The following is a 121,896-nucleotide window of genomic DNA, read 5'->3' as shown; positions in this document are numbered from 1 at the left end:
TATCGACGAAACTGTGCAAGCAAGGGAAGCAGACGACCCGGACGCTGTTCGCTAGAGCTTCCAAAGAACGTCACTTCCGGCAACTAATAATGTGGCCTATATTCTTTTTTTTTCGTTTCGATACATAAAAAGAAGATTTTTGCAAGCGTATGGTGAAACGCCCACTCGTATTTCAAGCGTAAAATTTCCACACTGGCTACTGTAGGTCTAAATAATGATAAATTGAGCTTTTTATGCGGTCCATAATTTCGTTGCAATTGGCCTTTAAGTTCCGGTTCAATACCCTGACTAGAGTTATACCGAAAAGCAAATATGTTAACAGAGAAGACCAGCACGAAGCGTAATGCTACAGTCAAATGTTTACCAAATGTTTAACAAAATGTTTGCCAAGTTTTATGTAAATGTTGCAGCAACCGATGCTAGAGGACGCTCGCGACTACTCTGCTGCGGAGCCGGCGCCACGATGCCATCATCATTACAAAGCAAGCGAAAATGTGCTTTGCTTTCATTTGTCCACGCCTGGAAAGTGAGTTACGTTGATGGCGTCGGATATGCGTGGTTAGTTCACTGGTGTATATTGCGTTCTACTTGACACTTTAAAGCCATCATCATGGGGAAAGGGTACAACAATTACATGTGCAAAAAACCGTTTCACCCTGCGTCACGGGACAACATCAAAAGGGTGAGAACGCTGCTGTTTGCTGTGATGGCGCAGTGGTGCAGATAGCTGTTGTGCAGCCTTGGTGCCTTACGCCGCTTCTGTTCACTGCTTAGTTACGCGAGTTTTTTGGTGAAATCCGCCGGAAGATTCCCATTTCTTTCGTTTTGCTTCTCGTCATCATTTTTCTGTGTTCTGTTTACCGTCGGCTGGCCTATTTGCCCATCTTAGCAACGGCAGAGCGAGCCCTCTACGGCGGAGAGGGATTATTCTGTGTTTTATGTGACAAGATCTTGTCGTGCGGAGTGGCTTTCTCATTACCTTCGTTGCTTAACCACGTAAACAAATTGCCTGATTTCGAGTTCAGTGCGTGCGCGGTGATCGGCGAAATTTTAATCTACTCAATGGTATGTCTCGGCCATTAGCGCTTTACGTTTTGAGTGCTTGTAATTTGTGCGCCTGAGCCATTTATTGTGTGTCATTGTTGTCTAATGATGCATATCAAGCAAAGGGGAGCAACAATGGGTTTTCGGGGCTAGTTTTTCATAAATGTTGCGTGGCTGTTCTTATGGGCAAAGCTCAGACTGGTGTTGCAGAAGCCGTGGGGCGCGGTAGTGCTGAACTTAGCTTCACAAGTTGGCGGCTGGACGTAATTATATATATTCAGTCGTGTTGTTTGCTAGTTGTAACAATGTTTCATTATTTCGCATTATTGGCGGCGCCTCCAGGACACCAAAGCGGCAACGGGGACATCAAAGCTAGAACCCGGACTGGTCCGTGGGTTGGGGCCGCAGAGGCTGAAGCGTGCCAGGGTGTATTCGCATCGGGCAGCCGATCTTATACTCCCCTGGCACGCGATCTTATACACCCCGCCCGGCTTCCACCTTTGATCCCCCCGCTACCACTTGGGTGCCCTGGAGATCGTGCGCCGCCTCCTTTATTATAATCTCAGGTGCTCTCCTGAGGCCTCCGTTTGCCGGTTACATGTGCCCTCTTGGAGTAGTACCTGTAAAAAATCTATAGTCGCAACGAGAAAAGCGGCCCGCGACTTGTACAACACAAGCCAGAACCTTACCGTTCTTATGTGCAGTCGTTCTATCTGCGAGTGTCTGTCGGCAACCTGTTAATCTTGCGATGCGTGCTTGGTTTTTGCATCGTTGTAGGCATGGATGGCAGAGCAGAGGACTGAGAACGAAAAAAGAAAGCAGGAAGAGCTGAAATTGCAGTATGAAAAAGAGCAGGACCTTTATAACAACAGGTAACATTGTTAAGATTTGCTGAGATTGTGTGAAATAGTAGGTTGCTGCTTCTATTTTGCACGACTTTAGAGCTTCCAGACCTCGAGTCGCCATACACTTGATACCACACTATTCCTTTAAAAGAGAAACTTGATAGTTTTACTCGATTACTGCACTTTGGCAGATAACAATGTTAACACTTAATGTGTATTACATCTCCCAACCACATATGCTATTAGAAACATTATGTGGCTCCAAATCTTAGTCAGCCAGGGTAAGTTCTGAAACATACCCATAAAGCTCAGTACACAACCGTTTAGCATTTAGTCTTCAATGCGACACCACCGTGGCCAGGAATTAAACTGTAACCTCATGTACAGCAGCAGAATAGCTACTTGGCGTAGTCACTGAACCTGAAGGAAGTGTTCTGCGTTGTGTGAATACAATCCACAAACTGCTAATTTCAGGCTGCAAAGACATGTAAAAATTTTGCATGTCTTCAGAGCAACGAATTGAGGGATGAAGTATGGTTATCATGGACTTAGTAAAATTTGCAACTCTTGGGTTTAAGCTGGAAGCATTGGCTGTGAGGACATTTCATATTGTGATCATGCATTGCACAGATTGCGTGTAAAGTCTAAAAGTATGTTTCACCCTCTCAGTGTATTTCACATTTTGTTGATGAAATTTCTTGTGCGTCTTTTCAGGTCTCTGGTCAGTAAGGAAAGCAAGGAAAAGCTGTCGCTGAATTTTATGTATGAAGCCCCACCAGGTGTCAAAAGAGGTAGGCCTTACATTTGTAGTGGCTTTACATTTGTCATCACTGGCCAGCAAGGATAGCTTCATAATCTAACAGACCTTGCAGTGGTGCATTTCCTTACTGTTTTTTTTTTTTTAACACTTGGTTGAGTTTCTGCAGGTCCGAATTAGTATCGATGTAGTGAAGTAAACAACGCGGTTACAGAAAGCAGTGTCATTCTAGTAAAACCAACTTTTATCTAAACGGCGAAAAGGGCAGGATGATGTAACAATTATATTCCAATGCTATTCTTTTTCGCACTTTGTCAGCGGTCTGTGTGGCGGCCCACCCATGTTATCATGGAGTTCAGACAGCTGTGAATGTGGGATTATAGGAAATAAATAGGATTGAGTAAATAGAAGCGCTTCATTAGTGCCCGATGGTTGCTTTTTTTTTTATTGCACAAGTTGGCAATTTGAGGATGAGTACAAGGTAAAACCTTGTTATAACGAAGTTGAAGGGGGAGCCAGAATTACTGCATCATACCCATTACTTAGTCGTATCCATTATTGCATGTACTGCAGTATGAACCCGTTGAAGATTTCAAGAGGAATTTCACTTGCTTGATTATATCCGGTTTTGTTATTATAAAGAGATTTAACTGTGTTCTCTTAAGCCTTAGCATACATACGAGCTCTTCAACTTGGCGAAATTGAACAGTGCAACTTCGATATCTGGAGCTCCTCCTTCCGTATTACACCTATTGCGATAATTATGAAAACACACTTTAGTTTGCAGCTCGAATCCTTTGCATTATTCTAGTTTGTTTTCCAGAAATAATACCGGATTCAGCATCCATTGCTTCAAGAAACAGCACCAGTTATTCATTAATTGATGTTTATTTCCTTACAATTGTTTGTTTTGAGCACTATTTTTATGCGGACAGCTTTGAGAATGAATAATTATGGCATGTCAAAAGCACACTTCAATATCTATTGCACATATTGACAAAATGTGTGTGTCATTAATTTGTCACTGTTGCAGCTATAGGCAGAATAGAGACACTGTATGGTATGCCATCAACCTTTAGCCAACACTTCTGAGAACATGCCCATTTTTCATTGCAATAGCGAATATATCGATACTCAACGCATGTTTACGCTGTAGATGCCACATGATGTCTCAGTATTAGCGACACTTGTGCAGCCCACATGTGGAATGTTAAGAGGACCCTTGGCACACGAGTGACACAAAGTGCATTTGGCTGAAAAAATTATAAGGCCAAGTAAACACACTCAATCAGTGGTGAAGCCAGGGCGACATTCTGCCTTCCACTGCTGGCATTAGCGTCGTGCATGCTGACAGTAGCATTCCTGCTGTTAGAATCTGGGTCGCAAGCCCCAAGGGTAGCGTTGGCCTGGCGGCCTGGGGCACTGGAAGCATCCGAAGGTCCCGGCAAAGCATGAGTCGACTGGTAACAGAACAACTTGTTTATTCTAACATCGCAAAAGAGCGGCCGGTCAGGTCGACCGAAGTGGAGAGACGGGAGTGCACGTTACTCAACAGAAGAAATCGGAGCCTCTCTCTTGGCGTCCGGGGGCAGCTGCTCTTATACTTTCGCAGTTGAGGGCAAGAAGGAAGGCCTCGTGACGAGACCACGTGACGGCGGGTACGGACAGACTGAGAGACACGTTGAGACGAGTGTAGTGACGCATCGCCAAGCTGGCGCCTGTCAGACCTCCTCGCTTCACACTTGGGGAGCTCCTCTCCCCGGCTGCCGCGCTTTGACAAGCGTGGGCACACACACACACACGCACACACGAAGACACGTGGCACTGAAACACGCCTGGACGCGCTTGGCGGGGAGACTGCGGGAGCTCCGAACGGGCCAAAATGTCCGCCGCTTTGAACGAAGCTCCGGCGTCCGTTGCATCCGCGCCGGCTATACCGCGCGTTGTAGGCGAAACGTAACACTGCCCAGCGGATGTCTGCACACACTGGTCCGAGTAGAACGGACAGGAAACTTTAAACCAAAGCTACCTAATAATTTCATTCGGCATCGACAAACCCTGATAGGTTTCTGCCAGTCTCATCTCATGCACCATAACAGTGGTGCATGAGACGCCTGCAATGCTGCTGGCAGCGCTCCTTATCATGCCAGCGTTTTGACATGGCTGGTAGATGCCAGGGCATCGTTTCTGCCGCACAGCAGCCATTACCTTGCATGCTGCATCACGCGAACATGTCACCCTTGTATATTGCTAGAACACCATCCAAGGAGCTCAAGCATAGTGTAATAATTGTTATTGGTGTCAGTGATTCGCCCTTTGGGTGAAATAAAAAATTTTTTTCAACCTGCTGCTATTTTGTCTTTCAGAGCACCAGAAGGAAGATGATGAACCTGAATTCAAGTTCGAGTGGCAGCGCAAGTACAATGCACCACGAGAAGAGTAAGCCCACTTTTTTATCTCATTACTGTAGTCGTTATCACCGTCCATGATCATCGCGCTTCATAATCACAGCTGCAAATCTTTGTCGATAAGTTCGCGAGCTGCGGGTAAGCGGTACTTGCTCTTGGCAAGGCTGGATACCACAGCGGCTGCTCTGCTCACCCTTCAGTCTTCCCCAACAGAAGTAAGGACAAGGCAAACAACATTGGCCACCGCCATGCCGTTCTGTTATGATGACCCAGGAATTGCACCTTCAGTCAAGTGACACGCTGTCATGGCTAACTGGCCGGAGCCCAAATTCAGCTCGCTGCTACTGCCATTGCGATACCAGTGCTCCAGCAGATGGTCTGCACAGAGCGACATGGCACTTGAGCTGAACTTTATTTACTTCCATGCATTAAAGCGCAGCCTGCTTCTTTGCATTCTGCCCTTTGATGTCCTACATAACCTCGGTCTCTCACTGCCATGCCCGTGGGCCTGTGACAAGCTGTGAGTTATGTTGAACATCTACAGCATTACGTACCATACGTGACGTAGCTCTGCCTACCAAAGTCGATCCTGGATATATCTAACTCAAAGGGAATTGCAAAATAGTTTGACATATTGCCAATTCAATGGATAGAATATGCCTATCTGAAGCTTATTCGAGATCTCTGCAAGTCTTGGACAGTTTCCTGAGATCGTGAAAAGCGGAAACTTACCAGTTTGCTTCCCCACGCCCATGTCGAAAGCACAAAAGTTGACTTTTGTGCTTTTTGTGCACAAAAAGCCTTTTGTGTTGTTGAGGAAGGGCGGCGATCTGCTCTTGCCAATAATGAACGGCTGCAATTTGTACTAGCCAGTTACATGTATAGTGAGCTAAACTGAAACTAACTACCTTGCCAATTTTTTTCTTCATGGCATGTTCCCATTCTGAAAGGGCCCAGGTAAAAGGAAATACTTCGAAATTTATGACATCATACCGATGTACCAGTGCTGAGGTGTTGCTAAAGCAAGCTTTCATATTTGATTGGGAAATTTCACTATTTGAACACCCTTCCACTTGTCACTGAAAGATAAACATGAAGTAGTGTTAATATAACTGAAGCGCTCTTCTTAAAGGTTCACGTTTCACAAAATTGTGCAGATATACATAGTGGTAGAATGATATGCAATAAAGGAACAGTCTTGTCTGTTTTTTGCCTGATGCTCATTTATGTCTTTTGCTGTTGAGACTTCTTTTGTGACCGGCCATAGCCTTACTTACTGGCATTATTTGTGACATGCCCTCATATGACATTCTGACATGCATTCAAACAGCCTTAAAGGACCCCTTACCAGGTTTGGGCATCGTAAACAGACAAGCACAGTGCGTAGATCATGCCAGGATTCGTACACCTGCTTGAAAACTCTTGAATGCCTTGAAAACTGGGGTTTGGTTGTGACTATTTGAACATTCAAAGTAAGAAACTCTACATCAGGGCTATGCCATGGACACTGTCTATTGGAGACCAATCCTAGGTACCGTATTTACTTGCATAATGATCGCACTCGCATAATGATCACACCCTGTACTTGCCGCAGCGATATGCTGTGTGCCAAGTCTAGCTAATGATGATTGCGCTTACCATCCGTAGAATGCTGTCGAATGCTACGCGAACGACTCTTCAAGACATACCAAGCGGTCTACACGCACCAAACGTTCTTAAACAGATGCCCCATTTTATTCCTTTCATCACTTTCCACACTTCCATGGAAAAAAAAGAAAAAAAAAGCTACAACCAAATTTGCCTTGGCTTTATTATTTGTAGGCTTTATAATGGTTGTGGTCAACAACAACAAAAAAGGCACCTTTCAATTCTTCTCGTCTGCACCCGTGGGCACACAACAAATCGCGAGCGGCAACGATAGTAGCCACGTTTACACTGATACGTTAGAAGTGTACCGAATAAAGAGAGAATCAGACATCCACCCGTTCGTAGCAGTTGCTACAAAGGAAACCCATACGGGTTCCTCGAAGCAGCTGCTCCGGAAAGTGGTGGTCCCGGGTTCGAGTCCCGGACCAGGACGAATTTTCCTTCAACTATCAGGCTTTTCTTTCGAGGAACCTGTATGGGTTTCCTTTGTAGCAATTGCTACGAATGGGTGGATGTCTGGTTTTCTCTTTATTCATTACTTCTCTCCACCTTGCGGGTTTCTGCAGAACTACTACGTCAAACACTTGCCTTTGCTTCGTGTTGTCGACAAATTCTACTCCACCCTGCCATCTGCTAGCCGCCTGGTTAGCTCAGATGGTAGAGCGGCTGCCCCGGAAAGGCGGTGGTCCCGGGTTCGAGCCCCGGACCAGGACGAATTTTTCTTCAACTATGAGGCTTTACTTTCGAGGAACCCGTATGGGTTTCCTTTGTAGCAATTGCTACGAACGGGTGGTTGTCCGATTTTCTCTTTATTCATTACTTCTCCCCACCTTGCGGGTTTCCTCAGAACTACTACGTTAGAAGTGTACCCTATTCATACATCGATGCTTGTAACACAGCTAAAATATTCGCCCACCCTTGGCGGAAACATGCCGTATTAGGACAGTAGTGAAGACAAATGCCGCAATTTCCGCAGCATACCCGCCATTTGTTTCTATGTCACTGGCAGCTAAGCACGCCTATCTCTGTTGCTGTCCTCTCAAAGTGGACATGGCAATGTTATTGCCACAGACTTGCCGATATTAACAATATTATTCATTACTGATATGGAAGAAACTGTTTCAATGCGCATAATGTACTCGCGAAAAAAAAAAAAAAATCTCGCTAGGCGCGTTCGGCATGCTCCGCCAGTCGCCATTTTTGTTTTGGTGTCCCGCACTGTTACAACGGGAGCTGCCTGCTTGTCAACCTATTGTCATCCCGCAGCAAATGCAGGATGAAAAAAAAAATTTCTTTTCGTAGGAAATTTAACCCGCGTAATGATTGCACCCCTGAATTTGCGGCAATTTTTTTGACAAAAAGTGTGATTATGGGAGTAGATAACTTCATAAGGTATTTTCTTTTGAAAGTGTTAGTAAACAACTGTAGTGGGGCTTGACCACAGCCAACAGTGGCAGGCTTATTTAAATCGACATTGCCATCATGGAGCTAGACAAAGCTGGGCCAAGTAACCAAGCCATGGCATCAGTTCGTTCATTTGTTACAAAAAAAAATAGTTTGTTCACCCTGCGTGCGTTATGGCTCCATTTTCAAGCCCTAGGCTCTAGAAATGCCTGTCAGAAAGTAAGTTTTGGTCATTTGGCTTTAACACGTTGTGTATTTTTGGATGAAGTCTGACTCTACAAACCATCTTGCCAGAATGCGTTGGCATCATTACAACTGGAAACTCAAGTTAGAATGTGAATAAGGTTTGCTTCTCTCTCCTTGAATTTTGAGCGAAATATTCGGTACGAACCTTGAAGTGCACTTATGAATGTGTCTGCAAGATAGCAAACCGCTGCATTGCCCGAAAACAGTTGAAATTTGAACCAAAAGCTTGTGCGTACTTCCTCTCAAAGGAGCCTCGCTTGCTGCCACAGAATCATAATTTCAGGTGCACAGGCACCTGTTCATAAGATCTGCTGCCTACAGTTTCAGCGATTCTTGCATGTGACTTGAGTAAATCATCCAGTGCAGAATGAGCAAGATCACCACAGCAAAAAGTGGAGACAATAGAAAACGGTGGCATGGCTCGTGACGTAAACTTGATGTGCTCCCTCGGCTCCTGTATGGGAGATGTCTGGGGAGGAATGTTGCTTGCAGATGCTAGTCAAGGCAAAGGAAGAGACTGGGCAGCGAAGCTCACCTCGTTCCAGCATAGCACTGCAATGTTTCAATTTCTTCTCCTGTTTCCTCTAATAATGAACCAGGTGAAAATATTTTGCGGTAGGACACTGGTGAGACTGCACCTAACAACTTCCAGTGTATAACTAAAATTTCCAAAGGGCCTGATAAGTGTGGATCATAGAAAATAAGGTTCTCTTTTATGGTGTAAGACAATAGGAAAGGTAGGCAGGAAAAGAAGTGTGTTTCACAATTTGCCTTGGTGCTCCATAAACCTAAAAGGGATCGGTTGCCATTGCAGCTTTGCCAAGGACAACAAGGAGATTCGGGATCAACCGTTTGGTATCCCTGTGCGCAATGTTCGTTGCATTAAATGCCACAACTGGGGCCACATCAACACCGACCGAGAGTGCCCTATGTTCAACCAGGCTTCTACTTCTTCAGGTGAGCCTTTCAATAAAAACTGTCCTATGTTCTGCTCAGTATTCAAAGGTTGTTTTCTTGAATATTCGTATATCTGTTTTTCGTATTTCCGTGAATATTCATATTTGTGATGAGTAAATTTCACTATTTTAACCCTCCTAGTAGTTACCTTTGTATACCTACCTAATGAGAAATGGTGGTCCTCGCTTCATGTTGAGGAGGGAGCCATTTCCCTCCACGGGCACCACAAGGTGTCTTTATAAGGATACTAAAGGGAAATGCTAAATGAGTTTAGATGGGCAAAATATTATTTAAAAGCTATTTTTGTTCATTTTGCACTAATAGGTTGATTATAGAGCATTTGGGCCTTTGGACCTCTGTAAAGGTTCTTGAATCTTGCTATGTTCAGTCTTTGGCTGGCCTGTTAAGGTACAGCATAGCCCATCTTTTCCACAAAACGTTAACTAGGCAGACAGTGTCAAGGTACTACAGTTGCCAACCGATAATTCGGACTCAGCGGGGAGTGCCACAACATCTGAATCATAGAGTGTGCTAAATATCGGATTTGCCTAAAAATACGTGACTTTATTCCATAAGTGGCCAAAAAAATGTGTGCCCTATTCTCAGATCATCACTTTTTGCGGTACCTTCAATTTCGCATGACTAGCGCAATATGCATCGGCGTCTAGGAGTGACAGCATTCTTGGCATAGTGCCAAATGCACTACTGTCGAACCCACTCATAACAATATTCAAGTGCCAAGAAAATTCCATTGTCATAACCGATAATTGTTATAATCGGGTTGCACGAAAAAAAAAAAAATTTAATGGTGTATGGCTTGGCTGCTCCAAGAAAAATATGATGGCAGGGAGGCCAGTTCTCCTCCCCACCACCTTCCTCCATCCGACTTTTGATTGTGTTGACTCGTTTAACTCTGCTTCCCATGTGCTTCGATCGCATGTTGTTAACAAGGCATGGCTGTCAGTGTTCAAGAATGACACTTCTATAACAAGTGTAAAGAGAGGTCACGGGCGGCAAGTGACATATGAGCTCTGTCAAGGCATTGCTTTGGTGGCCCCAAAAGGCCCCTTTTAAACAATGCGGCAAGGTTGCTACGGCAGCATCTCAGCTTGAGAAATCCTAAAGAAATGCCGGGACATGATCACCGCAAGCATCTCGCCACGTGCTTCCCACTGGGTTGCATGAGAAAACCGCATGTCCGTCAGCCTTGCTTGCTTTACACGAAGCTTGCCAACACCCTTCTCCAAGGCATCCAGGTGCTCCACGTAGTGAAGCGGAAAGTCCCTCGCAAAAACAAGCCCATGAAGGACTGAATCATGTACAGGATCTTCCGCGGGGACAATGTTGAGGCAGCCTACCCTACCGCATCAGCGCTACCGTCGTGGCCGTCAATGTCGCTATCCGATGCAAGCACGTTCGCGACGATTGCCTCATCGGTTAGAAGCACTTCATTTCCAAATGGAGAGCAGTGCGCTTTCTTTTCACTGGCAACGTCGTGCATTGCTGATGATCATAAGGCGGATCAGCCATCTTCCGTTTCATCGACGAGTCCCAGTGAACAAAGACAAGCATGAGCGACTTAGTCCGTTAGCATAATTGTGCAGAATGAAGGCCATAGAATAAAGAACCAACTGTGAGGGCCTGACCCAGCGAGCAATCTGGTTAGGGTGCCCTAATCTGGGCAGTGGTGTTCTGTACCTTGCAGCAGAATTTCCATTTCTATGCACGAAGATTCCCTATTTGTGACAATTTTCCCTGCTTTACTAAAAAAAAAATCCCCGCATTTCTGCTTGCACATATATATACTTAGGAATGCACTGAAATGTTATTTCAGTGCATAACCTTCACATAGGCTGGTCCACCAGCTGAAACCTCAGCAATATACTTTCAATAACAACATATGTCGTACTATTTTCTCTATTGGAGTTATTCCTACAGGGCCAGCGTGATTGCTTGGCATCTGTGGTGTTGCGCTGCTAAACACGACATCATGGTATCGAATCCCGGCCGTGGCAGCCGGATTTCGGTGGGGTAAAATTCAATAGCGCTCGTGTCCCGTGCATTGGGGGCATCTTTAAAGATCCCCTGGTGGTCACAATTAATCCGGAGTCCCCCCACTACGGCGTGCCTCATAACCAAATCGTGGTTTCGGCAGGTAAAACCCCAGAATTAATTCATTCTTATGCGTGTGTGCGTCTTCTAAAAAAAAAAAAAAGCATTACAGTTTATTCAATATCTTGGCCGAACAGCAATACGAGAACTTAATGTATAATTTCAGTTCCTGATATACCTTCCGAATAGACAGAGTTGTATAGCATGAATTGACACTGGTGGCTAGCCGCTTTTTAGCAATTCTGAGTAGGTTACCTGATCGAATATTGATGTAACAAACTGCAATTTGCGTTTTGTACCGAAACAGCACACCAGCTTTTCAGCAACAGTGGCGACAGTGAAACCTCGTTAAACTGTAGTTGTCCAGAGCTTAGAAAAAGTATCGTGAAAACCCGCGTATAATATGAACCCGTATATAGTACGAGGCAAAATTTTTGGGACGCGAAATGGGAAAAAAAAAAATTTTATCCGTGTATAATACTAGTTAGAAAAACTCTAGGAAAACTTTTTTAAATTGCACTCCGCACTTGAATTGCTGTCTTCCTTAGCTGCGCTCTCTTCAGGTAGTTTCTTGCTGGCTATCTTCCCAGAAGTACTCATCCTCCGTGCCATCGAGCGCGTTGGAGATGCCACACTTCTTGAATGCGTGACGCATGAGGTCCTCTGGCATGCTGGCCCATGCGTCCACAATCCACTTGCTTAGCTTGACTGGCGAAGCTCGCTTCAGCCACCCGGTCAGCATCACTGCAGGCTCACCTGAGCGCATCCAATCTGCATAACACCGCTTGACCGCTTCCTTGAACGGCTTGTTCGCACAAAGATCTATAGGCTGCAGCTGAGACGTCATCCCACCTGGGATAACGACGAGTTCAGTGCCGGATTCGCGCAACAGCCTCTTCACTGAGTCGGCCAAATGGCAACGAAATGCGTCCAGCACGAGGATGGACAGGAACGACAACAGTGCGCCGGGCCGCCTACACCAGATGGACTTTATCCAGTCAAGCACAAGATTCTCGTTCATCCAACCTTTCTCATGGCATCTCATGACCACATTTTTGGCAGCACCTCACCTTTAGGCACTGTCTTACGCTTGAAGACGACATAGGGCGGGAGCTTGCGTCCGTCTGCCGTGCACGACAGCATGACGGTAACTCGTGTTTTCTCATTGCCATTGGACCAGACATAAACTCGGTTAGAGCCCTTTTCGTGCACGGTGAGGGGCGATGGCAGGTCCAGATAAACTGACGTTTGGTCAGCATTGCCGATTTGCCCTAGCTGGAAGTTCTTGGACTTGCGCAGCGAAATAACATGGTGCTGGAAAGCCACAAGCAGCTCTCCAAACGATTCTGGCAGCTTTTGCGAAATCGAAGTTCGGCGGCGTAAGGAAAATCCAGCACGGCACATGTAGCGATAAATCCAGTGCTTGCTCGCTTTGAAAGCGGAGCTCGGTAGCCCTTTTTCTCTTGCAAGCTGCTTAGCTTTTGCCTGCATAATCTCCACGCTCATAGCTAGATGCGTGGCTCACTGTTGGCGTACGAACTCCGTCAGGGCGAGTTTGATTTCCAGAAATGTCCCACTCTTCGGGCCGTGAAAGCTTCTGCGTGTTCCGCTGCACGTGAAAAGGGCTTCCTTCTATCGACACCATCTGTGAATGCTTTCCTCGTTGACGCCAAACTGCCTCCCAGCCGCATTGTTGCCGATGTCCTGTGCGGCTACAATAACCTTTCTCTTGAAAGTAGCCAAGTACTGTTTTCGTGGTCCGGACATCTTCGTACTTCAATGCGGAATAAAAAAGATGCACTTCGCGAAGCGTGGTTTGCACGTGTGCTACAAGGGTACGCACTCAACAATAAAGAAACAATCCTTTAGTCGGGCAGCAATAACCAAACCAAGCTGTAGCCATGCAGCAATAAGGAAGCCAAGCTGTAGCCACGCAACAATAACGAAGTCAAGCCATAGCCACGCAGCAGTAACTAAACCAAAACTTCTAGCCCAAATTTCTGACTGAAATTTTTGTTCAGATCCGCATATAGTATGAGGCGAAAATTTGTGATGCTAATAATAGGAAAAAAATGTCGTATTATACATGGGTTTTTATGGTATGTACTAAACAGCAGCACTTCTTAACCGAAATAGCATGAGATCGCCCACTTACCTGTCAAAAACGAAATGAGGGAGTGCAATGAAAGGGCAGAAGACATGCAGTATTTATTCACTTTGCTTGACAAAAGTATGTTATTGTCGTTTGATGCCATGGTGGGTGGGCTAGCAGTCACGGCGGCGGCCTCAAACTTACTCAAGCTAGAAGCCAGCTTTTCCGCCAGCCCCCTTTTCTCTGCAGACTGTTACGTCAGCCTGAGGCTGACGTAACACGCAGCATCTGCCACTGTCAGGCCTGAATTGCCCGTGCTATCGCTTTCCGTGTCATCCTAATCACTGTCATTAGGCGATGGTTTGGCAATAACAGAGGCAACAATGGCAAAAAGTCAAACCTCATTGCCAACATAGTTTCGTGGTCACAGCAGCATTACCGACCAACTTCTCCTTCGCGTTCCAAATGCCACGCACCGACTTCTTTGTGCCACGTACAACAGCACGAGCGATGTCCAATTTTTCTTCTATGCTGAGCACCCGGTTTTTATCCTAGCTTGCACAACACCACAACACGGGCCACAACGCTCAGACTCTGGCACGGCGCTGAAATGATGTTGATGCTGATGTGGCTTCACCCTTCCAAGTGCCCTCTGCGTTTGTGTTTGGAGGCCATTCTGATCTCTGAGGCTCGTTGTTCTGTCGAGCCGACGTACCGCCGTGATTACGCGACAAAAAGTAGAAACACCACATGTTTACTGATACACACGCAATAAGCTGGTATGGTTTATGCGGATGCAAAATCGCACCATGTTTAATGGCCGCTGAGTTGGGGATTTGACTTTACTACTTTTGAAACGAAACTACTGTTTAAGCAGGTACAACTTAATGAGGTTTTACTGTACTAGAACTTGAAGCTGACCGGCTCCAAGTTTGGCCTGTGCACTGAAAAGGGTGAGTTGTGGTTTGTTAAAGTGATTGCTCACTCAAAGGCATCATTCTAACATTTACTTCATCAATCTTAAAATTCCCTGCAATATCACAAAGACTCCCTCCTTCCCTTTCGTCCAAATTTGTGGCCGAAAATTCCCCGAAAAAGGGAAAATTCTCTGCAAGGAACATCACTGTATCTGAAAGCAGCACTGGCAGCATTGTCAGCGCAGTTAGCACAGTCCATTCCTGTTTCAGAGGGTGGCGCGGCACAGAGCTACGGGCGCAGCCCATTCGTGTTCGGAGTGGTGAAGGGCGACGGGAGAGATGCGCGCAAGGCTGGTGTGCATTTCTCATGGAGAGAAGCATGCAGCGGCTCACATTTCATTTTTTCTTTTTTCTTTTCAAGAATTTTGCATTCCATTACCTTTTGACACGGATGCCCAGCAGCCAGACTTTGTCGTCATAACTGATAATGCGGCATGGGGACATCGTAGTAAGTGCATAATCACATTGCGAAAACGCTGTTGCCCGTCGATGCGTCCTGTGCTAGTAATGTGAAATATCTTGAAAATGAAACTATCTTTCGATAGCTATCTCTGGAAACTATCTTTCTTTGCGCACATATGCTACTAGACCGACTAGTGCATCGCTAGTTTCAGTTTTGCAGAGTGCTGGCGACATAGCCGATGGCCATGCCGGCGACGTCTAAGGAACGAAAGTATATCTATTTCTGCTAGTCTTGGTGGCGAAATTTGCGCATAGTCATGTTGTGGGAGTCCGAATTATCGCACGATATGCAGTAAGGTGTCCAAAATTTTGTTCGTCATTACAGATGAAGTCTGCTGGCTAGTTGCAGTGCCACCAAGCTGTCTGAACTATCGTGCATATCTGAATTATCAGTATCCAAATAATCGGTCATTGACTGTGCATGGCGTCATGGCTAGGCTCATGCGAGAACTTCAAGCAGTGTGTCGCAGAGCCCGTCTTTTTGTTCTTGCATTTATTTTTTTCACTTACCGAGCCTCCTTCCTCTCATGATACAAGAGGTCCCTTTTTTTTTGTAGTGTAAAGGGATAATCTGCACATACTACAGCCCATCTCTTATTAATCAATTTCACACCTGGAATGGAGGCCTCAGTACTTGACACTCCCAGGTGATCCCTATCCTGATGACTGACCAAGTGAGGCCCATGAATAGGGCCCTTTGTTAATGTTTCAGTCATTGGGAATGTTTCCTCTTGAAATATTTTGCCCATAGCATCGAACTAAGTGGTGTCCTGCTTGTAGAGCACTGGACATTTTACATCAAAGTAAGGGATCAAAGACCGCATATTACCAACATTGGAGTGCTGACATTTATGCAGCACATAGTTATTTAATTGTGGAAAGCTTTCCCTGAAGCCATTGCATACTTAATAAGATTTGTGCATCATGAAGGGAAAAAAATGGGTCAGTTGCTGTATCTTTTGTAAACCATGAGCAGGTGCTGGTAACAGCCACCTGTGTTAATTTTATGATTGCACAGTATCTGCCACCATTCTCATCAACTTGCATGTTGCACTGCTGTGCCGTGCAGTTGCAGAAATGCAAAAGTCGACAAACATTTTTGAGTGGCACTATTTTGCGCACATCTCCTTCTCTTCTCCCTAGCGCTGGCGTGTGATTCATCCTCCGGGGAAGACTCATGGGGCATTAGCGAAACTATATCAAGAATACCTTGCAGACCAAGCATTTCTCATTCGGATAAACGTGTGCCATCGTCCCCGCCACAGCAGTCGGTTTCCACGGTTTTTGAACAGACCGCCCCTCCACTCCCAGTGGCAGGAAACAACTTGCCAAAGCAGATGGTTGTAGTACATCCCAGGCCAAGCTTGCCGTTGAAGCAGCCAGCTCATCCTGTTTCATGTTGTTGCAAGATTTTGCAGTTGGCTGCCTCTCTTGTGCCTGCATGCACAAAATTTTCTTCGGCCTCATCCACAGCTCCAACCCAGGAAAAGTTTTCATGCCATTGCTTCGCTTCTACCAAGGGGCGTTCATCACCAGCAAGTTTCCGTACTATGTTAAAAGGTTGCTAAAGGTACACACTCACCATATTTCCGTGCACATAGCCTGCACAAGCAGTTCAGGAAATTTGTCTACAAAGAGGTTCTGATGCGTCTTCATGAAGATAACTATGAACCTGCTGTGCTGCCATGCAGCACCCCCATAGAGCAGGACAGCAGAAGCATCGTTAACCAAACGGGGCAAAGCAAAGTTGCTTCTGGAGCTTCGCCTTGAGTTGATCATTCTGGCAGGGATGCTTTAACCAAGGTTTAAAGATTGTCTTATGCAGTTATTTGTGCAGGTTATATGCACGAAAATCTGGCATTCAGGCCAAACTTGTGCAGTCTCTTATGAACAAATGCAATAGCTTGGGCACTTTTATCACTTGGTTGGGACAGTGTGAGGTGCATGTGTGTCAGGAGCTAATGAAAAATGTGCAAGGTATCAACTAGGCTGCACTCCCCTTGTTGTGTTCTAGCCACAAGTGGAGAGGTGCCCTCTACATCAACATACACTCAAACCTCGTTATAACAAAACGGGATTAATGAAATTTGTAGCGAAAATGAAGTACTAAATGCAATTTCCCTTGAAGTCCCCATAGAGATCCATGTGTTTAAAATCTCGCTTTAACAAACTAAAATTGTCCTCCCATTAAATGCAACAAAATAGATTCGTCTCCCAAAGCAACAAATACCGGACCGTCATGCGCGGAGTACTACGTCATGGTGATTGACACTAGTTCGGCGCTGCAGTTCAGTAACTCCTGCATCAAACATGCCATCAAGCAACACTGGTCTTTCTTACTGTCACACTCAAGCAGCTCACTATCATGTGGCTTCTCCCTCCCACCGCAACTATATAGTGCACTGTATGGCAGGGCACCATGCAGCCTGGTACAGCTAGGCATAGCAGGCCAAGCTAAGCCGGCATGGCTTGGGGGCAGCGAATCAGCTGCTGTTTAGTCGTCACGCAGTATGTTGTGTGTCCCGAGCTTCTTGACTATGACAGACTTGTTTTGCCGTGCAGCTTGACGTCTCTTCTACCACATTGCCGTTTCACCAATTTCATGACAATATGAACAAGCCGAATGAAAAACAAGCGAAAGACCATCACATTGGAACAGAAGGTGGCTATCATAAAGGCTGCTGCATCAGGTGTTGCGAAGTCATGTGTTGCACTTGCCAAACTTTTTTTGCTGTTGTATTACAACAACTTAATCACAAATGTGGCCTTGTAGTGGTCCAGCGGGCCACTTTGTGGCCCGCTGCATTTGCATTTGCATATTCTAAGTTGTGCACCCCGTTCGGTGTATAGCTCAGTAAAGCGCTGTAATGGATGTAACAACATTTGCTCCCCTTACAACTTCATTTAGGTTCAAGTGCTCAGAGTACCAAATACTACCGCCTGTTCATGCTATTGCATTTCATTAATTGAGCACTGTACAGTGGAACCTCGTTCACACGTTCTGGGGTAAAATGCAACAAAGTAACGTACTAAATGGGAAAACATACAATCCAATGTTGCTGATTCAACAGACTCAAATGTAGTGGACATCTGCGAAGTTTTGCAGCATGAGACGCTGACGCACATCGATCTGCTGGGACCCGAGTGGGCCAAAATGCATGTTGTCGTTTTGCGGCTTCAGCAAGCTTTGGTTTGTGCTCCTCGAATTCAGCCCGAGTCAGCAGCTTCTTTGGGCATACATTTTGGTGGGAAGTTTTCATATGCCCACTTGGCAAGAACGTTGCGGCACCATAAGCCGACACACGTCAAGCTCGAGGGGCCCTGAGCGATCCGAGACACATTATTTTAGGACAGGGATGGAGAAAACAAAAAAAAAAGTCGAGCTGGCCGACAATGCTGGAATACAATGCCACCAGAGTGAACCATGACTCTCACTTCCTGCCACCTACTCAAGGCAGCAGTGGCATCTTTGGCTTGTCACCCACTAGAGGCATGCAGTACGCCTCTTATGCCACACACGCTGTGGAACAAATAGGGGAAGATGCTTATCGCAGTGGGTTGAGCAATAGTTGTGAATGGCAACGTGCAACAACCTGTGATTAAACGTGCTGCTACTGGAGTAGGAAACCAAGTGCCTGGTGGCACTTTCAGGTGACACAGGCAGGGGAGTACTGCGGGGAAGCTACCATTGCAGGCACCTAATGCTCTCGATCTTGCATGCCTCGTACCTTTTTTTTTTAATGTGGGATCTAGTGGCTGGAAGATGTATCTTACGATCGCAGTTTGGTGATACTATACCGGACGTTGGTGACTAAAGATCAGGTTTTCTGGAAACTTGTTAACCAGTAAAAAAGAAGCATATGGTATTGGGTCATTTTTTATTCTCTTGATCATGAACTTTGGCGTCAGGAAATTGTACAAAATGGGATCATATCAATGAGGTTCTACTGTATATGTTGTTTGAGTGTTTGCTAGGTAGAAAAAGTTTACTGGTTAACTCATGATTGGTGAAAAGGCAAGCAGCAGCCATGCAGGCAGGCAAATGTGCATCTCCATGTCTCTGCCTTTGGCACCACCGTGGCTTGGCATGGCTATGCTTGCGGCTGAGTGCATATGCAGCCCACACACCATTTCTCAAAGGCTAATCAAAGGCTGGGTGAGCTAAGATGGGTGGTTGCTTCATGTGTGCTGTCTTCCCCCATGCCTATGTTAGAGGTGGCACAATCTCAAGGTTGGGTGAAGTTTTCGCTCTCCTCTGTTTGCACACATCACGTCATTTTGCCACATCATGCTAGTGGTGTGCCAGTGACTGTTTGCAGTCATTGAGGGAGACCTGTTCGTGTATGCCAATTTGCATGTGGCACCATGGTAGTAAATTTGATTAGTAAGTGAATATCTGTGTACTGCAATTTATAAGGCCGATGAAACTACCAACATTACTTTGTGTACTTCTTTAATACTTCGCTATCACACTATCAGTGCTTTGCCTTTCAGGTGAAATTACGACCTTTCTCTTATTCCTATGCCAAATTTTTTTAAAGTACCAACATTTCTCTATTGAAACTGAATCTTTGAAAATAAACTGGCATGTTTTTCTGCTATTATTAAGTTCTAACCAAAATTGCTTAGCTGTGCTTATGGTTAATTGCTTGATCTTCAGCTCATTGAAGGACAGTCAGTCTGTAAAGCGTATCCTTTTTAATTCTTCAGCAGTACTGCAATCAAGTCCATTTTAATTTTTCAATGAATCCCAGATTGCATAACATTTTTTTCCTAATATCTAGTATTTTTATGTTTTCAAGCCTTTGTATAATGTCTTTGTACATCACTTGTTTACTTGCTGTAAGGGGTTTGTCGTTTAATGATGGCAAGAGAAAAGTGACCATAAACCACTGAAAACAAGCAGCAGATTTCTTGAATCCGAACAATTATCATTTAAAGTAAGTCTGATTACATTCTTGCTCATTTTACATTTTTTCTCATTTTACATTACATTTTCATTCTCATGTTTTACTTTATTTCAGCCATAAGTGATTTTAAAGGTGCAAAAGTGTCCTACTCGCGTGAGTGTCTCGCGTCCTCTTATTTCTCCCACGAAACTGGCCAAGCAGAGATATTTAAAGAGGCACTAAAGTAAAACAATAAATTAATTTAGACTGCTAAAGTATTGTTTGAAAACTGTTATCGTTAATTACACGATAATAAATCAATTAATAAAAGAGAAAAATTGACTTCAAAGTTTCATTTGTTAAATTTCGCGTCGGAAACCTCGGTGCCGGGACGTCACAAATTTCGAAGTAGTTTTTGTACTTGGGCTGTGTTGACTCGGTAAAAGTTTGCGAAACATGCCATATTCAATCCATGGCTCCTTTAGAACCCTATTTGGTCAATTTTTACTGCTAAGTCATGAACTGGGCCCTAGCAGGCGGCATCAAAATCAATTGTCACGTAAGCTGGTGCGGGAGTTTCAAGGCGGCAGTGCCACCCATCTTTTGTGTTTTTTTTTTTTCTTTTTTCTGGCTTGCCAAGCATCATCTTGTGGCAGGACTGGTGTTTTCGGTATTGTGGAAGAGTAATTTACTGACACAGAAGAAATCATTTTTCTCTAGTGTCTCTTTAAAAGGCCCCTCACCAAGCCCTATTGCAAATTTTGGCTATATGCTGGAAGTTGTTACGTGTCCTCTAAGGAGCGTTCTGCCGCAAACAATTTTTTAATTGCCTCATTAACAGCCGAGATAGCAATATTTCATTGCCGCGAAGCCATGATGTCAGGAGGCAAGCTCCACTGCCAAGCTATACACTCTCTCCACTTGCCCCATCAAACCTCTGCAAGTGAAATTCCTTCCCTGTGTTCTCCCATACTGGACCTCGAGAATTGTATGACGCTTACATCATGGGCCCCGCCTTCGCTTTTTTCTCCACGCTTTTATGTGGCGCGGTGCACTTCCGCTGACGGTGTCGCGCTGCGCACAAGGACACCTGACTAGCTGTATAAGTCAGTGGTACATGAATACTGACGCAGACATAAGCGAATCACAGAGCATGATCCCTCTTTGGAACACGGTAGAACAAGACATAGTTTTGTTGTCTGTGTGCACGACTGCACAACATGGGAACAAGCAGATGAAACGGAAGTACCATATTGATCGATAGATTTTTTTTTTTTTTCAAATAACCATATGCCAAACTCCAGGGCCGGCTTAGATTCGAGGATTTTAAAAAACATGCTGCGTTGTAATTTAAAATGATAAATATGGTGCATAGCTAGTATCGTGAACTAGAATATTTCTAGTTCATTCTAATAGCTAACGTCATCTAGAAAAGTCAGTATCATGGCCTTTATTTAGCCCAGTGTCATATCGATGTGTGGCATGGCCCATAGCGGGGGGTTATTGTGATGGCACCAAACAGGCAATGCTACTATAGTTTTGCTTTCAAACTAAAAGTTGTGCTAGACACAAGAGGCATCGTCAAACGTTGAAGCCGGGCCAGACTTCAGCATCGATGAGAAAAATGTCCATCGTCGGAGGGGGGCAATGTGAGACACTTCTTGCGTGTGCCACATTGAGGAGGTGACAGCGATAAGGAAAATAAGCGCATGATAACAGGGAGGAGCTGTTCACCGAGATCGTACCACGTTTCAATGCGTGCGAGCTGTGCCGGACTGCCTGCGCATGCATGGGCGCGCGGGCGCAAGCTTGCGCATGTCCGCAAGCATGCGTGTGGTCTGAGCTATAGCAACGAGGCTAGCAGCGATGATAATATAGAGTAAGCTTGGCACGTTCATGTTAAATAAATGCTGTTTTCATTTTGTGAACGCTTCCCTCACTTTTTGGTTCGGCCTACATTCGAGGTAAGCTTTTTAATTTTTTCTGGCTTCGGACATCCGGCAGTCAGCTTATAATCGGGGCCAGCCTAGATTCGAGCAAAATACAGTATATCTCTCTTGCTGCGGTGCGAAGCAAAACAAAAACATGCAGACATTTGGTTTGTGCGTTTTATTGTTTCTCTAAACTTTAATTCGTCTATTCAAGCAACAGATTACAGAAATAAGAGATGTTGCCTTGAATAATTCTCGAGGTCATGTGTCACTAGCATGTGTACGTTGTCGCTCATGACCGCAGTCCAAGCCAGAGGATAACGTACACATGCTAGTGTGCCTAGGTACACGTGTTTGCGCTGTGACGTCGCTCATGACCGCAGTCCAAGCCAGAGGATGTCACAGCGCAAACACGTGTACCTAGGCACACTAGCATGTGTACGTTATCCTCTGGCATGGACTGCGGCGGTCGTGAGGGGAGGGGAAAAAGGCGTTCAGTTTGAAATTTCAGATCTTTCCGCAGCGCGTAGGTCATTAATACTTTGCAGACACTATTGTTATCGCGCCTTGTATGCTCTGTGCTTGTCAACTCAATATGGCGAGACCTGGTGAGGGGCCCTTTAAAGAGTGCACATTGTTAGCATAGTTTCTGCTGCAGTTTATGGAACATAATGCACAGAGAAAACATTTTCCAGCAGGTAGAACATGCAACAACAGTGTCTTTAATGTTGTGTTTGGCAGGGGTACCATCATGCGCCACAAAATGCCCCACAAGTATTCCAAACAGTTTGAGTTGTTCAATCACACCTTGTCATATGCCACATGCAGTGCTTGAAGTCGCAGGGATCATCTAGCTGTGATGCAAAAGAAAGGTGTACCTTCAACAAAGTTCTCACTGTGTGCCTTTGAAGACAGAAAGGCATGTTCTTGCCTGGCCTCATTTTAGCCACAGTATAGTCGGTGACGAGTCAAGAATGCAGAAAGGCTCGCCCCCCAGGAAAAGAAAATTTGTTGCACCTTCCATTTATATGTATTTTTTCGTCTGTAACCCATCACCATGAATAAACAGCACCCCCAGTTACAGCAGCCTGGAATGAAAAAGAAATCCACACGTATAACACCTGGAAATAGCTGCATACAACAGCGCTCAGATCTTCTTGAAAACTATTTTCATTCACGTAAGCATGAAGTGTGGCTTCATGGCAGTGCATGCCCTGCAGCCGTGAAGCCACACCTTAAGGCGAAATATTTAGTGTGGGTTGGTTATACATGCAAAATTATGGTACCCCTATACTTCAAGGAATAGTTTCTTTAGAAGTGTAACCGCCATGATAAGGAGGAGCTTCAGCGGTTCAAAAACAAAGAGCTTTCTGTGGTCACAAACTGCATGCACAAACAGCCTGAGTGTGGAACAAAGAAGACGGGTCATTTGAAAAAAAATCGCCACCGCTTCCAATCCATGAAGATGGTTGAACAGCGAAGCTGTGTTAGTTACACCGAGTGTTACACCAGGCAAGTCAAACTTCACAAGCAGTCTATCTGTCGGGTTCTTCATTTCGACGCCACCGGTGTGTTTCCGCGTCTCGGGCGCGCAGCTCAGGGTCGGCCTGTTGGTGTTGCCATTGAGCTTCGGCTTCTCGGGTGCGCAGCTCGGGGTCAGCCTCCTAGCGCTGCCGATGGGTTTCCGCGTCTTGGGCGTGCCCTTCGGGATTGGTCTCCCGGCGCTGCCGTTTATAAACTCGGCATCTCTGGCATGCAGCTCAGGGTCAGCACTACGACGAGCCCGTTCATGAGCCAACTTTCACTGATGCTCACAGTAGGCAGCTTCTTCCTCAGAAGTATCCACTACTCGTGGTCTTCCCATAGTTGTAGGTGAGATGGATTATGTGGAACCACTAAGCCAAAGCTCGTTATATTAGGTGCAAGGCCCACCACTGGAGATGCAGGCGCTTCAATCATTTTAACAGTTGGTTGGAATGGTTTGACGATTGACATGGCTGCCAGAACTCCTAGTATCATGTTTCAATCACTGGGCACTGTTCGTTGGCCGCAGACCGTCAGCATAACATTTGTTTCTTCCGCGGCAGGGTGGGATCAATCATCGATAAAGTCGATGCCGATCAGGCTCGATTACCGAAAATGCACCGTGGGACAACCATATAAGATGCGCGAATCAAGTACAGGGGGTCTATCAACCAGGAAAACCGGGAATTCTCAAGTATATAGAATACTCTGGAAATACTCAGGAAAAACTCAGGAAATTTGTGCTTCTATCAAGGAAAATTAGCTGCCATTTTATTGAAAGGGGACGAAAGTCACCCTAAGGCTGGCTCGAGTAAAAGAGGAACGAAATCGTAACAAATTGTCTTTGACCCTGTTTCGTCGGCTGGAGGAGTTGCCAGTGTACAGTCAACGACCGATTTTCTGGATGCCAGATTTTTGGGACATGCCCAATAATGCGGACGGCTTCGCGGCACCACCACCATAGAGTCACTGTAGACTCTATAATAGAGTCAATAGACACCGCAGAGTCAATGTATAAGAACACCTGAAATTTCGGACATAAGAATGCTTCGCTGTCCAGTTTTCCAGACATCTTGTTGCGACCGCAGGTCCGAAACGGCATTTATCAAAGCCAACACCGCCGTTTTGATTATCTCGCCGCCTCGAACCGGTGCTGTCGCACGCAGATACGCAGGCAGCCGTAGCCACCACTGCGGCAGCGCGAGGCCTAGTTGCTTTGGCGTTCGCTATTAAAGGGACACTAAAGGCAAATACTAAGTCAACGTAGACTGCTTAAATACCATTCCAGAAACTTCGCAACGCTTGTTTCGTGCCAAGAAATAAATTATTTTAAGAGAAAATTTCATCTGAAAGGTCCGAATAGCTTTTTTGAAATTCAAATCTCCCGCCATCAACCGGAGGAGTGGTGACATTGCAGACGCCATCACCACCCTTTACTGCCATCAGTGAGTAAAATGGTGCTCAACAGACTACAGCCTCCTAGTACTACAGTGTACTAGACGGCTTTGTAGTGGGCTCAGGGAAGGGCGTGGCCTGATGTGTTGCATGTTGCCGCTGAGAGGGGGCGCGGCAGGAAGTTCCTCCTGAAGCTTAGCTCCGGTAGCTCCGTGACATGACGGCTGCCTAGCAGACGGCGTTATTTCATTTTGAAGTAGACTGCCGGTTTCTGCGCTGCCGACTGGGCAGTTATTTGTAGGGTACCCCGACACTTTGTCAGGAATAAAGAAGTGCAATTCTCCGGACCACTGCAGACGGCTCGGGGAAGATAGCACGTTGTTCCCGCCATGATGTTGAATGTCTGCCCAGTTTGTTCTCACAATCATTACACTTCCACGGGAAGTTTAAATTGCCTAGGTCACTGCCACAGCCTAATCATACGCAAAGGGTTGACCTGTCACCTTTGTCATGCCGTTTGCTCTAACCGCATCTAGTTTGATTGTTAAACTGCCGTAGCACATTGCGTAGCTGCATGAAAGTAAACTTGCCATGCGCTCGTATAGGCTCGGAGACCAATTTGTTCAGTAATTATGGATATGCAATCTCAAACGGTTTGTCTATGGCACTCGTGCATGTTCGCCTTTACAAGACTATTTCCTTACAATACAAAGCATGAGTAAATTCGCCGAAACAAAGAAGCATTTTTCAGAGCATGTATAAACACTTTATTTACAGCAATAAATACAACACATTGGTCAGGCACATCTTGCAAAAACATAGCAGAACATCCTGCAGAAGCCAAGCAGGCTGTCCCAAACGACCATTCCCAAACGACCATTTCCTCCGCCGCCTCCCCCCCCCCCATGTTGCATGTTTAGCTTAGGCGCACCTACTCATGTTTTGGCGTTTCATTGTCTCCTTGTTGCCTCGCTTCTCTGCATTCTCCTTTCACGAAGAAGTGCAGCCGAGTAGTCGGAAACTGACCACCTTCGTTGAAGTTGGTTCAGCCGCGTGTTCCCTGCAACCAATCATGTTAATGCACTTGGCCTTTGCCAAACTCTGTACAACCAGGATGCTTTCAGAGTGCAGCTTGTTTTTGTTAAAGCATTCCAGGAACAAGTTCTTAAGTGTTTCAACAAAGCAAAACAGTGCCCCACGTGGATACAATAGCCCTCCCTTATCCCTGGGCCGTGTGAAGTCTGCGACTTCTGAGCACTCCTCGTTGGCTGGCATAGTCAAAGTTTGCTTGCAAACTTCACACTTAGTCTTTAACACACATTTTCGTGTGGCATAACCAGCGACATAACCAGTGGCATAATATGTTAACTGCGAGTTGCTCTTCTCTATGTGCTGGTTGTGGTCATGGGAAGACGTCAAGCAGGTTCGGGAAATTTGTGGGAACGGTGTCTTCCAATAGCAGGGGCCTTCCGCGAGGAATTCATGTTTCCTTGCCATCAATTACATGCACATAGTGTTTTATTATGTACATGTTTTTGGCTCGAAATGTAGCTCGCAGACCGCACATGTCTCATCCAATACTTTATCTGCACAGTGCAAATTCCGTTCCCACTGCTTTCTTCATTCTTCATCTCGCAGAACATTGAACCGTTCAGAGCATGAGCGTTCAGTTCCTCCTGAACTCTCCGACTGGCGAGTTCAGGAGGAAGCTCCTGCAGCGCCTCTAGCGTGCACACTGGCAAGGACAGCTTCGGTGCGCCTTTCACACGGCTGTACCCCGTATGGCACCCTGATGCGAAACAATAGTTGCGGCGATGGTTAGGCATTTTCGCCCTACCTGGGACACGCGTCTGTAACGTGGGTTACATGCAGAGACACACACTACATGGAAAAGAAGCCGGCAGCAAGCAACGAAGTCGCAGACATCCGACTGCCACTGCAGTATAGCACAAAGAATTCCACGCACACGAGTCAGAAACTGGTGGGCAGACTGGCGAGTTCAAGAGGAAGCTCTTGCAGCGCCTCTAGCGTGCGTACTGGCAGGTGACAGTGGCTGTGGCAGTGGAGAGAATTGGAAGGATAAGCCAGTGAGCCCACTTCAACGCCTTCTAGTACACTGTAGCAGTACCGAGTCACTGTAACGGAGCCAAGACAGGGCGGCGAAATTGCCGCTGCAGCTGCTTTTTGGTCAAGTGGCGTAGACCGTTCCGGTATCCCGCAACATCACGTGGAAGTTGATTTTCGCTGATACTTGCGGTTTGTGCGAGTTTTGTGAGCTAGCAAGGCCAGCGCAGCACTACGCGATAACAAAACTACTGAAACGCGAAAGCATGGGCGCCACGGAGCCGAGCGAAAATGAAACCTTACGACCGCCTGCGCCATTGTCATGGTAATTTCAATGAGTTCTTTTTTCATAAAATAATATAGAATGGGTCAGGTAGCATTTTATTTTGTCTTTTAATTATGTTTTTTGCAATGAGGGGTTCTCTACTATTCGCAGAATTTAACTGAGGCGTGCTTTCATCATCGGGCAAGTACTTGAATGTGCCGGGGCGAGTCTCTAATCATGTCCTGCATTTACCTCAATTTCTCGACTATTAAGGCTCTGTTCGCGATAATATTGACGCCTTAGAGATTCTAGAGCACTCCTCTATCATATTAGCTTCACTTAATATTTGACTTTAGTGTCCTTTTAAGGTTTTTGCTGTTCGATGCCATGTATTTCATTGAAAGAATTCGCCGCTGTCAGCAATGGCACCGACTCCTTCTCTGTAATCCTCGCGATTGGCTTGGAAGCTTAGGAAGCACAATGCGTTTCAGAATTCCAGTTCCTGAAAGGCAGCTCTGCCTCAGCACAGCAATGTTACGCGATGAAGCATACATATTGCAGTGAAGCTTAACAAGCGTGGGAAAGGTCAATTGTCACGGGACACTGTACGTATTCCCTGATTATACACGCACGCACCCGCCGTCTCCTGTCACAGTATGAGGAGCGATAGGCCTAATAAGTGTACTGGCAGGCCTTAGAGCTTTTTTAGACATGCCTGGTGGCGATTTGAGCCCATAAGGGCAGTAAAAGACATGCATTCATTTTTTCGGACTTCCCTATTTTTCGGATGTTTTTGTGGCCCCTAGGGGGACCGAAAAATCGGACGTTGACTGCACAACTGACCAAGAGGATGCTTCAAATGGTCTGTGGGGCGAACGCACTGCGAAATGAGGACGAGAACAGAAAGGACTGCCGCATTGGGGAATGGTCAAGAAAGGAACTGTGCCGGCTCTTTTTTGAAGGAGCTTGATCTCAAAAAGCAGTGTTGGCTGACACCGAGATGCAGGCAACCCTCATCCAAACCAAAATAAACTCTTTAAAGCAGTGAAACACAACACTGATGCATTGTGCGTGAGCTGAGAGTATGTCAGGACAGTTGAGGTTGACTTTCCAGCTACTGAGAGAGAGTCACGTGTGACAGAGTTCGGGTCTAATACCAATGAGCTTGCTATCAGTTGATAGAAATAGCTCATTTTTGACAATATTTGCTTCTGTGTGCATCTTTTTCTATTGATATTTGAAAATGTTCCACTTGATTTTCATCGGGCGTTATAAATTTTATTTCGAACATATTTTATTTGCTGTGCATTTTACTAATCCCTCCCTTGAGTTTTCTATTTTGAATAAAATAAACACTACTTTTTACTATTCAAACTGGATTATGTCGCCCATTTTATTTTTTTAGATGCTTACTGGAGAGAGACAGCATTGGTCCACATGGTGTTAGCCTGCCTTAACATAAAACAAAGTTCTGTGTCACTCGGAAAATTTTGCAAAGGCACTCGGGGAAAACCTGGAAAACTCTGGGAAATTAAAAATGTCAAACTTGGTAGACACCCTGAAGGTAGTATTCTCACAGGGGGAAAGGAGTCGTACCAACTTTTTTACCTCTGTTGAGCTCTTCTTTTCCTCTCCCGGTAGGCCATGTGGCCCCTTTTAGTGAAGACCTATGCCAACGATGACGGCACAGGGTCCACATAAACAGCTTCGCTGTAAAAGGGGATTAAAGAATGATTTCACTGACCTTACGCACACAGTACCTTCTTGCAAACGCTCTCCTCCTCTGTTCTTTACTTTAGTGCATGCCACTTTAGAAGTTTACCTGGAAAGATTGAAGAGCCGATTCATTCTCAGACCTATAATTCACATTTGATTTGGTATTCAAAGAGCTCACCTAGCAGGGCGAGCCGCAAGGGGCTGTGTGGTATTTGGGGAAGGGTAAATTGGGGACATGGATGAATACACAGGGTGAGCAAAAGGAGGGGGTCTACTTATTTACGCAAGCTGATTCTCTCGTATGTATACATGCTCCCTTTGATCGACATTTGCCCCTGCATTCTTGGCCTGCTGCTGACTATACAGTCAAACCCACTAATAATGATACCGGTTTTAACAATGTGTCGGATTTAACAATATTAAGACAAACCGCTTCTACAATGCTCCATGCTGAGTTATTAGTTATAACAATTAAATATGGCTATGGGGTGTGTGCTCCAAAAGGAAAAGGGTGCAAAATTCTTGGAGAAGAAACAAATGCGAGCCCCTTTGTCACATCCGCCTTTGTGCCGCGCAAACTGCATGGTGCAGTGTGCGCTGCCTGCCGTGCCGTCATTGCATTGCCTTGAATTAAAAAAAAATGTAAAAAAATAAGGAGCCACTTTGTCACATTCTCCTTCGTGCCGCACACCCCCACACGGCACATGTCTTTCTCATGCCCTTCTCCCATCTCTCTTCCACCCTCTCGCCGATGTTGCGATGAGCGAAAGGGAGATCGGAGAAGGGTGACTAAGGCGTACCACAGGGCACAAAGGTGGGGTGAGCAATGCGACTCGCACATTCTTTTTTTTTTTTAATTTCCTAGATTTCGCCTACTTTTTCTTTTGGCCAAAGACACAAAGTATCATATTTAATTGTTATAGCTTATAATGCACCAGGGGAACATTGTAGTAAGCATTTTATTCACGACAGTTCAGGAAAGTTCAGGACAGCATGGGTGCTCATTGTTACATTGGAGTATTGTTAAAGCTGGTAATGCTATAAGTGGGCTCCACTGTGCTTCTTTCTATCTGAATAAAATGTTTTCTTGTTGTTTTTTTTTTTTTTTTTTGCAACCCACTTATAACAATGGGATATTTCTGGCACTTCATTAGTTATAAGTGGGTTAGACTGTAGTCTCATCTACCTGTGGTAACACTGGAAGTGTTTGTAAGCATGCAGGTTAGTGATTATATGCACTGAAAACTTGCACAATCTTTAAGTGAGATTTATGTGTACTTTGTTATAATTTTGTTTGCATTTTTATCTCCTGTATTCTAGTTTTCTCTGACATATTGAAAAAAAGATCATTTTTGAAAGCGCTGTGAATACCAATATGCACATATCTATCTCATCTAATTATCAGCACCAGAATATCAGAAGGGCGGATGCTCATACTTCATGCTACCTTTTGGAGGTCTCGCGTGAATATTTGCTTTCTGCTAATTGAAAAGCCACCATTATCGTGCATGCATGCATGCTTCAGGATAAGCGATCTGCAGGACGTTGTCTGCTCATGTTACTCACGGCATTGCATTGTTTTCTCTGAAATATTTAATGACCAGAAACTGCGCGGCTGGAATAAGAGATGCTATAGTGGAGTGCGGCAGATTAGTTTTCACCATGCAAGTTCCATCTATACGCATGTAAGCATTGTGCCTCATGATCAGATTGTAATTTTGGCACCTCAAACCCCACAATTTAATATTAATTTTAAAGTAATAATTTGCTACTTTTGATATAAGTACCGAGAGTAAAAACCTGAAATATACAAAATATCTACCTGGCTCTTGGTTCCCAACTTTTGTTAGTCAGACCGCGCAGAAAAATAATTATGCAGATTTATTGGCGTCAATGATAGCCATAGGGATGCCCATGCTATGCAGGCTAGCAGTAGGTTCGCAAATCTGAAAACGGGCAAGTTTCTATGGTGCACAAAGCATTTGTGTTTATTTATTGCAGCAGGCACTTGGTTTGTCTTTTTACTGCATTCTTTAGGCTTGCAAAGCAATAGTTTTCATGTCAGGGAGCATGCAGAAGCCGTCTCATAATTGATTATTGCATTCGATCAGCTTTTCTGTGCAAGCAGGCTGGTCTAGTGCGCGTTCAACTGGCGCTGGAGCTTCCACATGCTTTGTTCAGTTCCTCTACAGTACTGTACAATAATATGGAGTGTTGCAAAATATTTTACATTAATGAATAAGGGTGCTTGCACAGGCGGTGTTCAAGACGTAAGCAATTAGGCTTCTAGTCAAGCTTCAGTGTAAGGTTGGTCTGAAATCAACTGCGTGTGAGTGAAAACCTCGCACAATGGGAAGGATTGCTGTTAATAAGCCTTAACACTGGCGGATAAAAATAACCCATTGTGAGAAAATAATATTGCACTTGATATTAGTTGTATACAATTATCAAAATAACATGCACTCATGAGCATCTACTGTTGTTTGAGACACCATGGATGAGAAAATTAGACAACCCGACAAAAACTTCTGTGGGTTCACTGCTGCTGCCATTTAAAAATAATATTGCCAAGTTGCCTAACACGCAAATTTCACATTTGTTTTATTGAGGAAGTACTGGAGCACTGGAGGCTAGTTTTGACGATACCTTTAATCGAAGTTTTAGTATTCCTGACTCCCAAGCTATCGAAAATTGTGAAATCTGCGCAATAGTTCACTTGTCATTTCAGATGCTGCATGGCATTGCTAGAAAAAGTATTCCAAAGGAAATGTTTAACGTGTTTAAAAACTATCAAATTGATTTGTTTATAGAAGCCTGTCAGGAGGGGAGGAGTTAAATGTCCCTATAGATTAAATAAAAAAGAAGGATGCACCAAGAAACTTGCAGAGAACAGAACCACAGTCTGGTCTTAATATAAGGACTTCTCTTCTGGTTGATGTGGCCAATGAAACTAAATTATATTCATGATTTCAAACAAAATAAAGTTCATGCCATACTTGCTTGGGAAAATGCAATTCTTTGGTGAGATTTATGGTCGTCTGAGTCACACTTATCACTTTTCCTCCTAGGGTTCAAGCTGGTAGGTAGATAGTACACTAACACCCGACTTCTTTTTTTTTGTTCATTTAGTTCCATTTCGTGATGCTGTGTTTTTCAAACAAGCTTTGAATGTAAAAAGGGGGCTGCTATGTGAAGATCGTAGGTCTGCTCAGAAATAAGATTCTTACAAACAGGTGCCAGTGCAGTTTACGTAAATTCATTTATTGTAACCAGCTACTTCTATGTTTAGCATCCTCAGATGTGAAGTATTTTATAAGGCCATATAACACAAATAACAGAATGCAACCTTTTTACTTTGCAGAGCACTAATTCTTTAAAAACCTTCGTTTTCTTTAATATCCTATTAAAAGGGCTGCCTGTGCGTCGCACAATAGCTTCTTTGTGCATACAGAATGGTGCCTTGGTCTACTGCTGCAAAAAAAAAAAAAAAAAAAGTAGAAAGAAAATGCGTACATATACTCAGAAATGAGGTATAAGTCTGCTGCATGGAAGTTGTGTTTTTGTTTTGTTTAAAATTTCGTGCACTAACAGGCTTCTGGTGATTTGCCGTAATATTCATCAAAATGGGCTGGTAAGCTGGCACAGCACTCCTGCCTTCTCTCTCTAAAACTCTTTTTGGGCCGAGGCAGCCTGCATGGGCTCTAGGAAACTGTGTTAAGATGTGGTGCCTGATAGTTAAATGGTCAGGTTGTCTTGTTTGGATATGGCAGTCTAACTTTCTGAATGTCTCATTACCACTTTCAAGGCAACTTTCATATTTTTTTCTATTTCCCAACTGTTTTGGTCAACAGTGATTGTTGGGAAGCAGTTGTGTTGGTGGAAGGTGTGGTCTGGTGAAATTTTCCTTTTTGTCACCGCATGTGTATATTAAGTCACCTTATAAGATGGATATAACTGAATGCATAACTAGGCCAGAACATGAACAAAGAACCTCCATTTTAGTGCATGCACTCGTACTCTTACTTTATACATTATTGTTGGCTAAAATTTGCAGTGCACTCACTATTTTATAGATGTCTTTGTAATATTTTGTGGCATTGTGCACAGCAGTTCTCGCATAGATGGACCGGCTGCAGGAGCGCCTGCATCAAAAGGATAGGCAGTTTTTTATCGGGCATACTGTAACAGCTTGGGGGCTATTCCATTCTTATGATGAGTACTAGGTTGTAAGTTCAATTCCCTAGAACAGTAGCCACATTTCTGCGGGACTTGAATGCAAGTACACTCACGTACCCTTCTCTGGGTTCACAACAAAGAGCTCCAAGTGGTTCAAAATTAATCTGGACCCTTCCACTATCGCATCTCTCATAGCCCCCTGTGTTGCCCTGGGGTGTCGTACCAGATCCATCCATTAGCATGTCTGTCATTGTAAATAATGCTAACATCATCTGACAAACTTTGAGTGCACACTTGACTCTTGTCACACTCAAAGCTGCCATGGAGCTTGTGGATGTTTACTGGGAAATCTCAAATGTGAGGGATAGAAAATATTCTTGCATTCATTTCATCAAGGGCGAGTTTACTCAATAAAAAATTATATAGCATGAGAAGGACCATCAGCTTTCATGTAACATATTGTTGCTGAAAAGTGTTTGATAAATGCTGATGTGATTACTACAGACTTGCACGCATTACAGAAAAAAGTAACTGATTACAATTACTTCATTCAAACATGTAATTGATTACTGTTACCAATTATTGCCCCACAAAAGTATTTGAGGAATTACTCAAAAGTAATCTACTACTTATTTGTTACTTTATTCCAAACCTTTTTAACATTCCACAAATACAGTGAACAGAACAAGCTGGCCTGGTACTTTCACTGCATTCTCTGCATCCCTTCACACATTGCTTATGTTCACTAACAATTGCTTTTCAAAAATTTTGTTGGTCTTCTTCCCTCGTTTTTGTGAAGACGTCAGCAGCGACACCGAAAACTCGCTTGATATGCACGCTGGGTGGCAGGGTGGTGTTGTACGGATATCTTGCGCACAAGATCGTCATTACTCAGCATCTCGGTACTCGGTGAAGTGCAGCACTTGATTGTTGCGGGGACTTGGAGAAGATGCTCCCAGTTGGGCCAGTCAAAAGCTGGGGGAAAAAACTGTTTTTATGCGATTTCCTGGCTTAACCTCCTAAGTGGCCATCGCTATCGAGACGTATCAGCACCAGTCACATATGTACAAGACAGACATACCAACATGTGTACGAGACAGACATACCAGCACTGGCTAACATATGGTGGAGCTTTAAAATGAGGTAACAAATACTGAGCTCCCGAGTTTGCCAGTCTAAGCATGCTCATCTGCGAGGCTGCTGTGTGGCACAATCTCAGGCATTCTACTGTAGTTCCCGCCAAATTCAGATTATCAAAGCTGCGTCGCCTATTACAGCTTGTTTCATCAATAAGGTAACTAGTTGCATGTGATTGGTTACTGAAAAAGTAGTTAAATTACAGTGTTACCAAGTAAACAAATTAATCAATAAATTATCACACTACCAAAAATGTAATTGATTACAAGTAATTAACTATGTGCAATTCGTTATACACAAGTCTGGATGACTGTGACAATAGTCGGCATTTCTGAAAGATGAATTAATCATTGTCCCATCCCCACTTCTGCTGGGTTTATTGTTACTTTGTGGTGTAAAATCACAGAATGGCTGTCCTTGTCTCTGTTCAGGTGGAGTAAGCATGGACCCTTTGGAATTGATGAAACAAATGAGGGATGATGGGCTCCAACTGAAGGCCAATGCTTTGGGACACCGCTTCAATGCGAACCAGGCAAATCAGGTGAGTGAGAGCTGGTTAAACTGTCATCCTTTTTTAAAAACCTTATGAGTGTTTGTTTTGTCGTAAGAGGTGACTCATCAAAGAAGACAAAGCTGCCGTTGAAGACGAATGTTATTTTCGTCAACATACGAAGCCGCGCCGCACGCCACGTGTAAGGGTGTCATACGTCAAATTGATGTGTCGGAGAGCCAGGCCGACCTGGACAGAAGCATTCTCAGCGAGAGAAATCCGTTAGCCCTGGGAGCCAAGCGAATCAAGAATACCGAAACGGTAGTCATCGTTTTCGACGGCTACAAGGTCCCCAACTTCGTATTCTACGGCTCGGCGCTAGTCAAGTGCTCCCTGTACCTCAGGCAGCACGACTGCTGCTATGCCTGTGGTAGACTAGGCCACAGAGCCGACGTCTGCCCAACGCCGGAGGACAAGCTATGCAGGCAATGTGGGGCCAACAACCCCGACGACAACCACACCTGCTCGCCTACTTGCAGCCTCTGCGGGGGCCCGCACGCTACAGCGGACAAGATTTGCAAGCAAAGATTCCAACTCCCGTACATCGTTCGGCGGAGGAGAAGGGAAAGAAATGCGGAATCCAGGAAGCGAGACCCGCCACCAGCGCAGACAAGCGCCGACAGCGAACCGGCTAGACCTTCGAGCAGGCGCTCCCCCTCGAGAAGCCGCTCGAGGTCCAGGAGCTGTTCCCGGTCCAGGCCCAGGAGCTGTTCCCGGTCCAGGTCCAGGAGCCGTTCAAGGTCCAGGTCCCGGGGCCGCTCCAGATCGGGAAGCCACTCCCGGGGCCCACAGAACAGGGTCCGATTCGAGGAGCCAGCCGGTGCTGGGAAACAAGGTGCCACTTGGGCAGACAGAGTGCGCAGTGGAGGGAGAACTGCCGTAAAGGTAACTGGGGGTGCGGCGCCAGAGCATGGTTCGTCTGAAATAGCTCAGCTTAGGAAAGAAAATGCCGAGATGCGCAGCATAATCGAGTTAATGCGAGCCGAAATAGCAGAGCTCAGAAAGGCTAATCAACCTCACCACGTCCCAGTCCCTAGTTCAACCCCCTCAGGAATCCCTTCGGCGACCCCCTCTCCCCAAACCCCTCGGGGACCTCACGCCGTTCCAGTCGCTAGTTCATCCCCCTCGGGGACCCCCTCTCCCCAAACTGCAGATGTTCCCATGGTCGTGGATGCGAGCCACTCAGGCAACCCAGCCAAAAGAAAGGCCGTTCCCAGCATGCCCGAAAATGTACCGGCTAAAGCCAAGTCCGAAGTCAGAGAAATGTTGAATTCAATCTGCTACGAGATCAAGAAGATTACCGAACGACTATCTGCAGTGGATCAGCGACTCTTGGTCGTGGATCAGAAGTTAGACGCGCAAAATGTCAAAATTCAATGCTTAGAAAACAGAATGCCAGAGATAGAGTCCAAGGTGCAGGAAATGGACATCAGGACGTCAACCCACGTACGTCCCGTTTACTTCACGGATGGCGCGTTGGTACCTACGCCGCCACCACTGCACATTCCCGGACCGATTAATAGAACCACCTCCCTCGAGACCCTAGTAGCAACGCCGGAAGGCGCTCTATACAGCAAGGATGGCGCTACACACCCAATTTAGGATTTGGCAGTGGAACTGCAGGGGACTCCGCCATAAAAAATGCACCCTGCAGCAGTTTGTTCGCACTCACAAAGAAAAGCCACATGTTATATTATTGCAAGAAACGATGACTGATCAGGTTTCACTCCCGGGATACAAAGCTCTTGCTCTCCGTGGGGATGGCAGAGGAATCTGCACATTAGTCAGCAGCAAGTTCACTTTTGTCGCACACGATCTAGGGGTCCGGCCTAGCAAGACGGAGACCTCCCTAGTAGAAGTCATCCCAAGCCAATCCAATATCTCTAGCATTTTTATACTTAACGTATATAGCAGCCCGAGCGATCACACACAACGTTTCAAAACCATCATCACTAGGGCAACGAAACTCGCCGGAAACTCTCCCCTGGTTGTGGCCGGCGATTTCAACGCCCCCTTTCACGCGTGGAACTACACGCACGACACGGTCAAGGGTAGAAGTTTGTGGCAGGAGGCGGGAGATGCGGGACTCTCTCTATTGACGGACCCAGCCTTTCCCACCAGACGGGGCACCTCCTCGACCAGGGACTCTGTCCCGGATCTCGCCTTTGTTAAAAACGCTGTCTCAGCCATGTGGTCGAATCTGCTCATAGACCTCGGTAGTGATCACTACATCACGGTCACCAGCTTACAAGTGGAGCAGAAAAGAAAGAAGGCATTCTCGGTGCCTGACTGGGACAAATTCCGTGAGGTTCGCAAGGCCCGCGCCGCCCGTGGAGAAAAGCCGGAGAGTCTCGTCCAGTGGTGCGCACTAATTCGGCAAGATGTCTGCTCCACCACCAAAACCATAGAGACGGATCTACAGACAGACAAAATGGATAGTAGGCTAGCACACCTTCTCGAGGCTAAGCAATCACTTCTCGAGAGGTGGAAAAGCCAACGCTTGAATCGCAAGCTCAGAAAAAAGATAGCCGAGATCAACAAGCAGATCGACGAGCACTGCCAAGCCCTGTCTAGGCAGCAATGGGACGAAATTTGCAATTCAATCGACGGGCAGATGCGCACGGGAGGGAAGTGGAATCTTCTCAAACACTTGCTCGACGACTCCGGCACCAAGTCAAACCAGAGAACTGTCCTGGCTAAAGCACTCCACGAAGCTAAGAAGTCGTCTTCGGAAAAGGACATGCTGGAGATCTTGGCTAAGAAGTACCTGCCGCTCAAAACTGTGGCCGATGAGGCGGCATACCCAGTATACAAAGGGAAGCCGAACTCCGCGCTGGACGAGCCTTTCAAGATCAGTGAAATCCGCCGCGCCCTACACGACCTCAATGGTAGGTCAGCACCCGGCCCGGATAACATTAACAACAAGGCTCTCAGAAACCTAGAGGACGCATCGATCGAGTTTCTTACAGATGAGATAAATCAGATTTGGGAGCAGGGAATTGTACCTGAAGAATGGAAGTTGGCGAAGGTCATACTAATCCCAAAGCCCGGTAAACCGCCGAGCCTGGACAACCTCCGCCCAATCTCGCTAACGTCATGTGTAGGAAAGGTGGCCGAGCACGCCATCCATAACAGAATTGCCGAGTATATCGAGTCCAACGACCTTTTCCCTCACAACATGATAGGCTTCAGGCCAGGCCTCTCCACCCAGGACGCCATGAAGCTTATCAAGATCCAAATCCTGGAACGCTGCACTCGGGACACGAGAGCCATCCTTGGTTTGGACCTGGAGAAGGCCTTTGATAACATCCGTCACGAGTTCGTCCTCGACGCCATCTCCAAGCTCGACCTGGGCTCGTCCTTCCATGCCTTCGTCAGATCTTTCTTGAGCGACCGATGCGCCATCCTCAAGGCTGGAGATTTGGAATCGGAGAAAATGGAGCTGAGCAGAAGAGGCACCCCCCAGGGGTCAGTCATCTCACCACTCCTCTTCAACATCGCAATGGTCGACCTCTCAAGGTATCTAGGCCAGGTCCAGGGCATCGGTCACACGATCTACGCGGACGACATCACTGTCTGGTGCGCGGGTGGCAGTGACGGACAAGTCGAAGCCGCTCTCCAGGAAGCTGTCGACACTACAGAGCGCTTTCTAACCGGCACGGGACTCCGGTGCTCCCCAAAGAAATCGGAGCTCCTTCTCTACAGCCCAAGTAGAAAGGGCCGCAAGCCACAGAACTGGAAACCCCCCACTGAAATTGACATTAATCTCTACACCAATTGCGGAGATCCCATTCCCAAAGTCGCGTCCATTCGAATCTTGGGAATGACACTCGAAGGGGCGGGCACGAATAGCATCACCATTCACAAACTAGCTAAAAAGACGGATAGCGTCATCGGTCTAATCAGGCGGGTAGCTAGCAGAAGAAGAGGCCTGAGCGAAGAGAATCTGTTAAGGCTAGTACACGCTTTCTTGCTGTGCCATTTTACGTACGTAGCGGCCATGCACGTCTGGAAGAGGGCCGAGCGAGACAAGCTAAATGCCATGATAAGGAGGGGGATCAAGAGCGCGCTCGGGCTACCAAACTACACACGCACCGACCGACTCCTGGAGTTGGGTATTCATAATACCCTGGAAGAGATTGCAGAAGCACAAGAAAGGGCACAGATTCTCAGGCTCTCCGGCACCAGGGCGGGCAGACGACTCCTAACTGAGATGGGCGTCCCCCCGGCCACTGTCGAAAACGCCTACCAGGGCCTTCCAAAAGAGCAGAAAGATAACATCATCATATCGCCCGCCCCGCGCAATATGCATCCCCAGCGCAACGTACAAAGAAGGAAGGCCAGAGCGGTGGCGCTCCTACGCCGCGCAACAGAACTCCCTGGCGGCTGCTGCTTCGTTGACGCGGCCCAGTATGGCAACAGCAACAATTTCGCGGTAGTGTCAATCAACCACAGGGGTTCGACCGTTAACGCCGCTTCGGTACGAAGCACGTCGTCGCATGCGGCCGAGCAAGTGGCCATTGCCTTGGCCCTCCTGGACGACGGACATGCCAATATCTTTAGCGACTCCAGGGCAGCCATCCGCGCCTTCAGCGTTGGCGCCGTGTGTAAGGAAGCCTTTCGCATCCTCGACGGCAAAAGCATCGCCACCCACACTCTCACGTGGTTCCCCGCTCACATGGGATCCATCATGGGAGGCCCCACAAACCTCAACGAGCTGGCCCACTCCAAGGCGCGAGGTCTCGCTTTCCGCGACCATGGAGAACTCCAACGCCGGCCCGCAGTGGTGGAGAACAGAGATCAACCGACCACATACAACGAAATTGCGCAGCACTTTTATCTCGGCAGGAGAGACTTTCCCCTTCCACACAAGAAGTTAAACAGAGCGCAGGCATTGACCCTCAGGTTATTGCAAACAGGCTCATATCCCAACCCGGCTTTATTTCACAAAATTTATCCCGACACCTATGCCACTAGTTCTTGCAGGCGCTGCAATGACATCGCTAGCCTAGACCATATGCTCTGGCGTTGCCCCTCGTTACGAGGCACAGAACGAATCAATGAAGACAAGTGGCTCTCCGCTATCAAGAGCCCCGATGCCGGGGCGCAACTATGGGCTGTCCAGAGGGCCCACGATGCGGCGGTCGGGCAAGGCCTGACTGTCCCAACGTGGGAGCGGCCCGCAGCGCGCTGAGTCGCGTACTTCAGGACCTTATTAAAGTTCTGCATCCATCCATCCAACATAACTATGTTAGTTATGTTACAGTTAAAGTTAGTTGCTGCTACAGCCTGGGGCTGTAGCAGCAATTTTTGCTTTGGCTGATGTTTCAGGTTTTTGCAAGACTTGGGCTGTTTTTCTGTACAGGTGTGTCAGTTTTTTGTTATATTTACAAAGGTAGGGAAAACCTTTGCAACAATTAACTATGATTGAACCTTATTATAGCAAAGTCCCATCCCACACGAGAATACCTTCATTATAGTAACCGATATACACTATAAGCACACATTCATTACACGCAGATATCAGCGACCTTTTAGATTTACTTGGTTTTACCAAATAATTCTATATCTGTGTTCATTATAGAGTAGAATCCTATTGATATGTTTTCCAAGGTGCTGCAAAAAAAAAAAAAAAGACATAATAGCTGGGAAAATGTAACAGTGAGAAAGGATGAAAATCACCACAGCAACTTCAGAAACAGCTCTGAATGGCTGCCAGCACAGTTATTACATGTCTCGGCAGCTCATGCTCAGACCGGGGATGGCATGCACATGTGTGTATAATTAAGAGACGTATGATATTCTGTGGCAGTGGCCTCTTGCCACTCTTGATATGCTTCACCGCATAACACAGCTTCATTGTGGCAAAGCTGATTGAAGAGACTGCAATTATGCCACTCAATGTCCTTGCAGGCCCCGTAGTGAATGTAACCCTGCACTTTGTGGATTAGGCCCAGTAAGTGTGGTTCCTGGTAGGTTTTAAGTGGTGTAAACATTTCAGGTGCTTTTCCAACTGCTCTGTGCTTTTTTTTTTTTTTCCCCAGAGCAAGTTATAGCTCAGGCCAACCTCTCTGCCTTTCTGTAAATAAATTATTCTCTCTCTCTTTCTCTCTGTGCTCATTTTCTCCCTATGCTTATGCAGTGCCTGTCTTGTTTAGCTTAGGTCGCTTATTGCAAACTTCGCTAGCTTGTTGTAACGTACCACACGCTTGTTGTACCACAGGCTTGCTGCAAAGTACCGGTTGCTTGTTGCATCACGTGAGAGCAAGTTTCCTTCTACACCGCTAAATTTATGTGAATTCTGTGTTCAAACACAACATAAGATGCAGAAGCATTACAAAATGATGACATATCAAATGACACCATAACACAAAAGGAGTCGTGGGTTTTTTTAGGTCAGGACCTTGGAGAAGCCATGTAGCAACCAGGAAAATGCAACAGCAGGGAGAAATGTATCAACAGGGTTTCACTGTGTTGAGGTTCAGCTATGCTTTAATATCCCAAGCTATCGCCTACCCCATTTTGTTGCAAAAAAAAAAAAAAGAAATAGCAGTTTTGCCCAAGAAGCAAAGCATTGATTACGACAGCAAATTATTGGGCAGCTATACGAAGTAAGGATAGTAGTTTTATCAGCTGTATAAACTTGTAAACATTCTTCTACTAACTAAATTAACGAGCGTGATGACATGCGCACACAGGCAAACATAAATATGTCGCAGTCAATGACTGCAGACACTCGCTGCCAAAATGCTGGCGTGAGGAACAGCGGCAGCAATAGCGGGTGGTGTGACCTTCGTGCTGCCTCTCGCTTCAACGTGAACTAAGCGGCGAGAACACAGCACACACGAAGCTATCAGCGCTTGGCACACCTCGTCTGTGCACCCATTGCAGGTCGCTTTCAAGATAGGGCCCGCACAGCCGTGCTCAGCTGCACCATATAATTGCTGTTGCAATAACAATATAAATTTCTCTGCCCACATTGAGATATCACCTACCTTTACAAAAGCACAGCCGACCACAGACTCCTGCAGCTTATCCATGCACATCAGAGATAGCTTGCAGCTGCTGGTTTGTTGGTTGGTTTGCTGTTGGTTTTCATGAAGTGCAGGTTTCCTGGCAACATTTCCTGAGCATTTCTTGTCAATACACATGGTACAGTTTTCAAGCTTTTGCACCAAAACACTGACTGCCCTTTTATACACCTGCTAGAGAGAAGGGTGCATACAGCATACTGGTCTAGTGACTAGACACTTGCCATTTTAATATATGACAGTGCAGGGAGCTCGTTCAGGAAGTTGAAAGCTGGGCTACTGCTCCACTTGTCTTTTAACTTTTGTCTTATTTTCCATTGTTTTAAATATTTACTTTCGGTAAACATTACCTTGCAATTTCAAGCATGTAAACACACAGCACAGCTCAATATTTAGGTTCCATTACAAATTGAAGCCTATGTGAATGCTTGAATGCACTGAGCTGTTCCCATTAAGAGGGGACGAGCCGTTACATCGAAATAAGCTACAGAAACTACAAGGTTGTAGGCTTTTGAAACTTTAGCAAGACGAGCTGACCAGTGGATATGACATTAGGATATTTGAGTGGTTTTCTATTGAATGATCTTGTGGTATACATTGAAAAAGTGAGAATGATGGCGACACTAATACAGTAAAACCTCATTATAGCGAAGTTGAAAGGGAAGCCATAATTAATCTGTTATATCCATTACTTCGTTATATCCATTATTTCTTTATATCCTGTTTTATTATAACAAGGTTTGACTGTACTACTACTACTACTACTACTACTACTACTACTACTACTACTACTACTACTACTACTACTACTACTACAAGAAGGCTACTACTTTGTTAGCCTTGTTACAAAAACACTTTTGTGTAGTAATCAGAAGGCTAAGAATTGTAGTGAGTCTGATAGAGAGAGAGACAAGAGCATTTGTATTAAATAACAATAAAAGCCAACCCTTAGAAGACTGCCAGTATGGTACTTAGATTAGCTACATTGTTTTGCTCCTCGGCCAGTAATAGATTAAGTGCTTTCTATATGCTATTTGCTAAGTAGCAACAAGCCTTAATTTGCCTGTGTGTCTGTTTATATGCATGAGCTTTTCTCTGCTGCATATTATTAAGTTGCCATATTCTGTTGTTTTTTTTCCCCCATTTCTTATGGCAGCTGCTTGTCCCAAGTGATGACGAAGATGCCGATGACCTGGAGGTGGCATTTTTGAAGTCTCTGAGCACCAAGCAAAAGAAAAAACTCCTGCTGTAAGGCACTTTGTGATTCATACTTTGTGATATACCATTCTGGATTTTATTGCAGTTTCTCTTAGTCAATATTCAAGTGTTTGAACAAAACTCGTGTGACACTTGGATATCATGGCACCATAGAAACCTTCCTACACTCCCCAGTTTATGTTCAAAAACTGTATTCCGTGTAAACCAGAATATATGCCTAGATTATTCCCTGAAAGAAAACCAGCTGAAGTCGCACGTCATTTCATATAGTGGCCTTAAGGGGGGACACAAGTTGTTGAGATAACTTTCTTATTTCTTGATCAAATCTGCTAAAACTGCATATGCTCATTCAGTGTTTTGTGTTTATTTTAAATATCTAATTATATTTCGCATATACATAGTAGTTGCTGAGATCATTAATAATTACCTTCTGTTGTTTGCTCAAACAATTTAAATTTACCTGCTAAAGGGAAAGTTGCACACAACATATGGTTGGACACTAGGGTGCATAAGGATAGGAACGCTGGAAACAGATTCTAAATTGAACAATTATTTGTAATTTTACAGCCCACTGAAGTTCTGTGGTCACAGTATCAATAATTAGAGCAAATGTAAACGTAAATAAAAAAATTTTGAAGCTGATAATTTTTAAAATCTGCTCTCAGCATTGGATTCTCAATACATTCAGCTTTGTGCTGCAAAAGAAATAATAGTTCTAGCTGTCCTAGATCCAAAGATATTGATACAGCAAACAAGCAAAGTGACAAAAAACCATGTTTTAAGAAAAATGAGAAAGAAGAAAAACTTTGCTCAGTGCAATGCCAAGCCATTGCTCAGTGCTATACCGGAAAAGCTATTTGCATATTTGCATTCAGAATTGATTAGTAAGCCCCATAGTAATCTGCCTCCAGCACTTCAAGCTTAATGCATTTAGCTTCATATATATAAAAAAAAAAGATACAGCTATATTAATGTTGCCACAAACAGGCAGGCTGAGCGAAAAGATTATGTTAAGAAAAACAGACAGCTTGATTTATTCAGGAATATTATGAAGTATTTACATGTTACCAGTTGTAACAGGCTAGTATGCCCCTAGCACGTGCCCCAGCACGCGTGCCCTAGTGTGAAATGTTTGTTATCGAAAAAACAAAAAAAAAGTGTCGTCTGCCGATTACTGGTCCTCTGGATATTGCGCGCAGCGAGATTGTTCATGAGGAATGGGTTGCATGTTTGGTCGACGCGGCACCACCGCAGATTGCACACGAGATGAATATATATAATTGGCAAAAAAAGAATTCATATAATGCCGTTTGCGAATTAATGGCGCTCCACATTTCGTGCAAGCGAGAGAGTTCACGAAGAACGGGGTGCACGTTTGGCCGCCGCTCATGCGCGGCGAACTCCGCGCCGACGCGGCATCGCCGCAGATTGCACACGAGATGACTATCTCTATGGGGAGACCACAGTCACGTTCACTTCACCTTTGCCCGCTGCCACACCGCAACTTGCATTTTACACGGGACGGCAGAGCATTTATAGAATTGCAGCTTACGATTACGATATGAGCCAGCCGCGGCTGCATCAGTGTGAGCAAGAAAATCCGATTTTTGCGTGGTAGCTGGCGTTGAAACAAAGTCTTGCCATTTTTCTTGTGCCTTCTTCACCTTCCCCAAATCATCTGGCTGCATTAGTAGTGCTGGAAGGCCACATGAGCACTGGCCGCTGCCAAAAGCACTTTCATCTGCTAAGCCTATTCCGCAGTCACGGGGGGAGACTCCGGCGGTGCTCGGCACGGGTAGCGAACCATTGCCGGCATCGTCCAAAGCTACTGCGCACTTTCAAAGAGGAGTTTAAAACTCCTCTTTTCTTTTTCTGTTCACCGAACTTATAGCTTTAGAAAACTTAATTCAACATTGTTTCATGCCGAGTTTCGCACGCCCGAGCAGACGACGGCGAAAATCCGCCAATGGCATGGCGTTATTACTGTCACATGCCTCAGTCGACGAATGGAATTGTGCATTGGAACTACTTTCTCGCAGGCTTTTTCTTCATAGCCATTCAGCGCACAGAGTAGCGGTGGCGCGAAAACTAAACGAGAAGAGTTGCTCTTTCCAACAAGACCAAGATGGCTGCACTCAGGAACTTAGAACGGCAACTGCGCGTCACGGAAAAAGATCATTTTTTTTTCGCATTCGCCAATAAAAATACAGCTCACCGACGCAATATAAAACGCCATTATGTTCAAAATATTGGTCCAAGATGCGTGAAAACTTCTGAGATAATGCACCAGACACTGTAGAATCCAAAAATAATGTTTTCAAAAAGTTCTTTTTCCTTGATTTTTTGGTCTGATTTGTGTCCCCCCTGAAGCACATTGTAAGTCTTCATCTGGCAACTAGTGGTGTGCACATTCGTGGACGCTGGAAACTTCTGCATCAGAACTCCGGCAATGGAGCCAGCAGTCGAAGAAGTGGAGGAAAAAGTGACTCGTGAGCGAGAGCGGTGGTTCGAGGTATGGCTGAGTGTTCTTGGGCGCAGCCGGCCAGGACCGGGGCCTGCTGACGTGGACTGAGGGACCGCGCCATTCCCACAACGTATAGCCACAGCCATATCCACATCCGATCGCGTTGTAACCACCGTTTGTCGCAGTGTCGTGTTCTGTTGCCATTTCTGTGTTGTTATATGGCCAGTGTGGACTTTGTATTTCGAGGTGTTTCATTCAAGAGGAGTAGCTGAATACATTAACAATTTTCAGCGGCCTTCAGAGTGAAAGTTCTGGAGTTACCTGAAGCCCACGGCAACATGAATCCTCAGTGCTAATTTGGCATTTTGGAAAAGTGCTAGATCATCAATGCCCTTGACAGAACTGATGATGTTGTTCTGTGGGAAGCAGAGAGCAAGAAGCAGCCATCATCCAATGAAAGAAAATAGTTCCGATGAATGAGACTTGTGCTGTTTATATGTAAATAAAAATAAATATTTTGGTACTTTTCATTTAAGAATTTTTTCCCTTATTTTCCCCTTCATGGTCAAAAGGCTGGCCTGTATTTCAGGCCGATCTATATTCCAATTTATATGGTACATTTGAGTCTGAATGCATATTTAAACGAACATTAGAGTTAGACATTGAATCAATCTGTGCAGTCCGTAAGGGAACTGGTTTTCAATGGCATAGAGGGACTTTGAACAGGTGCAGCAAACATTTGTTGAAGGAGCCCTTCCTGTGACTTTTGACTGCCTATAGGTTAACACATGCAGCTGGCCAAAATATAAAAAAAAATAAAGAAATTCAAACGGGCCTCCCCACGTCAACATAATTGCCCTCTTCTCCGAACCGACGCCACCTCGTTCTCCACTAGTTGACAGAAAAGGATATAAGTAGAAACCAAACGTCAAAACAATGTCTCGCTTTTACCCAAGCTGACACAAAAGGATAGAAGCAGAAACCAAACTTCAAGACGGTGCCCCGCTTTTAACCGAGCTGACAAAAAAAGGATAGAAGCAGAAGCCAAAGGTCAAGCCGACGTCGCCCCTTTTACTGGAGCTGACAACAAGGATGGGCAAAAGGGAAAGACGGGCTCCGGAGGCAGACGGCGACGACGACAGGACCGCCTGTGGTTACTTAAGGCCATGCTGGCCCACATGTTAATAAGACCGCTCGAGACTCTGATGACATCCATGTACCAATGAAGTGAATACAATCTTTTCTACTCTTTTTCATCCTCACTATGCCCGCCTTCGTCGTCGTTTCCTTATTCCTGCGGTGAAAGCCCAGCTCACCCTGTCGAGATTATATCAACTGGTAGGTACCAATGGGATACCAATGGGATACCTATGGGATGCTCCACCCTTCGTCCTGGCTTCAGCAGAATGGTGAGCGCTTCACTTTCTTTGAGAATTTGCCAAGTTTTAGCTTGTGTGCTTTCTAAAACTGCAAATTAGTTTCTGTGCATGCAGGATCCTATTGAAAGCTTCCACACGTCACAGCAGAGTAAGAAAGTCCTCGTTCAAGATTGACCATGGATTTAAGCAAATAGAGAAAGCCAGAGTTGTTATTAATTTGTGAAGAGCTGGGAATTGAGGTTGGAAAAAGTCGGAGAAAGCCACAGCTTATTGAGGCAATTGAGAAATGTGGGGTTCTTGAGGACCAAATTTCAGAAGCATGGGAAGAGATAGACAAGCTGAGAAAGCTGAACAAAAAGCTGCAGAAGAAACGCAAAGAGCTGGGAAAGCTGAACAGAGCTGCAGAGGAAAGGCAGAAAGCTGAACAAAACGCTGCAGAGGAAAAGCAAAGAGCTGAGAAAAAGGAAGCTGCAGAAATAAAGGAATGAGAAGGAGAGAGCTCGTGAACTAAAGCTAAGAAAACGAATTACAGCGGGATCTGGCCATGCAATCGGCAAATAACATCTCAATAAATGAAAGACGTTCAGGTGAAGCAGGAGTAAAAATAAGGGATCTCATGCCATCGTACAAGGTAAACGATGACATGGGATTGTTTCTCGTTACTTTTGAACGAACCTGCAAGAAAAACGGATTGGCGCTAGAGAGTTGGTCACGACAGATTCTGACCATTCTTCTTGGCGAAGCAACCGAAATAATTGCAAGGATAACGAGAGACGACGCAGATGAGTATCAGGAAGTCAAAGCTGCGTTGCTAAGGAAGTATCAGCTCTCAGCGGAGGCTGCTAGAACACGGGGCGAATCTTTTCAAGATTTCACTTGCAAGCTGAAAGCCAATTTAATTGAGTGGTTAAAAGGGGAAGACACGTTCAGTTGTCACGATAAGGTCGTTTAGTTAATCTGCTTAGAGCATTTCTATGGGTCCTTGAGCGAAGAGATCCACCTCTGGATTCAAGATAGGTCGGGCAAAAAGGGCTGGGAACGTGCTGCAGTGCTAGCAGATGACTTCGCAGCACGTTGCGAATGCGAGAAAACGCGTATCAAGCCATTCACTAAATTCAGTAAAGAGGAAAACAGGCACCCCATTCACCACGAAAAGACTGGAGGAGGGACAAAAGACATGCAGCTCTATAATTATAATAGTAAAAGACCAAATAAAAACATAAAAAGCGTTTGAGGCTAGAAAACCGATAGTCTTTTTCTGTTGCCAGGAGCCTGGACACCTTGTGATTGGCTGTAGGAAGCCTAGAACTGCTTTTTCTTTCGTGAAAGATGACGATGACAACTTGGGGCTCTTGGAACCCTACCTTCGCGACCTAGTAGTGAATGGAATGCCGTGTAAAGTACTGAGGGACTCAGCTGCAACGAATAGACATTGTCCACCCGGTGTTTGTGAAACCTAAGGATTTCACCGGGGAATATGAATGGATCCAGCAGCTAGTTGTGAAGAATAGTGTTTGCCTGCCCATAGCCAGCGTAAAGATAAAAAGGGACTATTGCTGACTGAAGCAGCAGTATCGCCAAATCTGTTGAAGCACTATCCCTACTTATTTTCAGATCACTCAGAAATGATGTTGAAGAAATAGGGGCTGAGTTTCGGCAACCCTATGGTCCAAGCTCTCATGCATTCCAATGCTTGAGAGATCGCGGCAGAAATAACTGCAACAAAGCCAAAAATATTCCTCATGACATAGATGCTCAAGAAGCACAGTCCAAAGCTAGTGAAATCAGTGAAAAAGGCACTAGCGAGGAGGCATCCGGGTCAGTAAGAATACTGCAGCAAGGGCTAGCAGAGGAATTAGAGACTAATTTGGCACTCACACATTCAGGAAGCTCTTCAGACTTACTGAAGGTGGTTGAAGGAATCATGACAGAAGAAGAGAGCAATTATGTCGCGAAAGTAGAAACGGGGACTATCCCGGAGGACGTTCCTTGGGGAGACGAGACCAGTTTAAACTGTCCCAAAAGTTTCAAGGGTGCGCTGAAAAACTGTCTCATACCTCCGCACTTGGGCAACATTCCAGAATTGTCAGAAGGAGAGCAGAATGCCAGGGCGGTCCAGCAGAGCAGGAACCCAATGCTCAGGAACCCCAGAGGTGCATTAGGCGATCGCCTGGCATGGCAAAAATTGGTTAAACAGCGCAAGAGCAAGCAAACCGAGTAGTCGGCTCAGCAAAGAATAGAGAAAGTCGCCACACCCGAGCCTGTAAGACAAGCGAACAGGCTATCACACAGAACTTCAAAAGGCTCGTTGTGGCGAGTGAGAATACGAAGGTGTCATGTAACAACAAATCGGAACACATCTCTGCGAGTAGGGGTGCGGCTGAAAGGTTCAACCGGGTGGAGGTATATGTGTGCAAACAGGACCAGTCAGACTGTCACAGCAGTAGAATGCACCTCAAGAGTGAGGGAAAAAGGAGGTTGGCAATTCCTCCTGCGTTTACGGCTTCATTTTCGGGGACGTAAAAGCAAGCCACAGGCACACAGAGTGGCAGACGACGACAGAGGGTGGCATATGCCTGGCACCCTTCCATGCCTTCGGCGAGGCCCGAAATCTTTCAGAGAACGATCCAATCGAGTGCGCATTAAGCGTTGATAATTGTCAAATAAGGCGCATCCGTGCGTTGCTTGTTTGTTGTAAAGGTCCCCTTTTGTTCTTTGCTTTTCTTCGAGGACATTTTGTTTGTCCATTTTAAATTGATGATTAACACTGTTGCTGGGTTTCAATGCATTCTCAATCTCTCAACAAACGTGGCTTTCTTGGAAAAAGTAAATACAAAAACGTTAGGCATTAGGCTGGTTGAAGTGCGCACTGAGATCTGGTTTTCTCCTTTGTTAGTTTTCAGGAATCTCAAACGAGGGCTGTAGGTACGATTCTGATAGGGTTATGTGAAGAATGTGTGAACTTGGCAGTTCTCATAGTTGGGTGCTCGCTATTTGTTGTGCCTTGGGCTGGTCGTGGTTTATTTCCAGACGGTTTCATCAGGCGGGCCTTGTAACGATCAGCGGAACGAAGCAAGAAGCACGGGGTCTACTCGTCTCTTCGAGGTGCTCAGATACTGCAGCCCCTTCGAGACCCCCTGTGGCGGCGGACGGACTGCTATGATTGACCTGTCAAGTGTGAGAAGCATTCAAACGAGCCTCCCTACGTCAACATAATTGCCGTCTTCTCCAAATCGATGCCACCTCGTTCTCCACGAGCTCACAAAAAAGGATAGAAGCAGAAAGCAAACGTCAAGACGACGTCTTGCTTTTGCCCAAGCTGACACAGAAGGATAGAAGCGGAAACCAAACGTCAAGACGTCTCGCTTTTACCCAAGCTGATCAAAGGATAGAAGCAGAAACCAAATGTTTTTACCCGAGCTGACACCAAGGATGGGCAAAAGGGAAAGACAGGCTCTGGAGGAAGACGGCAATGATGACAGGACCGCCGGTGGTTATTTAAGGCTGTGCTGGCCCATTTGTTAATAAGGCTGCTCGAAACTCAGATGAGTCACATCCATGCACCAGTAAAGTGAATACAACCTTTCTACTCTTCATCGTGACTATGCCCAGCTTCATCGTCATTTCCTGATTCCTGCAGTGAAGGCCCACCTCACCCGGTCGAGATTATATCAATACCAACTGGGCTTTGGCATCAGTAATTGCCACTGAAGAGTGTCTACGGGCATGTCAGCTGACTTCCTTCACATGTAGTCGGCAAGAAGATCAATTGGACCTGAGGCAATGTACCTGACATCTGCATATGCCTACAGCACCATTTTCATATGTGTAAGCTGCCACCATTAGTTTTCATCAACGTGCCAAACGTGGAACCCACGTGGACCACCCAAGTGTCAACATATGTTTTTTTTTTTTTTTTTGCAAGGGCCTGTTTTATTTCTTCTTGCCTCATGGGATGTAACGAAACACTCGACTGTTCACATCTTAAACAACACATCCTTTTTCTTTTTACTGGCCTTGTCTGAGCAGCAATCTCATTTATCAAACAGGAAACTAAACAAGATGGCCAAGAAACAGGACCCGAGGGCTGAGAAGAAGAAACGGAGCAAGGACAAGAAGAAGTCCAAGAAGAGGAAGCACAAGCACAGTGGAAAAAAGGGAAGTTCCAGTAGTGAGAGCTCCGACTCTGGTGAGTAGATTGTGTTTTTTTCTTTCTCTTCCTTTAGAAGAGCAGAGGCAACAACACACTGAAATCTATGCCATAAGCATGAGAGGAGGACTTTAGCTGAGGTGGATGTGCGATACTGCCAATCAGCAGTCCATTCTTTTAAACAATTGGTACCTCGAAACTGTGCACACCACCCAAAAATATGTTTGGCATGTCAAGGCCTTCCTGGAAATTTTGTGGAAGTGTTCTGGCTGTCAAACATTGTGGATCTTGTCCCTCGTACAAGGTAACCCCAGCTTTGATTTTCACAGTTGTTTTGACATCGCTTTGTATGTGTGCATTTGCATCAATATTTGAGAGCAAATTTCGGGACCCATCTGGGTTGCTGTTGTATTGTGCTGCTAGGCACGAGGTCAGTTATTATTGCTAGATTGCTTGATCAGTTCTCAATCTCCTCCTTGGAGCATTGCCGGACCAATTCCACTTTGCATACTGCCACATGGCAGGCAACAAACTAAGGTCATGTGAGGCATGGCTTTTAATGTCCACACTGACTGGCAGGTAAAACACCACCGTGCTAACCACCACATGGCTGGCAATGTAGAGTGGTTGCATGCATTGGTCACAGCCAAGTGCTGAAATTTTGGTGTACAATAAGCAATCTTGTGGCTTCAAATCCAAAATCCTGTTATAGTAACCATCACAAAGGAAGTTGCAGCTGGGGCTGTAAGGGACGTCAAACGCCAGCATTTGAGTTTGAGCTTGTGGGGGTATTTCCCATGTCATGTAAGCTTGTGTGTTCTTCTTTTTCCTCCCTACTTGTAATTGGCCATGCTATATTTAGTACTAACACTTAGTTTTACAGGCACACAAGGCAGTGTGCTAGGTCTGTATGTACAACAGCATGCATGAAGTCTTATGTATATGAAAGCCATTGCGGTCAAGCTACTGTTACCAAGGAAACTAGGTGCAAAGAATGAGTTATTAGGCCTGGGTCATGATGCTTAGAATAGGTACCAAGTCAGTTCATCCGGCGCCTACATTAAAATTTTTTTATATATGTGAAACCTGTACCACAGTTTTAATTGTACAATTAGTTGATGCCTTCAAGCTATGTTAAGTCATTTATCCTCAGGATACCAAGATTTTGCGTATCTGGTTGATGATTTTTTTTGCCTGGCATAGTGTGGCACTTGTGCTTTCACGATGTCAACTGCTTCGTGCCCTCTTTATGACCAGATCTACTGCTGTCTCCTAATGAGTTTCAAGTTTTCCTCAAGTGAAGATGTACAGACAACCACGCTTGTGATGGCCACTGTGACCTTTCGAACTGCAGGAGTTCGGCGCTATTGGGATATTTCTGTATTTCACATAGCTACAAGGTGCCTCATGACAGAGGTGGACATCTGAAACTCCGGAGTTTAACCTAACCATCAATGAATTTTTTCCTGGCTTTGCCTTGTGCTATGGTTAAGCAAAACGGTCATGTTGCACTAACAGCACACTGATGTGTGTTCATCATGGGTTGCAGAATATTGAGCCATATTTAGTGCCCATGTTTTAAAACTAACAAAGGAATGGTCACACACATCGAAAAGCCTACATGCTTTCAGTGTCATTTTAAGCGGCAGTAGCCATTGAGAACTGGACTGGCTCTTCAGTGGAATATTGCAGTGAAGGGGGCGGGGGGCAATCCTAGTAGTATGCTGTGCTTGTGCTAAAGCTACTCTCAGAGTGGAATATAAAAGGTTTCATTTTGTGCGAAATTGACCCATGTTATATATAATGTTTTGTGAAGGTTAGTTAAGTCAATTTTGGTTAGTGCTTTTGGTAACGAATAAAGGCCATGCAGCATGGTCAGTGCAGTCATGATTCCCACTTACGCTGGCCTCCAATCGTGTACCATGTTCTTGTAATATAATTTCTTATCATTCAGCTTTTGGATACACTTTGTTGCGGTAGCAGCTGCTAAAACTTTTTTTCAAGCTTTGCAGGCAGCAGTATATAACCCTATATAAAAACAGACAGACTTCTGAGCAGGCTTTGGGATACAGAGTGTCTTGAGATTTTCACTGCCCCGCTGACTGTCTCTCTCAAGCACTGTAACCACATTGGGCTTGCTGCATTGGTCACATCACTTTTTCTTGGAGATAGGCTGCATAAACACTACATCATTAGTTGTAAGAAACTCCATGGGAGTTGGCAAGTGAGACCATTGGGATCAGTCATGCTGACTTTGCGGATCAAAAACAAAAGTAGAGAGTGCCATCTTAATGTAGGTTTTCGACACCCTTCCACACCTCCACATGGACTTGCATGCAAGGGCTGTATATGCTGTAGCAGTTTGTCGACTTGAATTTCACAGGTTTGGAAGAAAAGGACAGTAGCTAGAAGAGGAATGAGGGTATTGAAGAGAGACGTATTTCATCACTCCATTTTGGTTAGGTGCCAGCACCACTCCGGCCACTCATTCACTATCATGTTTGAGTTGCTTTGCACTCCATGTGCTCCGCTACTTCTCCTATTTAGAATGGCACATGAATAAGTACATGCAAATGAATCATTTCTGTAGTCACTTGCATAGATCTCGCCCAAGAATATCATTTACATATAATATGCACCACGTAACTACAAACATAGCATGCACACAATCCACCAGTAAAAGCTGTGGCATGTCTAGCCCATGGCACTCAATCCTAAGTGTTTTTGCATCTACACGTAGTGGTGTGGTGGCAAGAACTGCCAGTGTCGTGGGACAGGTGACAGTGTGCTCACACACCATGAGTATGCTGAAATTGGTAGCTTGGATGTGAAAAAATCTTGAACAGTGTGAGAGCACCAAGGCATGATCAGAGTAATTGAGAACAGCACATTATAGAATGTAGATACTGCATTTTAACATCATGGAAGTGTTAACCACCCTGAAGCTTGGCTGTTGTTGCAAGGAGGGCACAAAGTGTTTTTTTTTTGCATATTGTAGAACATAGCCCGTCAGGAACAGATGATGTCAAAATGCAGGTTAGCACAAACTGAATCATGCAACATTTCAAATATAATGAGAGCAGAGATCGGTAGTTGAGCTACTGCAGTAGTATTGATCCTTTAGCATTTCAATAATTCTCGCTGCTGTTCCCTTGCAACGCAGTTCACTTGATATTGTCCTGTTGTAAATTGAAGCAAAATGTTAAGGTATGGCTGCATTTGTCAACAGGCAATGCACATTCTCAAGGGGCAAAAACAATTCCCTTATGCGCTGCTGATATCATTGTATAGCAAAGTTCTGAAGAACTTTATGATTTGCGCTGTTTAAGACTGCAAAATCAGTTGTAATTCTGTGCATTTGTTGTGCTTTTACATTCAATATCAGCATTAGCTTGACATTACGTGTGATTTACAGTTGTGCACATTTCAAAGCGCTCATTCCTAGGAGTTAACTTATCAGAGAAGGGCAGTTTTGGGTATCTTTCTTGGTTGCATGTTTTTCGTACAGTTCACTGTCTGTGCCATTTGTGTGATAGATATGCTGTACCATGTAAATGTTTGGTTCACTTGAAGTTTTCATTGTGCATGCCTTTATCCTTATTGTTTTCTCTATATGTGATTTTTTTCTGCGTTGTGGCATATGCCTTACTTTTCATAGCGTACACTTTTTGTTCTTTTCAAAAAGAAAGAATAACTAAGCTGAAAGAGCAAAATTACATTGGTTTCATCCATCAGATGTGGCTAAGCGAAGAAAAGATCGCAAACGGAAGAAGCATGGTGGAAGCAGCAAGAAAAAGACATCCAAAAAGGGCTCCAGCCATGAGAGCAGTGGATCGAGCAGCAGCTCCGATGAGTCAAGCACTTCAAGTGACTCCAGCAGTCACTCATCCTCTTCGGACGGCAGCGACGACCAGCGCTCACGCAAACGCCGGGCTTCCGAGGAACCCAGCACAGCCACAACCGACATCTCATCCTCCAAAAAGGCCAAGCACAGCCGCAAGAAGAAGGAGTCCAAGCGACACCGACATGGCAAGAAAGCCTCTGGGTCGAGCGACAGCGAGGACAGTTCCACGGGGGACAAGCACCACAAGAAGAGGAAGAAGCACAAGTCCAAGGACAAGAAGCAGCACAAGGGAAAGGCTCCAAGCAAAGAGAAGATAACTAAGAGTGCCACCAGCAGCCTTGTGGAGGAGCTGAAGGAATTGCTCCCCAAGACTGGTGGCCCAGGATCACTGTTTGATGAAGGCAAAGGACAGAAGCCTGCAGGGCTGCTTTTCAGTGACCCCATGAAAGACCTGCTGCCGAAGCCGGCTTCATCTTTCTTGAATGATGCCTTGGAGGAAGCCATTTCCAAGAAAGACCGGTCTTCCTCACACCACTTAGCTGACTCATTTGGGGACATGTCATCAAAGAATGGCCCATCACTGTTTAGTGAATCACTGAGCGACTTTTCAAAGTCAAGAGACACCTCTGCACTGTTTGAGGAGTCTTTGAATGACCTACCAAGGCTTGTGGCTGAGCCTCCAAAGGACGTGCCTATGTCCAAGCCAATGTTCAAGGACACTTTCAAAGAGCTCGTCCCTAAGCCCAGTGGTGGAGCCACCTCCGGCGTCTCAATATTTAGCGGAGACCTCGAAGAGCTGCTGCCCAAAGTGCATGACTCCTCTGACGAAGAGTTGCGAAAGCCATCATCACCTTCCAGGGCAGTCATCAAAAAGGAACTAGGCAAGCCACAGAAGGTGATTGATTTTGATTTCAACTTGGAGGGACTCGACGAAGAGCACGGCTTTGGTGGCAGCACCAAGAGCGGCCCCAAAGCGACTTCTGGAAGTAGTAGTCAGCTGATCCACTTTGACATTGACTTCGAGAACCTTGATGCAAGCAGTAGTGGACCCAGCGCTGCCAAGGAGAAGTACTCACCATCATCTCCAACCTCAGCTGTGAAGAAGGATGTCGGCTCAGACCCTGAGCCCGACAAGCTGGGCTCCCTGCTGAGGAATCCATCTCCACCGCCACCTCGCAGGAACAGCAGCTCCAAGTCAAGCCCGGACCAGTAGATGTGCATGTGTTTCTTTTTATGAAAAGGGAAACCAGTGCTGTACAGACACATAAGTTTTTTATTGCAGTGCAGCCTGGAGATTACTGTCGTCTTATTTTACCATCCTCTCCCGTGCCCTGGTAATTGCATTGTTGCATACGTAATGTATTGCATGCCAGCACTTTATGCATCTGTGTACGTTTAAGGATGAGATACAGGGGTGAGGTGATGCAGTCTGTTCATTTTTATTGTATCACACGAAGCACTTTGTGAACAGGTGGAACCAAAGGTAAATGGAACATGCTTCTGAGTTCCAAGTGCGCAAGTTTGCACCATTGCAGAGTTACAATGCTTAGCAGTGCCGAAGCATGAGCATTTTATGCCTGTTAATGTTTGGTAGGCAAGCATTAGTGCAGTTATCACGGTGCCTTGTTCCATTTAATTGGGGTTCCACTTTTACATGCCATCTTCACGGCAGTGTGCAGCCTGTAGTACAATGCTTGTCATCAAATAAGCACGCGTCAATACTGTGTAGGCAAGCATCAGATGTTTCCCGACACTTTCCGCTTGTCTACATTAGCGAGTGCAGACATGCATTTGTGTAGTGGAACGTAGGTGTGCGAGGCTTGTATTGTTGGGTAAAGTTAAGAATGACTGCAGCGCTGTGAAGATTTTCACAATATTTGCTCATCACAAGTACTTAGCAGGAACATTTTCTTTGTCTTGAGGTAATCACTCTTCAAGTTCAAGCTATTGTTAAAGCATTCAAAACATAATGTAAAAAGCAGTGGTACAGAATTTGTGTGAACATCTTCACTGTAGCTATTCCCACCACACTACGAAACCAAAAGTTTCAATTTTAACTTGTATAGTGCAAGTCCCTGCACCTTAATTTAGTTAGCACATTGCCTTTCAGTTTGAAAATGTGCATGCATTTTGTACAGTGAACCCAACATAAACATTGCTTCTGCACCCTGTTCTGTCGTCTTTATATAATGCAGTAGTGCATTTGATTATTTTAAATCCTGAAATGTATTTCAGCCTTCAGACGCTGCATGTTGCCTAAAACATAACTGAAGCTTACCTCTGATAAGTACATGTTGCCTTAATTTCCCTCTTATTGCACACAGCCAGCGTGTGTGTACACTGGCCATTTTCTTTCCTCCTCTCATTGTCTCGATAAATATTCGTCTTTGCTTGCTTTTTCTCATCTACTTTACATGAAATTGATATGTCTTGCCAGATCTCGTGTATGTAGTGACAGCTTATGCTAATGCCCAATCGAAATAGGACAATGTCCCTCTGTGTCTGGTACTCTTTAGAGGAAGCATGTGAAAAAACAACTTTTTGCTGTTGTCTTAAAGAAGTAATAAAGACAGTGGGTGTTCCCCGAAAATACATTAACAGTGTTGTCATCACTCCAGTGTTCTGAAAGAAGTTGCTTACAATTGGCAGCTGTTGATTCACTTGTGTGTAACGTGGTGAGCAAGTGGTAGCAGAAAGCCTTTCGCACCGAAGTTAAACCACTGTTTCATATTTTGTGGTACATGCAGCATTGGCTGCACATGCTTCTTTTGCAATACTGTATATGTTACAGTTTACTAATTGAGCTTCACCGGTACATCTACAAGCCACAAATGATACAGCAGGGTGCCTGTTGGCATCTTCTTTTGGTCACAATTGGTACATGTTCTCTTTTATTGCATGATTATCTGCTCTGTGTTCTGTGCAGTTGCCACCTCTTGATTTTCTTTGACTGGTTCATGATTGGCAGTGCACAGAACAGAGCAGGACAGCACAGTGTTCAGCTGATGAGCAGTGCGTTCAGAGTCAATCTGTTGAAAAACTAGGCACACAATATTCTTCTACTGCTGTAAGCTGCATCAACTGGTGGTGTTGCATCGTTTTTCTACTTCATAATAACTACAATGATGAGGAGACGGGCAAGTGCATGTTTTCAACATGTGATCCAGGTCACAATACAATAGCTTCTTCCATTTTGTGCCAGGATGCACAAGCCAGTATACAAACTGAGGATGATCATAATCCAGAAGAAATATTCCAGCAGGTTCTTTCAGCATGTAGCACCATCTATGCCATCGACGACCTAGATGTTGTGTCACGTTCGCGTTTTGTATCACCCTCACGCTCTCTTTGCGGAAGGCGCACAGGAGCACTTTCGAACGGCATTGAATTTCTCGGTCGCGACTGGTTCGATCACTTCCACAGCTTGCTTTGAGGAGCTTATAACCACAGAGAAAATTTGGATCGGGCTCGATCGCTATCGCAAGTGCTCCGTGTGACACGGCTTCACAGGCGCACTTTCGATCGTGATCGAGCCCGATCCGGAATTGCGAATGGAATTACTGGACTTCGATTGGCTGCCTTTTGCAGCTTATGCAGATCGAAGGCGCACCGTGTGACACCCGTGTGAGGAAGGGCAAATGAAGTGCCGAGTAAATTAGCAACTCTGCGTGAAGCGGAGCGACGTGCGTCGATGCTCTTGCCTAAAGTTGCGCATCTTCGTGGACTTCCAGCTGACCGTCTGGCATCGTATGCGGATCACTCATACAGGTGCCCGGGATCAGATGAAAGAGAGATGGCTTTCTAGCGCCCGCTTAGTCGTTCAGTGCCGCGTCCGTTTCAGCCATCCACCCAAGTCAAACGCCGTTCAAGTTTCACTTTTATTCTTCTTATTATTTTCTGCCATGAACCGCGCCCCGATTCGGGAGCGGACGCGTCGCCAAGCCGTACCAGCTGGTGCGCGATCTCGCTCGCGCATGGCAGCGCTCATCATCCTGATTTCCACTCGAATCGACATCGAAATGGGCCATCGCGCTCGAGCGTGCGTTGCGGAGAAGCGAGCCGCGACGAGCGCCCGCGGCAGTTGCTTCCGCGCGCTTGAGTCCGTCGGCTAGTGCGCTGTTGCTGCGCGCGCGCGCGCCCATCGATCGATGTGACGTCCTTCTCATCGAGTCGATCGACACTCCCTCCGCCGCCGCGATGGCGACGACTTGTGCCGCGCACTCGTACGACCGCACGAATGACGACGACATGGAGGCAGCCTCCTTCTAGGGGCCCGCCACTACTCGGGACGTCGGCGGCAAGAGAGGGCGACGCCATGCCGTAGCCTCCCAGCTGCTGGACTCCCCGGTGAGTCTCTTGCCGCACGGCGCAATGCCCCGTTGCCGTCGCTTTGGCCGCAGCCCGCGCTCCAGCATCAGGTGGCCGCAGCCGCCGTCGCCGAATGGTCTGTCGCGACCGCGGGCGTGTTGAGAGAACGGCAGCGCGCCCGACGTTCGAACGGCAGTGACAATATGTGCGTGAGTCGACGTGCTGCGGCCAAGCTGAGTTCTGCGGCCCGGGTGCGATAAGAGCGTGGGCCGGGGCCAGGGAGGCTCGAATGGGTTCACTCCCATTGAAACTAGCATACGTAGCATATTGAAGCTCTCTGGCTAGTTACAAAATTCGGTGCTTTTAATTGTTATTATTGCGCTGAAGTGAAATGTTCTCACAGGGGAATTGTTGGGTCTGATGTGTCCATAGGACTCCATAAAGTGCCGTCAGAACATGCCTAGTTGTATGTACCTGGTGCAGGCTTGGACAGCTGTGTTAATGTAAGGGCTTGTTCGTTCAGTAACTATCCATAAACCCGGAACATTTTTCTTTGTTATCCTACCATATTTATATCAAAGTTTCAGATACTGTGAAACAATCATGATGTTTGCGTACCCAAATCAGTTCCTGTGTGGTGAGTGTTGAGCGATATTATTTGTACTTAGTCTCATCTTTGTGCATTAGGTCACCTCCTTAGGGAAAAAAATGCACCGAAATGTTCTGTGTGTCCATGCTTTTACGTATATTTCCAATTGTGCATTCGTGTGCTTACATGAGCTCCGTTTTTCTTTCTTTTCAGAGCACCTTCTGTACCCTAGTAGAATTACCTTAGTCAAAAACCCTCTCCTACCTTTAGTAAAGTGGCAAGGAAGAAAGGATATCAAGGAAGATCTTAAAGGCAGACAGAAGGGATTGGCTCTTAACGTGCTTGCTAGCATGAGTGGAATGGCAGAAGACCTTGCGGCTTCCGAAGAAGAGCCCGACTACTCGGTCTTTGAAAACAAAACCGGGCTGGCTGAAGACATGAAGTTTCTGGCAAGCATGCCTGAACTTTGCGATGTAACTTTTCTCGTGGGAGACACGAGAGAGCCCGTCTGTGCCGTCAAGGCCGTGCTGGCCGCACGGAGCAGGTAACCACGCAACACTCTTCGACAAAAGCTGCAGTGGTTGAAGGCTTGCGTGACAAGCATTCTTGCTACTGTGGCTTTCCTTGACTGCTGTTTTTGTTTTTCTTTTTTTTTTGTCTCAGGCTTTGTTTCTTTTCTTCTTTCTTTTTTTTTTCATTCTCTTGTGCCATGCGTTGCGCATTGCCCCAGGCCTTGACAATCATTGGTCTGGGAACAACCAAAAACAAACCATTATTCACCCTCCCTTGCCGTCTAGTTTACAGACCTAGGGGGCACTGGTCGGCATTTTCTGTTCATTGAAAAACATAGCAGCCACCCTTTGCTTTCGCCAACAGTGACTGTGCATATTCTTTCCTCCTCATTTTAGGGTATTCCACAAAATGCTGTACGGTGGCTTCCAAGGAGTTCCAAATCGTGACCGCGATGCTTCGTCGAAAAAACGAGATCTGAACAAGGAGACAAAATTGAAATTGTTCTTGAAGAGAAGCAGTGAGCCAATGCTGAACATACAGTTTCCTCAGGTAAGTATTCCACTCCCTTGGTCACTGGAAGGTGTCGCCATGCCACCAGCTTAACCAACCCTCTCTCTCTCTCTCTCTCTCTCTCTTTTTTACTACTGTTCCAGAATAGATGTTTGTAGCACTGGTAGAGAATGTGTAGCCTGTATTGCTTATTGCTGCTGTGGGCAAACACATGTTTCTTTTTATTTCACTGCAAATAGTATGTTTAGAAAGGAGTACTACCCTATGCGCTCACATAAGGGCCACACTTGTTTTTTCTCTGTTTTGACGAGGTGTGGCCCTTGCATGGGACTGAACCTCTTGTACAAAATTGTGCTCACCCCAGACGTAGCAGTGCATCAGAGGTCAACACGCAGCTCTCGCCATTTAATAGTGGCACATGAAAATTTGCAGCACAAGAGAATTCGCCGATGCGCATGTGTAGCATCGTGGCACCGGACACAGTTGTGTATCTGTTGGAATTCGTTTTTTTCCCAATTTGGGCTGCCAAGTTAGGTGTGCGGCCCTTATGCGAGTCTATATGGTAATTGTACCCTAATAAGTCTATAGCAGAACTAGCAACATTTATCCAGTTACAATAGCTGAACTGCTTTTCTGACTTCTTTCAGCCAAAGCACAGATCATAGGTTAGGGTTTTGAATGCAGCTGGCACCAGACGACTTCTGTACCAAAAAGTGGGTAACTTTTGTAATGCTTGTTTTGTGAAATAATTCAGAACATAAATTCGATGGAAGTTTTGTTAACTCAATGACTTGAATTTTAAAAATACGTAATCTTTACCTTGTTAGAGAAGATTCCCCATGGAAAGGGGGAATCTACAACCCGCGGCTGCACCGCAGGGTGCTGCGGCAACGAGCCCACTTGCTGTGGCATGCTGAAGACAACTGTATGCCCTGATTGGTCTCTGTGGCTTACGTAGCTCCAGCTAGATGTACTACTCCAGGCGTGTGGTGAGCCATCGCAAACGTCCGTTTCTGACTGGAACAGGTCGTCTGCTTCCTAGCCATCGTGGTCGAAGCTCGCAATGTTGGGAATCCTTTCAAAGCGAGTCCGGAGTGCGGCATCAATCGCCTAATGCACAGGCATAGTCCAGCATTTCCAGCATGCTGGGCAGCGGCTGGCAAAGTCAATACATCACAACAGCGATGTCAGGATCACCTAAAATTTGCCCCCTGTATATACTGTATTTACTCGCATAATAGTCGCACTCGCGTAATGATCGCACCCTGAACTTGTCACAGCAATATGTCGTGTGCCAAGTCTAGCTAATGATGACCGCGCTTACCATCTGTCAAATGCTACACCGACGACTCTTGCAAAGACATACGAAGCGGTCTGCACACACCCAACATGCTTAAGTAGATGCCCCATTTCATTCCTTTCATCACTTTCAGCACTTCCATGAAAAAAAAAATTTACAACCAAACTTGCCTCGGCTTTATTATTTGTAGGCTTCATAATGGTTTTGGTCAACAACAACAACATAAAGGGTGCCTTTCGATTCTTCTCGTCTGCACTTGTGGGAACGCAACAAATCGTGAGCGGCAACAATAGTGGCCACGTTTACACTAATACGTTAGAAGTGTACCCTATTCATACGCCGACGCTTGTAACGCAGCTAAGATATTCGCCCACCCTTAGCGGAAACATGCCATGTCAGGATAGTAGTGAATACAAATGCCGCAGTTTCCGCAGCGTGCCCGCTATGCGTTTCAATGTCACTGGCAGCTAAGTGCGCCCATCTCTGTTTCTTTCCCCTCAAAGTGGACATGGCTGCGTTATTGTCGCAAACTTGCCAATATTAATGATATTATTCATTACTGATACGGAATAAACTGTTTCAATGCGCGTAATGTACTCGCGAGAAGAAAAATAATCGTGTCGGCGCGTTCAGCTTGCTCCGCCGGCCGCCATTTTTGTTTTGGTGTCCCACACTGACAGCGGCAGCCACCTGCATGTCATCCCGCAGCAAATGCGGGATGAAAAAAGAAAATATTTTTTTTTCGTGGAAAATTTAACCCGCGTAATGATCGCACCCCTTAGTTTGCATCAGTTTTTTTTTTACGAGAAGTGCTGTCATTATGCGAGTAAATACTTTAGTTCAGTGCGTTGAACAGTAGTGCGGCGAGCAGGCACTTTTGTGTTTGGCAAACAAGCAAACTCTGCACACCCACTCACTTCAGAGCACCCCAACTGTAGGCCAGCATGCTGCCAGCCAGCTGAGCTTGCATACAATGCACTCTGGTCTAGCAGCTCTGGTGTGTGATTGCACATCTTCTATTCCTGTGCCAGAAGCACTTGGTGCATGTCCACATTATGCCGGACTATATACGCACCTTTAAGCCGATGTGCGTGCTGCCAACATAGTACTCATGCGAGCGAACATCAAGACAACATTTCGTGCAACCCTCGGAAATTGTGTGATTGTCACAGAAATCAGTGCAGGAAGAAATGTGCTACTTAAACCATTCGGTGCGAAAAAACACAGCTGTGCATCGCTATCTCATAAACTGTAGCACTGCAAAGGAATAAGACTTTTCGGAGACGCCGTCAACTCAACCGTAAGTTTAGAGATAGCCTCCGAGTTTCGCTTGTCGTAGGCACCAAAATTGGAAGCAGTGGCGCCTACGTGAACATTCAAAATTAAATTTGAACTGCACGTCACAGCGACATTCAGTGTGAGCACTGCCCCGCTCCACCATACATAGTCTTCACAGTGCAAGGCATTGAAAAAGCAGCGTGAGCACTGTGAAGGGGATTAAAGGCTATCTTTGATTGTCAATAGCTAGGCTTCCAATCCATGCATTGAAATACCTTTCGCTGAACACTATTTCTCAAAATAGTCTATTTTAACTTCAAATGCATTTCTCAACTTTCATAAAATGTGTTTCAGGGTCCAGGTTTCAGCCTGCTCCTAATGCACACTAGCCCCATGATTTGGCATCTGTGAGTCAAGTTAATGTTTAATGGGCAGTTGTACAAAAGAAAATACATACATGGTGCAGTTAGTTTCTTCTTATTCTTCTTTTCCCTGACACATTCATTCCAGACTTTCTGTGCAGTTCTTGTGCACACCAGAAGTTAGAACAGTTAGAGCTGTACACTATGGATTGAAAGAGGGACAATTTTTGTGCCTCTTAGTGCAACCCTTGTACTGACCATTGGAGTTTTTACAGCCACAGACACACCAGACTCTGATCATAGAGGAGTTTGAGCCTGATGTATTCAGGCAACTCATTGAGTACATACACACTGGCTGTGTTACCTTGCAGGCCAGAACACTCCTGGGTAAGTGCTCTTGGATGGCTCGTGTGCTTGCTTCTATATTGTAATTGGGAACGGGATTGCAAAAATAATTTAGTAGAAGGAATATTAAGTATAATGAGACATTTTGCTGGTCTGGTTGGTTCATTATGCTGTAAAGAAGGCACAATGCAACATAGACAGGGATTGCACTAGTGAATATATGTCCTCTCATTTGACCTTGCCTACCTTGTGCATCTCTTAGTGTGTTATTTATCAGCTTCTGATATTCGTGTTAACTAAAAGTAAAGCAGGAGTAGTCATGCTTTCTTAACTGTGTCAAGGGAATAACTGAACATACCAAAGTTTCCACAGAAAACAGTCGTACTGAGGTCTTGCATGTGAATGTTCTCTGGAACTGTGGAAATCATTGCAAGTTGTTTTCTAATTTGGGGCATTGTGTTTGATACACAGGAACGTGGCCGCATCCACATATGCTCTCTGTTTCCTAATGGGTGTTAAGTGAAGACTGTTTATGCTTGCAGTACTAGTGCTAAATTTGGAAATGTGACTGTGACAACACGCTTACAATACATTTTCAGTTTGATGCCGGCCAGTGTCAGCGTGTCCATTTTTCGCTGTTCTATCTGCTTCCATATAAACTGTGTGCCCTGATGTTACCTATTAAAGCGGATATATCCCAGCTGACATGCTTCAGCCACGGTAGTAATATCGCGAAATAAAGGGCTAACTTGGACCAGTTTCTACATGTCTGAAAAAACTAGTAACAGTGCAAAGAACAGGACATGCAGACTGAGATAGGCGAAGCACTTTGTCTGTCTCAGTCTCCATGTCCCGTTCTTAGCGCTGTTACTCATTTTTTCAGCAATATTATGGTTGTGGCAGCGCAACATGGATGCTCCAGTACCGGGTGACACTACACCATTAGTGTGTCAGTCACAAATGCTTTACAAGCAGTTGCCGCATTATTCAATCAAAGAAAAACTGTAGAACTTACTGATACATACGCCTGGTTTGCACTTCTTGTCGCTTTTACAATAATTAGAATTTCTTGTGCCACTTTAGCATTCTGCACATGTTTCAACATATACATAGTACTCTCCTGAGATTGATCCTGGCGATGTTTTACTTTTTGTGCACATGTTAGTTTTTATATCTGTGGGGCCCTCTGACTAGCAGGGACATGCATTTCAGCACATAGGACATATGCAATGTCATTGTCACAGCATTAGTGTATTGATGCCCACTTTATCAAAAGGTAATCTGTGACATTGCAGCAGCAACCCTGAGCTGTGTGAGCTCGATTTGCACTAAACATCTGTGATGCAGAGTTTCTTGAGAGAAAATTCTTAGACTGATTGAGCCATGCATTGTTAGTTCACATTTCATTCAAGCATATATCACACAGTTTGTTTGGAATCACACAACATACACTGCATTTCATTGAGTCGAACCACCTTGGATACCTACTTCCGCCTCTACTTTTAGGGCATTTGGGCATTCACTCTACATATTGGATATTGGCTGTTTTTATCCAGTGTCATGCAAACTGTTTAAAAAAAACTACCATTTAAAATCACAACAGCTTCAGTGGAAGTAAATGAAAGATGCAGGAGCACCAGTACAAGTAAGGAAGGCATATATTTGTAAAGCAGCACAAGTGTAGACCTAGTATAACTGAGTGCAGTAATAGCAAGCAGTTATTTACAAAACTAATTGTGTAATTTTTTTTTTTTTCATACTGACCTTGGGCTCAATTGAACACGTTTGGACTCGGACTTGTCGAACTGTGAAATTTTAAGTAACTATACACTAAAACTGCTTTTCTAGCATGGAACTTGAGGCATTTTAATTGCATTGATTGTGAACTTACGCACCCTCGTTTTGCTGGGGCAAAATACCTTTCGCACTATCTGCTTTTGTGACAGAAAATTTGTGCATGCTAAATTACAGCAAGAAATCATATTGTGCAAAGTAATTTGGCACAAGGTTGACTTCATACATTAGTCGCAATGTATGAAACAGTTGTCATGTAGAAGGCACTTATTAACCTATTAACTAGAGAATGGCAAACTGAGCGACACATCAGTGTGTTTTCACAACCACACTTAACACACAGCTTCCACAGCATGCCGCTTGCATTTGTGACAAAAACATAGTGCATTACATACTGGAAGGCATACAAGCAGTATGGAATTTGACGTAACATTAACTTCATTTTTTTATGTAGCGGTTTCACTATATTAAGAAGTTATTCTATGGAAAGCTCAATTCAAAGATCACTTCACTATGAAAAAGCACACAGAGTGATACATTTCTGCGACTACGCTACTTGAGTAGCTTCTTCAACATTGCTTGCCATCTATGAATCAAGTACAGTGAAACCTTGTTAAACCATAGTTGGCTGAAGCTCGGAAAAAGTATGTACTAAACGGTACTACTGCTTAACCGAAATAGCATGATATCACCCACTTACCTGTCAAAAACGGAACTCAGAGAGAGTGCGATGAAAGGGCAAGAAAATGCACTATTTATTCACTTCACATGACAAAAGCCTTTTCGTTTGATGCCGTGGTGAACTAGCAGCGACGACAGCGGCCTGTCGTCAGCTCAATCATGATTGACTCATTTACGCAAGATGCGTGAGGCCACCAATCTCAATCGAGAATTCCGATCCGGATCGGGCTTGATCGCGATCGAAAGTGTGTGACACCGGTATTACTGAAGCTGCGAGCCAGCATTTCAGCCAGCTCCCTCTTTTCGGCAAACACTCGCATGGCAGATTCCTCGTCGCCGTTGCATATTCTCCAAAGTCGTGGGGCACCTTTTTCATTGTGGGGTGCTGTTCTTGTCACGATGATTGCATTCATGAGGCTGACGTAATGCGTAGCTTCTGCCACTATCGGGCCTGAATCGCCCGTGCTATTTCTTTCCGTGTCCTCCTCATCACTGTCGTTAGGCGACACTTCTGCAACAGAAGCAACGATGGCAAAAAGTCGAACCTCGTAGCCAACATCTCTTCGGGGTCACAGTAGTGCTGCCAAGCAACTTCGCATTCCAAATTCCACACACCACAGTCAACAGTAGAACCCTGTCATGTGCCAGTGCCGAGTTCTTTGTGCCACGTTCGATAGCACGATGTCCAATTTTTCTTCTATGCGGAGCTTCGGCATGATGCTGGTCCTTGTTTGCACAACGTCAAAATGATGTTGATGTTGATGTGGCTTCACGCGCAAACGCACAAGGCGCTTGTAGGCCATTGTTCCAATCTCTGAGGCTTGTTATTTTGACAGGCCGCCCAATGGGAATGACGCACCACTGTGACTGCACAACAAAAAGTGGAAACACTACGTGTTAACTGACACGTATGCAATAAGCTGGTATGGTTTATGCAGACACAAAATGCATTATGTTCAATGGCCGCCAAGTCGGGGATCTGACCTCACTACTTTTAAAACGAAACTACTGTTTAAGCGAGTATGGTTTAACGAGGTTTTACTGTAGTATACAGGGTGTCCCACGTAACTTGAACCAAGAATTTAAAAATGAAAGGCGCATCAGAAGCAAATTGAACCCCACACATACTATTCGCAGTAGCCTATAGTAACTGGGGCAATTTTTTTTCCCCATAACTCACTCATTATCTAAGTTTCATTACCCAACCTTTTCATTATTGGCTGAGAACCTCAAGTATGATACACAGGTTTGTAGAGCAGCTTCAGAAACCACCGATCGAGTTGTTTCCTGTACAATACATCTCACATAGTCCTTTTTTCTGGGTTGCAAAGAAAGCCCACGAAATATGAAAAAAGCCACGTGACGAAGAACTTGCCCAGTGATATCATTCTGCTCTCAAGTGTACATTCAGTGAACAAGATCAGCTCCCATCGGATGACAGCGCAAATGCATGCTGCTGGCCGAGTGCTGCCGAGGAGATAAAGAACACCCTGCCACTTCCCCGTCACCAGTCACGATGCAGCCAACCTTGTTCACCGAATGCACACTTCAGAGCAGCACGATACCACTGCGCAAGCGCTCCTTCACGTGGGTTTTTTCATATTTTGTGGGATTTCTTTGGAACCCGAAAAAAAGAACTGCGTGAGACATATTGTGCAGGAAACAACTCGATCAGTGGCTTCTGAAGGTGCTCTACAAATCTGCGTATCATACTTGCGATCCTCAGTGAATAATTAAAAAGTTGAGTAGTCAAACCTAATTAATTAGTGAGTTATGGTGAAAACAAAAAATTGCCTGAGTTACTATGGGCCAGTACAAATAGTATGTGTTCGGTCCAATTCGCTTCCAACGCGCCTTTCATATTTAAAATCTTGGCTCAAGTTACGTGGGGCACCCTGTATAGGCTGAAGCCAGTTTTGTTCAGTTGAAAGTTTGTGACGCTTCCTCATAGTTACATAGCACAACTGAATGCTTCTTCTCTGTCATTTAGGTTTGATGAATGCTGCCGATTACTATGGACTGGAAGAATTGAGAAAGGGCTGCATGGGCTTTGTCCAATGCTGCATTAGCGTTGACACTGTGTGCGCCCTGCTGGCGTCAGCAGAACGTTACATCCAGTACAAGTGTACAAAGTCACTTGTCCAGAAGGTATATTAAGTGATCACACTTTCCACACGCAGGGTCCAGTTGAAACATTGCACGCACATTGGGAAACTTTTAAAGTGTTTACAAGCAAAACAGTATACTACTAAAATTACTGTGTCATAGCTTTGTTTCTAGCTATTGCAAGCTTTATATTGCGTCACATTAATGCATGCTAATTAGGATTGTTCTGACTGCTTTTCAACGCCTGCACTAAAGAATGTAGAACCGGGCAACATCGGTGCATGTTCATAATGGTAGCAATGGCACCACAACACAGAAAAGTAGGTAACAGCATATGTTGTCACTTTTTAAAAAGCGAAGCTCTCTTTGCGAACCTCGCCAGGTTTCATGACTGTGGGCACTGCTGCCTGGCTGTTCCCTTGCCAAATAGACCAACCAATCACAGCAGAGCACGTGTGCCGCTGGGTTCCTTGCAGCAGCACCAGCCTTGCAGAGGGTGAAAAAAATATCAAACCAGAAAGCTTGTATTCGTGGCTGCGTGGTAATGAGCAAATGCTTCGTGCAGATAGAATGGATTCAAATTGCACTGCGTGCTTATGCACATCCTGCCTCTGAAACCATGATGCGTAAGGCATCCATCATACTCACTAGTAGTCAACAACTATGCTTAACAAAAAACCCAGTATAATTTATGTGTGCCCACACAGGCGTGCAGGCATACGTGTGTGTGTGTGTGTCTGCGTGTGTGCTTGTACTCATATTCGACTCTTTATGCACACTCGCACAAAGCTTCACTGTATATAGATTCCAACTCGTTCAATCTGCTGCATTCTTTTTCTTTTTTGCATTTACTTTCTTTTTTTTTTCTTGTCCTGGTCATATTGTGCTACTCCAGTCATGGACAGCTCCATAGATTTAAGTGTGGTAGGAATGATGAAAAGAAGGGAACACCCATGCAGGCTTGGCAAGGGCAGCATTTGATTGCTGGAAATTCCGCTCATACGAGGAACACATACGAGATTCGTTGCTTATTTGTGAGATTTCGTTAAAAGGCGAACTGTAACAAAATTTCATGCTTCATAAAGAAATCTAGTTTCAGATAGTGTAGATATAGGATGCCCCCCTTGCACAATTTTAAGTACAAATGGATGCATCTTAAATAGCTCACAATAATAGGCATTTTTGATGGCAAAACTTCAAAAACCACTACACCATTACTGCTCGCCAGAAATGAACCGGAAAGTATCGAGGACTGGTGAGGCACCTCTCTCCGCATGACCTCAGATATCGGGTAGCACCCAGGAGTCGTCAAAAATCTTAGAGGCTGGGCTAGCATTTCATATGCACTAGCATTTCATAGCACTGCTTAAGTGCTGCTTAAATTTAATTTAGACTATTACCAGTTATGCATCTTTGCCAAGATTGATTCAATGATACATATTGTACCCAGAAAGTTATTCTTTTTGTTGTTCTTTTATTGCAGAAAGCCTGAAGGTATTTCTTTTGTTCCAGGTGCTTGAATTTGTTGACAACCATGGCAATGAGGTATTGAGCCTTGGCTCCTTTGCCCTGCTGCCAGAGCATGTTGTGAGGCTCATATTGGCACGTGAGGAACTCACAGCAGATGAGCTCACCAAATTTCAGGTGTGTTAACTCTGTTTGCTTCCATCTCCCTCTCTCTCTCTCTTTAGACATCTGAACTGTGTCAGTTTCAGGAAGAGCATCGGCCATTTCTTGCGATGTTTGTGCTATAGTCCATGTGAAATGTGCTATAAATGCTGAGGAGCATTCACACTCATACATATATTGTCAAAGCAAAAAAAAAGTGATATGCAGCAATTTTCAGCTGTAATTAGTACCTTACACACTGCAGTACATTAAGCATAATTTCTGTAGTACTTCTTTAGCCAGGGAATAAAAAATAGGTCTATTGTAAATTGGTTGGTAGGGAAGTGTGTGTGCGTGTGTGTGTTCTCTTGGTAAGAATTGCTTCCTGCTGTTTTAACAAACACAAAGAAGGAGCCTGTCCAAGCTTCAACTATTGACTCAACTATTTTTTCATGCAATCTTATGCAGTAATCATGCATAAATGAAGTAATGCAATCCAGTCCAGTCAAATTTGCTCACTTCTACCTTTCGGTGGGGTTCAAAAAACAAAAAAACGGAACAGGCTGCTGTGCACTGGAGCAAGCGGTACTGTGACACCATGCCGGAGGCGGAGCTCCGGGAGGTGATGGGCAACTTTCTTGAGTGCATCGAGTTCTACAAGATTCCGGCGGGTGTGATCATGCGGGAGGTGCACCCACTGGGCGTGGTGCCAGACCACGTCATAATGAATGCACTCGCCTTCCAGGCAGATCCCTCCAGCGTCGACATGAACAAGATCAGCTCGCCCAACCGCTTCCGTCGATCCACCATATTCAGGTGCGTACGCTTATTTGTCTCACTGGGCACCATGTGGCTGGCATGCTGCAATTTATCTATATTTATTTAAAAATACCCTACAGATAAGATGTGCAATGCATGAAAGGTATACTACATACTAGTAATCATGAGTGAAAACCACTAATGTAAACAACATAAATAATGTAAGTGTGGTATCTTCAGCAGACATAAAAGCAAACAGTTAACATGACCAGCAAGTATATTAGTAAAAATTTGCTTAGCATTCTTATAGTGAGTTACAAGCATAATCAAGCTTGGTAAGGATACCTTCTTGCACTGAATTATGCACATGACGTGGCCCGGAAAGCACTGCTTTCCTTAAGACCAGTGTTTGTGACCAGTCTTCAGGGTAATTTTAAAATGGCCAACATTTTTTTTTATGCAAAGCTTTAAGACCAACTCTAATAAAACTTCACATAGCATAAAGTGCCTTGTTTCAGGTAATGTATATCTAGAGCAGCCTCTGTGCAAAATGTCCCATTTCAAATGCAGATGGATGCATCACGAACAGCTCACAAAAGTAGACATTTTTCATGTCAAAACTAAAAACAGAAAAAGAAAGGAAGAAAGACATGCCACCATTACTGCTTGCTGAAAATAATACCAGAACATTGAGGACCAATGTGACCTCCAAGATGAGGTGGTGCCAGTAGCTGAAGATCTCGGAGGCTATGTGCTGGATTTGCATCACGTAACATACACTAACCACCATGTGCATGCATTGTCTGCTTAGGTGCTATTTAAAGACTGTTAATAAGAAAATTAGACATTTTCCAGCCATGCAGCTTTGCCAAGGTTGCTTCAACATTGTACCATACTACTCATTTATAACCATTTTAGCCACATTGGGTTTCCAATTTTACCTGAAGTTGAAATTCGGCTGCAGTTGGTCTTTAAGGTGACCTAATGTGGGCTGATTGTTTTTAAAGACTCTCTATTTATAAGATGCAGTTTCTAGTAGCATAAATGAATTTGCGGGCTCAGAATGCTACATAAAAGCCTGATCAATGCCCCTCTGCGGCAGACTTGCATGTTTTGTAGAAGCTACCTGTTTACAGTCCTATGTGTACAGTAGAGCAGATACCTCCAAGTACAATTGTCATAAATTTGTTTTAAAGGTGCCTGTTTAATAGGAATAAACTGTAAAGACATTACCAATATTGGACAGTTGTAAAAAGTGAACCAAAGACCTATTTCATTGTAGCAGGTCGCTGACATTTGTGGTTGCTACAAATTTAAATGAATACAGCTTCTGTTGACCTGTGTGTATAGACATTGGCAAAAGATATGAAATTTATATGTAGCATTCTGGCAGACTTCATTGCAGCTAGGCCATGCCTGCCAACACAACTTACAGTAAAGCAATCGTATCTGACCGACAGGGAAGCTGTTCAATTGTGGTCTAGCATTAAGGTTGACCACTCAAAGCTAGTTTCATGCAGTGTAATTACTATAGGAAAAGAAGAGCTATGTTGGACCTAAAAAAGAGGAGATGCGCTGGATGTTATAGATATTAGATGCTAATTTACAGCTCTGGCTGGCTGCACACTTTCACATTAGCTGCACCGCACCATTGTACTGCAAGCACTCTCACACTTGTGCATTTGGCTTCTGTTGTCTGCTGGTGTGCAGCATAACCTGGTTGATATGGTCCTATTTCATACGATTACCCACTGCCAACTCTTGCGATTGAGAACAAAAAAAGAAAAAAAATGACTCAATACGGATAGCTTCTTCTTTACTGGTTAAAATATTCCCAGAAAACACTATCTTTCAATACCAACTTCCAGTATATCACCAAACTGCGATCATATGATGCACTTTCCACCCACTAGATTCCATGTGAACAAGAAAAGCCACGAGGCATGTGCAATTTAGAGTCAGCTCGCATTTATGGTCATCACGCATCACATTCACAGCTATTGCCACCAACCCTATTGCGATAAGCATGTTCACCTATCTGTCTCGCAACGTATGTGAATTAGTGCCGATGGAAGTATTGCACGCTTTTGATAGGCAATAACCGAAATGCTACTGTTGCTTTCTGCTGGCGGCATGAAGTGAGCGTCATGTTTCGCTCTGATGGCATCACATTCCAGCATTGCACATAGATTTCGCTTTGGTTTCTCTTTGCTGTCTCAAAACACCAAGCAATAGGAAAACAACAAAGGGCGTCTTTGACCGCCCAGGCACCAAACACTCGACATGTTGGTGTCTCGTGCCTGAATGATTCTTGCTGAGTGGGCACGTAAACACTTCCCGCCAAAATTTTCCACCTGAAGCAGCTTCTGATCAGGACAAATTTGGGGAGTGCAAGCACAAGCTTGTTGAAGCCGCAAAAATGGCAGTGCACCTCTCCTGCCACTCAGGCCCAACCAGCTTGGCACAATGCTTCGAATTATAGAGATGACAGCTAGAGTTGAGTCTGCCATATTTTTTAGTGACTTCAGCTCATACGTTTTCCCGGTTAGTATGTTTCTGGTCACATCTTTTTTTTTTCGAAACGTATGAACGAGGTTCTGCTGTATTTATCCTCAGGGCACATCACCTAGCTCAGGCTGACTGATAACATTTGTTGCAATGGCCCAGTATATTCTACTAGCAGATCAGAAATGTCTGCAGCTTCTCCTAGAGTAACACATCAGATTTGCGGTAAACACCAGTCGGTATGTCAGTAGGTCTCCCTAGTGATTTAAGCAATGTGTGACCCGTTATTATATTGAAACCTGAAAGATCGAGATGACTGGCATTTAGTGATTGAGCCAATCCCTAAACTCCACTTTCGCGCTTAGTTTTGAGCAGTAGAAATGATTTCCCTGTGCATGTATACATTACATACCCATTACCACATTCCTAACAGCATTTAGCCTATCTTGCACACATAGCATATATAGCCTTTCTGTCGCACGCTGCATTCCCAACAGCACACTTTTGAAATTACCTTACTCATTGCACAGATCTGCTAAGTTGATGCATAAGTTTGTGCCTGAATTCCTTTTTTCCTCTCTCTCACACTATGACAGAATAATTTATTCTATCACAAATACACACAGAATCATTCAACTTCTTATTCCATTCAAATTTTCACAATGCTCTCCTAATGTACTGAGAGTTTTTTGATATCGCTGCTAGTTTATGCTTCACACCACAAAAGTCATCAAGGAAATTTTGGAGCCCTTCTCCATTGTTAAAAGCTCTTCCAGTGGTGCACTTAACAGAGACCAAAGAAGTGGTTATCTGAAGGGACAGAATCTAGTGACTAAGCTAGTTGGGAAGAAAATTCCCTGTTCTAGTCCTCTATGTCTGACTTGGGCATTTCTGCACAGTGAGAACATGCATTCTCATGTTGAAGAGTGACACTGCGGCACTGATTTGGGCAGTTCTCTTCGCTGGCTTCCTCTGCATGGAAGAATTGCTCACATTGCAGAGCAACTTTGATTCTCTTATTTCCTTTGTGTATTTCACAGTGAATGTCTTCCCATTGTGCTATGTCTATACTAACCTGAATAAAAAACTTTGCTAATGGTACATATTTATGCAGCAAGTCAATACAGTGCTTCTAATGGCACACAGTCTTACTTTTTATGAAAAGCTGATATAATGCAGTTGGCCATTTTCTTTTATTTCTGCCTGGCAAGGGCAGAGATGAGTCTTCATGCCTAATATTGCTTTCTTTTTGGCATCAACTACTTTCTTTGCACTAGATCTGAACACTGAAAGCTTATGATTAAAAACAAAGCTTTCGATAAAACTCAATAAAATGTCTAAGTGATAAGAAAGCTACATGAACGACAATGGAGCTTTGACGGTCTATTGTTTGAAGGAACTCAGAAGCATTTGGCTGGTTGTCAATATGTGGAGTGCCATACATGAATGCCTTAATAAAAATTAATCCGCAGGTGCGGCAATGGCCAGAGTCACCATTGCACTATCTGCTGCCCTACCACAGCATACTTGCACTATCATGACATGAGTTTTGCTCTTTTGCCCTCATTCATTTAACCCCCTAAATGTTTTATTATTTTGACCAAAAGTGACCCCTTCTCTTTCTTCTTTTTGGCTTATTTTCACACTTCATCGAAAACCCTTCTAAAGCATTTTCAACCAATTTGCTTCATGTTTTAAGCGTAAAAACCTCATTTTACTTCACTATGCAATATACAGGGTGTCCCAGCTAACATTAGCCAGAGTTTAAAAGTATGTGAATGCCACGTAGCTGGACAGGTAATGTTGCAAAGTGCCTTGAGCAGCCAGTCACACAGCAATTTTGCGTGCATTTGCGGGCTTCTTTCGCACTCAGAAAAACACTCTTATGTAGCACGTATTGAGCAAGAGAAAGCTGTATCAGGAGTTTTTCATTTCGCTCTACAATATTCTCATTGAAACTTTTCATATAATTATAATATTCAAGAATGTGATTAATTAAGACTAATTATCTGATTAGGCAGAATGAAAAATATAATTTGAGTATCTCCAAGCGATGGCAAACAACTTTACCTTGGTTCTGCCCAGCTAGGTGGCATTCACATATTTTTAAGCTGGCTAAAGTTAGCTCGGACACCCTGTATATGTATACGGGGTGCACGATCGGGGTGTCCGAAACTACCGATCGAGTTATTTCCTTTACAATACATCTCACGTTGTCCTTTTTTCTGGCTTGCGAAGAAAGCCCGCGAAATATGAAAAAATCCACGTGACAGAGTGCTTGCACAGTCATATCGTGCTGCTCTCAAGCGTGCGTTCGGTGAACAAGGTCGGCTCCCATTGGATGACGGCAAAAATGCATGCTGCTGGCCGAGCACTGCCGATGAGTTAAAGAATGCCTGCCGCTTCCTCATCGCCAGTCATGATGCAGCCGACCTTGTTCACCGAACGCTTGCTTGAGAACAGCACAATACCACTGCGCAAATGCTCCGTCACATGGCTTTTTTCATATTTCTTGGGCTTTCTTTACAACCCGGAATAAAGGACTACGTGTAACGTATCGTAAAGGAAACAACTCGATCGGTGGTTTCTGAAGGTACTCCACAAATTTGCACATCATACTTGAGGTCCTCGGCCAATAATTAAAAAGTTGGGTAACTAAACTTAATTAGTTAGCGAGTTATGGGGAGAACAAAAAATTGTCTGAGTTACTATAGGCTGTTACATATAGTATACGTTCGGTTCAATTTGCTTCCGACGCTTATTTCATTTTTAAATTCTTGACTCAAGTTATGTGGGACACACTGTATATATGGTAGACACCATTGTTCCAAATTTGCGAATAGGTGCAAAATGTGCGCAGTTCCAAGAAACCCGGTGTTTGGGCACTGACAGTGCTGCCACTTATGTTGTAGAACTCAAAGACAGAATCAATACAGCCTTTGAGGCACTGAAGAATGCTGACATACATGTAGTAAAAGAAAAAAGTGCGGAATAACTACAGATTTCGAACACTGGCACTGCCGCCGTCTGTGTAGTAGAAGAAAAACTAGCTGAGCATGCTGAATTCGTCCAAATCGCATTGAAGATGGGATTAATGCCGTTGACGGGCTGGGCTCATCTAAGGCAACATTAACCAGGATTACATTGACGAGCTGAGCTCATCCAGAATGGTTAAGGGGTTAAAGGGACACCAATGATCAACATTAACATAATTCTACCTTGCCTGGTCGAGTGTTCTTTCAAATATTTTGTAAACACACACAAAAGAAAGGATGTGTTATTAGATGAGAAAACCACAACTCCTTGTCAGCACAACAACAGCAATGTTGCCTTACTTTGCCATAATTAGGCCATATCTGTGCAATTGAAGGTTAAAAAAGTTGATAAGTTGAATTTTTTATTACTTTGGAATGCAGTGTACTATTTTAGCTCTAAGCAAACCCAAAGCACACGCTGCTGTAATTCATGATGCCGTAGGGAGCCGGGGCACAAACTTCAAGGGTGTCGCTCACCACATTTCTCTAGCTTTCATATTTTTCCTGGCTTACCAGAGCTCTACTCTCTGTAAGAACAACTGACATATCCAGTTTTACAGTCAGTGTCAGATTTTTGCGGACTCCCTAGGGGCCGCGAAAACGTTTGTCCGAAAAATCAGGCAGCCTGAAAAAATGAATGCATGCCTTTTACTGCCCTCAACGGTTCAAATCGCCACAAATATGTCAGAATAATTTTCAAGGCCTGCTACTTATTAGGTATCGTACACTTATCAGGCGTGTCGCTGCTCATGCTTTGGCAGGATACGGCGGGTGCACACGTGTGTAATTAAGGAATGCGTGCTGTGACCCGCGACATGTGCCTCCGTCCCACTCTTAATGTGCTTCACCGCAATACTTTGAGTTTACTTCACCTCATAACATTTCTGTATTGAGGCGAAGCTGACTTTCAGAAACCGGAATTGTGCAACGCGTCGTGCCTTCCGAGCTTCGAAGCCATTGGCAAGGATTACAAAGGTAGTGTCATCGTCATTGTTGACAGCGGCGAATTCTTTTAATCAAAAACACGGCGCCGAACAGCAAGAAGCTTAGTAGCGAACGTCGAAGCAGGTAGGCCTAGCATTGCCGCGGTAGTGGTGGCTACAGCTGCCAGTGGATGTGCATGCGAGAGCGCCTGTTCGAAGCGGAGACATAATCAAAATGGCGATGGTGGTGGCTTCGATAATGCTGTTTCGGTCCTGCGGTCATGGCAAAAATCCCAGAAAATCGGGTGGAGAAGAGTTTATGCGTCAGAAATTTCAGACGTTCTAATACTTTGACTCAATGGGGTGTGTTGCGGTGCTGCGAAGGCATCCGAGTTAACGGGCGTCTGGAAAATTGGCTGACTGTATTTACCATTTCTGTTTAATGTTTCTTTAAACCTGCCTTCCAAAGTAAAGAATAGGTCATGTACGCGACACAAAGCTCGTCTCCCTGCAGTGCAGGTATGCATGAGCTGTGTAGGTGCAGCATACCAAAGGTGCTCATTGTTGTGTCTGCACATTGGTTTCCACAGCGTGCATTTGCAGCACTCCACAGATTATTGGCCATGCTTACCTGTGTACCCTCTAACAGTGAGTGACGATGTACAGCCAGGTGCAGTATAAGCTGCAACGCCATGCATGTGTTCAAAAAGGCCTCAAAACTGCACAGCAGTACCAGCATTGCGAAGTAGGGCAATATTGTAGCGGTTTGCTTTCCAAACCATTGCAAGACCATGCCCCAGGTTTACACATTCATAATATACACGGTGCACTGATGACAATGTTTGCGTCTGAGACCACTTATATTACTGGTGCAAGAATGCGCTGTCATGCGGATTTTTAAAAAATATATGTTCGCAACATTTGTTTTCTTTTCTTTTTCCCCGGAAATAAGGACCACACATGACCTAGGTCAGTATATACTCTGTTAGTGGTTACATCTCGACTTATTTTGCAACCTTTGCATGCCACCTTATTGAATAAGTAAGGTAATAAATGTTAGTTCCTCTTAGTTCCTCAAAATATTAGTTGCTTGTTCTCAACTAGAAAAAAGGAAACTCTACTAGCATTAACATAAGCCTGTCAACATAATGTGGTCAGTGTTCATGGAAAGCCCTCATTTAGTTATTTCTTGACCACAGTTTCTTGGCACATTTGGTATGTAATTTAATGGAGGTTTCTGAGAAACCTGTACGGGTTTCCTTTGCAACTTCATGCTACAGTCGGGTGGATGATAGTTTTTCCCTGTATTGAATTTTACTGGTCTTGTGAGCTTCCACAGAACTGACTTGCCATAACCTATGTGTACTGCAACGTCAAATAAGGAACACCTTTGCTTCATATGCTTGTATTTCACTCATATTGACCTTTACCAGGCTGCTCCAAAACGTGTATTTACTGCTTCGAAATGGACAGTTCATGCTCCAGACCTGCTCCAATGTGCTAAATTTTGCTGCTTCCAGAGCTACTCCAAAACTTCCTTCACTGCTTCCATCCCCGAGTAATTGTAATGGTGTTCTCGAATGATTTGTTTGTTGGCGCCGCCGTGCAGTCTTGGGGCCCTTTTGAACATGGGCACCGTTTTGCAGATCATATTGCACGCGACTGTGCATGCCTTGAACAACAATCGAACACATGCCTGGCAGTATTGTCTATGCCTTCTACTGATACCCCCGAGTGTCATTGGCGAGGTTATGCGTGGCAAGTGCCGTGACTTGGGCACTTTTCATGTACATATGTTCGAAAAAAATGTCACATCATTCATGCTACACCTTACGTTGTTGGCATCACCATATTACGGATGCATTATGAGCACCAGCGACACAGTACAGTCACTGTCATACTTGGCTGGAACATTTCTCAAGCACCTTTTCGCATTTACTGCAGAGTGTGCCTGAGATTTCTGATTTTTAGGCACTTTAATGTGCTAGCTTAATGTGTCTTCCTTCTAAAGCACTCGGAATTTACCCCTTACAGCCCATTTCTGTTATTAAGCCACTATGAATGTGTCTTCGTGGTTCGGGTCAAACGGCTGTTGTACATTTCATCCAAGCATAGAAGTGGCACACTCTGAGCCGTAACAGTTGTGACATGTGGTCTTACTAATAGCATTGGCAATTGTTATCAGAAGTGCAGACAGTAGTGCCAGCCATGTGTTCGCACATTGCTGCAAACATATGCAAGGTCTGTACATTCGTTGCGGCAAATATGCATTCAGAGAAACATAGGCCGTGGCTTGTCCATGTCCCTCTTAGCACTATATATTTGGGCTTGGATGCTGTAGTTGTAGCGATAACTGTATTCTTTAGCAAACAGCACGAATAATGGGACACAGAAAAGAGGCACACAACACCGCGCCTGTGTCATGTGCCTCTTTTCTGTGTCCCGTTATTCACGCTATTTGCTAAAGAATGTGTTGTACCAACAAGCCCGGCTAGCCACTATTCTGAAGTCAATAACTGTAGTTTCACACCATTTCACGCTGTGCTAGCTAGCAGTAGGAAGTAGTCACAGAACCACGAGTACGTTCTGTGAAGGTGAGTGCACCCACTATTTAGTCTCCAAATATTGTTAGTGTTGCTGTCAACTGCAATCTCTCCTGCACCATGCACCTGCTGTTCGTGTACGACCACGTGCATGGCACCTGCACCAAGGGTGTTTGTTGAAAGGCGAAAATGGGGTCGGGGTTGCGGAGTGCAGCGTGTCGCCCCTCAGGTCGATGTCGATAGCCGACCCGTCTCCCGCGAAGCCACCTGAAAGCGACAACCAGATCAACGCTGAGGTGGACAAGGCTCAAACCAAGACCAGAGGCCGCAGCAAGAGCACTTTCTCCCGGCCTTACCGCCGCAGCAAGACCCTGGCCGAGAGCTAAGGGCCATCTCCCAGCAGAGGAGTGTCTCCCTCTCCCTTCTCCCTCACTTGACTCACCACCGTGCACATTCATGCTTGGCACTGTCATGGTCTCGCAGGATTGCTCAGAACTTGATGGGTCACGTAGAGTCTTGAGCAGTGCCTTGCCGCTTGTTCCTTACAGGCACACTGCCCTCTCACCAGTGTCAGACTCTGCAAGCCAAGTTTGCTAGTGGTAGCCAAAATGATAGTGGGCCCACTGCCATTGAATACTTTCCCTTCTGTCTCCTGGTGATCCAGCTGCTAACTCTTGACTACACCTAGTCGTAGGCAGCTTGCGCTAGTGGCCCACCTAGTGGTCAATTTATGATTACAGGAAAGCCAAGTGTTCTGAGTAATACACATTATCTTAAATTTGAAAGCACTCTTTCAGGTACATATTTGGTGCTCTTAAAAAAGCTGTGTCAAACGTGTCTTACTCAGATTCTCTGGATTTTGACTTTCTAGCCATAACTGTAGGCTAAACCTATGCTAAGTATAGTGTAACAAAGTATCCACTGCTCCAGCTAATTCTCATGTGCCCGTTCTGACTTTATTTTTTATTTTCGCTTGGAGAGAATACAGAATGCATTGTAATAGTATATTTGGAAATCTATTAACAACGAAATATTTTCATTCTCTTAAGGCCTTAATCGCATGTACAGGGTGCTGTGATACATGGGTATGGCTCATTCAGAGCACTTCATGACTTACCCAGCAGGGCACGCTGCTTCTTTGACGAATTTGGATCAAGCATCAGTATGACAGAAGGGAATCAGAAACTAGTGAATTTGGTGCACTCAAGCAGAGAGAACAGTAACAAAGTTAACACATGGGTGCCTCACAGTTGTTGCTTTAGTGTGACATCACCTTTGCGTGCTCTACACACAGTTTTGCATCAGTGAGCAAGATACTGCGTGAGAAGACAGCAATGCCCAAAGCTTGTTTCCGTGCACATGATGAGGAAATGTGAGCTGAGGTCAAAGAAGTGAAAATGTTACACCAGAGCTGTCTTGTCATCCACTGTGGCGGGGAACTGGTTCACTATGTCCCACAATGGCTGGCACTTGGGGGACAGGGAGCGAGGAGCTCCTGCCTCTTTTTGGGAAATGTGTAATCGTTGCATTTGACAGAAATCGCACTCATGAATCCTCAATGTGGGGACACCCATATAATCTGCCATATGGGCATACTGAAGTTTCCTTAAAGTAACAGAAGGGAACTTTCATCGTCACCGCCGTTACATTTTTCTTTTAGCTTACATGATCTCCTAACATTTCATCACAAACCACTTCAGTTCGGGAGGCTTTCGTTGCCTGCGTATTTGTGGCCATTAATGAACACAATACAGTGCCACATTATTTTTATGCAAAAGAATGCATTCAGTAGCTGTCTCTTGCAGAAGAACAGATTCTGGCAGCACAAATTCTGCATTTCATTAAGTACAATAGTTTTTGTTATGTTGCTGGCAATATTTCACAGCACTACAAGTGCTTTCTGCTTGCAACTGAGCATTTGATGTTACTACGAAACACTTTGTGGTGTACCCTTTTTGCCAGAAAGCCGAAGTTTTGAACCCTCTTGTAAAAACAGATGATAGCATGTCCCTCCTATCATCATTTTCGTTAGGGTTCCATAAAAGCACAACATGGCTGGCAGCCATGGCATTAGTGGCACGTATTTATATTTGTAAATTTGCATTTGCATTCACAGTGGAATGTGCATTTTTCTGCCTAAGTAGACTAAGGGCATAGAATTAAGGCCAAACTTAGCCAGCTGTCAATTTTAGCGTTTGGAATGTCACATGAAACTTTCCTTGACTGTTAGCTGTTCTAAAGATTCTCTCCACTAACCATTTATATGCCCACTCAATAAATTAGTGTTCAAAACAACCGAGTGGCTTGTGTGGGCTATGTATCACATTAAGAAGTCAAGGCATCTTTCTTATAGGGCTGTCTTCCTCCATGTTGTTTCCTGGGATGTTGTAGTTTGCTGTTGCTGCTGCTTACATAGCTCTGCTATGCATCACCAGGTCATTAACAGTTTGTGTTGTGTACCCCTTCCAACGTAGCAGACTCTGCGTTTGTTGGAAGTTAACTGTAAAGAGAGTGTGACTATGTCTGCCATCTTACTGAAGTTCAAGCCCTACAGCGTCTACTTATAAAAAGGCTTAGTGGGGTGCCATCTCGCATGCTTAGAAAGCTCTGCCAAACTGAAAAAGATTGTGACAGTTATTGTTAAATACAAAAAATTTTACTGCAGAATCATGTATGCTGAATGATGATTTCCAGGCAGTAAATGAGTGTACTTTCATTTAGGTGCATGTTAAAGAACCCAAGGAGGTCAAGATTAATCCAGAAGCATTCATTACAGTGTCTCCCGTGAACAAGTGTGCGGTTTCGGAACGTTCAACCCCATAGCTTAATCTTATATAATATATTCTGCCTCGATAGTGAAAAAGTGCATTGTATTGGGAGCAGCAGACAGAGACTTCTGTAATTTAAAATGCGGAAATCAGTGCAGCAGAATTAGGTTTCTTTCCCAGCCAAGAGAGTTAGTTACCTGTAGTGGCAACCAACGTTGGCAAAGTGAGTGTGATGTCACTTATATATAAACATAGCAGTAATAAATAGACTGTTAAGTGAGCTGTTCACTTCGTTTCAAGCACTGTAATTACTTCTAGAAATATTTAGGCGACAGTTAACCAACAAAGGGAAGAGAATATGCATAGGGCAGTTACTTGGCTCCTGCCAAATAAAAGTGTTATGACGGGCAATGCAAGAACGGTAGGACCCATTTTGTTTCCATTCTCTGTTATTGACACATGAAGAGTTTATACTGCGGAGCTTATATATATATATAAAACTTTTTGGGCAGCATTTTTCAACTCTAGCATTATCAGAAAGCAGAGAATGTTTGTTGGATTAGCTATTTCTACAATGTGGAAGCCATTGATAATAGAACTGATTTAATCACTAGTAATTATAGAGCTTTTAAAACCCTTGAAAACTGACCTATAACTTTACTCTTATTTGCAGCTGATATACTATCTGTTGCAAAAGTTCTACTGACTGAAGCACTCATTGCTAAACAGGACTTAAGCCCGTGAAAACTCTGTGGTCACCAGGTTGTAGAGGTACCAAGGATTGATAAAAACCTTTTGAAAGCGGAGTGTAGAAATGTAAGGTTATTGAAATGTTTAAGCTGCTGTGGGCCTCTGTACCCAACAAGCATATCAATGTTAGCAAGGTGCAGTGCCGTCACTTGACTTCATGTCCAGTCTGATTGTGAGTGCTTTGGCCTGGTAACTTTTGCGACAGGTAGTACATATCATTCGTGTTTAACTGTGCACATTGCTTTGTAATGTTCCTACTCAGAAGTAGATTGCATTTGTGCAGTTTCATGGCTTATTAATTAATTATTTGTAAATGTATGCACTTAAAACACACTCTAAGGTATTGACCTGCATGCAGTGCTATTATCATTGGTCAAAATGTGACTGACAGTCATGTCACTATAGCACTGTTAGTATTAGCAAGGGCAAATTTTGTTTAGCATATTAGAACTTCCCATAAGGCAGCCAGAAATCAATCTATGTAAAATACAGAGTTTGTTGCCAGGAAAGCTATATTGGGCACAGTCTTTTGTTCAGTGGATTTGGCATTTTCCACAGTGACAAGACATTGCTCTGCAGTTATTGTCAGTGCAGTCCGTGAAATATATGTTCCGTAACGCTTCACTGGGCCTCTATGTGTGTCCCTCTATATTAGTGGTGTACGGCATCGTCTGCATGTTTTCCCACATTTCCACTGATATTGTTGATAACCCACTGTGTTGAAGCTAAAAATGTCGGAGGTTTATATGTTCCGGCACAGAAACTCACCCATTTCTAAAGACAAAGATTGCTCAATGTTCACCATACACATTCCACAGCATGTCACCATTTGAAGAGCATGTGAAAAGCCATTGTTGATCAGTGTGCCCTGTGCCCCACGAAGTAAGATGCTTGGAACGTTCTAGCATTAATCATCACTCGTATAGTAGTTGTACATCAACAGCAAACACTGCAGCAAGTATTGCAGCCACATTGAGAACAAACCCTATAGTTTCGGAAGAAAAAAAATCTATTTTTAAGTCTGTTATACCTCAAATACATATAATATATCCAGGTTTGTCATTCAGAGAAAATATGCATATATATAATATATACATACATATAATTTATACTTGTTGTAGTTCATTGCCTTAATCGGAAGCTCTTCAATATGCTGTGATACAGTAATGTCCTGCAGTGTTTGGTATGTCTGCAGATGCGTTATCACTGACTAGTTTTACAGAAAGAAATACTATTTAAAAGCAAACAGAAATATAGTTGAGGTGTCTTCCTGCCAGCATCAAGTGTTCAGCCCTCATTCTTCGTTCCTGTAGAATACATGTGTGCGATCGTTCATGCTACTCTGTTGTGGCTGTCATTTAAGTAGCTCTGTTAGTTTGGCGAGCTGCTGAAGCAGTTCACGCAGACAAGGACTCAAAAGTGATAAACAGTAGTTGCATTAGAAATGCCCCCGTTAGATGTCTTTGCACTTTAACATAGCAGTTGCCCTTGTTGACAGCACAGCTGGAAAACAGAAACCAGAAAGGCAGCACTTGCTTCTACTTTCTTGCCATGAGCGTTTAAGCATCTCGTTCACTTATAATGGATATTTGGCAGCAAGAATATTAACCGAGAATTCTTTGTGCATCATGGTTAAAGCCAGCCAAATTGAATTCTGGGGTTTTATGTGCCAAAACCACGATTTGATGATGAGGCACGATAAAACTAACCCTAGCTTAATGCTTGGCAAAATCGCTGCACTATGTCTGTGGCACATATAAGTCCACTAGGTATTATGAGAGAATTATTTCAAACTGTTTCTGAATATGTATGCACCTTCCTACACCTTGGTTATCACATAAGCCCTCCCTCCACAGCCATTTGCCAGCAAGCAAAATTTTGAGAGGACTGTGAAAAGTGGCAAGGGCAGCTGTTGTCAGATGTTGCATTTGCTGGACTCGGATCTTGTCGAAAAGAGTTTAAAGCTTGTTGCAGAAAAGCACGCTCTGTCATTTGTTGTTAAAATTGTCGTCATGTTATTGCTGTGCTAATGGTTTTACTCCTGGTGGACTGTATTGTGGTGGGACATACCCTGTTCGACCAAGTGCTTGTCAAGTAATGTTATGAGCTGCTGAGCTTTTATAATAAACAGCATAGCAGAATGTAAACGTTACCCGCTAATGTAAAAAGCGCAAGCTCTATGCACATAGAAGCTGTGACAGTGCAGTACATATCTTCATTATTCTGCCCTATGGCCGCATCCTCCACCATTTTTCTCCTGTGTGAGCACACGTTCGTAGTAGCCCAATTGTCGTGGTCTGTCCCTCAGAAATGTATTTTTGTAAACGTGAGGGTAACAATAAAGTGTGTCTATTGAAGTGTCCCAGCTACGTCGTGAATTTCCCCTGGATACAGTGCAGCATCACGTACACGCAACTCGTGTTCGTAGAGAAGCCTTCTGTAGCGCAGGTTTTTTTTTTTTTTTTTTACAAAATTACAATTTTCGGACATGTGGTTACTGCCGGTTGCTTCGCTGACCTGGCAGAAAATGTATGCAGAATTCTAAACAGGGTTTTTCACTCAACTTGAGCCACACCTTATGATGTGTGAATGCTACGTAGCTGGACGGAACCAAGGTAATGTTTGCCATCGCTTGGAGATACTCCGATTATTTCTTGCATGTTGCCTAAGCAGATAATTAGTCTTAATCAATTATTCAACTTTCAGTTATTTTACTCAGATGAAAAGCGCTAATGAGAAAACTGTAGAGCAACATGAAAAACTGTTGGTACAGCTTTCTGTTTCTCAATACGTGCTACATAAAAGTTTTTCCCAGCCTGAAAGAAGCCCGCAGATACACACAAAGTGCCTCGAGCAGCGAGTTGCGCTACAATTTTGTGTGTATTTGCAGGCCTTTTCATACCCAAGAAAACATTTTTATTTAGCACCTATTTTTATTTTTGCCTTCAATGCTTTCAGCAGCAGCCACCTCTTATACCATGTAGAAACAAAATTGCCTGCTTAACATTATAAGTGATGCCGTGTACGAAAGTGCATTATAATATCTATAATCTCCCCATTAATTAATTTCATTATAGTGACTGCGTGAAGTGATTATGACAGTGCAATTGAATTCTACATGCAAATGAAACAGGAAACGAACTATTACTCAAGTACGCAACAATTAAGAAACATCGACTGCATCAGGCAGAGGGTGCGGTGTCCCACTGGTTATCACGTGCATCACAAGTATTTCTGTGGCCTACAAGCGCTTGCACGTGTCAGTGGGATGCGAAACACTCCCAATATGGTGCCGATACTTGCAGGTTCAACACGCACCCTCCAATATACGACGCGCTATGAAGACACATGAATAAAATAAGGCCTCAACCCATATCAGCCTGCGCAGAGCTGGACGGCATCTTCCGTCCCCAATTTCCCGCCCTGCATGCAGGTGGCAAATGAATAAGTGAACTTTGAGAAAAAAGTCAAATAAAAGGTATGTTTCATAATTAAAGTACATTGAGTATAGTGCTTTTCCATCTGTGTATCCTGGGAAAAGATTAGGGCCGGTGTGCAGGTGCTGCGACATGAAGATCATAAGATGATGCTGCTTGTCTGTAGTGCGTTAACACAGAAAGGTTCCCTTAATTTACGTTAAGACTGTGCCTGAAGCATATGTCTCAACAGCGGAAGCACTGTAACAGTTTAGAACGATAGTGTTCCGATACGAGACTTTAATACAATCCTTGGATGTGTGTTCACATCACAAAGCTGGAGAGAGGTGTGCATCTGTGTGACCATTACCAGGCGAGAGTCAGTTCCACTCAACGGTTGCCGAAGAACTTTTGTGGTGAGAAAAGTTTCCGCAGGTGAATTGCATCTTTACCATTTTATTGGAGCATTAAAGACATTTTTGGCAGAAGTATGCTTAAAACTATCGACGAAGATGCAGAATTCGCAGTTCTATGTACCCGCATGTGACTAGTTAAAGGCATTCGTAGGCATTGAGGTACCATGAGAATAATTTGCCTTTTATGCTTTTTTTTTTTTCACGCATAAAATCATATCGAGCAAATGGAAAAATAGTTGACATTTTGAAAAGAAAGCTCAGTATTGCTTTCCCGTGTGTATTGATCCGGAAGAAGCACCAAAATTTCGTACAGTCACAATACCTTCAACTGGAAGTCTTGCGGGGACGTAAAAGGCAAAGCGACAGCCGACTCGTGGCAACATCAAAGTCATGTACTGCGCAAGTAAGCTGACTTTTACGCTATTTACGCTAAACCACCTCTGCACTGCCTCCATTCGTTCCTCCACAGGCCAGCTCTTCAACTAAACATGCCTATACCCTCCACATGGGCTCAGCCAACACCACCTAGTCTAGGAGGTGTTGGCTGAGCAAACCCCTTTGGAAAACGTTCGTGATCTTGTAGCGGGGTGTGACACGACACAGTCGACACGCTTTGAAACATTTCCTTTTTTTAAGAGGAAGCTTTAGCTCGGGCCCAACTCCGACGCAGCCTATTCAAATACATGTAAAACGCAAAAACATTTTTCTGAGACAACCCCTGGACCAATTTTAATGAAATTTATTGCATTTGAGAGAGAGAGCTAAATTCTAGTGACTGTTGGAAGTGGAATTTCGATTTAGAGCCTGGATTTTGTTAAAAAGATTTTCAAAAATTCGCAAGTCTGAAAAAAATAGACGCACAAAGTTTACAAATTAATATCTCTGCATCAAAAACAGATATCACAGTTCTGTTAACGGCATCCATTAGATCATTCAAAGCGGACATTCTGTATGTCACTTTATATCTTACGTGAATTTGTGACGTTGTGTACAAGGGTTCTGCAAAGGTTACATTTCCATATTACAAAATTCTTTTAGATTCATGTGTAACATCAATTTTGTCCGCTTTAGATGTACTATTAGATGCAATTCAGAGAATTGTGATATCATTTTTCATTGCTGAGTTACAGAGTTGTAAACTTAATAGTTTCGTTTTTTGAATATTTTTGATTCTTGCCAATTTTTTATAAATAATTGACAACATAAATAAAAAATGCGAAACGAACAGTCACTAGATTTTAAGTTTTTTAAATGCAACAAACCTCGTCAAATTTGGTGCAGTGGTTAGAGAGAAAAATGATTTCTCCTTTTACATGTATTTAGATAAGAGCACCCAACCTAAAGCTTCCTGTTAAGGTGAAACCTTTAAGTGGCTCAAAGCCCTGATGGTCTGGAAAACGCTGCGGTGTGTGGTACAGAAATTCATGTGAGCACATCTCGCACAGACACGCGCTCGTGCCACAGCTGGCTCCCATGTCACTCATAACTGAACAAAAAAAAGAAGGTAGATTTAATTTGGGCACTCGAACCCACGACCTTTGGTGAGAGTCAAGCCCTCGAGCTTATTTGGAAATCGAACCCACAACCTTTGGTGTCAAGGCGAAGTTAAGGCAGAACCTACAACCTTTGGTGTTAATTAGGGCAAAGTTAATTGAGGTAGCATCGATTAAAGTACTTGAACCCACGACCTTTGGTGGAAGAAAAGAAGAAACAATGCATTTGAATGAGAATGTCAAGTAATTTAATGAATGTCTTTAGTGCGCAGGCTTTTGCCTTCACCCTCTTCAGCGCATGCTAAAGTGGCTGTCAATTTTTGCTGTCTTCTATGGGTTCTGCGATATCTTGCGATGCTTTCGATAAGCCCTTATTTATTCTGGTGGAGAACCACACCGCACATCAGTTTTCTCGGCATCCGTTAGCAGACGCGAAGGACCCTCTTTGGCTAGGAGTTGGCCTGTCAGGTGGCTGTGTCTCTGCTTCCCAGAGCGGTGCTTTCTAAATTTATATTAAAAATTGGGTTATGCTATTTGAGTCGTCCCAGAACATCGCAGCATATTTTTGGGCGCACACATATACAGTATTATTCCCTGTCACTACTACGTGACAATAGTCTTCCTCAATCCCAGCGGTTTCATTATTTAGTTTCCTAAAAATATTAACTTATTTTCTGGCATGTCCAAATTATAACAGCTACAATGTCTCTATGTCATGCATACACCGTACTTGGTCTACATTCTGATACCGTTGACCTTGAAAACTTTAGTTGAGTATCCCACATATGCCAGGCAGAAGGTCTTTAAGAAGGGACCTACATGTCCATTGTACTTCTGTGAAGCCGCGCGCACGCGGCATATCTGCTCTTCCTTGTACGCGGTAGAGACTGCATGCTACGCGTTTCATTTATACGTCATGTAGATGTAATGTGTACCGTTTAGTGTATGCGTAGGCGCTATGAATGTCCACTGCGAACATTCTGATGTGAATTAATGTACCAGCTGCACGGCAACGTAAGCAGATTCAGAAGCCGCCACCTAAACCAATCGGGCCATAACAGCAAGATAAAGTCCCACAGATATCTCATGAACGTTAAATATAGTGCATCTAATGAATGTTTCTTGATGTCCGTTAGGCATTCGATGTCCACGAGCGACGTTTGCAGAACGTCCCTTTGGCCGCTTTTTTAGAGCACAGCTCTTAGGCGCCCATTCCTACATTGAGCATCGGCGTTCCTCAGAGTCATACCTCGTAACCGAGTGAACGAGCACAGCGAAAGTGAAAGCGAACAGGTGGTGCAGTGGGATATGAAAGAAGAGAGCGTGAGGAGGAAGGTGGAGGAGGAGCGGAGGGGAAATGGTCTGCACATGGACTGAGTTAAGAGAGTTTTAGAATAGGGGCCCCAAAGAAATAGCGTCGAAGCCACTGCGCATGTGCGAGATGCAATCTGCGTTTGGGTTTTGCATTGGGCACGCTATTTCACACATTTAGCGAGAGCCCAAAAAGTTGCCCCAAAAGATTTCCGTAAACAAACGTGTCGGCACCCGTCGAAGCAACGGCTCTAACCTAGCACAAACTGGGTTCGATTCGTGGTAACGCGTGAAGTTTGCAAGCTAGGAGGAGTAGTGACTGCGGTTATCGCTTTCTCTCAACTAGAGCATGTTATGAAGATTGATTCATTAGACACCGCTGATTCCAAATTCGATTGTGGATTTTATGGCTCATAGGCCTAACACAGCCTAGCTTGGCTGGTGAAGGTATGTAAAGTTGGTTAGTCAAAAACTAAGCGCAACTAATTGTTTGCTACTTACAGAATAACCTCAAAATTGTAATTAAACGCGAGTACACGAAAGTCAAAATTACTATTGTCTTTCTTTGACGCCATAGTGGCGCTGTCAGCGCAAGACGCTATCCGCAAACGCAAAGCTCTATTCTAAAACTCTTCACTCCTGCGTGCCCCGACGCTAACAGCCACAAAGCTCTTTGGAGCCCCTATTCTAAAACCGGTGGCAACGTCATCCTCAGCCGCCTGGGCGATCTCATCTGCGCTTCCGAGGGGGGCCAGGGTGGCGTGAGGTGGGAAGGGCTGCGCTCGTCCGCGGCCTCGGCTGCTGAGGTCAGTGCGCGGTACAAGTGTGTGTGACGGGGATCACTGCTCCTGCAAGGGGCGATGGCGAGCGGCTACGAGTTAGGCTCTATGTGACACCCCCTTGGGTGTTGTCGCTGCTGACACTGGGCCTCTTCAATTTTCGGAGTTCTGGTAGCCTGCTGGTAACCAGACGCCATCCAGCTAATTCCGGACCTGATAGGAAGTCATGTGGGCTGGGATTCCAAGGCAACCCGAATCTGCCCGAAGTTTGCAAAATCGAACGCCGGGACAACTGGCCAAATGTAAGCATGCTGCCAGCATGGCAGCGCCCGGCGAGGTCGGCGCGTGCTCAGCGTAGTCGGCCCATTTATGCGTTGCCAGCTTGGAAAATATATGCATTCAGGGATGCGATCACTTTCGCGAGATTTCGTGCGACTCGGCACAGGACGCGCACTGGGCCAACCTCACCTTGCAGAGCGCAACAGACGGATTCCGACGCTGCCAAGACGTGAAATCCACGTGATTGTATCCCCGAAAGCGATCGCTCGAGGATCCCTGCTCGCAGCGATCACGTCGCCCACCAGCGACATTGATGAGTTGGCGTTGTGGCATCACTTTGCAGGACACGAAAAATCAGGATATCGGGTACGTCTTATTTCGTGCCGACCTGCTTGCGTTTCGATTTCAGAAAGTGTTTAGGCTGATGGTGTTTCTCATTTTGACCCTAAGGAGCTGGGGATGCGGCTGGCGCATGAAAATGCACGCCGCCTGTGAACAGCGAAAAGTTTCACACGAAAAACAATACTGATCGCGATCATGAGAGCAATACGCTAATGTACGTGTGCCTTTTACTCAACCAGTGCATTCTTGACAACGGCCTGCCGTGCGAACACATATCGGTTTCGAGCAGCCACCCAAGCATACGACGGAGCGAACACGGGCTAACTGCAACGCCTTCGCAAACTGCAGAAAAAGGAGATATCGCCGCATATCCATACGCGAGATATGTGAAAGGAACATCACCAGAGAAAGGCGAACCGAAAATGTACCGCAATGTGCATGAATGAGCGTCTACAGCTTGCGCGGAACGTGACGCAGATAACATGCACGCATGATCGAGAGCGACCAATGAGCATTTGAACTCCTCTGGACGTCCACTGGACTACCGCTTTTAGATAGCTTGGTCATCCGTAGGACGTCCGCAGATCGCCTAAAGGGCGTGCGGCGGACATCCGCAGGGCTACCTAAACTTCGTAGAGTAGTGCCACGCTTTCAAAAATGCCGCCTCCTCGCGCGCTCTGACCGAGGCCGACGCCGCGTTGCTATTGGCCTAATAGCATCACGCGGGCCATCGTGCCGTGCATCAGCGCCATTTTTTCTCGAGAAGCGTCCACGGAGTGGCGAGGAGCGCATGTTGGCGCCGTTGCTACGCTCGAGCAGTGTAGGTGACGCCACGGTCCAGAAGGGAGTGTGAAAGAGGAGAAACGAGGAGGAGTGAAGGCGGAGAAGGAGAGTGTCGCTACTTTACGAAGTTTAAGGGGTTTTAGGATTACAGGCGCATACTAATTGGCAGTCCATGGGGTGTCCCGCGGAGGTCTAGAACGGATATACGGATGTTCCACGGGCGCTAAAATTCGTTTGTTTTCATTGCTAAACATCCGTCGGACATCCTGGTCACATTGATGTTTGGCGCTCTTGATGGCCCGAAAAGGAATATGCTTGGTAACGCTTGAGCACTGTATAAGCACTGAAACGTTTCTGTGGCTCTGCAAGCAATAATGAGACTGTGTTGCGATCGGCCTGCAGGGTTACTGCTCTGCAAAGCTATCTCAGCCCGCTGCAGGTGCTTCGATCGACCCGCGGTGGTGGCGCCCTTCAGAGAACCGGCGAAGACGACAGCGCTAACCGACCATGAACTTCCTTCAGAGAATTGGAGACCACGGCAGCGTTAATCCACCATGCGCCTTCTTCGCAGAGACGGCGACGGCAGCAGGTCACGTCAAGTTTGGCGGACCGTGTATTGTTGGTTGATTTGCCGTGGCCTTGATGGTCTCTTTGCGGCAAGAAGAGCTTCTCTAACAAAAAGGTGCTTTGCGGTACGTTTTTTCTCCGAATCTCGGGCACCAGGATTCGCCACAGTCTGCTGACACTCGTGGCGACTACCGGAGAAAGCTCTGGAATTAAGAGGCGCCGGCTGGGGTCAGGCGCGACCACTTGCCTAGGAGGACCCGCTCAATTCGGGTTCTGGGAATCCAAAGTGCGTACGTGTGTGTGTGGGCCCTCCCCCTCAAGGGCGGGTCGACTACGCCAACGGTTGTGGACTTTCCGATTGGACGAAGGTTGTACAGCAGTTTTCCCTCCCCTAGGGATCTAGGGAGGACAGAGGCTTTTTAAGCAGCAGTTTGTCGGCTGCTAGAGGGTGCTCGTGCTCGACAAGCGGTGTGCTTGGTGCTTGGAGCTTTGTGCTCGTGTGTTGTATGCTTGCGTGCTCCATTTGGGAGTCATGCTAGACTGTCGAAAGGTATCTCTTCTTTTAATGTAAATATGCAAATAAACGCTGTACGCCTAGTTCCTCCCAAGTTCCTCCCTACAACTTCCAACTATAATATTAAACGGTCACACAAGCGTGGTAGCTTACCATCACGCTGTGTTTTATAACCAGTCCAGAAATCTGCCTCCGTGGGTACCTGCATGATCTCCACCATAAGAAAAAGATCCAAATAAATAAGCCAAATTATATCCAATTTCGTTTATGCTGCATGTTGGAGGACTGGTTGATATTTCGCTGACAAACGTTGATGTCTATATTGGGCGAAGCTAGATGTGGTTCACATAGCTTGAATGAACTCGAGGCCGGTTTTACGTTGGCATTTGCAAGCGCAGAAATGCTCAGCAAGGGTGCAGTTCGTTACTAAAATTCAAACAAAGTCCGGCTCGGGACATTGGCAAAATGTCCAGCACGAATGACCTAAGGACGTCCGCAGGAGAATAAGAAGTGGATGTTAAAATGAATCCGATCATGACATCCACTGGATGTCCCCAGGACGACTGCTCTTAGACTTGGACGTCGGGATTTTATCCGGATGTCCGAGGGAGTTTCAATGCCCATTGGGGATGCGTGCGCGGCGCGCCAATCACCGCCGCGAAGAAGCTGTTGGAACCGCACCGCTGGCACGAGTTGTTGGAATCTCAGCGCTGACGCCCGTTGTTGCAATCGGGCCGCGAGCCCCAAGGGTAGCGTTGGCCTGGCGGCCTGGGGCACTGGAAGCATCCGAAGGTCCCGGCAAAGCATGAGTCGACTGGTAACAGAACAACTTGTTTATTCTAACATCGCAAAAGAGCGGGCGGTCAGGTCGACCGAAGTGGAGAGACGGGAGAGCACGTTACTCAACAGAAGAAATCGGAGCCTCTCTCCCGGCGTCCGGGGGCAGCTGCTCTTATACTCTCGGAGTTGAGGGCAAGAGGAAGGCCTCGTGACGAGACCACGTGACGGCGGGCACGGACAGACTGAGAGTCACGTTGAGACGAGTGTAGTGACGCATCCGCCAAGCTGGCGCCTGTCAGACCTCCTAGCTTCACACTTGGGGAGCTCCTCTCCCCGGCTGCTGCGCTTTGACAAGCGTGGCACACACGCACACACGAAGACACGTGGCACTGAAACACGCCTGGACGCGCTTGGCGGGGAGGCGTATCGGCGGCGCTGAACGGGCCAAAATGTCCGCCGCTTTGAACGAAGCCCCGGCGTCCGTTGCATCCGCGCCGGCTATACCGCGCGTCGTAGGCGAAACGTAACAGACCGCCCCGCCGGGGGAAGGAGATCCCGATGGTCAGGGGACTGCATCCGCTGTCCGGAGGGATGTCGCTTGATGATGCTCATAACCGAAGTCGGTCGTCCTTCGGCGTTTCTTGAGCGCAGCGCAGAGAAGGCCTCGTTCTCTCGTTCAGGTTCACACAGGACACTGCAAAGTGACTTCGGGAGAGTTGACATTTTTGTTCTCGTTCCCGGCAAGCGTTAGAAATACGCCGAAAGTCAACCGCTCAGTCAGCAAGCACGGCACAACCCTCACTAAGCCCTGCCAGGCTCTTTCCCCTTTTATACTACTGCCTAGTTCCTTACAGTAGTTTAGCAGCACTCAGAACGCGTCCACAGATCGGAAAATTGCACTAGAAAGCGCATCATCACTTTGAAACACTACACAAAAGCAATAGGTTAAAAATCCTGCCTCAGGAAGAAAAACATCAGTAACAAGCAATTTTGAGGCTGATTCCCACGTTAGGGGCTTCGACTTAAGCCATCGGCGTTACCGTTGAGACTCCCCTTTTTGTAACGCACCTCAAAGGAATATTGTTGCAAAGCGAGGCTCCAGCGCAGGAGGCGGCCATTTTTGGGAGAGATGGTCTGCAGCCATTGGAGAGGGCAGTGATCCGTCTCAATGATAAACCTCGAGCCGGCTAGGTAGCATGACAATTTCTGAACGGCCCACACGATACACGCACACTCTTTCTCGGTGGCGCTGTACGCCTGCTCACGACTGGTCAGCTTACGACTAGCATACAGGACGGGGTGTTCTACTTCTCCATTTTCCCGTTGGCACAGTACAACGCCCATGCCTCGCTCACTAGCATCGCACTGAACAACGAACCCTTTTGTGTAGTCGGGCGATCGTAGCACAGGCTGGCTTGTTAAGGCGCTCTTTAGGGCGCTAAAAGCTCTTTCCTTTGTCTCGTCCCAGACGACTGTTTGCGGCTCTGTCTTTCTTAGAGCATCCGTCAGGGGAGCCGCGATATCAGAGTACCTGGGGATGTACCTCTGATACTAGCCGGCGACACCTAAGAACGACCGAATATCGGTCTTCGTGCGCGGTTGCGGGAAGTCTCGCACAGCGGCCACCTTTATTTCAGAGGGGCGGCGACGACCCCGACCAATCACGTGACCGAGGTAGACAACCTCGGCCTGTGCTAACTGGCACTTGGGAGCCTTGACTGTCAAGCCCGCATCGCGCAGGCGGGTTAGCACTGCCCGCAAGTGGGCCATATGCTCAGGCCAGGATGCGGAGAATATCGCTACGTCGTCTAGATACGGTAAAGCGAATTCTTGCTGTCCCCGCAACACTTTATCCATGAGGCTTGAAAAGCAGTATGGCGCGTTCTTCAAACCAAAACTCAAAACTTCAGGACGGAATGTCCCCATTGGTGAAATGAACGCCGCATACCTACTAGCCTCTTCTGTAAGTGGAACCTGCCAATAACCCCTGACAAGATCTAGGGTGGAAATAAACTGAGCGCTACTCACTCTCTCAAGGCGCTCCTCGATGTTAGGGATCGGATAAATTTGATCCTTAGTGATGGAATTAAGCCTGCGGTAGTCGACGCAAGGGCGAGGTTCCTTGCCCGGTACCTCAACTAAAATCAAAGGGGAGGTATAATCACTCTCACCCGCCTCAATAACACCGAGCTGTAGCATTTTCTTTACCTCAGCCTCCATAATATCGCTCTGGCGGGGTGACACCCGGTACGCCTTGGATCGTACTGGCTCTGGGGAGGTAAGTTCTATGTCATGAGTAAGGACAGAAGTCCTACCAGGCCTCTCAGAGAACAGACCTTGAAACTCTTGTAAGAGCTGGTGTAGTTCGGTTTTCTGCTCAGGCGACAGCGATGCTTTACCGATTAAGTCACTAATGACTTGATCGGTATCTTTCCTGTTCGTCACTGAGCCTAGTCCCGGAAGCTCGACCGGAAGCTCTTCGGGAGCGTTTACCATCATACACACTACTGCTTCCCGTTGCTTATAGGGTTTGAGCAGATTACAGTGGTAAACTTGCTGTGCTTTCCGTTTTCCTGGCAGACTGACCACGTAGTTGACGTCCGACAGTTTTTGAACAATCCGTGCTGGGCCCTCCCACTGCACGTCGAGTTTGTTTTTTAGCGATGTGCGCAATATCATGACCTCATCGCCCACCTCAAAACGACGGGCCCTGGCTGTCCGATCATAATAAACCTTGGCCCTCTGCTGGGCCTTTGCCATTGCTTCACCTGACAACTCCTGTGCCCTTCTTAAGCGTTCGAGGAGCTTAAGCACGTACTCCACCACGACTGGGTCGTCGCCCCTGCCTTCCCACGATTCTCGAAGCATGCGAAGCGGAGACCGCAGCGAGCGACCGTACACCAGCTCAGCTGGCGAAAACCCAGTGGCCGCATGCGGCGCGGTACGTAATGCAAACATCACCCCAGGCAGACACAGCTCCCAGTCAGTTTGATGTTCAAAACACAATGCTCTCAACACGCGCTTCATGACGGAGTGGAGCTTCTCAACGGAATTCGACTGTGGGTGGTACACTGAGCTGTGTAACAGCTTTACCCCACACCTTTCGAGAAAAGTTGTCGTCAAAGCGCTAGTAAACACTGTGCCCTGATCTGATTGGATTTCCGCAGGAAAACCAACTCGCGCAAGTATGGACAGTAGTGCATTGACTATCTCAACTGAGCTGAGTTCTTTAAGCGACACTGCTTCAGGGAACTTTGTCGCTGGGCAGATCACAGTCAAAATGTGTCTGTACCCCGTGGCTGTTACCGGCAGAGGTCCCACTGTATCAATAACGAGCCGTCTAAAAGGCTCCGTAATGATAGGTACCAACTTCAACGGCGCCCTCGATTTCTCCCCTGGTTTGCCCACTCGCTGACAGGTGTCACATGTCCTCACAAAGTGGTCTGCGTCCCGAAAACACCCTGGCCAATAGTACTCTTGCAAGAGACGGTCCTTAGTTTTCTTAACTCCTAGGTGTCCGGACCACGAACCCCCATGCGACAAGCGCAACAGATCCTGACGATAGCATTGAGGCACGATCAGCTGATCGAACTCCACTCCCCTGCGGTCTAGATACTTCCGGTACAGGACCCCACCTCTTTCCACAAAGCGAGCATTTTTCTTGGCGATACCTTCCTTGACAATGCAGCGGATGTTTTCTAGGCTGCCATCCTTCTTTTGCTCGGCTATCAAAGCCGACCGGCTGACTTTTAGCAACCTATTAAGTCCATCTGACGTAGGCGCGATGAGCAAATCTGCAGAAAGCTCTTCTAACTTTCCCGCATCGGGAATTTCCTCTCCAGTATCTGGTGCCTTTAACGCTACAGGCTCAATTTTATTCAGTTCGGGCGTGCTCTGAATATCAGCTTGCTGCGCCTCTGACCCTTTCTCATTGTTCGACAACGTCGGCCCCGCAACTACCGCCTTTGCAGCGAGCTCCCGAACCTTCGATCTGGTTAAGGCCTGAACGCTAGCCTCACCAAACAAAAGCCCCTTCTCGCGCAGGAGGTGATCGGACCTGTTCGAAAATAGGTACGGGTACTGGGGGGGCAGCATAGATGACACTGCCGCCTCCGTCTCAAGCGCTCCGAAAGGTCCTTCAATCAGCACTTTTGCTATGGGCAGACACACGCTGTGAGCTTCCACGGCTTGCTTGATCCATGCGCACTCGCCCGTGAACATATCGGGTTCTACGTAGGAGGGGTGAACTACATCCATCGTAGCTGCGGAATCGCGAAGCACTCGGCACTCTTTCCCGTTCACGAGGAGGTCTCGCATGTAAGGCTCGAGAAGCTTCATGTTCTCGTCAGTGCTGCATAATGACAAAAACACGACTTTTGTTTTTGTTTCTGGACACTGCGCCGAAAAGTGACCCGGCTTCTGACACGTATAACACACGCGCGCTTGCCTCGCCTCGAACCGCTTTCTGCGTTCGGCTTCGGCTGCCGCCGTCTCCTTACGTTCGGTCGGACACTGCGCCGAAAAGTGACCCGGCTTCTGGCAGGTATAACAAACGCGCGCTTGCCTCGTCTCGAACCGCTTTCTGCGTTCGGCTTCGGCTGCCGCCGTCTCCTTACGTTCGGTCGGACTGCTTTCACTTGCATCCGAACTACGTGTTTCCCCCTTTGCTCTCATGGGCGTGAACTTCGGCCTCTCAAACTTGGAGCCAAATTCACCCTTTTGACCGTCCTTAGCTCCGCGAGCCCGACGCGTCACACACTCCTCGGCTAGCTCAGCGGCTCTAGCCACCGTACTAACGTCTGGCCTATCCAAGACCCAGTACCGCACGTTCTCAGGTAACCGACTATAAAACTGTTCTAGCCCGAAACACTGCAGAACTTTCTCGTGGTCACCAAACGCTTTCTCTTCTTTGAGCCACTCCTGCATGTTTGACATTAGCCTGTACGCAAACTCTGTATATGACTCACTTCTGCCTTTCTCATTTTCCCGAAACTTCCGACGGAACGCCTCCGCTGACAGTCTGTACTTTTTTAGCAGACTCGATTTCACTTTGTCGAAATCCTCTGCCTCCTCTCTCTCCAAGCGAGCGACTACGTCGGCCGCCTCGCCGGGTAACAAAGTGAGCAAGCGCTGTGGCCACGTTTCCCGAGAGAACCCCTGCTTCTCGCACGTTCGCTCAAAGTTAACCAGGAACAAACCAATGTCCTCTCCAAGCTTAAACGGCCGCATCAGGTCAGTCATTTTGAACAATACTCGTTCTCCTGCACCGTGTGCCTGACTTCCATTACGAGCGCGTTCCATCTCTACCTCGAGACGCTTCATTTCCAAAGCGTGGTCGCGCTCTTCTTTTTCTTTCTCTTTTTGTTCTTTTCGTTCGCGCTCCTGTTTCTCTTTTTGCTCTTTAAGTTCGCGCTCCTGTCTTTTTGCCGTCTCCCTCTCCTCAATGGTCTCAAGGCATTCCGACAGCTCGTCATCCTCAGCTTCTAACTCCAGAATAGCCCTTAGCAGTTCTGGTTTTCTGAGTTTGTCTGAGACATCCAGACCCAACTCTCTTGCAAGCTCCAGCAATTTCGGTTTGCGCAACGACTTCAAATCCATGGCTGCTCTGAACGCTGCTTTCTCTACTGCCTACTATTGTCTTGCCGCAAACTAACCCGGCAGCAACGACAACCACAATTACCAGCTCTGTTTCTGACACTAACAAAAGCCTGGCAAAACTCAGAAGAAGAAAGTCCCGCACTCACCAAACCTCGCAGCCAAGAATTCAGCGCAGTCGTTCCGCTGCAGGCAACTAGTCATCACACAGGGCTCGTTGCACTGCTCCCGGATGGTCGTTGTGCTGCTCAGCATACAGTCAACCGCATCTCTTCGCTGCTGGCCTCCGTTGTCGCGATCCCACCGCTGCCACCAGCTGTTGGAACCGCACCGCTGGCACGAGTTGTTGGAATCTCAGCGCTGACGCCCGTTGTTGCAATCGGGTCGCGAGCCCCAAGGGTAGCGTTGGCCTGGCGGCCTGGGGCACTGGAAGCATCCGAAGGTCCCGGCAAAGCATGAGTCGACTGGTAACAGAACAACTTGTTTATTCTAACATCGCAAAAGAGCGGGCGGTCAGGTCGACCGAAGTGGAGAGACGGGAGAGCACGTTACTCAACAGAAGAAATCGGAGCCTCTCTCCCGGCGTGCGGGGGCAGCTGCTCTTATACTCTCGGAGTTGAGGGCAAGAGGAAGGCCTCGTGACGAGACCACGTGACGGCGGGCACGGACAGACTGAGAGTCACGTTGAGACGAGTGTAGTGACGCATCCGCCAAGCTGGCGCCTGTCAGACCTCCTAGCTTCACACTTGGGGAGCTCCTCTCCCCGGCTGCTGCGCTTTGACAAGCGTGGCACACACACACACACGCACACACGAAGACACGTGGCACTGAAACACGCCTGGACGCGCTTGGCGGGGAGGCGTATCGGCGGCGCTGAACGGGCCAAAATGTCCGCCGCTTTGAACGAAGCCCCGGCGTCCGTTGCATCCGCGCCGGCTATACCGCGCGTCGTAGGCGAAACGTAACAAAGCCTTCATGGGACACACAAAAGCTTCAAACGGTTCACCGCCTCTCGTATCGCACCGCCTTGCAATGCGGAACAATGCATTGGCAAGGTAACGCTAGAAGTAAGGAAATGTGAAGATGACCGTAGACAGTTGACTGAACGAGATAAATTTAAGTCCTCAAGCGCCCGCGTTGATATCCGTAGTCCCCACAAAGATGGCGGCGAGCGCCCATCACCTCTTTTAGTCGTCTGCCAGCCAGAGAACTTCCAGAGGGCAGCCAGACCAAAATCGTCCTGGCAGGTTCTGGCAATCCGCCGGTAGCCAGAACCGTCCGTACCGAACCGTACAACGGGGCGTGGTGCTTTTCATGGCGTTCGACGTTTCTGCGCAGGCGCGAGTAAGAACGGGTGCGATAGAGAAAATCTGGGGGCCTTTGCACCTTGAATATGTGTCTGCCTAGGCATAACGGAGGAGGTTTCTTGACACGTGTTGTATGCGTTTGTCCCCGAGGCATGCCGGCATTGCGGAGTGCGGTTCAGTTTGTTTACGCTCCGCCGCTGACTGCCCGCGCGGTGAGGCAGGCCGTGGGCACGGACGCCCAATTTGGTGATCCCTGTGTCTGAAGGGGCAAGGTTCTGACTGGTGTTGTGTAAGTCGCGGGTCGCTTTCTTAGTCGCGACGATATATAAATTGCATTTTTTTACAGGCACTGCTCTAGGAGGGCACATGTAACCGGCAAAGGGAAACCTCAGGAGAGCTCATGAGGTTATTGGGGGCGAGCTCCACCACTGGAAAAGCTAGCGCCACCGTCGGAGTGACGTGGCATGAGGGATCACGAGGACACAGCGGCTGCTTCGGAAGCGCCGAAGCGAGCTGAAAACGAAAGTTTAGTCCCACCTGCGCCGCGGTTCTGATTAAGTGGTCAGGCTTTACAGCCTTGGGTGTCTCCTTGACAACATTTGAAAGTACTATAATAGGTAGTAGCTGCCTTTGGAGGCGTGCAGCATGGTAGGCTACTGCTCGGTGCCGCAATGCCGGACGTACGCAACTGAGCCCGTTGTCAGCCTTATTCACGCGTAGCCGCAGGTCAAGGAGCTGCGTGAAGCTTGGCTGGCGAAACTTAGAACCGGCAGACAGCCATCGGCTACAACTCGGGTATGCAGCAAGCACAGACGCGAGGAACATTTCTGCTACGGCGCCGGGACTGCGCGATGTTCGGTGAGTGGCAGAAAACGCGCACTGAGACGCTCGCCCGCTGCCCGGCTAATGTCATGACGGTTTGGTCTATGAACTTGTTGATGCTTTATACTGGCAAGTTCACTGGAACGGAAAGGGAGCGGTAAGACGCACATTAAGAAAAGGCAAGGCATATGGCCATGTTTGTGTTATGAATTAATGCACTGGATTACGAAAAAGAAGCAGAGGGAAATCGCGCGCTGAGAAGACCGATAAACATACAGTGCGACGCAACTTGAGAAATAATATTGAAATGTCCAATAATTTAGAAGACAAAAAAAGATTGAATCGTCGCGACGGCTCATCACAGTCGCCGTAGGCGTCGACGTCTCTATAACGAAATTATTTTTTGAACAGTTCTGATAGCGTCTACGCAACAATGGTTGCTAGTGTACAGTGAAATGCTCATATGCCCATATGATGCGGCCTGAAGCTCACGGCACAGTGCGAACACCCGCTATCACCGAAAGCAAAACATTGTGAGCGGACATGCATGCAGACGCGCAGTCGGTCGTTGCGAACCCGTGGGATCGCTACAGTGAGGTTTCATTCTGTTATGCCCCATTTGATTATACAGACTAGCCCACTATAAGAACATATTTCACATAGTTTACTCTCAGCATTTGGCTACCTTTCACGCAAGAAACCGGTTCGGGAGACTCCATCGCGGCGACCGCGCGCCGTGGCGTTCATTGTACGTATTCGCTAAAGAGATAGCGTCTGTAAACGATTCTGTGCTTTCAGTTTGCCCAAGGTTATAATATCGACAGTCATAAACTTCCCTCGTTTTGAGAGTACCTACATAAATGTTCAGGAGGGCTGCAGCGAAGGGTGTTTTTATTGAGCGCCGTAAGCGAAATCTATGAGGAGCGCGCTCTGTGATCCCTCGTACTGCGCAAGGGAGGCGCTTCCGACAGTTTAACTCCTAGTCGCCAATATTAAAGCAGGCGGCGCACGATCTCCGGGACATCCAAGCGGTAGCGGGGGGATCAAATCTTGAAGCAGGGCGGCCCGTGGGTTGGGGCCGCGAGGCCGAAGCGTGCCAGGGGGTGTTCGCATAAAAAATTGGCTGTCCGCGATAGCGGACGATCTTATCCTCGCCAATAATGCGAAATAATGACACGTTGTTTTAATTAGTAAAAAACACGATTGAATAAACATAACTGCGTCGAGTCGCCAACTTTCGATGCTAAGTTCAGCACTACCGCGCCCGGCAAGTTCTGCCGGCACGCCTAGGGACAAGCGCATACAACACGCGCTAACTCCTCTGTAGTGCCTAGGCAGAGTCAAAAGTCCCCACATTTCTTCTCTCGCACCCGCTCTTACTCGCGCCCGGCGAAAGTGCGTGGCGCGATGGGCGGAGCAACCCGAGAAAAACGAAGACGCTCTGGCTGGCTCTGGCAGCCCGCGGGTAGGCAGAAGTGGAAAATCGAAGAGGCCCGGTGGCAAGATTTCCCCGCGAAGGGCCGCTCTTGCCGTTTAGGGAACTAACGCGTGAGAAGAAAAGCGTAGTGCCGTGCAAGATGGGCTGTGTGGTGGCAGTGGCTGCGATATGGCACCAGATTAGCGCGCGTCGTTTGTATATAAGCAAAGCGCTGCCTGAGCGGAGGTCTGTCTGCGGCGGCTGCTTTGAATCGTGCTCACGCGTCACCCACGCGCTGCCTCTCGCGATCTCCCTATTAGAAAGCATTCGCGCCACACTTCGCTCCGTTTACAATGTCCCGCATGAGACAGATTGTCCGCGCCAGCTACGCTACTCAGAGCGTTCTCTTCCTGATATAAACCGTGTGCCTGCACAATCATAAAATATTGACAAGCGAAATGAAAACACGTATAGAGCGGCGCTCAAATTTCGCATGAGGAAGTATTGTAATTGTCAGTGCTTTTTTCATATTAAAGCGAAAGCTTTACTGGCCGCGAACTTGCGATTTCGCCGTGGCAGTGCTCCGAGGAGGCACATGACGTCATAACGCGCGCCTCGCCGCGGATATTTCCCTTTATCTCGCTCCCTAGTCACTACTGCGCATGCGCCACTAGTAGCACCGAGCCAGAGGTGTTCCGCCGCTACGCAGCGCCGCGCCATTTAGCCGCCGCCGTTTGGTATGACGTCACACCGCGTTCCTCGTCGTTGCGTTCGCCTCCGCTCGCTTCGCCAGCTGCGTCGCATGCCGGATCACATGTCGGAAGATTGAAAAGGAGAGCTCGCATGCGCCGCAACCACAGTTGGACGGCGACAATTCTGATAAGCAGGAGGAGGCCTGGAATCGACATCGGAACGAGATGACGAGGAAACGAATCGCCCAGGAAACAGACGAACAGCGCGCCGAACGACTGGCTAAACGCCGCAACACAGCTAGACAACCAGACTAAGCTGGATTTACAATCAAGATTAGCCAAGGCTAATCATGCTATGCCTTAGCTTTCGCTACGTATATCCTGGCATAGCCGAGCTAAGCCACTGCCCTTTTTTTATTTGTTTGTTTATTTCATTCTTATTTTATTTTTTAAATTATTTTTGCACTGCACCGTTCCGGTAACATCTTTGGTATGTCGTCTGTATTTGTGGGGATATCCACTGGGCGTCGTAATGTCCCAAGTAGGATGCCTCTCAAACGTTTCTCAAAAATCTGAGGCTCATTGGGAATTATTCGTGTTAGGAAACACGGCTTTTTATTCAAACTCTCGACTATCGGTGGCGTACCGGCGTTCGACACGACAATCGAAGCATGTAAAGTTGACGCAGCAGAGTCGAAAGTGGAAGGAGTAAGGAGAAGTTGAGTGGCGTCCGAAGCCGAGGGCGCGGTGATTAAGTTTACGGCGGGCTTGATACAAGCCGTAGGGGAGGGAAACAAACTTGGGGAGGAGGAGGATGGAACTTTATTATTGGGAGAAACGTGAGCACTACCTTTCGAACTTGGTCTCGTGAAAAGTGTGCAGCGTGTAAAAGTTTACAAAGCATGGTTATACCAGTGGCAAACCACAAGTTACGCATCAAAGCGATAGAAAATCATTTTACATCGGAGAAGTATTCATTCAAGGTGTCAATTCCGTTATTTTGGACATTGCCCCTGCGGCCATCTTTCGAACATAACCTCAACGGACCAGCGTAGCACAACGGACAGAATTTTTGATATATATATATATATATATATATATATATTGGGGATGCGCGACTCTCACGCATCTCCTGATGTTTTGTTTTCTCGCATAGCTCCCGTCTCCTGTAATCAGGCTTCGCCGCGTGGCTTTACTACTCCGGTCGGTTGCTTGCAGGGCAATACGATATGGCGCAAGTGTTGCTCTGCTAGCGCCACCTAACGGCGGTGTTACTTGGGTGCAAAACGGAGAAGGCTCGTCCTCTATGGCTTGGCTTCGGCAAGCGGCGCGGACGTTCTGCGCGTGCGGCGATCCATGCTTCTGCGAGACCGTCTCGTGAGGCCTACTCCGGAATGGACGAACACGATCGTTCGAACGCGCCACCGTTCGCTTGACCGTACGCGCGAACGACCAGGTGTTGGTGCCCAGCATGGGGCGAACATGTTCGCTCGCTATCCGGTCGCGGTTAGTCGGACTTCCGCGATTTGTCGGCGCTGTTGGATCTGGAGGACAATCCCAATTGCTGTCCCCCAGATTTTGGACCTTGGCGTTGGGTGCGGGAGTAGGCCGAGTTTGAGGAGGACTTTGAGATGAAAACTGGAGGTTTATTTACATTATTTACAGTGAGAGTACAAAGAAATTAACATTCATAAAGTCATTACGGGCCGGCAGCAACTCGGACGCTGCGGCCCGTGGCAAGAAGCTCGAATGAGATGAATGAAGGAATGCTCTCTTGCTGCTCCTGGTCTCTGGCTTTTAACCCCTTCGGTGTCTCGAAGTCACGTCACGTTCGGCCAATCGGCGAGCCCGCTCAGGTGGCGTCATTTTCGGCCAATCAGCGAGCCCGCTCAGGTGTCATTTTCGGCCAATGGTAGGCGCCCGTGCGATTGTGTCACACCCGGCGCAGAGGGTCGCTCCTTGGGCTCCAATTGTCGAAGGGCTTACTTCTCTCTGCGGTATTGCCTTCCTGGCTTGCAAGCGCCGTCACAATAGGCGGATGGGGGCGACGTTTCAGTGCTGCAAAGCAGCTTTGCTCGGGACCTACGTTACTTGGAACCGTGCCAGGCTCCCGCTACACTTTCGGGAAGAGTCACGCAGTGAATAGCTCCACCTGCGGCGCACGAGGCGGGGGACGTGAACTTGTTTGGACGTGCGGCGCCTCGGAAACGTGGTAGATGTGCTTCTGCGCTCCTTAATTAGGTGTGACGCGATTCGATGTGGTCTGGTGAACTCGAAGTAGGCTCAGGAAAAGGTCCCGTATCTAACAGCGCCCATCGGCATGTTTTGTGGATAGCAACTCGGCTGGAAGGCATTAGTCTATGGAAGGAGCAATAAATGCCCTTGTGATTGTTTGCACTACTGTGTTATCGTTCCTTTGTCCCAAGAGCACGGGTGAGAACCCCACAATATATATATATATATATATATATATGTGTGTGTGTGTGTGTGTGTGTGTGTGTGTGTGTGTGTGTGTGTGTGTGTGTGTGTGTGTGTGTGTGTGTAAAGTTCAACTATATTACGATACCCTCTAATGCGAAATTTGAGCACAGCTCTTTACGCGTTTTCATTTCGCGACATATTGGCTGGCGCGGACAGTGTGTCGTGCAACACGTTGTAAACGGAGCGAAGTATGACGCAACTACCTCGCCAATTTGCACTGCAAGTTTGCACGAACAGGGAGCTCCGGACCAGAAGAAATGTGGGCAAAGTATTTGGCAATAGTATATGTGTATTGGCTTCACTAAGGGCACGTAAACTATGAAAACCATGATGAAGACCAGGCGCCTCCGACTACCTACGTATGGCAGGCTCACATGTACACGTATTGCTGCTTTCCTAGCTGATTGGCTTAAGCCAGCTGTACTTTCAACTCATGTACCATTTTATCGTAAAAACAAAGTACGGGCTTGTGACTGCTGGAGTGTGCATCTGTCACGCGCTGTATTAAAGGGCCGTTCGCAATATCCCGAGGAGGTTATCATCTTAGCCTTCTGTAATGAATTTGTGGTTAGCTTCATCGCTGAAAACAAGGAGGCAGTCTCGCATTGAGCGCCTGCACCACGGCCAGACAGCAGCCATCCAGGCAGCAAGTGTCGACAACAACAGAACGACAGAGAAACGCAGACTGTAAAACTTGTTCTCGAAAGGTTCAAAGGAAGTTTGAAGCTATGAAGTTATTGATCGATTGGTTGATTTCATTTATTGAAATAGATGAGACTATGGCCTCAGTGTCGGAGGGGTGAAGGAAGAAAGAGAAAACAATTCACTGAGGATTACGATACTCCCTAATGCGAAATTCGAACGCAGCTGTATACGTGTTTTAGTTTCGCGATATAGTGGCTGGCGCTGACAATCCTGCGTGGCACGTTGCAAACGGAGCGAAGTGTGGCGCGACTGCCTGGCTAATCGGGAGATCGCGAGATGCAGCGCTTGGGTGATGCGTGGGCGCGATCCACAGCAGCTGCCGCAGGTGGACCCCCTAGACGGCGTGCGCTACTCTGGCACCATCTCGCAGCCATCGTCGCCACACTACGTTTTTCTTCAAATGCTTTCGCCATACCATCCTCCTTCGCTTTCCACCTCATGGTTCCGCTGCGCCCTCCTCCTCCGCTTCCTCCTCGCGTCTTTCATCCCCCATGGCGCTCCGTGTTTGCTCTTTCATCCTTTGTTCGGTCGCTCGGTTACGCCAACGTTCGCCGCAGGGACGGGCGCCTAGGAGCTGCGCTCTAAAATCCCTCAAATTGTTTTGATGCTTAGCGGAATCGAACTCACGTGACAAGGGTTCCTCAAGGGCAGCAGCCCGATATAAGCAGGGTGCGCCGCAAATGCACTGGGTATGTGCCGCTTTTAAATGAATGCACTGGGTATGTGCTGCTTTTCAATGAACCTCTCGCCAACTTTAGTCACTGAGTATGTGGCCCTCAGTGTGCGGCAAGCGAGGGGAACAATTCTCGGTGTTTGCAGGCACCGGGGCGCCACGCTTCTCCTCTCGGAGGTTACGCCTGTACTTAAGGGCCGCGCCACTAGATGGCGGAGCGCGTCCAGAAAGAATAAAGAAAGAAGCACGAGAAAAGAGGAGCCCGGTTGGCGCATGACGCATTCCTCAGCGTTTGCACGCTCCGACGTGCTATGTACTTCGGAGGCCACGCGCAGGCTTCGCGGTGGCGCTAAATGGCGCCGAGTCTTCTTAGGGAAGTGCCAAGGAGTGCTGCAGTACACGCCTCATACATAACTCCTTGGCAATACGTTTTGTAGATTTATCTCGAGGGCCTATAGCTGGCTCGGGCTAATTGTTGGGCATGCTAACCGCGCAAAGTCGGGAAAACAACAATCAATTAGACTGCACTCAAACTTCTTTCGTCTGTATTCTCTTGCGTTGTCTTTTTTTTTTCAGAATTCGCGCAGTTAATACCAAATCGAACCTGCTCTTTCTGGACCGCTAAGCTTCTTGCGTCTGCTGTTCATAAAATTCTTCGCCACGAGTGCGACCGGAGCGACACACGCACAGGCCGCATATCGACGCGGCTCGTAAAATTCCCAGCACAATACAACACGAAAGGCACATCCGTCGCGCGAAACCAGACACGGCCGCCGATCGAGGCGGACCGCATCGCCTTCCGTGCCGCCGATCGCGCTGCCGAAGCATGAGACCAAGATGCGCCGCTGGCGTTTCGGTTCTGTCGGTGCTTCGACTAGCCGGCGCCTCGCTGCTCATCGCGCTGCTGGTGCTCGAGTGCCAGTGCGGCGAAGCTCAGCTAGACCGGCGGTATCGTCAGCGCTCGTGGGCAGGCGTGACAAGGAAGGACCGGGAGGAGTTGCCCCTGTACCTGACGCCGTACGTGGTGCAAGGAAGGGTACGCGATGCCCGCGAACGCAGCCGCGTGGGCACCATCGACGGCTCGCCGGACATCGAGAGCTACGCGGGCTTTCTGACGGTGCGCGAGCATCAATTCAACCACCTGTTCTTCTGGTTCTTCCCGGCCATTGTGAGTACCAGCGGCGCCGGCTATATAGGTCATGAAGGCCAGGTAGCCAAATGAGCGACCCGCGCAGTCCATGGACTGCACATGGGCAACATGTATGTACAAAAGGCGGTCTATATAGGTTATTGTTTTTGTATGGTTTCTATTTGTAAAATGGGAAAATTTCTACATATAGGGAAACTGGTGCGCAAAACGTCTTTAAACCGCCCCGTAAAAGTGTTTCTATATATATAAGAGCTCTGTCATATACGTGTAGACGTTTGGAGTGTCAGTGTTTCGCGTGGCTCGGCACAACAACGCTAGGTTGGGTAATGCTTAGAAACGTCAACGGAGAGGAATGTTGCACGTACACGCTTCTTCGGCAGAACTTCCCCACAATGTTCGAGAAGCGCAGCATGCATTTTCGAACGCTATTGTTGAAAACAGCAGATCGTCTTCTGCAGTCGCGGGGGATACATCCAGATGACAGACAAGCGACGTCGTAGTAATTCGGAAAGCGCTCATTGTGTCCAGGACCTAGCATATTTTAGTATTCTGGTATCGAAGAGCTGTACTCGCCACACCGGAAATGTGATTCTCGCGGGGTAATTTGAATGATTCGGTAATAATCAGTACGCACGCGCAGAGAAACCGCGAATGAATGTCATAATATGTATGCTGTGGACGGTTGATTATAGTTTCCGCTTGTTGGGACGTGAGCAGCTAGAAGTGAATAACCATAGTGTCCATCACGCATAGATACATGAATGACTCGCTTCGCTCTTTTTGCTAAGCGGAGGGCAACGCTTGCGCATACCCTCTAAGAAGATATGTAATACGGGCTCATTTTCATTATCAAAAATCAAATTACGGGGCTTTACGTGCCAATACCACTATCTGATTATGAGGCACGCCGTAGTGGGGGACTCCCGAATAATTTGGGCCACCATGCAGGGGTTCTTTAATGTGCACTTAATTCTAAGTACACGGGGGTTTTAGCATTCGCCCCCCATCGAAATGCGGTCGCTGTGGCCGGGATTCATTTTCATTAGCGTGTGTGCAAAAGTGCGGCTGCAAAAGAAGTCTGCATGGTACGTTTGCCCACATCTTAATTCTTGAAGTTTGGTTAATGGAGTTTTATTTCGCCAAGCGACACAGTCGCTCGCTATGAGGGCCGCCATAGTGGGGTACTTTGGAATAATTCTGACCATGCACCTGTAGGATTCTCGTGCACCCAAGGCATGGTACATTAGCGTTTTTGCATTTCAGCCCCATAGGTTAAGAAAAAGTACATTGGGTTTAACGTCCCGAAACTGCACAGTGGGTTATGACTTATAAGGGACGCCGTAGGGTGGTGGGCTCTGGAATAATTTCGACCATGCACGTGTGGTCCTTCAGCACCCAAAGTATGGCATGCTATCGTTTCTGCATTCCGCCTCCGTCGGAATGCGGCCGCCGCGCCCGGGAATCGCACCGGCGACCTCGTGCCAGCAGCAGAACGCCATAGAACTCCGCGACGGATCTGAATTATCGAGGAATGTCGGGACCTAAAACGGAGAGGAGTAAGTGCGGGGGTATTGCACTAGTTTACTTGGGGAAACACTAATAGGTCCATACTACGTTCTGTCTGCCTTTGATAGGGCGCGTTGCAGACAGAGACCACTAAGAAAAAAAAACGCATTCAGCAAGCTCGGAAGCCTATAGTGTGAAGAATTAAGTGGATCCGGCAATAGTGATTGATCTATATATACGGAGGAGCCATTAAACGGGGCTGAGCCTGCGAGCCCAACTCTCAATTCTGATCAATCATCCCATATGATGGGTATACTTCAGGAGCTTGGTTTTCGAGTCAACAGTTACGCGAGGGTGGTGACCCGTAAACGGTACCCAAGCGAAACTATAGAGCTCTGTCCATTCACCTGGGCCACGTAGGTGGACAGCTGGATGTAGTGGAGTCCGGTCATCTGGATACAGCAGTGTTCACTTTCTCCCTGTGCACCACAGTAGCGCACGTGCGCTTGTTTACGGACAAGTATAATGCTTACCAGCCATAGCGCGGCTATCCTCTCTGCAGAAGAAGCATTCGGGAAGTGCGGCTCCGCTAGTGCTGTGGCTTCAGGGCGGACCAGGCGTGCCCTCTATGATGGGGGCGCTGGTGGAGCACGGTCCCCTGCGCGCCGTCGCCGACGGCACGGCCACCTTCCGGGCGCACACGTGGGCCCAGGAGGCGTCGGTGGTGTACGTGGACCAGCCCGTGGGCACGGGCTTCAGCCACTCGCACGACGGCGTCGACGAGCACTGGTACTGCGCCAACGCTTCGGACGCGGCCGCCGACCTCTACGAGTTCATGGGCCAGTTCTGCGTCATCTTTGCTGCCGAGTGCCACCACGCGGACTTCTTCATAGCCGCCGAGAGTTACGCAGGCACGATATCACAATGCGATAACAGGACAGTACGCGCTGGTCAGCGTGTACCTCAATCCTTGATTCGTCTGATACGTTAAATCTTCAGAAGGCGGTGCGAACAATACCATAGCGCAGAGCGAAGACAGGACCCAAGAAGGACGTAACGGCCGCGTCTTCTTGCGTCCTGTCCTGCAGTTCGCGCTACTGTATCTATAGTGCAGACTGCAAGCAACTCGCCGAGCAACACGGCTTTTGCGTGTTGGCATAGACGCGCTATCTCGTACTGTTCCACAGCGCCATGGTTAATTTATTTATATACCGTCAACGAAAATCAAACGGTGGGATTTAACGTCCTAAAGTCAAACACGGAGCCCCAGAGACACCGCAGTGAAGGCGCCATTTCGACGACCTGGCCCGTGTTCTTTAACAGGATGAACCAGAATTGAAGCTTATTGGACTGTCTCGTTCGACGATAGGAATGGTAAAGCAGAGAGATAGACATGCATGAAAAGAAAGACACTGTGAGTACGTGTCTTACGCCTTCCTATCGTCCTTGTCTTTCGCGTTAATTTACCATTCCTAAGTACACGAGCGTTTGCGCATTCCGCTCCCCCGTCGGAATGCGGCCGTCGAGAGTCGAACCAGCCACGTCGTGCTCAGCAGCCCAGTGCCATAGTCATCAGTGAACCACTGCCGCGGGTTTGTTTATACGATATGCTGCAGGCCCAACACAAGATCCAACCAGGAAGGGCAAAAATGGACAAATGACAAAAAATAAATGATTAGATAGATAGATAGATAGATAGATAGATAGATAGATAGATAGATAGATAGATAGATAGATAGATAGATAGATAGATAGATAGATAGATAGATAGATAGATAGATAGATAGATAGTAAAATTTTTATAAAGAGCCCCAAGTAACACTACTGAAGTAATGTGTTGTGTATTTCAACGTCGTTCGTCCTTTGCGCGCTGCTACTAGTTTCGCAAATAACATGTGAAGTAGTGAATAAAACAGTAAACGCTAAATCTAAAAGCTTATCGTACATCATTAAATAAAACGAGAGACGGCGTTTACTGCATGGAAAAAAATACCACGCCAAGGCATTTCATGCAAGTGAATAAAGAAAAGAAATCAAGACACGTGAAAGAAAAAAGAAGGCGGAACGCATGGAACGGAAGTGGCGAGAAATAAATTGTGCAGATTCTTGGCCAATCCCCCAGGGTGTGTACGAGCCATATTTTAGGGACATCATTATCGTCGTCATCATCATCACCCACGTACTGTGGAAATCGACGTTACGCGAATCATTCTGCAAGTACCTGGCTGTATCTAGCATTGTTTGGGGTACCCGCAAAGGCGATACCAGGTGCACCAACGCGCTTGTGTAAATTGAGTAGCTGCGTGAGTCGTGAGCGTGCGGCACTTGCTTGTGACGACAGCAGCAGGACGACGACCACGTTAAAGACGGTCGTATGGCGGCAACGGCATATTTCCAAGCCGGCCGTTCGACGCGAGCTTACATAGCAGTTTTTGGCTTCCACATGGGTAGTGGACGAGCGTAAACGAGAGAAACACAGGTTGCGAGGTCATCGGCGACTACACAGTATGCAATCGTACGTATCTATATGGCTATATGTCACGCGGCGCATTTAAAACGGCGATTACGTGTGTACTCCTGAGAAGAAATGTTAAAGCACGATTAACTTAGGCGACCACGAAGTCAGCACAACGTCGGACAATTTCTACCTAGCGCACCACGAGGAATTAGATAATGTATCGATGAAAGTGGGCCGGTCCCGGAGATAGTGCACGGCGCCTCAGAGCGCGAGCTGTCGCACGCATGGAAAGACGAGCAAATGGAACGAGGCGCAAGCGCCGAGCGCTTCAGATTTAGAGCCAGTTCGTAGAGACTGTAGGTGTCCCGAATGCACCTTTTTGTTGTGATTGTGCTGTTCAATGTGGCAACAAAAAAGAAAAAAGGGAGAGAGAAACGATCGTGGCCTGATGGTTAGAGCACCGGGCTGCTGTGCTCGATGGCAGAGGTTTGGCTCCGTCGCCGGTTACACATTATTATTTCGTTTTTATTCCCCATTATAGGCCTTCGAGCCATCCCTTAACAAATACATTTTGTCATCATCATTAAGGCGAGGCTAGACAGGAACCTACCCGCGCACCTAACTACCTATTTACGTAGCTACCGCAAAGTGCCAAGAATGAGGCATAGAATGCTTCGCAATAATAATAATAATTATAAATAATAATAATAATAATAATAATAATAATAATAATAATAATAAACAAAACAGAGCAAAAGAAGGGCGCGCAGTGTTTCCCTAATCCCAGAGTGCTGGTTGTGTGCAATCGCACGCCGCGGTGGCTGCTACGGCGCTGCGCTCCTAAACACGAGGTCGCGGGTGCGAGTTTCCCGACCGCGACGGCCGCATTCCCGTGGAGGCGGAATGCAAGACCACTCGTGCACAGTACATTGGGTGCTCTTTAACGAACCCCACGTGGTCAAAATTAATCTTGTTGTCCCCGCCCCACTACGGCGTGCCCCATAGCCATGCCGTGGCTTTGCACGTGCGTAAAACGCCGGAAGTCATTATTATTTTTCTCTCTCTCTCTCTCTCTTGTGTGTGTGTGTGTGTGTGTGTGTGTGTGTGTGTGTGTGTGTGTATGTGTGTGTGTGTGTGTGTGTGTGTGTGTGTGTGTGTGTGTGTGTGTGTGTACAATCATGACGGGTGTAACGACGTCTGTGCGTATCCCCATCCGAAACGGGCGGCGCGTTTCCCAGCCTTGAAGGAACCCTGATAAGAAATTTTCCTTCACATATTCGTGCACGACATGCACATTTCTTCTTACCACGCCCGTTGACAGAATTAAATAACATCTAGCCGCATGACTCTCTCTCTCTCTCCCTCTCTTATCAGCGCGGAAGCCCGATATTCAGAAGAAGCCAACTTCCAGAGCACTTTAGCCATAGTATATCACAGTGAATGTTCGATGCGCCATGAGTCATCGGCCTGCACGTTTTATGCAGTCGTTCTTTACTCACCTTCGCGCCTTGCGTTGTTACAGCCGTGTAAGTTGATTGCTTCGATTTACGGCAAAATTAGATATACCCATAGATCCAGATTCTCCTGTAGCCGGCAGGCCCCCACAGCGGTCCCCAGGTACTCCCTACCGGTCGCAGCATGGGAGACGACCGCTGCGCGCTGACACGCGTCCTGCGGGACCTTTAATAAAGTTTACTCAATCCAAATCGGTGAGAATTACGGATGGTATGAGCCTGGCGGCGTTTACGGTTATCATCAGCTGACGTTTTGAAACATGGTCCTAGTCTATTGTTTAATGAGCAGGGACGTGCATATATTCCAAATTTCCAAATTTCGAATATGAATCCAATAGTTCTTGCTGTTAGATTCGTATTCGAAAGAACTATTCTATACGAGTTTCAAGTTTATTTATTTTGTGCATAGTTGAAAAATACATTCGTGACGTCACAGAAGGAGATCCGAGAGCACAGGGCTGCATTCGATTCGAAAATTCCCCATCAAAAATAGTCGAATTTGCTTTTCCCGCAAGAATATAAAGGATTACAACACTCACTGGAATCTCGAGACAGAGAAATTGATGAAGTGAGGCCGGTTCCGAATGATTACGCTGCAGAAGGAGCTGCGGCTGTTGTGCGGAGGCATTTTGCAGTTCCCTAGCGAATAGCACTCAGCAGCTGACTTCCAGATAACAATACAGTTGTTTCTCATTTATATGCTTCTTTCTTTCCCTCTTTCTTTCTTTCTTTCTTTTTTTTTCTTTCTTTCTTATATTTCTGCCTGACGTACTGCACACAAACGTTACATTTCCCGTCGCTTTACTAGAAAACATTAGATATCCTATTCAATATTCCATTCCATATTCGAAGGCTACTTCTCTCGAATATTCGTGTACGACTCGATTCGGAAATAGTATAACGCACGAGCATTTCTGTCCGCTGCAGCCAAGTTCGCGCTCGCACTGGCGACCATGATGAACATGATGCGGGACGAAGACTCCCTGCCGCGGCTCAAGGGCCTCGTCCTGGCCAGCCCGTTCGTGGACCCGGAGAACCAGCTGGACAACAGCGAGCTGCTGCACCAGACCGGGTTCCTGACGGACGTCCAGGCGGCGCTGCTCTGGGAGCAGTACAACCGGGTGGCGCGCCTCATCCGCCGGGGGAACTACACGGCCGCCAAGGACCTCCTGGAGGACATCATAGGTGCGCTGCCTGCGTTCGGGCAAGCTCACGAAACGGGTCCGTTGGAACACCACCACCTAGATTAGCTAGGTGGTGTTGGTTGGAACCGAGTCTATACTAGCGCGAGACGAGGGCGAAGACAGACGGCGCCGCCAGCGCGTGCTCGCGGATGAAGTTTTGTTCTTGAAAACACGTATTAAAAGGACGTAATGGGAGACTAAAGAGAAACACTAAAGCAGCTTAGACTGATAAAATATTCCATCAAAACTCTTCAGTTCCGTTGATTTCACGGTAATGGGTTGATTACTATAAGAGAAAATAAAGATCAACGTTCCACATATTAAAAAAAAAAGGAAACTTTGTGCCGAAACCGCTTCGCTGTAACGTCAGTGTGACGTCACGGATTTCAATTTATAGTCACGTATTCGGGCCGCGTTTGTAGTCGTTCATATGTAGATAGCCCGGGGATCGCTAAGAGGTGCGTAGACGGCAAGCAGTCCACTGAGTAATGTACATCCTAACTATCTCACTCGAGGAAAGGCCGTGTTTTGGATTTTGGATAGCTCACTACAAGGCATACAAGTTTACGTGAACGCTGATTGGCTAAGTCAGCGGCCAGAATGCCCGTCACTCAATGTGAGCTAGGCTTCGCACCGAATGCCAAGCCAGGTTAAAGTACGTAAATATGACATCAGCCTAGCGTCATTCACTTGCGCGCCACGTTATGCTGTCATGCTGATAACGGGCATGCCATTCGTCACTTGGAAGTACCGGGCTCGCAGCGTTAAATAAAGGAAATGCGGACAAGACAGATGACGATTATCGTTGTGTGGCAAGATACGATCCAAAGGGTGTAATTTTGCTTATCCCTAAACACAGTTGCACCCTTTGGGGTGTGTATTTGTCACACAACGATAATCGTAATCTGCCTTGCTTGCATTTCCTCTCTTGAAAACGCTGAGCTCGCTACTTTCATGTCGAGAATACTCTGTCATACTCATAACGGGCATGCCGTTCGTCACTTGGAACTATCGGGCTTGCGGCGTTAAATACAAAAAATGCGGATCCCGCATTTCCAAACCGTACATAAAGGGTTATGGTGCCGTGATTAAAGAACTTTAGCTGCTCTGCCACCTTTCTGCCGTCTGAATATTTAGGCATCATGGATTGCAGTGAATGGTTTTCGAACCATCACTTTGCTGCGACCATATTTGCTTGTTTCTCACCTCGAACAGAAACACCAGTTTATTGCGGCGTACGCTGGTTAACCTGAGTGAAACAAGAGCAAACGCCAACTCAAGAAACGTGGAACAGCGATGTAATTTTCGTTAGTCACTATATACAGGGTATTTCAGCGAACACTTTCAAAAATTTTTAAAGGTTGCCTGTGGCAGATAGCGCAATTCTATTTTATGAGCCGGTCTACTCGAAGCGGCGGACACTACTTGCACAAAAAATTGTAATGCAAAATCGAATAATTAACAAGAATTCACTAATTAACTTTTAGCTAATTATCTTATGACCCATATTGCCATTTACAAATTCTAGCAATGGACATCTCAAGGCGGATCCACTTGGAACGAATCCTCGGGAAGACACCACCAGTTTCGATATATAAATTCCCGAACTTTGCGGAGAAATGCATTGGCGTTCCAGTTACTTATGTGCTGCAGTGCATGAAACGGCGTTTTGTTAACAAATTAACTAGAACGCCAATGCATTTCTCCGCAAAGTTCAGGAATTTATATCTCGAAACTGGTGTCATCTTGAAAACTCGTTCGAAGTGGATCCGCCTTGCGAACTCCACGGCTAGAATTTGTAAATTGCAATATGGGCCGTAATGTAATTAGTTAAAAACTTAATTAGTTAATTCTTAATAATTAGTCTATTTTGCATCTCAATTTTTTGTGCAAGTATTGTCCGCCGCTTCGAGTAGACCAGCCCATGAACTAGAATTATGATATCTGCCACAGGAAGCTTTTAAAGATTTTTGAAAGTGTTCGCTGAAACACCCTGTATAGAGATACTTGCTTAGGTGCTATGCTTCCTCCTGAGATATATTACAGAGTGAAAGAAACGATTGATCAAGGGCTTTAAGGGTTACGGTGAAACGCACACAAAGAAAACGGTAGTGGAAAGGTCGATTACAGTCTCCGACTACGATCGCGCTCGCCGATCGTCCAGCAGTGCAAATTTTTATTTGTGGTCGTTAGAAGAGAGAGGGGAGAATAAAATTACGCCTGGCCGCACCGTAATTGCTTGGCCTATGGCTGACATCTAAACATTGGCCTAGAAAAGCGGACACAATTAGTGGAAGTAGGAAGATAACGAAGACGTGAAAATATAGTTAGTATAGCTAATATAGTAGCATAGTATATAGTATGGTATAGCTTGTATAGTTCCGCGCGCGAGCCGTTTGTCGGGACCGCGTTTGCTCGCGCACCCTTTGTGTGAGAGCGGCGGGGTGCATAAGCAGCTGCGACCGGCTCCAGAAAAGTGCAAAATATATCTGGTAATTCTCCAAGGGCTGCAGTGGTCCACGCCAACGGAGTCAAACCGTTTGCGAGAAACGGGAACGAAGCCGTTCCGAAAGACCGCGTCATCTATACCCTGCGCGACCCCCGGGGCAGCTAGCCCTCAATGGCCATCGTCGTTATGACGATATGAGGGGGGTTCCGGCGAAGGACGCGGTTTCAACGTTTCGACGAGCGCGGTGCGGGAAGTACCCTTTGTTCCCAGGCGTCGCTGCGCACGGTCGGGCACCTTCTCAGGAACGATCAGGTAACTGGCCGCGGTCGCGTCGCAACGACAGTCTCAAATGCTCAGCGTCTAGGTGGGGTCTGTTTAGCATGGGGCTCTTCGTCCCCGAATGGTCGGGGGCGTATGCGACGTGCGGGCGCTCGCGTATGCACAGGCGATTTCGTGTCCGGCGAGTCGCGCTAGGCCCTAAAAAAAAAGAAAATTGAGAGAGAGAGAGAGAGAGAGAGAAATAAGGGGAAAAGGAAAAGAAAGAAAGAAGAGAAAATGAGAGGACAGGGACATGTACGCCTGCATTCGCGCAGTGACTGTCAAAATCAAGAAAAGAAACACCAGAAGGCCCAAGTCACGCACTCCCAAAGCTGTGCCTTTAAGCAGATATTAGAGAGTTTTAGAATAGGGGCCCCAACATTTTGGGGCCCCAAAGAGCTTTGCGGGTGTTAGCGTTGGGGCACGCAGGAGTGACGAGTTTTAGAATAAGGTTTTACGTTTGCGGATAGCGTCTTGCGCTGACAGCGCCACTACGGCGTCAAAGAAAAGCTATTAGAAATAATTAAATAAAATATATCGTTTTATGATATGAATAGTAAATTTGACTTGCGTGTATTCGCGTTTAATTACAATTTAGAGGTTATTCTTCAAGCAGCAAACAATTAGTTGTGCTTAGTTTTGAGCAAAACCAACTTTACGTGCCTTCACCAGCCAAGCTTAGCCGTGTTAGGCCTACGAGCCATAAAATCCACACTCGAATTCGGAATCAGCGGCGTCTAATGAATCAATCTTCATAACACACGTTAGTTGAGAGAAAGCGATAACTGCAGTTACTTCTCCTAGCTTGCGAACTTCACGCGTTACCGCGAATCGAACCCGGTTTGGTGCTAGGTTAGAGCCGTCGCTTCGATGGGTGCCGCCATGTTTGTTGACGCAAAGCTTTTGGGAACGCTATTTGAGCTCCCGCTAAATCGGTGAAATAGCGTTCCCAACGCAAAACCCAAACGCAGTTTGCGTCTCGCGCATGCGCAGTTGCTTCGACGCTATTTCTTTGGGGCCCCAAAATGTTTGGGGCCCCTATTCTAAAACTCTCTATTGCTGAAAGTACGCGATGCGCGTTTACGTACTGCCTTCGACACTATACGCGCGTGACCAATTTTTTTTCCGGGCAACATTTTATTCGACGCACTTCGGCCTGGTGGCAGGCTTCCTCCCCGCACGTACACCTCTTTTCCGTTAGCCAATGTTAGCCAATGAGAGCAACTCTCTTGATAACACAGAACACCGCGATAGGTGTCAAAACGCTATTATTTGCGAGTTGGTATATACCGTTTCCATTCTTGAACGTTACATTTCTGCTGGAATGCGCGGACGTGTCATTGATAGTTTACGTATTATATAATTGGCCGGAGGGATTGGTCCATGAAACGTGCGTTTAACGCGGGAGCGCTGTTCTATCATTCCCCATACTCGTAATGAAAGTGGGACGAGTATATGTAGCCATCGCGTAGACGAAAGGACACGGTACGTATGTAAAGGGTGCGCAAGGCGAGATCACGCCGTCCTCAGCGCAAGGACAGACAGCACACGACAACTCTTGGCTGTTCTCAATTGGCGCTCGTGTATAGTTGGAAGCCCTTTGCGCGAACATATACTTGCATGGCATAAGGATCTTCTGAAGCAGCATCAAGAGCTAGGCGAGTTAGTACTGAATCATAATGTAACGGTGGCAAAATACGCGGGACCAACACGAGCGAAGCTTGCCGTGTAATTTGCGCCGTAGGGGTTTTTCACTGAAAATGCAACTGTGGAGTCTACTTGTAATGTTCCTTTTGCTACCCGCGTTTTAACAGACGAGGGGTGTCTATTTATTAATCAATCATCAATGTAGAACTTTGCGTTCGAACCTCGCTTGCTGATTTCTGTTAAGTAATAGACTTTGTGCTGAAAAACTTCCTTCATATGTCACCAAAAGACGGTTAACCGTTCTCTAAGGCAGCAGAGCAGGAAAGGCGAACAACACAAGAACATAAAACTGACGTCACGAGCATTCATGTTGCATGTGCTCTTGTGTCCCTTGTCTTTACAGCGCTGCTGCCTTGGTAAATCGAACCATCCAGCCCATCAAATCGTGCTGACAGTTCTCCGACGCGAATCGGACATTCTCTCTCGTATTTGTCCACCCTATACACGGCTGTTCCCCTAAACATGCTTATATATTATCCCCGGCATGTTATATATCTCAATGACTTAATCTATGGCGGGTGTTGCAGACGGCAACCCAACCGTATCGACGACGCTGTTCGGCAACTTGACGGGCCTGCGGCAGGCGTACGACCTGGACCTCACGTACCCTCCGGCCATCTTCACCGTCTACGAGGAGTTCGTGGAACGGGCCGAGGTGCGTCGCGCCCTGCACGTGGGCCGCCGGCTGGTGTTCATGGCCGCCGGCGACGCCGTCACGCACAGCATGTACGCCGACATTCTGGTCTCGTACAAGCACCAGCTGGCCGACCTCCTCGACCAGGACCTCAAGGTGACGGTCTCTCATGTACGGCTGTCGCCAGCATTGACTCGTACGAAGGGGCTGTCAGAGAGCCCGTATCACCAGCACGAAAACAATATCAGTAGAAAGAGAAATTGGCATCGTACCTGAAAGTAGCGCGCACGCACGCACGCACGCACAGAGAGAGAGAGAATGTATAGAAAGGCAAGGAAGTTAATTAGAGATAGTTCTGGCATGGACTACTCTCCATGGGGGAAAGGGCGGGGACAAAAAGCGAAAGAGAAACGCAGACGAAGTAAACTGCGTACATAGTCTATAGCAGTAGCAGCGATAGCAGGCAGCGTTCTCAAACTCTATTATCCAAGTCGGTGGTCTTCAGTAACTTCAGCAAAGAAAAAAAAATCACCGCCCAAGCACTCCGTACAGATGGTTAACCAGCGAAGCTGAAACGCAGTTGCTGCATGCGCTCGGCTGTACGAGCTTGTTCTTGTGCCCAAGCTGCAGCATAGGCACGGCGTAGACGAGCTCGTTCCTGGTTCTGCCCGCAGCGTTGCTGATCGAAAGCTGGCTGCTCATCAGGAGTATGTATGACGCGTCGCATACCCATTTCGGAGCCGGGAGAAAACTGCTGTGCCCGCGGTCGGCTGCGACAGAGAGCAAAGGCGTCACTACTGACGCAGCCAATCGCGCGCCGGTCTCTCTCTCTCTCTCTCTCTCTTTTTTTTTCGCGTATGCCCATGGATTTGCACCAGAGGGGTTTTCGGCGTACAGGCGGCAGACGGAAGGACGGACGAATCGGCTTGCCATATACAGCTTCGCTGTAAAAAATATGCATATTCAACGCAGTGAAGCGAAGCTTTTGTCGAGTGGTTAATCAAATGCCTGTTTCATTCTTGCGTCTGTGGCGTAAATTAAGGAAACCGGCGCACGCGCACGTGCGTGCACACGCGCACCCGTGCTATACGCAATTCGACACACGCGGCAATCATCTCAAAGTGGGCGTTGGCACGATAGAAGTTTACGTTCGATTGTGGCCAAACGGGCAGAGCATTGGGCTTCTATGCTGGAGGTCCGAGGTACGATCCCACCTCTGGGTACGTAGATTATTTCTTTTAAT

The 121,896-nt window shown here is 46.3% G+C and overlaps 3 protein-coding genes across 5 annotated transcripts in view; all 3 read left to right on the top strand.

Moving 5' to 3' along the window:
* Positions 1–504: 504 nt before the first annotated feature.
* Positions 505–57,278, top strand: LOC126540691 (uncharacterized). The gene is made up of 9 exons (XM_050187534.3): positions 505–682; positions 1,822–1,916; positions 2,604–2,680; positions 5,013–5,085; positions 9,166–9,308; positions 34,480–34,589; positions 42,786–42,877; positions 50,740–50,879; positions 54,576–57,278. The coding sequence occupies exons 1-9, from the start codon at positions 611–613 to the stop codon at positions 55,895–55,897; spliced, it is 2,124 nt and encodes a 707-aa protein (XP_050043491.1). The 5' UTR covers positions 505–610; the 3' UTR covers positions 55,898–57,278.
* Positions 57,279–58,293: 1,015 nt separating this feature from the next.
* On the top strand, positions 58,294–85,723 carry gprs (speckle type BTB/POZ protein). Of its 2 annotated transcripts, none has more exons than XM_055076234.2 (8): positions 58,294–59,031; positions 59,795–60,125; positions 60,490–60,643; positions 63,820–63,931; positions 68,355–68,512; positions 69,983–70,114; positions 70,641–70,894; positions 80,073–85,723. In XM_055076234.2, exons 2-8 carry the CDS (start codon positions 59,932–59,934, stop codon positions 80,227–80,229), a joined length of 1,161 nt encoding a protein of 386 aa, XP_054932209.1. In that variant the 5' UTR covers positions 58,294–59,031; positions 59,795–59,931; the 3' UTR covers positions 80,230–85,723. The 2 variants fall into 2 exon arrangements, with proteins under 2 accessions (XP_054932209.1, XP_050043500.1); XM_050187543.3 differs by having other exon boundaries at positions 58,740–59,031; positions 80,058–85,723.
* Positions 85,724–108,402: 22,679 nt separating this feature from the next.
* The window catches only part of LOC126540705 (venom serine carboxypeptidase-like), a 19,731-nt gene continuing 6,237 nt past the window's right edge, over positions 108,403–121,896 (top strand). The window contains exons 1-4 of one of the 2 annotated variants that reach the window (XM_050187548.3): positions 108,403–108,901; positions 110,952–111,178; positions 115,289–115,546; positions 120,547–120,809. In XM_050187548.3, the coding sequence (XP_050043505.2) occupies positions 108,560–108,901; positions 110,952–111,178; positions 115,289–115,546; positions 120,547–120,809 (1,090 nt within the window). In that variant the 5' untranslated portion in view covers positions 108,403–108,559. Of the gene's footprint in view, positions 108,902–110,951; positions 111,301–115,288; positions 115,547–120,546; positions 120,810–121,896 lie in introns of both variants that reach the window. The other variant, XM_055076235.2, reaches the window with a different exon arrangement.

The sequence above is a fragment of the Dermacentor andersoni genome, chromosome 2, assembly GCF_023375885.2.
Source record: "Dermacentor andersoni chromosome 2, qqDerAnde1_hic_scaffold, whole genome shotgun sequence".
Taxonomy (NCBI): domain Eukaryota; kingdom Metazoa; phylum Arthropoda; class Arachnida; order Ixodida; family Ixodidae; genus Dermacentor; species Dermacentor andersoni.
This window is presented reverse-complemented; position numbering and strand designations above follow the sequence as displayed.

What these genes read in the sequence shown, in the direction of transcription:
- LOC126540691 (XM_050187534.3), top strand. Translation starts at nt 611, where the DNA reads ATGGGGAAAGGGTACAACAATTACATGTGCAAAAAACCGTTTCACCCT. An exon ending in CCCACCAGGTGTCAAAAGAG is followed by an intron (nt 2,681 to 5,012) that starts GTAGGCCTTACA and finishes TTTGTCTTTCAG; the next exon opens with AGCACCAGAAGGAAGATGAT. An exon ending in TACAATGCACCACGAGAAGA is followed by an intron (nt 5,086 to 9,165) that starts GTAAGCCCACTT and finishes TTGCCATTGCAG; the next exon opens with CTTTGCCAAGGACAACAAGG.
- gprs (XM_050187543.3), top strand. Translation starts at nt 59,932, where the DNA reads ATGAGTGGAATGGCAGAAGACCTTGCGGCTTCCGAAGAAGAGCCCGAC. An exon ending in GTGCTGGCCGCACGGAGCAG is followed by an intron (nt 60,126 to 60,489) that starts GTAACCACGCAA and finishes TCCTCATTTTAG; the next exon opens with GGTATTCCACAAAATGCTGT. An exon ending in CAAAGTCACTTGTCCAGAAG is followed by an intron (nt 68,513 to 69,982) that starts GTATATTAAGTG and finishes CTTTTGTTCCAG; the next exon opens with GTGCTTGAATTTGTTGACAA.